At 32.7% G+C, this 144,179-nt stretch overlaps 3 protein-coding genes across 4 annotated transcripts; 2 read left to right on the top strand and 1 right to left on the bottom strand.

The window, feature by feature from the left end:
* Positions 1-4,310: 4,310 nt before the first annotated feature.
* LOC143059615 (uncharacterized) lies at positions 4,311-49,488 on the bottom strand. Its single transcript, XM_076233132.1, has 24 exons — positions 49,413-49,488; positions 45,070-45,099; positions 44,728-44,763; positions 43,626-43,673; positions 42,295-42,360; positions 39,599-39,658; positions 33,144-33,188; positions 32,145-32,201; positions 30,427-30,516; positions 29,398-29,469; positions 28,236-28,286; positions 27,380-27,424; positions 26,475-26,522; positions 23,113-23,178; positions 21,892-21,951; positions 20,639-20,689; positions 14,597-14,650; positions 12,672-12,761; positions 9,998-10,063; positions 9,473-9,496; positions 6,697-6,723; positions 5,374-5,534; positions 4,736-4,864; positions 4,311-4,454 (listed from the first exon to the last, which is right to left on the bottom strand). The coding sequence occupies exons 1-24, from the start codon at positions 49,444-49,446 to the stop codon at positions 4,359-4,361; spliced, it is 1,506 nt and encodes a 501-aa protein (XP_076089247.1). The 5' UTR covers positions 49,447-49,488; the 3' UTR covers positions 4,311-4,358.
* Positions 49,489-64,286: 14,798 nt separating this feature from the next.
* Positions 64,287-83,462, top strand: LOC143058109 (uncharacterized). Its single transcript, XM_076231572.1, has 3 exons — positions 64,287-64,685; positions 67,700-67,797; positions 81,867-83,462. The coding sequence occupies exons 1-3, from the start codon at positions 64,287-64,289 to the stop codon at positions 83,452-83,454; spliced, it is 2,085 nt and encodes a 694-aa protein (XP_076087687.1). The 3' UTR covers positions 83,455-83,462.
* A 21,250-nt stretch (positions 83,463-104,712) lies between these two features.
* On the top strand, positions 104,713-141,241 carry LOC143058587 (importin subunit beta-1-like). 2 transcript variants are annotated; one of them, XM_076232067.1, is made up of 24 exons: positions 104,713-104,886; positions 107,741-107,799; positions 108,257-108,439; positions 109,035-109,235; positions 109,679-109,755; positions 115,013-115,088; positions 115,510-115,578; positions 119,328-119,417; positions 120,960-121,070; positions 121,698-121,811; positions 126,048-126,219; positions 126,688-126,932; positions 127,573-127,703; positions 130,101-130,176; positions 131,118-131,189; positions 132,070-132,138; positions 132,402-132,552; positions 133,282-133,364; positions 133,775-133,882; positions 136,075-136,218; positions 136,831-136,936; positions 137,370-137,484; positions 138,034-138,192; positions 138,899-141,241. In XM_076232067.1, coding segments are annotated over exons 1-24 (2,652 nt in total). In that variant the 5' UTR covers positions 104,713-104,846; the 3' UTR covers positions 138,900-141,241. The 2 variants fall into 2 exon arrangements, with proteins under 2 accessions (XP_076088182.1, XP_076088183.1); XM_076232068.1 differs by lacking the exon at positions 138,899-141,241 and having other exon boundaries at positions 121,698-121,799; positions 138,034-138,196.
* Positions 141,242-144,179: the final 2,938 nt, after the last annotated feature.

Genomic DNA, 144,179 nt, shown 5'->3' on the forward strand with positions numbered 1-144,179 from the left:
TTATAACTAAAAGACTTGAGTTTTCTCGTTTGAATTATTTTACATTGTCATTTCTGGGCTTTTTATAGCTGACTATGCGGTATGGGCTTTGCTCATTGTTGAAGGCAGTACGCTGTCCTATAGTTGTTAATTTCTGTGTCATTTTGGTCTCTTGTGGACAGTTGTGTCATTGGCAATCATACCACATCTTCATTTTTATATTGAAATGTGTGAAAATCAATGGCCGTCTTTCACTTCACTTTCATGGGTTCGTGGGTTTTACTCACTTGGATACCCCTATGAAATTTGTTGACCCAAAACAGATGTACAACCAATCAAATAGAAACCAGGTACCCATTATACAAGATTGTGTAAAGAGCTTTAAAGACAAGAAAATGTACTTAGCACTATCAAGTCGTTAATCTTAACTTTATTTTATTGATATACTGTGTCGTGAATAAAAATAGACGTGTGTATACCTCAAATATGAAATAAATCAAATACATAAGTAATCAGAAGTTATGTAAAGGTCGATTGCTAATATATAACAATAGATAAGATTTATACTATCTGCTTTATTCTTCAACACGAATTCAACAAATAACACCAGAAAATAAAATATGTATACAGTATTGTTTAAGCCATTTATTAAATGTATAATTATAATTCCAATAATCAAACTTTTTATTGTTTATTGCTTCAATCATAATTCAGGCCGTTGATTTTCAATTTTAAACTTTTTATCATTGTGTCTTTCCAAATTTTTTTTATAGTTGACTATACGGTATAAGTTTTGTTCATTATTGAAAGCCGTACAATAATTTTATGGTTTTCGTATTGAAGTTCATTGATAACAACTTTGAAAAACAATGAACACAAATCATGGACACGTGACAAATATGTAGGATTAAAACATGAAGAGAGCGTGGTTTGCGTAGGGGTTTTCTTAATTTGCCATGCGTCCAAATTTGTTTATTAAAATTTGTCATTTAGTCTTTTATAATAATGTGGTGATATTTTTATCCAAGAATTGTTTATTTTATTCTGATTTCCTAGAATCCACTGTTGTTTACCTTTTTCATCACAGTTTAATCCGTCGAACTTTCATTGTGCTGTGATACTCAAGTTAGTGAGGTCACTACTGTTCTGAAACAAATTGATTTTCAAAAAAACTAAGAAAGAAACAATTTATTTAGAAATGATAACTTGCTTATTATTTATGATGAGAATATAATGAACCAAGCAATGGTTTTGAATGAATACCATGATTGTAATTTATTTAACTTGGAGAGGCAAACTTACCAACTGCAATAGGAAACATCCCCTTAGTTGTCCGTCTTGATTCTATTCTTATCTAAATCGAGACAATTCAGAAATTTGAAATTTAATTCAGCGCATGATTGATATTGTAACTTTATTCAACGAATAAGATAAAGTATATATGGTATTGCCTATGAGACATCTTTCCACTGGGTCGATGCCACTGCTGGTGGGGTTTTAATTCCCCGAGGGTATCACAAGCCAAGTAGTCAGCACTTCTGTGCTGATATGAATTATCATTGATATAGTCATATGTATATATTAACTGTTTACAAATTTTTGAATCTTTTCTACCTCAGGAATAGATTACCTAAGCTGTATTTTGCAATTTTTTTAGTAGTTTTGGTCCTCAATGCTCTTCAACTACGTACTTTATTTGGCCTTTTTGGTGGGGGAGGGGGATTCGAGCGTCACTGATGAGTCTTTTGTAGACGAAACGCGCGTCTGGTGAAAATTCAAAATTTTTAAAGTTTATTTACAACCACTGGGTCGATGCCACTTATGGTGGAGTTTTAATTCACTGAAGGTATCACAGTAGCCAGCACTTCTGTGCTGACATGAATTATCATTAATATGGGCATATTCATAAATTTTCTACCTCTAATCAGAAGACGTGTGAAAAATTAAATTATAAATGTATATTTAAAATGTTTAATTAAAAATATTTGTATATCGTTTTAAGTTTCTATTGATAGATTGATTGATTGAATGTTTGATTGTTTGGTGTTTTTTAAGCGGCAAATATCTCATGTATATTTAGGATAAACCTATAGTATCGTATGGCCATTGACGTAACATAATATTCGTTTTAGTACCATTATCCAAACAGATAATATTATGTTAACAATGTTTTTCCAAGACAAAAATGTCAATCTGAAATTGAAAATGGAAATGTGCCAAAGAGACAACAACCCGACTATAGTGCAGACAACAACCGAAGGCCACCAATGGGTCTTCAATGCAGCGAGAAACTCCTGCACCCGGAGGCATCCTTCGGTTGGCCCCTGAACAAATATGTATACTAGTTCAGTGATAATGGACGTCATACTAACTCCGAATTATACACAAGAAACTAAAATTAAAAATCATACAGGACTAACAAAGGTCAGAGGCTCCTAACTTGGGACAGGCGCAAAAATGCGTCGGAGTTAAACATGTTTTTTGAGATCTCAACCCTCCCCCGATGCCTCTAACCAATGTATAAAAACAAACGCATTACAATACGCACAGTAAAACTCAGTTTAAGAGAAGTCCGAGTCCGATGTCAGAAAATGTAACAAAAGACAAAAATAACAACAGACTACTAACAGTTACTGACATGCCAGCTCAAGACCTCAATTAAACTGATTGAAAGATTATGTCTTCATCATACACCTCGAACTGATTTAACATGACGCAAAAGCAATCCATTGCGCAATGGCGCACGTCAGTTTCTTGGGTAAATATTAACAGTATAATTAGAAAATCATTGATCATGTGAAGCAGGTATCATCAAGTAAGCGATGAGGGTTATTTATTTTGGAATTAAGACTGATTTTAACTGAAATTGGACATACACTGTGATTCAAAACAGTAAATGAACACATTTTGGGAATGGATATAAAAGAAAATATTTAATTCTGTTACCTCATCAAAGTTCCAAATCACAGAAGAAATTTGTATATGACTTGCAGCAAATAAATTTACAATAACATTTTAACCATTTCAACGTCGCCTGATTTTGCTCGGTTATTCTAATTTTTTGATGTAACGTTTTTTTGTTGTTGTTTTTTCTCAATCACTTTATTGCTGCATGCATGGATAGACTTTTGTATTCAATTGTCACATCTTCTTCCTATATTTTTTGGTTCAATATTTTTCTTATTTGGTAATAAAATTGGTTTCAACTCTTTCAAGTTGATTTGATAAGGGATTCAATTTGTAAACTGAACGAACTTCTATCAAGATATAACAAAAACTTTGAAAAAAATATAGGATTTTTTACTGCGACCAATCACATCTATAATATAGATAACAGGTATATTAAAAGTGTTGCTGTTTGTGTGGTACGTATACACATATATCTCGTTCATCGTATATATCCTGCTTCTTTTTTTTTAAGAGAGAACAGTGATATAAAAACAACCTTTGTAAATAACAGTTGATTTAAGTGTAATCAATAGGGTCCGTGGGTAGCAATTATTTAATATCGACTCTTTACATAGCTATGGAATAAATACGGCGAGTATGGATTAAAAATCTAAAAATCTACTGTGATAGCCGAGATTAGTATGTGGTATAAGGGAGACAATTCGTAATCAACAGCGTGATCGAATCAACAAACATCCACATTCAAGGATAGAATCCTACCACGAGACCACCAATGTTTGATGTTTATGAGTACTGATGAATTATATCTCATACTAAATTTGTCCTTGCTGGATTTTTTTTTTTTTTTTTTTTTTTTTTATCAAATTGTCATTATGAACAATCAAGCTCAAATGTTTTACAAACAGAATAAAAAGTTGATTTAATATATATAATTTTATATATTTGTTAATATTTCTTTTGCTTTCACAAAAAAAAATCACTTGAGCTGATTGGAGTACATGAATTGGAGTACATGCATTGGCATTGGAGTACATGGATTGGAGTACACGGAGTGGAGTACATGGATTGGAATACACAGAGTTGAGTACATGGAGTGGAGAACCAATCGTGGACTCGAGGGTGTGTGGGGCAAATCCAATCCACAGAAACATTGATCAGACAACGAGCTTACGTTGTGTAAATTTCATTTAAAAATTTGAAATGGACATTCCTCGGATTCTTTGTCTTGAATATATGCTCATATATTGATACACCAGAGTTATTATTGTTCTTACATCGACCGAACAACAATATCTTGTATATGGAACGTCTTGCTGCTTTGACTTGTATTCAGTTAAAGTAATATGGAACATTTCTGCTCAAACCTGAACTTTGGGGGAGCAAAGTAACATGTATTGTAAACGTAATAAACAACTCAACTATTTCCAATCTTTGTCATTTACTTCTGCATTTTATATATATTAATATTTTTATGGATGATTAATTACATAGTAACTATCTGCTTTCGGGTCGGTAAATAGAATGTGCTCTACGTGTAGTTTAGTAGTACAATTTGCTGTAACAACCTGGAAAAAAACAGAAACAAATAAAACTTGTATAGTCCAAAAGTTATCGTTGATTGCCATTTGTCTTACTTGGTGTTTTTTTTAATGATATTTGCTTAAATTGATTTTCATTTTCATCTATTCCTTATAATGCTTATCATAGTTTATGGGGTACGTCCAGAACTAAAATCCGTACTATGTAGTTATCTTTTACATCCTTTTCTTTTTTTCTTTAAATGATACTTTCTCATTGGCAATCATATCACATCTGCCTATGTGCATTGCATATTGACATTTCTTACTTTAAAGTGGTCTGTTCCACATCCAACGAAAATTCCAGCATCTCTGTTTGTCTCACTAGTGTCCAAAACATTGCCAACAAAACGAGCCACTGCAGTGTAGTGTGGAAGGGTCTGACAGACATCTTTCATCTGAAACGAAAAGGGGTTACATACATTATTGTAAGTTACATACTGGTCGGTTTTTTGGGAGGTACGATAACATATTTTGCTTTAAAAATCTCATAAAAGGTGCGCATATACAAAAGTATAGAACAATTCAATTGAGAAAACTAACAGCCTAGTTTAAGAAAACAGTTTGTGAAAAACGATGTCTTTTACTTGAGTTTCAAGACATTTCAATTGATATTTTAGAGTGCGTCTTTATGTTATGATGTTACACGATTGTTTCAGATACGGATGACGGTTCAGTGTATGTTTACTAGATTTTGTTAGTATGCTTTTTAATTGAGTTTAGCCATTTCATTTTTTATCAATTGCTTTTTTTATAGTCTGTCTTTCTATGCTGTGATGTTACAGTACATTGCAGGCTAAATGTTGGCGCCTGTTTGTTGTTAGTTGTTAGCCAGGGCTCCGTGTTGAATGCCGTACTTTGACCTCTAATGGTATATTTTTTAACTGTGCAATAAAAAAAATCTCACCTTTTGACCTGGTGATAAATCTGACAACCGATAGTTTAAGCTGCAAGCAGACTGAACAAAGTAAATTGCTGGACTATGAATTCCATCGAGACATTTCGAGGTCTGTCCAACTACCGTATTGTGAGCAACTCCAGCCAAAGTTTTTACGAGATTACAGGTAGCTGCAGATAAAAGAAGATGATAAGAAAACAGTAGTTTTTAATCAGTATGACTTTTCGATATACTTATATCAATACTATGCATGTATGTGCCAAATTCAGTCTTAGACATATATTTATAAAGTATTAATAACAGATTGATAAATTTACGATAAAAAAAAACCTATGCTATAGAGAGATTTCAAATTAACATGTTTCGTCAACCTAAACTGTTTGCACTTAAATACTAGTATATGACTTTCTTCCTTTTTCTTTTACCCATAGTATGGTTCTTTGAACCATAGTATGATCTTCTTGGATTTGTGGTTTTTGATTAACCCCTGTTACTTTCTTGCTCATTTTATGGATCCATTATGGCGATATACAATATTGGTACTGGAAATGCATAATTGTTAAAGAGCAACACGCCCAAAAACATAAGTATTCTAAATAAGCTATGGTACAATCGTGTAATTATTTGTATCAATACTAGTATTAAAATCTACCCGATAAGTGCATCACCAGTGGCCTATACTCAGCGGTATTCAAATCTACTTGATTAGTGCATCATCAGTGACCTATATTCAGCGGTATTCAAATCTACCGGATAAGTGCACCAGCAGTGGCCTATACTCAGCAGTATTCAAATCTACCGGATAAGTGCATCATCAGTGGTCTATACTCAGCGGTATCTCAAATCTACCGGATAAATGCATCATCAGTGGCCTATTCTCATCGGTATCCTTTTATACCGGATAAGTGAATCAGCAGTGGTCTATACTCAGCGGTATTCAAATCTACTGGATGAGTGAATCAGCAGTGGCCTATACTCAGCGGTATTCAAATCTACCGGATAAGTGCATCAGCAGTGGCCTATATTCAGCGGTACAAAATCTACGGGATAAGTACATCAGCAGTGGCCTATACTAAGCGGTACAAAATCTACCGGATAAGTGCATCAGCAGAGGCCTATACTCAGCGGTATAAAATCTACCGGATAAGTGCATCAGCAGTTGCCTATACTCAGCGGTATTCAAATCTACCGGATAAGTGCATCAGCAGTGGCCTATACTCAGCGGTAAACAATCTACCGGATTAGTGCATCAGCAGTAGCATAAACCCAGTGGAGTTAAAAGACAAACTTTCTTATTATTTGTTCAAAGAAAATATATTATATTATATTTACCTGCCGTAGTCTGAGCGACTGTTGGTACTAAAACATAAAAAATAATATGTAAGTAAGCTCGCGGGTACAAAAATTTCGGCAAAAAATTAAACATTTGTTTTTTCATTACAAATTTTATTTAGAATACTATTAGTTATTACCTTATGATATGGTACAAAAAGCAACAAAAAACATCGATTCAGTTTGGCCCTATATGACTTTAAAAATGTTTTTAGCATTCAAAAAGCTCCAAATGATCTGCCTTTGGTGCAAAAATGCCATTTGTTGGCATTAACATTGAAATATCTTCTTTAACTCATCGGTGACCTATATTTTTTTATTATTGTTTGCAAATAAGCTTTATGCGCACTAAATAATTGTAAAATTTTAGCGATTTCTGTAATTTAGTTCTTTTTTTATTTTGATATTACCATTATTTCTCCTATTAGTTCAACATAAAAAAAGGACATGAACAAAAATGTATGCTTCTTTCGGAGGCAGATTGTGAGCTTTTTTATTTCCTTTTTCTATTAAGTATATGATACACACAAATTATCAGTTCTCAACCGAATCTCTTTGTCAATTTCTAGATGTTGGTCAAATTAAGAATATATGTGAGAATTGAAACAGTGAATGTGTCGAAAGGACAATAACCCAACCAAAGAACAGAAAACAGTCGAAGGCCACCAATGGGCCTCAGCACAGAGAGAAGATACCGCATCTCTAGATTCAGCTGGCCCCTAAACAAAAATGTATAAACTTGTTCAGCGAAAATGGAAGTAACACTTAATTTCAAAACACACAAATGAACCAAATTTAAAAAACAACATACAGGACTAACATGGGCCAGAAGTTCATAACTTGGGACAGGTGCAAAAAAGCGGTGTTTTTCTGTTTTAAATCTCCAACCCCCCCCCCCCCTCCCCCCCCCCCTATACATCTAGCCAAATTGGCAATGTGGAAAAACATTACACAGCAATACGCACAGCAGACGACTCAATTTAAAAAAAAAGAAGTCTCAGTCTGATGTAAGAATGGGTGACTGAAAAAAAAAAGCAAAATGACAATGATCAACATGAATTTATGAAGAACTACATGCAGTTACTGATATGCCAGCTCCATATCTCAATTAAATAAACTGATTGAATTGTTATGTCTTCATCATATGAATATCAGGAACAATTCCTCCGTAAGGGATTTAGAATCATTTAAGGAATGACTGTAGAGTGGAGTGCTCATTTTCGCCATATCTTTCCATGTTTTCTGCAGTTTATGTTCAGGTCTTTATATTATTGAAGTATACTGATATTTCTATATGAAGATAACTTCAAAAGCTAAATATTCTTAGCTTGAAAACGTGTACGTTTGAAAAAAAATCATCTGAAAAGTTAGATTAAAGGGTGTTTGAAATTTCCTGCTGTTTTGTCAAAGGGGGACACATATTCGCCGTATTTACACATTTATTTAAAATCGAATGACTGCAGCTTTAAACAATATTCATCAAATCAATTTCATTATAGATGATTAGCAGACATTTCAAAGGTGTAAAGAACTGAAAGTTAGGGCAATCAGTCCAAAGAATTACTAAGAAATACTTCTTTGAAATCGTGTTTTTCATTAAGAGATTGGCCGAAAATCGTAGTCCGTTTTTCGGGCTTTTGCAGTAAGTGCCGAAATTTTGTCTCAGTTTAAAAAATAATCATATTTGTTATTAAATATTTTTTACCTGAATAATTCTTCCATTTCAGACATGCTTTAAAGTTTTTACACCTCAAAATCATAAAACGGCGAAATTGTGTCCCCGGAGAATATGAGCGCACCACTCTAATATTTTTTCTGTCTATGAAGAAATAACATTAAAAGTTTTGTGCACACTGAATAACGCGCGTATTTAACAGTGTGCACCACATTTTTTATGTTATTTCGAATAGCCAGAAAAAATATTACAGTCATTTCTTATAATTTAATTCTAAATTCCATTTTATGTTAAACCATAGAAAACCATGAAAAAACGTTGATGACGTCACGGTCACATGACTAAACTATGTCTATGGGCTCATAACAAAATAACGTCAGCCAATCAGAAGACGCGTTACATCCAAAATTAAATTATACCATTATAACACAAACGATAAGAACATAACCCGTACCATTCTTACAACTGGTTTAGGAATAAAAAAAAATTAAGTCATCTTTAATAACTTGATAATAGTATTTGGTCTTCATTGTTACCAAACTTGAATTAGTGATAGGAGTGATTGATTGGTTGTTGGTATTTAACACTACTTTCACAACTCTTGTCTGTATCGTGGCGTCCAGTTTTTATTGGCAGATGAAGCAGGATTGTCCTGTTTATTAGGATAAGGGCACCCTCACCCATTATAATGATTTAAAACTATGCTATCGAATTTTAGACACAAGAATAGTCGCATAATATGTACAATTACATATTGCGACATTTAACCCACTTTTGAAATGCATGACGTGTGATGCATTCATATTAGGATACGCTCCGCTCCACCTTGTATTCATGCAATCACCTTAAGATTTGATTTTTTATCATGATTTGTATCTTTTTCAATGGATTTACTAGATTTGAACACCGATAAACAACGGTTGCGTCTAATCTATATTCAGAAAAGCGCGGAATAGTTTGAGGAAAGACGCATCAAGACAGGACTCACGAACAGGCAAGTATATTCTGCTAATCAATGCATCCAGCGAAAGTTTAATTTACACCATACAAATGCTGTCATACGCTGAATTTTATATTCATGATAAATGATAAGTTATTTACCTGGAGTTGGCTGAGTGGTTGCAACTGCAACATAAAGAAAAATATACATTCTACATTTCTACATATACATACGATAGCAAAAAATAGATTATTGTACTGGTGAAGGAACTGGCTATTCCATGCTTCAAAGACATGGAAACCACCAATGGGTTTTGGTTTGGCAAAAAGTTCTCATTTTTTATGGGTTTTTTTTACCTTTTGTCTTCTGATGTTCTTTGTCTTTTCTACATTAAAAAATATGACGTCATCACATGCTTTATATTTGAATTGCGGAAGAGCAAGGTAACGTGAAGAAAAAAATCATTCCCTATTGTTTATGTTCATGTTGCCAAGTCTTGTGTTCTCCGTAGTGTTTTATGGACAACCGTGTGCGTTATTAATTTGATTTGTCTTGTCGAATTTTAGTTTCTTTATACTGCAGCGTTGGTATCTCCTGTATGTATTTCTAAAAAAATGTTTCAATCTGGACTTTACTGCATCTTATAGATTATATTAGGAAGTTAAGCGATGAATTGTATATCGTACCTGTGGCGTCAGTTGTAACAATAGTCTTTTTCCTACATTGACATGTATTTGTTGAAGAATGCATAGCTGTAAAAATAAGTACAATCATTTTGGCATATAATTTAATAACATCCTTTAATACCAACACATATGCAACTTTGCGGATGGCACATTTACACTTGGTAATTTAAAATCAAATAAACAAAATAGCGTAGTGATAACACTCTATGGTATGGTACCTATGTATCACGGCAAGACACATAATTTCGGACAAACTTTGGACATAGTAAAACCGTACGATAGCATTTGTTTTTACCCTGAAATGTGTTTTTGGACCAACAAAAAAATAATATGATTTCATTGTTTTTAGAAATAAAAGGAACGCTGGAAACCAAAATATTTAAGAAGCCCCATGAAGTTTTGATAAGTTTGCGAAAATAGTTTGAATTTGTCGACAATACATTTCCCAAATTTATAGTCAAATTCATCTCACACTCTATACTCCGATAACAATGCCTACGAAATTATCAACAGATTTTCTTTTTTTCTAAACCCTCCAGTTAGTTTCAGGATGCACATTTGCATTTAAGGTCGATGTTGAATTTTCTTTTTAATGTTTCTTTCTGTTCTTATTTTGGAATGCCGGAAACAAAATTTAGTTGTTTTTTCGAATTCCACTTGCCCTTTTTTTAAATAAGAACACTAGCGCTTTTTAAAAAAAGACACTTGCGCTTTTTATGTAGTACAATTGCACTTTTAAAATATTTGCTTCTTCTGATTTATCCGGGCTTAGGAGCTGTTTGACCTAGCACAGTTAAAGTCATAATTTTCATTATATCTAAAAGTTTAATAGTCATTTCAAAGAACATTGATTTCACAACACACCAATATAGTTATAAATAGCAAAAAGTAAATATTCTTAAGACATAAAGACACGTATAGTCATCACAAGTCAGTTTTTGTTTGATATATGAAACTTTAAGAAGCAACAAATATAGCTATTGAGAAGAAACAAATATAGCTATTAAGAAGGAGCAAATATAGCTATTAAGGAGGAACAAATATGGCTAGTAAGAAGTAAAAAATATAGCTATCGGTGCTGATTGCAATTTTGCCAACATTTCAAATAAATATTTTAGTTTCTCTTTTCTCAAATCTTGACTGAGGTCCCTGCTCATCAATAATTTAAGCTTATATTAATGTAACTAACCGACGGGTTTTTGTTTACAAATGAGAATCCAACTTCACTATAAATTTATGACTGTGCCAAAGTGAATTAACTAACCACAAATATAAGTTGAATTTATTTACGTAACTCGATGTAAAAGATAGTTTAATTCATGTTAAGTACGCAGAACATTGAATGTTTCTCTGTCAAACGCATGATGTGTATTCCCTTGTTATAGTTTTGTCTTTTGTTTTATTTTGAATGTTATAGCGCTAAAAGAGGGAAAAAGATACCAGAGGGACAGTCAAACTCATAATCGAAAATAAACTGACAACGCCATGGCTAAAAATAAAAAGGACAAACAGACAAACAAAAGTACGCATGACACAACGTTGAAAACTAAAGGATAAACAACACGAACCCCACCAAAAACTAGGGGTGATCTCAGGTGCTCCGGAAGGGTAAGCAGATCCTGCTCCACATGTGGCACCCGTCGTGTTGCTTATGAGATAACAAATCCGGTAAATAGTCTAATTCGGTAGGTCACATTTATGAAAGGGAAGTGGATTTTAGTTACGACGTAAGAAACATATCCGATATCATTTGTGAAACGGTTATTCAATAACGGTCGACCAATTCGTGATTGCGTCCGTAAAATTTACGAAGAGATGATTTTAACTTCACCATTTGGAACTCTTGATTGATTTAATAATATCCTTGTGAGCAACAACCCTCTATCAATAAAAATCATGATAGGAAATGCAAGCACGGGAATATTGTATCAATTGGGAGATATATATACCGTATGCAGGTCCTGCTGGCATGTTGCTACTTAGAAATTGAAAGTTCACAATTGGAAAGCGGAAATCATCTCTTTTGTCGTAAAGTTTTGTTTTCAATCGACCCTCATTGTTATTTCTAGATGTAAGTCAAGATATGAGGCTGACTTAACTGTATCTGTTGTATCCTTTGTCGTTATTTTGAATGGGATAGATGCGTTCGACATAGTCACCAAATTTTGAATTATTTAGTGAAAGAACATCATCTATATAGCGGAAAGTAAGTTAAAGGATATTGCTAACTTCTTATCTCTCTTCCTTAGAAGTTCCTGTATGAAGTCAGCCTCATAATAATAAAGAAACAGGTCGGCAAAAAGAGGAGCGCAATCCGTTCCAATTGGAATGCCGATAGTCTGTTGAAAAATATGTCCTCCGAATGTAACAAATATGTTGTCAATCAAGAAATCAAGCGTCTTGATAATGTCAGTTTCAGAGAATTTTTTGTTTGATTCAGAGTGATCCTTCATATGATTTATCCCTTCCTAAGACAATATACTCGTATCTTCGTTGGCCATTCTTTTTAATGAAACAAAGCAATACCAACTCTTTTAATTTGTCTTTTAGTTTAGGATGTGGCATACTTGTATAAAGTGTAGAAAAGTCAAATGTTTTAATACTATTACAAGATGAAAGATACATTAAACAAAATAGTTTCAAACATATTTACATTGTCTGTAGCATAACTTACCATTTTTGATTTCTAGTGCTAAATGATAAATACAGTTATAGTTATATTGACCATCATGGTCAACCGGAATCTGGCGTAAATCTTTCCATACTAGAAAAAAAGTTTTAAAAAGTCATATGTGAGGTAAATTGTAATTAAAAAAAAACCCGGAAAAGTGAGTCTAAAAGTAAAAAAGAAAACAAAACGCAGGAAAAAATCAGAACGACAGTAATAGAACGACGAATCATAAAGGGCAAACGTATCGCTGACCGATAAACAGTTCCTGCTCCTTTAGTAACATCTGATGTGCTGCTTATGATACGTAATCATTTGGTGATATGTCTAATTAGACACATAATTAAAAAAAATATTTACAAATCGTGTTCACTTAAATCACAGATTAAATTCACGATGCCATCACTAAAAACGAAGCGGCTAAATCAACTTCATCCGTTAGAACTTATGAACATCTCTTCTCTTGTAATAATTCTCATATGATTTGCATATTAGGGTGCGTTAATATGATTGGTTGAGAAGACTTCCGGTAGTTGTTCTTGCCGTTGTTTATTTTTCGATAAAGTTGACCGAACTTTTTTTCGTTACTAATGTAAACAAGATGGCGGCGCCGATAACACAATCCGGCTCGACGTTAATAAAATGTACTTTCACTTCACGTTAATCATTGAGTTAAAATAATAAACGCAAAACATTCATTTGAATAATAAAAGTAGTTTTTGCAGTTTATTTATTATCAGATAGGAAATGTCATGGAGTACTTTTATACGCATTTTTGCGTTACCAGCAACTATATTTATGCGCCAGGCCAATTCATTGACGCAAACAAATATACAATTTACATGTGATAGAGGTTACGAGTGTGGCGAAATAATTTACTTATATATCTCCATTTTTAAAGAATTATACGGATTAAACGCCGTATTAAAGAAATTTATAGGTGTATAAACTCGACCAATTCACACACAAACATATCATTTCAAAGAATTATAAGGATTAAACGCCTTTTAAAGGAATTTATTGGTGTATAAACTGGACCAAGTGACTCATTTTAAGTTCGAATATGTTTGTAAGTGAACTGGTCGAGTTTATACACCAATAAATTCCGTTAAAAAGGCGTTTATCCTATAATAACAACATAAACAGTACCAATTAAAGACCCATCTCTTTAAATATACGTCTTGATTCTTCTTTTGTAATAAAACGTTTCGATTTCTTGTATCTACCTTTAATTTAAGAGTAAGGTTGATATAATGGGAAACGGAGAAGTCACAGGTCTTGTGTACATTACTATCAGTCTGGTAGTTTTGATAGATTTGAAATAATATTGCATTATGTTCTTTCTTGATCTTTATTTTTTTGGCACTCCGCATATTGCCTACAGTAGATATTTTCAAGTAATTTCAATGCACGGTTTGTTTGTCAATGTAATGAATATTGGCAAGTTTTAAACAGAGGTTTAGTGGAGCTGTTGTTTAAGTTGTCTTTTGAAGACAAATGGTTTACTATGTTTTCTAAAAATGACCTGTACCAAGTCAGGAATATGATATTTGTTATCAAATAGTTCGTTTCTCTGTATGCTGGTGTTTGTTTATGTTGCAATTCAGTATTCCTATTGTCCCTTTGATATCTTCTTATAATTGTGTTTCTTTCGGTTTTATTATTTTATCAATCAATTGATGGCTTTTGAGCGGCGGTATACTACTGTTGCCTTTATTTGACTTAATCGTCAATACAAAGTAAGACTATGCTTTGTTTTAATTTACATTTTAACACGATAGTGTTCGATGCCCTGTCTTTGCGGACAACTTATAAACCAACCTTAAACATTTCTGATAGATTTGCAAACTGTATTGCCATATGTTAAAATGCTGACACTTAGAAGCAGAGGAGAATATTTTGGAAGTAGAAGATTCATATATGATACTTACTAAACAGATTATTGTGACATTGTAGGTTGGAGGTTTTATAATGCGTTAGAAGAGCTGCAAAGGTATTGAGAATAATTATAGGTTATTTTACATTATAAAACTCTAGCAACGAATCATACTATTTGAGAATTGAATGTTACTTTTTGTAAATTCATTGGGTTGTTAAAGTGTTGACTCAAGTACATTTTGTATGAAGCGCAGAAGCGCTTCACTCTAAAAATGTGCGCACGGTCATCTTTTACAAAAAAAAATACCAGGATTATAATTTAGTACGCCAGACGCGCGTTTCGTCTACATAGGACTCATCAGTGACGCTCAAATGGAAATATCTATAAAGCCAAACAAGTACAAAATTGAAGAGCATTGAGGATCAAAAATTCCAAAAAGTTGTGCCAAATACGGCTAAGGTAATACAAGGATTTGTATAGTAAGAAGGATTGGAATCTCGCGGTTTATCGTAATCTCTTCCGCGGCGAGACTTCGGTACTCGCCACTATTACTACTACTAATACTCGTCACTTACGATATCGGAACGTGATTTTTTGTACACATGCATCGAGTTGTGTTCTTATTTTTGTCACGTATAGACAATGTTGTAATGGTCAAGGACTTTGTTCATTCTTAAACGTAATAATTATTGATTTTCACTCAAGTTTCAATTGACGAAAAAGCATAGTTTAACTGTTTTATTTGATGGACATTGTAATGCAATGTGTATGACGGCAGTTGGCAATGTGTTTGTATGTTAACTTCTGTAATTTTTTATTTTCAGTCAATTGTCAAAGAAATTAAAAAAAATCTTATTCTTTTAAATTATGTCATTATAGTTATATGCGAATTTGCATCTTCGGAAACTCTTTCAATCTCGGGAAACAGGTGCAAAACATTTTTTGTGGCAAAAAAGAACTGACAACACATTTCAGGACGAATTACTGCATTGCGTTTTATATACATAGTGGCTAGTCATTATCATAAGTTTGGAACAAGTACTGTTAAAGAGGGAGCCCACTGGTAAACCCTATAAAACTGCCTCTGCATGTTACTGTAGCCGGTTTCAATCATCATAAACATATATAGGCATAAAAGAAACGTTAGCCAGTGTGTTATAAATTATCAATGCAAGCAAAATTTTTTAATTGTACTAATAACATTACATCTTTAAATGCACTTTTGTTTCTTATCAGAGCACGTTCATCAATTTGTGCATGAATTTGATAGGGCAATTTTATAGTGTCAGCTCTCTGTCATACATGTCATACATGTATAACGGCCTCTCAAGTAGTCAGTCATGGAATTATTCCTGGTTATGTATTATTCATGTATAATACAGAAATTAACTTGAAAAGAGCGACTTGTCATATATCAAAGAAGACTATCTTTTTCTGATTGTACATTGGTACACTTTCATATGAGGTACGCAACAGCAGTTTACATCAAGTATTAAAACAAAAGTAATACTTTTCTGTTTGTAACTTTCATGCTTGGTAGGTCTAAACTGTAGTGTCTATAGATATTTATCAATAAATGTCTTTGTAAACATAACTAAAATGTTTCTTGTCTAACAGAAGATACTTTTTGTACAATTTTGCCTTGTATTGACTTTATAGCGCACAGTTACTAATATGCATGTACAACACTGACTTTTGTCCATCAAGGAAAGATTGAATAATTGCTTACCGGTACTTAAACATCATATGAACTTTGTTGAACTGAGCTGTCTCATTCGATTGACAATCATACCACATTTCTTTACTCTTAGGTCTTAACTTCAAATTTGGTATAAAAACTATTTTGACAATAAATGTCTTTGTTAAGACGTACATGATAACTATAAAATGGTTATTGTCTAACAGAAGATACTTTTTGTACAATTTTGCCTTGTACATGTATTGATTTTATAGCTCATAATTACGAATATACTGTATAATACATGTAAAACAATTTTTGTCTATCAAGATAAGAAATAACAATAGATTGAATAATTGCTTTCATCAACATCATTTGTTTCTTTGGTGAACTGAGCGGTCTCATTCCATTGGCAATCATACCACATCCCGCATCTCTTAACTCTTATGTCTAAACTTCAAATTTGGTATAAAAACAATTTTTTGTGCATGTATTATGTATGGGCTGTTGGTTTCATGTGATAATATATATCGACCTGCTATGCTGCATGGGTTTTGTTGATGGTGATTGACATACATTCATTGATTCAATCATTGTACATGTAGACTACTAGTTTTAAAAATCTTCATTTGATATTGAATGGATAGTTGTCTCATTTCAATCATATCCCATGTCTCCTTGCTTATTTTACTACACATACATGTACATCGTCAATATACACTCAACACCAAGCAGATTTGAAGTATTAAATGAATCTGGCATGTAATGGAATTTCAAAGAAGATGTTCAATGATTTATTTTTATATTAAAATATAGAAATAATCCAATTTAACCCAGGTATCACACGATCATCTATCAAGTCACTATCAAAGTTCCCTACACACAAAGCGTAGCTTTCAAGTTTAGGATAAAAAAAAAAGTAGAAGAGATTAAATGTTAATGATCCAATGAAACATTGTTGGTATATCCTCCATAAATGATATTCAGAGGAACGTTCTGGTCAAAAGTGGCATTCAGTTGTACACTAGTATTTCTATTTCTATTTGAAGGCATGCAATTTATATCATGTATATATGTTAGTCCACATGATAAGGGCATGAATAGCCAACTGCTGTTCGCACACAACTGCTTAGACTTTTTTGGGGACTTGAATCCTTGTGCCTAGACTTTTCTTCTTAACATTCACCAGTTTGAGCATTTGGAAAATACTGAAAAAAAGGTGTAATATAGTTACATGTGGCAATAATAATACAATATCATATGGCTTAAACAATTCCAATATCAAATATGTCCTTAACAATAGCAATACTACCTCAAGATCTCTGCTCGAATAATTATATTTGCAAAATTTATGTTAGATTTCTATGGGTTTATGCAAATTCAGGAATAATTTATATTTGTAGCAATGTTTCTATTGTTTTAAAATAAAATATTTTGCAATATTGTAGGATCAAAAGATGTCGCAAACAAACAAAAAATCAAAAATAACAATAAAAGGAATAAATGTTAGATATTTTGGATAACATATATAAAACTCTAACTGGACTTGACTGAAGTATAGTTTAGAGCAGTTCGTTCTAGAAAAGATAAAGCTCGGGTATATTTGTAATGCACAGGTTTAAAAAAATTATGACGTCTTGCTATTTTAATTATTTGCTTTGACGCCGTTGCAGGAAAAAATCTTTCATTGCATTGTTGGATTTGAAGTTGTTGCAGGAAAACATTATTTAGCCTAGCAAAATGCCATAATTAACAGGCATAATAATTAATTGGACTTTAATTTGTAATGCATGTGATATGTGGTATAATTTATAAACAGATAGAGAAGAAGGGAGTCCATAATAATAACATGCATAATAAAAGGGGGGCAGTGATTTATAATGAAGACCAAAACAGCACTACCCATACATCATTAAAGGCATTAAAGTAGATGAGCTGTGTTGGTGTATAATTATTTTGATGTCAGTAAAAATGTACATTCATTTGTACACAATGTACGTTCACAATACCATGATGCTGGTAAACACTGGGCTGAACATTTGAAAATATTACCATCCATACATTGTCCCTTTCCACATCGGCAAAGGCAAATCTATGGAGTTTTCTATGGAACATGGCTAGTTAAAATTGATGTAAAACTATTTCAAAACACATGTTTAACGATTTCATTTCGGTATAAACAGGAAGGAAGTATCAGATTATTATGACAACTGGATCCCCTCCCAATTTAGGCCTGGTAAATTGCGGTTCATCTGAGAACCACATTGATGTTTAAAGACAGAAAAGTATCACAATTCCCCTATTTAGCGGTTTGAGCTTTCTTCAATACACTTTATCACCAATGTTTTACGTTTGTAAACATGTTTGAACATTAATCTAGGCCAATTGAAGAACTTTATTCATTTTTCCAAAGCCACCCCCATTTTCGCTCCAGAACGCCATTTTTGTTGTAATCAACTCAAAGAAACGTAAAAAAAAATAGGAAAACTAATGCATCAATCACTACGAAATTTACTCAATACACGAAGAAATCATATATCTATCAGAAAATATAAATTTTATCACTCATCTCCGTTTTTTGAGGAAGGAGTATAAAAATAGAAAATGATGATAGGACCGCCATATAGGCGGGATAGGGTGAGGTCACTTCGGTCAATATGCAAATTAATTCTATGGAGCCGTGTATTCTTACTGCGATCGTAAAAGTTATTCATAACACCAGAACCATTTTAAACTTCTTATTTCAAGCATAATATTTGATAAATATAGATTGTAGATACTTACATATCGATGTCTATTTGTTTAGGTGATGCAAATGTCAGCCATTAATCAGAGCTAGTTTAGCATTTTCCAGATGCATCACGGGTAATCTCACAAAATCTCGCGCCGCAGAAGATATTATACTACAGTCTATGCAAAAGCCCACGAGATTCCAATCCTTCTTACTATACAAATCCTTGGGTAATATATGCCTGGAATAAGAAAATCCTTAATTTTTCGAAAAATTCAAAGTTTTGTAAACAGGAAATTTATAAAAAAAAACAAGAATGTGTCCCCAGTACACGGATGCCCCACTCGCACTATCATTTTCTATGTTCAGTGGACCGTGAAATTGGGGTCAGAACTCTAATTTGACAATAAAATTAGAAAGATCATATAATAAGGAACATATATACTAAGTTTCAAGTTGATTGGACTTCAACTTCATCAAAAACTACCTCGACCAAAAACTTTAACCTGAAGCGGGACGAACGAACGGACGGACGGACGAACGAACGAACGAACGAACGAACGAACGGAGCCACAGACCAGAAAACATAATGCCCCTCTACTATCGTAGGTGGGGCATAAAAATGACCACATGATTGATATTCATGTCAACACCGAAATATTGACTACTGGGCTTGTGATAGCCTCGTGGTATAAAATTTCTAAAAGGAGCATCCAAAACTTATAATTACATTTTTATGCAAAGATCATGAAAACATTACCTGTGCACTGTATTGTGGAAGCTCGTGTCATCATGAATGTTACAATTTATTATGAATTGAAGGTTAATTTCATAATGACGCAAGATTGCTGTTAACCAATCAAAATAACGTATTAAAATTAAACAAACATGTAATGTAATTATTCGAGCATGAATTATTTATTATCGACGATCTTGTATATGTCATAGTTTTCGGTGAGGTTTATCATGCAATAATAAAATATTGTCTTGTCTTGCCTCGTAATATCTTGAATTCTTTTGGCAGAGTTCGTTTTTTCTTGTATAGCGTTGATATTCTTCTTCAAACTAGTCGGAAACGAATATGAAATCAATATTTCATAATCAGTTGTATGTTATACTCGAGAAGACAATATATAATTGTGCATTCATGAAATCCTGTTTTCAAATGTTTTGATTCGAGAACTCCGGATGCACCTTATTAGTAATGTGTGTTTTCGTTTACCACTGTTGTTTGAATATCATCAGCTCAATAGTAACGTTACCAAGGCATCGCTACTGATATAATTTACACATACTTTTCAAATAATTTTTCCTCATTAAGAAATTACAGTGATCTGACTGATACTAGTTAGATCGTAGGGTATACTTAATATGTTAATACTTACTACCAAAATGTTTGTTACAGTGATCTGACTCATACTTGTAAGATCGTAAGGTATACTTAATATGCTGATACTTACTACCAAAGTGTTTGTTACAGTGATCTGACTCATACTTGTTAGATCGTAAGGTATACATAATATGCTGATACCTACTACCAAAGTGTCTGTTACAGTGATCTTACTCATACTTGTAAGATCGTAAGGTATACTTAATATGCTGATACTTACTACCAAAGTGTATGTCACAGTGTTCCGACTCATACTTGTAGGATCGTAAGGTATACTTAATATGTTGATACTTACTAACAAAGTGTGTGTCACAGTGTTCCGACTGATACTTGTAAGAATGTAAGGCTAAAGTAAAGAGAATCAACAGTAAAAGTAACACATATTCAATTCAAAATCTTTTCGGTCAGTGCATGTTTTCATATTTGATTTTACCTTTCAATTTTTAGTCCACTAATGTGGCGCGCAGGTTGAGTATTGACTGGTCTTCTTGTTTAATTTATAATTTATTATAAAAAGGAATATTTTTATGATTGATCGAAAGTATGATTTTTTATCGTCCTTCCCTACGTCTATATCACCCTGCTCTGTCGCTCCGTAATTCTCGTATCAAGACTTTAAAACGAGATCAGGCATTATCAGCCACGTCACAATGTGAGAGGAGAAGTTATCAATGACGTCACAATGCAAGAGGAGAAGTTATCAAGCTTGCTTTCGTCAAGCGTGAAACTGTCTTAGGGAGAAAGAAAAGACCAGTAATAGGACGACAAAAAGATAATCGGGTTTACTACGTATAGATATAATAAAATATCAGCCGCTCGACACAATGTGAAACCTTAGCTCGTTCGCTGCGCTCACTCGCCAAAAAGGTTCACATTGTGGCTCGCTGCTGATATTTTACGATATCAAGGTGTAGAAAACCCGATAATCTATACATTTTTTATCACAAACTATCTTAGTAATTTTAACCTCTCTAGAAAAAGGGTAAGTGTGGTCTCTGTATGCGCACAGCTAACTACACACAAAAAGCAATGAAACAGTGCTTTATTTGCTGATCTCTATCGTGAAGTCATAGTGAGCCTTCAACATGAAACCAACAAATTCTCACCTCACAGCATGTAGACGGCCCTTAATATCGGTATGAGGTGGAAAAGGATGATATATCTTTTTCTAAATCTTATTCAAATGTTCAATTCTCATATTTAAGCTCCTTTACTCCGTTACTGTATATGATATATACCATGTAATTGTACAATCCATTTTTTAAGAGTTCAAAATACCAAATTCTTTTAACTGTATACATGTTTCGTAATATTGTGATTTTGTTTGACATAAACACACAGAATTATAAAATTTCCATAAACTTAACCATTGTCAAAACCAATTTCTCATTGAATCAACAGGAACGTTCCGTTGAATCAAACACAAATTTTAAGTGATTTATTTTATTAAAGTATCATTTATAATTTACAAAATTTATTATTTGACCGTTATTGCTTTTTACAATAGCTATCGTATGACATTGTTTAAGTCACAAAAGTTATACTCACGCCAGTGGGTGAATGAACCACTGCATTCGCATTGGTCGATGTTAAAGTTGTGAAGTTTGTCTAGAACGACAAAATAGAAACAATTAAGGAGTTCTTTGAATAATGTCAATCTTTTGTAGTCTATGTTTTAAAAAACGATGAAATAGCACTTGCATGTTTTGTTTTTATGAAGTCGGAAGCTGTTAACGAAAACGTTCGACAACGTACTTTCCAACAAGGATTGACAGCACCACAACCATACGAAAATTGAAGAAACAATTTGATAACGGGAAACCAAGCGAAGTAGAAGAGAAACTTGAATCTGCCGGACGGATAATACGACCATTATGCAATGGTTTGAATCGTGAAGTTATTTTGTATAAAGATAAAAGCTGATGATAAAATCCATTAGGTAAAATTCATACTCGAGAAAGGCGACATTGTACCACAAGATCGGCGCGAATCATAATCACAAACAAACAAATTAATTAATAAAACGAACTATCTAAGCGTGCTTGTAGTTACAAAAAGACATTTTTAGCCAATTCAACAAAGGCCAAATAAGGTCTATGTAAAAAATCGAATTATTCAAAATCAAAATGGAAACAGCTTTCACTAATTTAAAAAAAAAGGGGGAGGAATATTTTTCAGTTAAATTAAGCTTATTATACTCGGATAAAGTATTAAAGCACGACAAAAGAAAAATTCCATTTCATTGGTAATTGGAGGAGTTATTACCCTAGAATGACAAATTGGATGTTCTTCAAAATAAAAATAAACTTACTTTTACAAATCCAAGCAACAATGCATAGTTTGAACTGCGCAATATTTGTAAACTACCGAAATATGAATGTTGAAGTCAAATAACTCTTTAAAAAGCATAAAAGAGGGACGAAAGATACCAAAGGGACAGTCAAACTCATAAATCTAAAACAAACTGACAACGCCATGGCTAAAAATGAAAAAGACAAACATTTATTAGGAACGACAAATAAAAAGTGTTAAATTCAAAGGTATTTTACTAATCCTTAAAAACTGTTATCTTATCGTGTATCCATTATGAGCCAAACGTTAACGAACAGCAGATATCTTTAATAACTTGTTAAATTTGTTATGGTTATAAGCAACCATGTTCAAAATGGTAGTATATTCAATTTGCGATAATCATTTTCATAATAAGTTTGCTTTCATACTGTTAAATACTAGTAAATCTAAATACATTTTTAAAAATTGTAAACATACCATAAACTATTTCGGCTGCCGCATGCCTGCATGGTTGGCTTCGAATGTTGTAAATCAAGTCCCAGACTGAAACAATAGTCATCATTTATTAGATAGATCTATAATTTGTTTATGAGAAGGAAACCATAATGTGTTGTTCATAACATTATCTAGTCTTTAATATCATGTATATGGTTGGGCGACAACTTACATATTTAAACCCACCACATTCCGTATGTATGTGCCTGTCCCGAATCAGTAACCTGCAATCCAGTAGTTGTCGTTTGTTGTTGTGTTACATATTTGTTTTTCGTTAATTTTTTAGTTTTTTTACGTTTGAATTGTTTTACATTTGTCATTTGTCGGCATTGTATAGCAGATGATGCGGTATGGGCTTTGCTCATTGTTGAAGGCCGTATGATGTACTATATTTGTTAATTTCTGTGTCATTCAGTCTCTTGTGAAGTGCTATCTCATTGACAATCATACCACATTTTCTTTTTTTTTATATAAAGGCATTACTCAATTACATGAAGCTATAGTAGGCTGCTTGACACAGTACAATCACATTGCCATAACGACATAGAAACAAAAAAATAGAATAACAAAAATACAAAACTCCAAGGAAAATTCAAAACGGACAAATGAAAAAATCGAAAGTTTGAACACATCAAACAAATGGAAAACAACTGTATAGTCCTAAAAAGAATTTTCTTAAGTAGAAAATGATGGATTAATCCTTATTGAATAAGTAAGACAACCGCTCACAGGGAAAAAAATGGTTCGTATCCCGATGAAACAAAGAACACAAATTTTCTAACGCTCATATTGCGTACAAAATCAAATGTCCGGCGTCTTTGGAGAGTTTCTTTTTTTTGTGAATTAACATTGTTGACCACTTATTTCAGGCAAAGTATATATAACTTATGGTGTCCATATATCAACTGTATTTGATGGATATTAAACGTCTGTCGTTTTGTTGGGGAAATATTTATCTTTTAAGGTGGTATGGGTGTCTTTCGCCATCTTGGATTGTTAAAAAAACAGAGAGTCTAAGGTAAATATTTTCAATCAAAGTAGCAAAATTTGATGCAGAAATGCAGATAACTGATGTGAATTTGCATTTAAAAGAACAATTTTATAAGATTATAAATGTTAATACTTTTAGAATTGAAGGTTATTTTTTGCTTATTGTCCTTAAATTGGCATTTTAAGGGGAGATAACTCTGAAAAATTTCATGTTCTGAAGGAATCTACATGAAATTTTCTATTCTGTATTTTAGCCGGAAAAAACGCACGGTGACGCTACCTTCTCTTTTGATATTCTCAAAGCATTTTCAAAAAGCTATCTTCTCGTATTTTATTTTACAATTCTATCATTTGGTTTAGCTAATCACATAATGATGTTTTTCCTGTATAATCCATAAAAAAATCAGTCAATTTGTCACAACCTGTAGTTTGAGAAAATACGCGGTGACCTATCAATTCTATTATATTTTTGAACATATATGAATACAAACTACGTTGTGGCAAATATGACCAAATTCTCTCATTTTTAATTTAGACTCCCATACATCTCGTTTTTACTTGGTTTTAAAAATATGATACCCATAAATTTGGATTCCTTTTGTGCGCATTCATGGTTATTTCGCTTATGTGTTTGAAATTTTTTTAATTCCCTGATGAAAAATATCACTGAGAAAGCTTAATTTAGTGCTTTAGATTAAATTTGTTATAATATGAAATGAGTAATCTTTCTTCTTGTTAGATTTTATATGATGAAAAAGGTGCATCTTTTAAAACCTGCAACATGATGCAAAATATTCAAAAAAGTGTTTGTACCTAAAGATGTTTTTATGAAGAAGTGTTCAATATCAAGAACCAGAAGTGTTCAATAAATAGTATTCGTCGATATACTATATCTCCTTATATACTAAGTATTGCCGTGCGGAAAATCAAATAAGAGAAAGGTGCAACATTAATAGTTATCAAAGGTACCAGGATTATAATTTAGTACGCAAGACGCGCGTTTCGTCTACATAAGACTCATCAGTGACGCTCAAACCAAAAATATTTATAAAGCCAAACAAGTACAAAGTTGGAGAGCATTGAGGATCCAAAATTCCAAAAAGTTGTGCCAAATACGGCTAAGGTTATCTATGCCTGGGATAAGAAAATCCTTAGTTTTTCAAAAAGTTCAAAGTTTTGTATACAGGAAATTTATAAGAATGACCACATTATTGATATTCATGTCAACACCGAAGTGTTGACTACTGGGCTGGTGATACCCTCGGGGACGAAACGTCCACCAGCAGTGGCATCGACCCAGTGGTGTAAATAGTTATCAAAGGTACCAGGATTTTAATTTAGTACGCCAGACGCGCATAAAAGATTGTCTGATTTGTCTAAGAACTTCAATAACATAAGTTATGTCATGTCTACTGTAGATTCTTTATTATTCGTTGGATACCAATTTTCGTGAGTTTCGTGGGTAAAGGTGAACCACGACTTCAAATATTCAAAAAATATCATATTTTCAATATGCTTTGTATACAGTGAATGGCAAAACCAGGAAATGAACTATCCACGAATATGTAAGTTTTCAATAATCCACGAAAATGTATACCCAAGAAAATAAATGAATCCATAGTGTATTAATGTAGTACAATGTAGCTTTTTGGGCCTCGGAGGCTTATAGGTCTAAATAGTAGAACTATTATACTACTGGCCTGTCAACTCTCAAGTTGTGAATTCAAACACGACACGTGGCAGGCTCCACTAACTCTTATATTGTCGGCGGTTGTCTGCAGAATCTCTGGCTTCTTCAACCAATGTTAACTGACCGTCATAACAAAGTAAATCAGAGTTAAAACACCAATCAATCAATCAATCAGTATAAAAAATTTGTTTATTATTCAAGAATTGAATGCTTCTTTTTGTAAATTTATTGGGGTGTAAAAGCGTTGACCGAAGTACATTTTGTATGAAGCGCGGAAGCGCTTCATTCTAAAAATGTACGCAAGGTAAACGCTTTTACAACCCTATAAAGTTACAAAAAGAAGCATTCAATACTTATAATTACATTTTTAGCTAGGATCCTGAAAACACGATTTTTATCGAGTTTTATTTAATTCACCTGTGCACTTTATTGTGGGACCTCGTGTCATCATGAATGATAAATGTTATTGTCTAATGCAAATGCTTACGGAATAACATGTCATGTGCAGTTAGCCAATCAGAATAACGTATAATAATGAAACATACAGCTAATGTAATTATTCAAGGATATAATAATGAGAAGATAAATAAGTTATGTTTGACAAGTATGCTGTTTACAACTTGAGTTACCTTTTCTAAGTGACCGTTTATATTATTCAATATACCTTGAGTATCTGCCATGCATGGACTCCTGTTAAGGCCATTTAACAATTCTATAAAGAGAGTACATAAGATCATTAAACGCCTAAAATAATTCGATGTGAAAGATTATTCAAGCTTTTTTTTATGATTTAAGGGGGCTCGCGGGTCTAAATCGAAATTTTATTTTAATATAGGATTTTGCTATATTTTTCTATAAATGAACTTTATCTTATACTTAATAGAAAAATGAAATAAAAAATGGGGTCACCGTTCATTTACGCTCACAATCTGCCTTCGAAAGATGCATACATTTTTGTAAAAGTTCTTTTTTGTGTTGAACTAATAGGAGAAATAGAGATAATATCGAAATAAAAAAAGAACTAAATTACAGAAATCGCTCAAATTTTACAATTGTTTAGTTTAAGTACAACTTATTTGAAAATTATAATAAAAAATATAGATCACCGATGAGTTAAAAAAGACATTTCAATTTTAATGCCATAAAATTTCATTGTTTCACCAAAAGGAGATAATTCGGAGCTTTTTCAATGACACATACATTTTAAAAGTCATCTATGACGAATTGATTTTTTTTAATGATTTTTGTACAATATGATAAAGTAACAACTAATAAAGATAATAAATAAAATTTGTAATGAAAATTAACTGTTTCATTTTTTCTCTTAATTTTTATACCCTCGAGCCACCTTAAGAGTGCACCATAATGAAAAGTTCTTATTAGGATGTACTAGTATTTTTTCTCCTAAAAAGGTTTCGAAAAAATAGAAATGATTAAAAGCTTTATATCACTAGTACCATATTATTTAAACAAAACAGTGCTGTTGAAGGGTTCTTTATATATTTTCAAAAACTACTTGATGGTATGAAATAAGCTGTAGCTTGACTTTAGGTGGAACAAATATTTTACCTGTTATGTTTCCGTTGGCATTGTGATCTCTGCAACCAGCATATACTAAAAATTAATTATAGAATAGAAAAACAAAGGATATGGGGTATCCCTGCATGGCAAAAAATCAGTTCATACACAGCAAAAAAAAAAACAAAAAAAAAACCATGCGCAATTCATTAGTGTACATTGTAAAAACAGATTTTTCCTTGCGTTTTGATTTGACCTTTATTTATTTGCAGCTATTAACTAAATGCCTGTGTTTTTTTTGTTTTTTTTTATTAATCTGCCACTTTAGACCAAAATAATGACAATAAAATTGTTCCGACCTAATTGATAGATAATTAGTATTTGAAAAATCTAGTATTTGTCATATCACACAACTATTTTCCTACACCTTTTGTGAAACTTTTTCAGACATCTGTGTTCGAATCGGTCATTTGAAATTCAAAGTACTGTTCAGAAAGACTGTTAATATCCAAACTAGTTACACATATTGATAGTAATACGGCGTAATTTCTGTCAAGAACTTGATGAGTTATATATTTGCACAAGTTTCACATCATGTCCTGCATATTTTGTTCATTTAATGATGTCTATGCAATGTAATAAAGATCCCCAGTTTTTGGTGGGGTTCGTGTTGCTTAGTCATAGTCTTTACTTGTATATGATGTGTCTTATGTACTATTATTTGTCTTTTTATTTTTAGCCATGGCGTTGTCAGTTTATTTTCTATCTATGATTTTAACTAATTAGTATCTTTTCTTATATGCCATACTTTTATCCTATTGTAATTGAAACGTAACAATCATCCTTTTTTATTTTTTTACCATTGTGAGGTTACCCCAAGGAATGCTATCCCGATCTTCAAAGTTACCTGATTTTGTAATAAACATAGTCGACACAGTAGCGCCTGTAGTTGGTGGATCTGAAATTTCAAAAATAAAACATAATTATAATGTCCTGACATCAAACCCCAAGAACGTGTTTATTACTATAGGTTTGACTTAATATTCAATCCGATAAAGATGCATGAATTGGTTGGTTTTAAAACAGCATTATTTGAAAAACGAAAAGTTTCATAACAATTTTTTTTCTTTAACAGTAAAGAAAACGCAACATAGAAAACTAAAGACTGAGAAACATCACGAACACCACAAAAACCCGGTGCTTAAGAAGGATAAGCACATCTTTCACCACTTGTGGAACTTGTCGTTGTGCTCATGTCATCACAAAACCGGTAATGAGTGCAGTATTATATTTCACATACTAGGAAATCGTATCAACTTCGAGATATATACTCCAGATACAGACACTAATGGATGTTGCTACATACAAATGGAAATTCTAATGCAACAACGTTTGTAACGTTCATTTTGATTGAATAACGTCACTTATTTACATGGCATCAATTGACAATTGATGCTATGGGACGTACACGCAAGCGCAGACGGCATATGACAGATTTTAAATTACATGTTTTAGCATTGTTTTCTGTCAGTTTCATTAGAATGGAGATAACAATATTGTATGTTGAGCTCCGACGGCATCAATTGGGGATTTGATGGTCGCAAATACCTGTTTACTGTCTCCGCTAACGCGTCGCAAGTAAACTTACTTTGCGACCATCAAATCCCCAATTGATGCCGTCGGAGCTTAAAATACAATACAGTTATCTCCTAATTAGCTTATTTATTGTAACGTTTAATTTCTAATCGATTATCATTGTCTCTTCTAGATGCAAGTCAAAATTTAAGACAGACTAAACTGAATGTTTTGTATCCATTTTAAAGTATAATGGATAGATACGCTCAAAATAATAACCAAACTTTGAATTACTAGCATTTAAAAACAGGACATCAATTGTATAGTGAAACATGTGCATCAACTTTTGTTCTTAATAAGAACCAATGCTCTTATCTGTATATAGAAAGAAAAAAATTTCAGACAAAATCAAATATAAAAACAGGTTTTGAACTTTAGATTTTGTTCTGATCTTTTTTTACTGCAACTGTTTTTTGTGTGTGAATATGTCTTACCTGTTTGTTGTCCGGATTGTCCATTATGTCCAGTCTTCACGCAATGACAATTATTACGTGATGAACGCATAGCTGGTTGAAAAAAACAATAAATAAAAATAAAGATAAGTACAATAAAACATGATTTTTTGTTGCAGTGAAACCAAAACACACTGTTGGATGAATTCATTTGAATAGACGAGAAAACTACAAAAACGGAGCAGTGAATATTTGTGACGTAAAAATGAGAAAAAGGTTAAAATGTTTCAGTCCTTTCAAAACAATGTTTATTTCATTGTTAATTAATCAGGAAAACGTTAATATCAACTTGTTACTTGCTTAGATCAGGCATTGTAGACATACAGTTATGATCAATTACGATTATTTTTGGTCATATAGCTGTTTTAATAACATTAACGAAACCAATTTTTCAGCACCAGATGCGCATTTCGACAATACATGTCTCTTCAGTAATGCTCGTGGCCAAAATATTTGAAATCCAAAGCTTTTATAAAAAATGAAGAGCTATAATCCAAAAGGTCCAAATAGTATAGCCAAATCCGTGAAAGGAATCAAAGGGAGATACATGGAGATTGCATGAGGGAGATACATTCCTTTATTTATAATAATTTCTAACATTTTGTAACAGCAAATTTCAATAACACAAAAAATCCGTATTTTCATGCCAGTACCGAAGTAACACACACATGGCTAACAAATGTATAGGTTTGAGCGTTTCTGGTGAAGTGAAATCCCCAAAAGCGATTATTGCGCAGGAAAATTATCAAGTGTACATTTCATTTACATATGTAAGGAAATATCACCTGTGTCGTTACTGTCGTTTATATTTCAGTTGTAATATCGCTTACACAGCAAAATCATATTTAGATTATTTACAATTTTATAATAAAAAAAATCAAGAGATTTGTTTTAAGATTTCCAATGAGAAACAATGAATTTTGAAAACAATGCTCCCAGAATAAGTTCGTGTAGTTAAAAAAACATTAAAAATAATGGTTGTCAACTATAACTTGTAGCATAGTTACTTACTGGTATCTAATATGTTTGTTAAATCAGATAAACAAGCGCGATCGTATTGACCATCGTTGCCTATTGGTATCAGCTGCAGATCTCTCCATACTTTGAAAAAATCAATGTAATTTAGGCATTATATCATCAACAATCGATTGCATAGGTTGCATTTATTTAATGTTATTGAAATAAAGAAACAGGTGTGCTATGTATTAGATCGTGTCATTCTCTTAACGTTGGTGTGAGATTACTATTTTATTTTTGGTTTCTTGCAAATAAACATGCAATGTGGAGTCAGAAATCTCAACAAATATAGTACTAGGGTTCTGACAATCAGTGGGAAAACTGAATAAAGCACCAAACAGTGTATATGTTAAATACCTGTTCCAAGTCAGGAATATGAGATTTATCATCCATTCGTTTGATGTGTTTTAGCATTTGATTAAGGAATTTCCAATATGAATATTTCTCGGTGTTCGGTAATTTTTTGAAATCCTGGTTATTATTTTAATTTCGAATCACAAGTTTTATTAAAAATGTCATAGATTGCACAAAATGTCTCAATATTTTACTTTATGTTACTCTTTATTTTTACGAAAGACTTAAAAACTCCCCAATCCCTTACACCTCCAGATAAGGAACCGTTAGTCGCATAGGAGGGCCGTATAGAAGTTTACATAATTGTCATGAACACATGAAACATGATTTTAAAAACATAGAATAAAACTAGAGGCTCTAAAGAGTCTATGTCGCTCACCTGGGTCTATGTGAATATTAAACAAAGGACACAGATGGATTCAGGACAAAATTGTGTTTTGGTGATGGTGATGTGTTTGTAGATCTTACTTTACTGAATATTCTTGCTGCTTACAATTTTCAGTATCTATAATGAACTTGGCCCAGTAGTTACAGTGAAAAATGTTATTAAAAGATTACAAAGATTTACGAAAAATGGTTGAAAATTGACTATAAAGGACAACAACTCCTGAAGGGGTCAATTGACCATTTTGGTCATGTGACTTATTTGTAAATCATACTTTGATCATTATTGCTGTTTACAGTTTATCTCTATCTATAATAATATTCAAGATAATAACCAAAAACTACCAATTCAGGGCCAATAATCTAACAACGGGTTGTCCGATTCATCTGAAAATTCCAGGGCAGATAGATCTTGACCTAATAAACAATTTTACTCCACGTCAGAAATGCGGTTTTTGAGATATAAACCAAAAACTGCATTTAACCCCTATGCTCTATTTTAAGCCATGGCGGCCATCTTGGTTGGTTGGCCGGGTCACCGGACACATTGTTTTAAACTAGATACCCCAATGATGATTGTGGCCAAGTTTTGTGTAATTGGCCAAGTAGTTTCAGAGGAGAAGATTTTTGTAAAAGTTATCGCCCTTTGGGCCAGGTGGGCTAAAAATGATGAAACCAGGTTTGATGCACATTTTTCTTCTTTCGGGCATATCACAGTTATTTTCACTCGTGTCGTGATTGAAAACGTTTCCCTTTATCAGTGTATATGCCTTCCTATCATTTTAATTTGAGTTCTGTATTATTGTTTTACTTTTTATACATTTGGAACCAAATACATTTTGGTGCAATTAAATCCCACAACATTCAAATAAATATTGTGTATTGAACGCAGAGCTGCTTTTTACAACTTTTGAGATTCTTACAGCAATGTACAAGGGCATGTAAATGCGTGCTTTTACGTAACCAGTACTCACAGAAAAGATGAGAGTTACAACTATGATGATGTGCTCTTGCATAATGGTTAAGGAGTCCTGTGAACGATATACAAAATACGAATTAGTAAATATTTCAATAAAAATGAATTTGATTACAAATAAGAATTAAATGTGTTGGATTCATGCTAACTTCCATTAACTGTATAGACCATTGCAAATAAATATAGCAATACAACAATGTCATTTCAACTCTTTCGGGTCATCTCGTGAAATCTTACATTGGAAAATGCCGAGGTATTTCCATTTGTGCTAATCTTTGATAATTCAACAGATCCAATAGATATTGCATCAGTTTAAGCATGATTTAAATGTAATTATCTGTCTTAAAATCTCAAACTCACAAAATCATGGATTTGATATCCAACTAAAATTCTTATCCCATTATGCAAATCATATCATGAAAGAGTTCATTACTGTTCTATTGAGGATTAGCAAAGATGAGGTCCAAAATGTATACATTTATACTTAGTCCCGGCAATCACGACAGAAAAAATAGAGAAGACGGAAGGGAAAACAAATATTTTTAAAATATTTTATATACTGTGTATTCCTCTTTTTTTATCTTTCGTGTACTAATTTTCGAGGAACAATTCGCATATTCATGGATATTTTAAGTTAGTAGTTTTGGTCAAACGCTTAAAAATCGATGATGGGTGAAACATTGGTTTCCCACTTATTTTAATGAATAATTCATAAAAACAAATACCAATCCACCGTAGACATGCAATAAAGAATAATCTGGACTTAACGTGTTTATCCAAAACATATTTACTTTAACTGTTCCTTACTAAAAAAAACAATCCTTCGTATGAGTGAGGAAACGCATAACAAATTCAAGTAGAAAGAGAGATAGGATATAACCATATCTCTAAATTGTCTCTCAATAACATGTATTAGGCTTTTATCTTATTTTTCATTTGTGCATTCAAAGATATAAATTGGAAGCTCTTTCATTTAACTGTATTTTAAAATACTCACGTTGAAAATGACGTTCACAGTGATCATCTAAGGAGGATGAAAAATCTACAAAAAAAGTTATATATATATATATATATATATATATATATATATATAAGTGCCTATAAATAGCAGCACATGACATACAAATCTATGGGAGTGTGGATTAATCAGTACAGAGATTAATTCAATTACACAAATAAAATTATAGATTGCCTAACAATGTAATTTTAACACACTATTTAGTATGTAAATATAAGAATGTTTAAAATATTTACAAAATGATGAAAATAAACGCAATATTTCGCTAGACCAACTAGCTTTATCAAGCGTGCATCTATCCAGGTGAAATAGGATGTAGATGATAAGAAACTTTTGCAGCTCAACGTCTGTGTTGCACTGAACTGCCTTCAAAATAAGAAAATTTTGCAGCTCAATGTATATGACCTCTTGCATTTAGCTGCTTTGAAAATAAGAAAATTTTGCAGCTCAATGTACATGACCTCTTGCATTTAGCTGCTTTGAAAATAAGAAAATTTTGCAGCTCAATGTACATGTTGCACTTGGATTTAGCTACCTTAAAAATACATAATTGGTAGTTGAAGTTAGCAACGTCCATTGGCCAATATTACAGGATAAAAAGGACGATGCTTTGTTTTAAATTATTCTTTATCTTTCCTGTATCTTTTTTCGTCTTTTTCGTTAAGACCATCAGGTTCTAAAGTGTGGAGTTGGTGGATCCAAAAGTTTTCTCTTCTCCTTCTCGCCGTGGTGTCCCATTCGGTGTTGACTTCTATAATTTGGAAAGTGACATTATCAAAAGGATGTTTCGTTGAACGAAGATGTCTTGTGAGAGGACAGTTTTTGTTGGTTTTGTACGATGAACGATGGTTATTGAGCCGAATATTAAATTTGTCCATTGTTTCTCCCACATACTGAATGCCACAAGTGTCACATGTTAATATATAAATTGAGTTCTCCGTTTTACAGTTGGAATTAGAGTAGATGGTATAATTTTGTTTAGTAACGGAGCTGATGAAAGAACTGCTTGTATTGGCAGCTTTACAACACAAACAATTCCTTCGACCACATTGTTTGTAGCAACCGGGCGATGGATTAGGCTGCTTGGTTAATACAGATGTCACTAATTTGTCACGGATGTTTTTAGGTCTTCTGAAGGCCATGACTGGTGGTGAAGAAAATACTTTTTTTAGATTTAAATCATTTTCTATAATTTTCCAATGCTTCTGAACAATGGATGACACATTTTTAAAATCAGGATGGTAAGTGAGTACAAGGGGTGTTCTGTTAGCTGCTTTATTCTTATCTTTGTACTCAAGAAGTTCTTGGCGACTAGTTTTGTTTGCTCTTTCGAAAGCGCTATCAATAATGTTGTTATTGTATCCTCGAACAACTAGATGTTTACGAAGTTGTCCAAGTCTAGCATTTTTCGTATTTTCAGTAGAGCATATTCTCTTGATTCAGCCAGGCATTGCGAATCAAGAGAATATGCTCTACTGAAAATACGAAAAATGCTAGACTTGGACAACTTCGTAAACATCTAGTTGTTCGAGGATACAATAACAACATTATTGATAGCGCTTTCGAAAGAGCAAACAAAACTAGTCGCCAAGAACTTCTTGAGTACAAAGATAAGAATAAAGCAGCTAACAGAACACCCCTTGTACTCACTTACCATCCTGATTTTAAAAATGTGTCATCCATTGTTCAGAAGCATTGGAAAATTATAGAAAATGATTTAAATCTAAAAAAAGTATTTTCTTCACCACCAGTCATGGCCTTCAGAAGACCTAAAAACATCCGTGACAAATTAGTGACATCTGTATTAACCAAGCAGCCTAATCCATCGCCCGGTTGCTACAAACAATGTGGTCGAAGGAATTGTTTGTGTTGTAAAGCTGCCAATACAAGCAGTTCTTTCATCAGCTCCGTTACTAAACAAAATTATACCATCTACTCTAATTCCAACTGTAAAACGGAGAACTCAATTTATATATTAACATGTGACACTTGTGGCATTCAGTATGTGGGAGAAACAATGGACAAATTTAATATTCGGCTCAATAACCATCGTTCATCGTACAAAACCAACAAAAACTGTCCTCTCACAAGACATCTTCGTTCAACGAAACATCCTTTTGATAATGTCACTTTCCAAATTATAGAAGTCAACACCGAATGGGACACCACGGCGAGAAGGAGAAGAGAAAACTTTTGGATCCACCAACTCCACACTTTAGAACCTGATGGTCTTAACGAAAAAGACGAAAAAAGATACAGGAAAGATAAAGAATAATTTAAAACAAAGCATCGTCCTTTTTATCCTGTAATATTGGCCAATGGACGTTGCTAACTTCAACTACCAATTATGTATTTTTAAGGTAGCTAAATCCAAGTGCAACATGTACATTGAGCTGCAAAATTTTCTTATTTTCAAAGCAGCTAAATGCAAGAGGTCATGTACATTGAGCTGCAAAATTTTCTTATTTTCAAAGCAGCTAAATGCAAGAGGTCATATACATTGAGCTGCAAAATTTTCTTATTTTGAAGGCAGTTCAGTGCAACACAGACGTTGAGCTGCAAAAGTTTCTTATCATCTACATCCTATTTCACCTGGATAGATGCACGCTTGATAAAGCTAGTTGGTCTAGCGAAATATTGCGTTTATTTTCATCATTTTGTAAATATTTTAAACATTCTTATATTTACATACTAAATAGTGTGTTAAAATTACATTGTTAGGCAATCTATATATATATATATATATATATATATATATATATATATATATATATATATATATATAATTACCTAGAACATATGGAAATGCATATACATATCGAATGAAATTATGTAATCAACTTCTATAGATAAAGGCAACAGTAGTATACGGCTGTTCGAAATTCATACATCAATTGAGAAAAAAAATAATCCGGGTTACAAACTTAAACTGAGGGAAACGCATCAAATATAAGAGAACTATGACACAACAGAAACACAACAGAAACACAACATTAAAATGTAAGACACACAGAAACGAACTATAATATAACAATGGTCATTTTTCTGACTTGGTACAGGACATTTTAACCAAACAAAATGGTGGGTTCAACCTGGTTTTGTGGCATGCCAAACCTCCCGCTTTTATGGCATTGTTAAATATAACATTAAAATGACAACATTACATGACAGGACTACAAAACAAATAAATGGGAGAAAATTTAGGACAGAGAAACACACGAATAATAGCTAACAAAAGGTACCAGGGATAAAATTTAATACGCGTTTCGTCCTCACAATAAAATTGAGAATGAAAATGGGGAATGTGCCAAAGAGACAACAACCCGACCATAGAAAAAAACAACAGCAGAAGGTCACCAACAGGTCTTCAATGTAGCGAGAAATTCCCGCACCCGGAGGCGTCCTTCAGCTGGCCCCTAAACAAATATATACTAGTTCGGTAAGACTAACCAGGACGCTCAGATGAAAAAGCCACAAAGCCAAAAAAAAGTACAAAGTTGAAGAGCACCGAGGACCAAAAGTTCCAAAAAGTTGTGGCCAATACGGCTTGTGTTTTCTGCCTGGGATAAGAACATCCTTATTATTTAGAATAATTCATACTTTTGCAAACTGTAAATTAAATAAAATGATTATATAATAATAAATAAATTTGGTGTATTTACTGTCTTCTGATTGGTTAAAAGAATTAGCTTTATTTTCAATGTTATCAATTTTTATGGCGACACGCCCATTCTAACGTTGTGTATTCAAACGCAAACATCTGTGTACGTTGTTATTTGTATTAATATATATCTTTGAGCCTTATTTTTGATAGTAATTTATTTATAATGAATGGCAATAATTTATTTTGAATTTATTGAACCATAAAATTAATTTTTGTCTCTTCACATTGAATAATCCGCGAAGGAAAAATAAATAACAGCCATTCATTAAGACATACATGATAAAACCGAAGTGGTGACTGATAGACATTTGCGAAAACTCGCATACACCTACGATTAGGATTACGATTACACTTACAGGTAACATTTAAACTTTGATCGTCTCAAAGTGTAAATACAAACTTTCTTTCAAAACCAATGCTATCTCATTTATGATGATTTAAATGTTGAACAATTGAGTTTTCAAGCAAAATATGTAACTATAATTAACATATTTAATATTGTTCGTTGTGTTAAACTATATTTTAAGCATGCCACTCAAAAGTATGCATATGTTGAAGGCCGTACATTGACCTATAATGATTTACTTTTATAAATTGTTATTTGGATGGAGAGTTGTCTCATTGGCACGGATACAACATGAAAGAACATCATTTCATAAAATGATTTGATAACTGAGATTTTTTTAAGGAGAATGAGATTCAACAAGTTGTTGTTTAAGAACTACATGTAGCGACATAAAGAATTTCGTTGATAACTGGGTTTTTTTTACAAGCAACAGATATTCTTTCTTTGAAGTAACAGATGAAACTCCTGAAACTTTGCTCCAAATTTTAGCCGATATGAACGTTCTTTTCAGACACCGGTCGAAATCATACGCTTTCTCCAAGAAACAGAATACTTCTTTTTATGCTCTGGTTACGATCGTATCCGTCATATCACATGCTTTCTGTAATATTTGACGTTAGTGTTTCGACTATTAAAGATGAAATGCATGCATGTATACCTATTTTTGAAGAAACATATAGTCGTCTCATTCATTGGCCTTCTTTGGATGAATGGCAGGACTTACAAGGTGGGTGGGGAAAACTTCCGTTTGCAGAAGGGGCTATTGACGGAAATTCAACTGAAATTTATATGCCGATAACAGAACCACAGGAACAATATTATTCGGGACAATATCACTGCATTCATACTCAAGGTGTTACATCGAACGAAGGCAGGATAATATGCTATGTCGAATGTGGCTTCTTTTGGACATCAAAACGATGCTTAGCAATATATATTCATGCGAAATATTGGACAACAACTTCCATTCCCGGATGAGCTAGTTCTGCTGGGCGACAAAATTTATCAAAACAGACATCCAGTACTGACAGCTTATACTAGACAGCAAATTATTAGAAAACCCCGGAATATATATATATGCAGAGAAAATGTAGAAAGTTAAATAGACTGATAACCCACTATAGAGTTAAGGTTGAACACGCAATCGGAGAATTAAAAAAATATAAAGTTATGGGGACTTTGTGGAGACATCCACGACAGCGATTAACACCTGTTGTTACCATATGCGCTGACTTCGTTTGTCGCCGTAAAGACTTATTTACACAATGAAAAAAATCATTTTACTATGTATCTTTATTTGTTTTTGTTTTTTTCATTTTGAGATGACCCTTTGTTTTTTTTAACTGTAATCGTAAGTCTAAGATGTAATCCTAAGTGTAGACCTAGTTTCTGCAAATGTCTAATTACAGCATAAAGACGGATACATTACATAAAACAACCTAAATACCAGCACATAAAAATACACAGCCGAGTAAGGGCGTCCTTTATTAAAGTAAATTCAGAACAGCGTTTTGAATACACCAGCCATTTGTTAACTCTTACTCCCTGAGGTTATCATCGGCACAGTAGTCAGTATGAACTTCGTTGGTAAGCTTATGAATTGAAAATAGTAAAAGAATGAGGTGCCTCCTCTCTCAGGAAAAGAAACCTTATTTGAAATGTTCTATTCTTTTACGGTCCCCTTTTGGGCATGTGGATCCTCGTGTATTTTACAATTAATCCTTCCTTGGTTTTTAAATTCTTGGGTTTTATGGTATATCAAACACAATTTTTCGGACGATTTCAATCTATAAAGTTTAATATTAATTTATAATTCAAAAACTAAAGGATTATGATAGAATAAAGAAAATTCTTAAATTATAAAACATCAAATCAAATTTAAAACTTGAAGTAAACATGAAACACTAAAATTAAAATCTTTACTTAAAATTGTGAGTTCTAAAAACATCTTTCTTCGAGTCTTCTTAAAAAATTATAGGCATTTTTTTATTAAATCACAACAGCTACCTAGCATCATTCAGCAGTGGCCTCGGTGGTCAAATGGTCTACTACTGTAATCACTAGCCAGTCAAAACTGAGGTTGTGAGATTGACTCCAATCTTAATTGACTTGGTTTGTCAGCTTTCCTATAGAAGGTCGGTATTTATTCCCCTTCTTCCACCAATAAAAACTGACCGCCACGAAATAGCTCAATTGAAGCGCTTAAAGGTGGCTTAAAAACACCAACAATCAATCATTCAACAGTAACACAATAAAAAGAGTCTATCGAATATACTTCTAACTTAGTGTTAAGGATTTCAATTTCATCCCTTTTAATTTAGATCGATAAAATACATGGATGTCTTAAAAAAACTTTAAAAAAAATAGATATGTTTACGTTTCTGAATATAATAACACCACTGGAAATTAGTTTAACAATCTTACGCCAGGATGAATAATGTCCAGTACATCCACACTGGCTAACGTCAAAGTGTCGAAAATTATCTACAATATATACATTAATTTGAGTAAAAATGTAGCAGAGACTACTTGGTTTTACAACAAAAACTAATGGCAATATGTGACTAGAACTATATCTTATCATTGGTCCCATGTACATATATGTCTTAAAGGTATACAAATTAACACAAATCAAAATAAACAGTTAATAGCAGTGTCAACAATATTTAAGATGACAGATATCCGTCATTGAAATAATGTTAAATGCAACTTGGCAGATTATTCTGATATTGCTAAAACAAACTTTAAAGTAATAAAAAAAAAACCGAACCACGCTTGTATGATTTTGAAATGTTAAAGATGACTCAGAATAAGTTTTTAAAATATAGACTGGATAGACGTGCATCTCAAAAGAATAGTAAGTTGCGATAAAAACTTGAAACTGAAAAATTTCACACTTTAAGGGGGTAGACCTTGGTTCAGGGAGATAACTCTTTAAATCAGTTAAGCGTTTGTAAAAGTCAAGTTCATCAATGTATTTTAAGCATTTACCTGAAACAGATTGAAAATAATCTATGTAACCTAGAAGCTTAGAATATATTTTTGAAAATGGTTGACACAAACGTACTGGTGATTTTAAGAGTTATTTCCCTTAACCTAGGTCTACCTCCTTAAGTACAGTGTAACTTGTCTAATCCGACACCTGAGGATTCCAACATCCTGCTTTAACTGACACATTTTCATAGTCCCAAAATATGCTTATCCTTGCAGAAAAAACCTGATTATTCCGACACCCTGCTTAATCCGAAAAAAAATTTCTGGCCCCTCAGTGTGTCGGATAACACAGGTTACACTGTAATTACATCAGAGAATGCGTAGACATACATCCGAAATCAATAATTAGAATGATATAATCCAAAAAATTCAAAGTTGTCGTAGGTTAAGTGATTTCAACAGAGGCTGTGTATTCATACATCATCCCAAATGAATACCACTTTTCGATTTGGATTGGTATAATTTTAATTTTCTAAGTTGACGAATTCAATACAGAGACTGTATATTCAAACATTCCTAATTTATAGCATTGTGCGATTTTAAATGATAGAAATTTAGTATTTTCGAGTGACCGAAGGTAAAGGACAGAGACTGCTTAGTAATACAATCTAAATACAAAGCACTTCGCGAAAAGAAAATACAATGATCATTAAACCCATTGAGTGCGAACGATTTTAATTTTCTATTCATTTCAGATATTTTCCCAAATGATTCTCTGCTCCCTATACCAATTACTGTTGTGGTGGTTGTAGTCTTTCGATTGAGATATGCGTCAATGTGATCAGGGGGTCTCAAAAAGTTGACTGAAAGGAAGGACTGGCTTATATGATTACATTCATATTCATTACGATTGGCGTTTTGAGAAATGTCTTTTCTGACTCACCAACATTCTGTTTACCATATGTACATTGTAGGAGATACACAGTATTTCTAGTTACGCAATCAAAATATTCGTACCATTGGAAATGAAATCATCATTCACTTGTGATGCAGTGTCAAGAAATGTGATCTTAGACTCAAGGATTTCATTTATGAGTATATATGAATACGATTTCCAATACTGTGTAGATTAACAAGATGTTATGCTTTTGACTTGTAATATCTGTACACATTAATTGTGATACACCTGGATTAGTACCTTTCAAAACATTGCATACAGCATTTTGAACAGTTAAGCCTCGATGAGCAACAAAACATGCTAACAATATTAAATATATAATGAATTATATTTTTTATGTTGCTTTTAAGTCTGGGAAACAAGAATGTGTCCAAAGTACACGGATGCCCCACTCGCACTATTATTTTACATGTTCAATGGACTGTGAAATTGGGTAAAAAATCTAATTTAGCGTTAAATTAGAAAGATCACACCATAGGGAACATGTGTACTAAGTTTCAAGTTGGTTGGACTTCAACTTCATCAAAAACTACCTTGACTAAAAACTTTAACCTGAAACTCACACTTTCATTTTCTAAGTTCAGTGGACCGTGAAATTGGGGTCAACAATTTAACTTGACTGTAAAATTAGAAAGATCATATCATAAGGAACATGTGCACTAAGTTTCAAGTTGATTGGACTGCAGCTTCATCAGAAATTACCTTGACCAAAAACTTTAACCTGAAACTCACACTTTCATTTTCTATGTTCAGTGGACCGTGAAATTGGGGTCAAAAGTTTAATTTGGCTGTAAAATTAGACAGATCATATCATAAGGAATATGTATACTAAGTTTTAAGTTGATTGGACTTCAGCTTCATCAAAAACTACCTTGACCAAAAACTTTAACCTGAAGCGGGACAGACGGACGAACGAACGAACGAACGGACGGACGAACGGACGCACAGACCAGAGAACATAATGCCCCTCTACTATCGTAGGTGGGGCATAATAATTACCTTTTATATGTCATTAGTTTTTGTCTTAAAGCACATGTCATGGAAAATTTATCGTGTCAGGAACGATTTTTCAGAAGAACCACATATAGTTCTGAAAGTAATGGACTCTACCTCGTATATAAGAACTGGTATCATATTCACTTTCTTAATTAAGCGTTGTATTTTGGATTCGTATTGTGTGTGTGTCTTTTATTATAATTTTTAAAACAGTTCATATTTACAAACATACTATACATTCTCTGTGCTGCAAGATGTTTGCAAGAAGTATGCCCAATGCCGTTTAATAGATGCCAAACTGAAATACAAATAAACATAGTAGAGAACATACAAGGTGTCGACTGTTTTTTTATTTCAACATGGAAAAACTTTTTATTATATGAATGCAAACATGATCAAGAAGAGTTGCACAGTCTATTTCAGGACTGCTTACTTCAAAAATATTTCAGAAACGGCCATGTTGTATGCTTGTTCGACTTTGTAGTTACGATTATGAGATTACTCATCAGACAACGTCTAGATAATTTTTTGTTGGTAGGCTGTAAAATTGAGAATGGAAATGGGGAATGTGTCAAAGAGACAATAACCTAACCATAGAACAGACAACAGCCGAATGCCACCAATAGGTCTTCAATGCAACAAGAGACTCCCGCACCCGGAGGCGTCCTTCAGTTGGCCCCTTAACAAATATATACTAGTTCAGTGATAATGGACGTCATACAAATCTCCGAATTATACTCTAGAAATTAAAATTAAAAATCATACAAGACTAACAAAGTCCAGAGACTCCTGACTTGGGACAGGCGAAAAAATTTGGCCGGGTTAAACATGTTTTTTAAGATCTCAACCCTCCCCCTTTACCTCTAGCCAATGTAGAGTAACAAACACACAACAGTACGCACAGTAAAACTCAGTTTAAGAGAAGTTCGAGTCCGATGTCAGAATAGGAAACAAAAGAAAATAAACAAAATGACAATAATACATTTATAACAACAGACTACAATATATATATGTCCATATATTTCTAAATTTGTTACTGCTATACATTCTCCTTCATTGACGATTATGATATAGAGGATTTTGATGAAATATAGAACTGCTTTTCAGAACATTATCAGAGACAAAGATAATGCTAAGAATTTGCTCTGTAAAACGTCATCCTATTCGATTTTTATATATATATAAATAAGACTGGCCGTTAAAGCACTGTGTCTTGTTGAATAATTGTCTCATGATTGTCTACGCTATTTCCTTTTTTATTTAATTTAGCTAAAATGACTTATTTTGATTTGAGCGTCACTGATGAGTCTTATGTAGACGAAACGCGCGTCTGGCGTATAAAATTATAATCCTGGTACTTTTGATAACTAATTAGTCCTGTAACAAAGGGTTCAAAAGGTCCACACAGCACAGTATATATTGTACTTGTGTTTAGGAATGTTGCTCTTCTTACTTATATGTTAGGCTTCTAGTTCGTTTGGTATGACTTTTTTTATTGATTTATATGAAATACAAAATGTCTGATAAATAATCTCATAATATATAACGTGTTTATATATTTACCTTGAGAGTCGGGTAGGCATGGGTTATTTTCAATAGCACTAAACAACGCTGTAAAAAACACAACAGTTAATTTTCTGAAATGATGATTTTTAACTGACATTCGCCTAATTATTTGTACTTTTGTGCGTTTAAATTGCAATTAAAAACAATAGGGAAATTCGTTATTCTATATAGTTTCAACTGTGTTCGGTTTTATATTATATACTGTTGCCTTTATTTGTATGTATACACATAATGTACTTGTAACAAAATCATGGTGATCCATTCGAACAATTTCTTCCTGGAAACACATATTTTATTTTCAGTTTAAAAATTAATGTTATCAATGGAAAATGTATAATATAAAAGAATCATAATCATGCAGTTTTATTCAGTCCAAGCCCGATTTGTTGATTATCTTCCAAAATTTCCATGAATGATAAAAAAGATAAAAATGTTTGCAATATCTCGATTAGAACCGTATGCTGTGCAGATGACTTGACATGAAAGTCTGACAAACTGTGTCGTAACATTAAAGGATAAATCGATAATGAATGTGTGAAGTGCTGTGTAAGAACGTTACACGATGACTTGTTACGAAGATCTGAAATACTGTTCAGCAACAGTTGTTTTTCAAATAGTCCGATTGTTGGCGTTAGTTTAAATATCAGTTCAGTGTGTTTGTTGTTTCATAATTTTCCTGTTATAGTTGATGTGTTTCCCTAGACCCAGATTAGTTTTCGCTTAATCGATTTATTTCTATTGAACAGATGTTTACTTCTGTTGCCTTTTTAAACAATATATCGATTCGATCCTTTGTGTTAATCTTGCACATAATCTTTATGTCAACGCTTAATGATAACTCGATAAAAGCATGTGCAGAAAAGAGTCATAATTTCACACGACCAACAAGATAAAACATAGTGTTTTTCTCTGTAAGACTATACGATGCTGTACCAAAATATTACATGATAACCCGATAAGGCCGTTGTCCATTGTAACAGTTTCTGCAACAATCAAAGATATCAAAATTCCAAGTAAACAACAAATTTAAGAGAAGACATGCTATAACAACCGATAAGGTTCATATATATATATATGTGTGTGTATAAAATAATACAACCTTTATACGACTGATCATCGCTGCAGTGACTTTGAGCTGTTAAAAAAGAAAACATTAGTAAATCAGTGGAATACAATAAGTGTATTGGCATGCTTACGTATGAGTGTTCGCGTGTGGGTAGGTGTGTTTACTTTTTTGTCTATTGTTGTAGTGATAATCGTCTCCAATGGTCTGTTGGATTCCTATGATTTAACAATTTCCAGTATTTCGAAGTCAGCAGATTATTGGAGACTTAAGATTCATCATCAGTCTCAAATTAAAATGTTGCTAATTATCCAAAGAAAAAGAAAAAAAAAAGCGTTTCAAAATAAACATTTTCAAAAGACATTTCAATAGACATACCTTGAACAGTTGATTGCAACAAAATGGCAGCTGCAATAAAAATGATTGGCACATTAATTATCATATATGCTAGTCAACAAAAGTAACGATACACACGTTTCAACTCCAGTTTATTCTAAAATATAATATATAGAAAAAAATGTTAAATTTATCCAATGAAATAAATTATTTACAAATCGTTGCATAATTATGAATAAAAGAATTTAACCAAATTGGAAAATGAGAATATACCGTGTTATTGAACACAGAGGTAAAATTTATTTTGTGGAAAATGCTGACAAAAGTCGGCACTTAATTACAAAGATGAGAAAAGGCATTAAATATTCTAAGCAAACCATGTTATAATTTAATCTTATATCGATTTTGATTTTTTGTGTGAAAATACGATGTTTGCAAATAACAATCATTGCAAAAAAATAAATATTCTTGTATTTGCCTTAAATCAATGGTTCTGATAATAATACAACACTCGGTTACATTATACCAATTGGGCAATCAATTACAAGTACAGCGTATCCGATTTCATTATATGTGGGAAATGCATTGTCTTCTGTCGTTTCTTTTGTTGACTAGTATATTATACACAAGGCATCCAAATGGACAATACTCAACTTTATACTTGATTTGGCAATGATTTAACTATTTAAATTCCAGCTTCACTGGTGAATCTTTTGAAGACGATCCGCGCGTCTAGTGTACACATGTTTTATCCTGGTATCTATGATGAGTTTTGGTAATACATTTTTTACATTATATATACTTGTAACAAAAACAGTTTCTTAACCACGCTTATATTGTTCATTTAATGAGAGTAATCAATGTATTACTCCAAGGCAACAGTAGTATACCAGTGTTCAAAGGTTATACTTTGATTGAGAAAAAATAAATCCGGGTTACAAACTAAAACCGAGGAAACAAAGGAACAAGAGAAACACTGAAGTGTATCAAAACAAACACTAACATACATAGAAACGATAACAACTGCCATATTCCTGACTAAGTGCATGATATTTTAAGATTTTTTTTTAACATTGCCAATCCTACCACTTTATGACAATGTTAAAAAAAACATATCGTTACAAGAGGCTGTCAGAGCGACAGCAAACCGGATTTATTAATATTCATCCGTGTCCTGGCATTTTTCAATATTACAAGAATCATAAATGATGCACGGTTAAAGTGAAAATCATCAATATCAAACTTGACCTCCATTTTGTCATCAGTAACAACATATTAAGATTTGAAAAGCTTTGGTTGAATGGTTCATGAGTTAATGCACGGACAGGACTGGTAACACAATTTTTCAATCTTTCAAGAACCATTACTCCAGAACCGTAAAAGTCAAAATCGTTATTATTAAACTTGACCTCTGTTTTGTTGTCATTAACAACATATTAAAATTTTAAAAGCTTTGGTCGAACGGTTCATGAGTTAATGCACGGACAGGACTGGAAACGCCATTTTTCAATCTTTCAAAAACCATAACTCCAGAACCGTAAAAGTCAAAATGGTCATTATTAAACTTGACCTCCATTTTGTTGTCAGTAACAACATATTAAAATTTTAAAAGCTTTGGTTGAACGGTTCATGAGTTAATGCACGGACAGTACTGGAAACGCCCCTTTTCAATCTTTCAAGAACCATAACTCCAGAACCGTATAAGTCAAAATCGTCATTATTAAACTTGACCTCCATTTTGTTGTCAGTAACAACATATTAAAATTTTAAAAGCTTTGGTTAAACGGTTCATGAGTTAATGCACGGACAGCATTTGATTGCCGCCCGCCCGGCAGCCCATCTGCCCTGCTGCCCGCCGTACATCCCCAAATCAATAACCGACATTTTTGTCACAAAAATCCGGTTAAAAATGAAAACACTACGCGACAGAAACACAACACAAACACACGCAATTCATCACAGATAATCGCTTAAACAAATAATATAATAGTCGACACAAAAAAGAAACCGCAGAACAACAATAAACATATACCATCAACAAAGGAAAAATGCGTATACCAAGTAAAGCATATAGCAGTTGTTTTTTATCCTTTCCTTCTTAATTATATATTTTATCTTTTAATTTGTCAGGTTTTATGGACTTTTCCCTGTCCTATTTTTCTTCGAGTTCGGTATTTATGTTAATACTTAAATGCAGTCGGGGATATTAATTGCCAATGTTTGATGACCAACGTCAAGCAAGGACAAAAATACTTACTAGTAGATATTAAAAAAAGATAAGGACGATAACTCTTAAATGATAACAAAAATTAACCTAAACATATAATGAAGAAGCTTGTAAAGTATTTTTAACTATCATGTTTATCTTGAAAAAAGGAAAAAAGATAATTGTGCTATACTAGAAGGTATAGTACGCTATGATGCCATTTTGATTTTGATAAAACGAATAGTTTTGGCGGTGATAAAGTAGCCTGATTAGTACTTTTTGCCACCAGTTTAATCTCCAAGAAAGAATTGAAGCAAAACTAGCTTGTGCAATACATTATACTTCTATTCTAATCTTGATGAAAAAAATGTATGACTGTATAAATTAGCTTGTGGTGTAATTTATGCTACCATTTTTATTCTAATAAAAGAAATGACGAGTGGTGGTGGTAAACTAACTTGCATAGTCTTGAATGAAGAAAAAGCTTGAAAAAGAATTTAAAAAAAACGAACTAGAATAGGAAAAGGAATACATGTTCAGTAGTGTTATTAACTCAATACTAAATATTTAGTATGCATAATTACATGAAGAAATGTATTGACTCTTCATATTAATAGATAACCGAATTCGTAAAAAAAGTCAGGGGCCTTACAAATATCATATAAGCGTCACTGGTGAAATTTTGTAGACGAAACGTGCGTCTGGCTTACAAAATTTAAATCTTTGTATCTATGATGATTTTATCTTGTTAGAGAATGTTTAGAAATAACACTCCAGTGACCGAGACGGCTGCACAGAAGCAGGCCATTAAAACAAACAAGGTCAATACAACAGCAGATCTGTCATTATAGAAATTAATGAATTAGTGAATACAAAATCTTTCTGTTTTGCTGGATTTCGTATTTGACCATTAGTAAGATAGCGATTTTTGTCTTAGCAATCGTGTTAATTTGATATCAGAGTTAAATTATGATTACCTACATTTTGAGGAAAGATAGAATTCATATTATTTCTGTGTTTTTTGTAATCTCCTCCTTAATTTTTTACTTAATATGTATAGTGACATTCGCTTTGGAATTTAGAACGTGTTTTAAAATCATATTCGAATAAAACTTTCTGTTAGTACTTCCGAGATGTGTACATATTGATCACCGGTCTTTGAAGATTTCTCAGGATTACGTGAAGCTGAACTTTACGCTTTAAATTGCACGATTTGATTTTTAATATTTTGAATTTCTGCTATTTTTTTAACATTAAAATGAATATTGAATGTTTAACCGACGTACATTGTTAAGATAGGAACATCACAATTAATGCGCCTTTTTCTAAACGCAAATTTATAACCGCCGACGTGTCTTTCACCGAATTTCATTTTTTATAAATGATAGACATGATTTTTAAAAAAGCCTAGAGAAAATCCGAACACATAAATCGAAAAGGATGACAAACCGTTTGCCATTAGGTGGAAAAGATAAACAGGTTTCAGTGAAGAAAGATACATAACTGAGTGGTATATGTGATTCTTTTGTGTAAAGAGCTTACATAATGTTGGGGGAAAAACTATGACATTTCATCTAAGAAAAGCTGAGGGGCCTCGGTGGCCGAGTTGTCTAAGTAATCATTAACCAGTCAACACTGAGGTTTTGACTTCGAACACCGCTCGTGCGGGTACACTCGACTACAATCTTAAATGACTAGGATTGAAAGTTTTCCTATCGAAGGTCAGGGGTTTTCTCCGGGCACACCGGCTTCCTCCACCAATTAAAAATGACCGCCACGAAATAGCCTAAATGCGGTGCTTAAAGTGGCGTTAAAACACCAAAAATCAACCAAATCTAAGTATAGCTTCAAAAAAAATTATTGAAATAATTTAACTTTACAAAATACGAATCAATACGAAATTCGTCGTATTTTAAATGAACAATTTCCTATATTATCATTATGGTATTATTTACACATTATGAGTTCATTTGTACTGTCAATACAACTATGAATTATCAATGTCTCTCAAATGATAATCGCAGTACAAATGCTCTAAAAATCAGATTCATATAACTATCACATTGAAGAAAGCATTTATGTAGTGCAGTTCGCTCAGATCAATTTTTAATAAAATAGTATGGCTTTGGTGAATTACATTACAGGTTAGTTCAACTTGGGTTTATCTTAACAAACTTACCAACAGCAACGTGAAGCAACCCCATGTTTGTCATTGTTCCAACTGGTCTTATCTAATTCGTGACAATTCAGTAAATCTGCAAAGGTCAGTTATATGCGTGACTTAATTGAAATTTGGATCTAAATATGTCTATTATAGTTGTTAAGTGTATACTCGAAGTCCCATTTCTGACAACCCACCACAATAATGCTGCATTATGCAAAAACAAATATTGGAATACCAGTTACATTCAATATGTTTACTATATTTCACATTCGGTTAATAGAAAAAGATGGTTTACCAATTAGTAAAACGTCATGTATTGTTCAGACATGAGAAAATCCTATTTGTAAAGGAAGTGGTCTATATCTTTAAATTTTTAAGGTATCATGAATTTGGAGAACGTTGTTATGTTGAATAAATGGCAATTACCAATCCGATATTGCGTGATACAGAATCAATTAGAGAAATTACTTATCAAATGGAAAGTATTATACAGGGTTATCACAATAAGCAGATTTTATTTAACCTATTAGAACATCCCAATTTTTCTGGGGGTTCGTGTTTAGTTATTTAATGTTTTAAAGGCTCTCATCGTTTCTATTCCCTTTTTTTTTACTATAATTGTGTAAGTCTCTCTTCAACATTCGAGTTTAGATTCACAAAAAGTATCTTCCGTCTCTACATTTAATAAATCCAAACAAATGCATGTTGACAGATAGTCGAGCATGTGATTACTTGTTGGCTTCGGTTTTTTTTATTGTTTTGTAATAAATGTTCGTGTCGGTACACTATTATTTTGTTTATGACAAAAAGACTTGAGTTTTCTCGTTTGAATTGTTTTACATTGTCATTTCGGGGCCTTTTATAGCTGACTATGCGGTATGGGCTTTGCTCATTGTTGAAGGCCGTACGGTGACTTATAGTTGTTAATTTCTGTGTCATGTTCGTCTCTTGTGGACAGTTGTCTCATTGGCAATCATACCACATCTTCTTTTTTATATTGAAATGTGTGAAAATCGATGGCCGTCTTTCACTTCACTTTCATGGGTTCGTGGGTTATACTCACTTGAATACCCCTATGAAATATGTTGACCCAAAACAGATGTACAACCAATCAAATACAATCCAGGTACCCATTAAACAAGATTATGTAAAGAGCTTTAAAGACAAGAAAATTTAGTAAGCACTATAAGGTCGTTAATCTTAACTTTATTTTATTGATATACTGTGTCGTGAATAAAAAATAGACGTGGTTATACCTCAAATATGAAATAAATCAAATACATAAGTAATCAGAAGTTATGTAAAGGTCGATTGCTAATATATAACAATAGATATGAGTTATACTATCTGCCTTATTCTTCAACACAAATTCAACAAATAACACCAGAAAATAAAATATGGATACAGAATTGTTTAAGCCATTTATTAAATGTATATTTTATAATTCCAATGATCAAACTTTTAATCGTTTATTGCTTCAATCATAATTCAGGCCGTTGCTTTTCAAATTTAAACTTTTTATCATTGTGTCTTTCCAAAAAAAAAAATTATAGCTTACTATATTACGGTATTAGTTTTGTTCATTATTGAAAGCCGTACAATAATTTTATGGTTTTTGTATTGAAGTTCATGGATAGCAACTTTGAAAAACAATGAACACAAATCATGGACACGTGACAAATATGTGAGATTAAGAAAGTGTTGTTTGCGTAGGGTTTTTCTTAATTTGCCATGCGTTCAAAGGAGAAGGTTCACGAAGGGTTAAAATTGGCCCTGAATTTTTTATGTTTTTTTAAATCGGGCCAAAAAATTACAAATTTCACATAGAAATACTTGTGATAATACTACTAAGACAAAAATATTTTTCTGGCACTTTCCTTTACTATTTCTGGAGCAATGACCCCTTAAATGAGCATAATTTGTATTAAAAGGTCAATTTTGGTACTTTTTGTCCATAATTTCAATTGTTTTTGCCATAATTAACCTTGGCCTCCATCTACGATCCAAAAAGTTTTTATATTGATGAAATATATATCAAAATTGGAATCTTTTGGTTACAACACATTTTGGATCGTAAGTGGCGGCCAATTTGTTTCAAAAGCTTTTAGGTCTGAAAAATGCACAAAATCATCATATTTTGACAAAATGTCCAAAATGGGCTTACTTTTGGCGAATATCTTGTACTCTTATGAAAAGAACTGATATATTTAGCATTTATACGTTTGAAATAGACCCATTTACGAACCAAATTGAGACCTTTTTGGTGTTTTATGATAAAGTTGATATTTTAGGCCATTTTGTGCCATTAGTGTCCTTTGTTTATTAAAATTTGTTATTTAGTCTTTTATAATGATTTGGTGATATTTTTATCCAAGAATTGTAAATTTTATTCTGATTTGCTAGATTCCACTGTTGTTTACCTTTTTCATCACAGTTTAATCCGTCGAACTTGCATTGTGCTGTGGTACTCGAGTTAGTGAGGTCCCTCCTGCTCGAAACAAATTAATTTTCAAGAAAGTTAAGAATCAAACAATTTATTTCGAAATGATAACTTGCTTATTGTTTATGATGAGAATATAATGAACCAAGCAATGGTTTTGAATGAATACCATGATTGTAATTTATTTTACTTGGAAAGCTACGCACACTCACCAACTGCAATAAAAAAAAAACATCCCCATAGTTGTCTGTCTGGATTCTATTCTTATCTAAATCGAGACAATACAGAAATTCAAAATTTAATTCAGCGCATGATAGATATTGTTACTTTATTCAACGAATAAGATAAAATATATATGGTATTGCCTTTGAGACAACTTTCCACTGGGTCGATGCCACTGCTGGTGGAGTTTTAATTCCTTGAGTGTATCACAAGCCCAGTAGTCAGCACTTCTGTGCTGACATGAATTATCATTGATATGGTCATATTTATAAATTAACTGTCTTTAAAATTTTGAATTTTTGAAATACTTAGGCTTTTCTACCTCAGGAATAGATTACCTTAGCTGTATTTTGGTCCACAATGCTCTTCAACTACGTACTTTAGTTAGCGTTTTTAACTTTTTTGGATTCGAGCGTCACTGATGAGTCTGGCGTAAATTCAAAATTTAATCCTGATATATATGATGAGTTTATTTCCACTGATTGTGAATTGACTTGGATGTAAACAACTATAAGTCTCAATGAGAAAAAAAATATGTATAGTCAACAATAAATGGCCCAGACATAAGTCCATAGAATGTGCAACAATTCCTATAAGAAAAACAACGACCTGACTAATACAATCACATAAACAGTACCACTTTTGTCGTATCAGATGCACAGTTCGATCATTAATGTTTGATCATTGATACTCGAGGCCATGATATTAAAAAGAACATAACATAACGTAAACATTAAAAAAATTACAAAACCAATAAAGACCAAAACTTAAGCCACTCCTTAAAAAGCTAAAAAGCATCAGAGCTATTATGCAGGAGGGTAATATATTTCTTACAGTCGTATGAAACGAGTGACTGGTGAAAATAATGTTTATCCAATTCGTTAATCAATGCATGTATATATCATAAACTTAGTCTTCTGTGCACGATTTTATCTTTTTTTACGCAAAAATATCGTATAATCGTCATTATTTTTCTATCTGTCTGTTATGAATTGAAAATATGGCCGCCCATGAATTGTCGTGTGTTAAAGCCATAGTCACGATTGTCACCTTATAGTAAACAATCAACAAAGACGCATGGATATTGAGCACATGTATAACATTTACAATCAGATAAAAATTTATTTAAATGACATATCCATGCGCATTGCGATCACCGGATTTTGACGAGCAGGGTCAAGCTAAGGTCACTTTGAATACGGAAAATATGTCGGCGAATTGCTTCCTGGAAGCAAGCAATTAAAAAAAGTAAACTTCTTAATCTGAACAAATTAAAGAATTTTCTTCAGAAAAAAGTATATGTACATAAGTTTAATAATGACAACTTTCTATTTTGTTATAATTTTATTATATGCATATTTTTTTTTTTGATTTTAGGTTTCATATGACTTTAATTTAAAATGATTTCGAGATATTATAACACAATGTTTAGATAGAAGAATTTGTGTATTCTTGCATTGACCGCAGTCATAGCTACTAAACCTGGTAATACTACCGGGAACTAACAGTAAGCAAAAAACGCAATCAATACGTGATGCATCAGATGCGCATATTATACAAGGTCTGCTCCATTAAATCCATGTAATAACGTATTGAAATGTTTATTTAAAAAAATTTAAAATTGTTTCTGCTGAAATACTAAATAACAACATTCCACATGATACACTGTGTCTAAACCACACCGGCAAAATTTGCTCGAACTCGATGGTATCTAACATCCGGCACAATGACGGAACATCAATAGACAAAAGAAAGGTAGGTTTCTCCTTATTTTTTAATTTTTTTTATGATATCGAAGAATATATATACATATACAACTATTTTCTATTGTGAGATGTAATATTTTCTACAATCGTTCTATATTAACGGAGAAATAAGTCAAAATGCATGTCAAAATGACGAATTGAGTGAACTTTGCCTCGAAATTGTTTAATTTCTCGTTAAATTGTTCACATTGTACGGAAAGAAAGGTACGGGAAGATAGATATTGACACGGAGATTGCAAATTTAGTTATTATGAGCATCTTCATAATTATATCTCTATGTATGGAACGAAAGAAATGGGTCATGTCAAAATGGAACTGGCCGGTTTCGTCAATGTATACAACCCGGTTTCGTCATAGATTTCAAAATGCATAACCCGGTTTGGTCAAATAAAAAAAATCATAATCGCATTACATTATAATTGATTATTTAACTTCAGCATTCAAAAGGAGTTTTGTGGGTCGTTGGAAAACAAGTTCGTTCACCGGACAACGGCTTCTTATTTATATGAGTCTCAGATTCAAATAAATAATAAGCAAAAACTTGAATTCCTACTCTTATAGAACACAAATATTTTAATTTACTTTGCATTCCGAAATTTTTTAACAGCATATTGAGATTAAAGCTCTCTAAATATGCGTTTTCTATATGAGTTATGGGAAAATATGTTGAACATGTTTAAACTTGAAATTAAAGTTTACGGTCTTAAAAATCGAAACACACAATTGATATGTGATTTTCGCGCACAAAAGGATGGACACCTTTATAAGTAATCTAATCATTCTATGTATGTAATCTTTTCTACAATCGTTAAAAATAAATCTTCTTAAGGATAAACGTTGATAATAAGACAACTGTATATATGCATGCATAATCGACATAGAAAATGAATGTAGGATTACAACTACCATGCATTAAAATAATTTTTTTTATCCCTTATTGTAACTATACTGCTATGTACAAATTAGTATAATAGTCTCAGGTCATCGACAAAATTCAATAATAATTAAAAACCAATTGTTCAGAGAACAATTGAAGGTCTTTCCACCAGTTAATATCTATTTTGATATTAAAATATTAAAATCAGTCTAAAATGTCAGTTCATATGGCTTTATGATGTATATATATGAATTTAAAGCAAAGGTCAAAATCTAGAACGTCAAATTAACCTATGACCTTGACCTCAATTTGAAGGTCACAAACTGAGGATATCAAATCAAAAGACCCTAGGTCTCTAATACGTATGGTTAATAAGTTATATCACTTTACACATAATTTTAGATATGATAGGGGCAAAAACTCCCATTCATTGTCTACGCACCCTTTCAACTAAAATTATTAAGTTACGACATGTCGCAACTAACAATTTAGTCAAAATAATTTGTCGATATCTTATACGGTTTCTGGAAATGAGTGGAAATAAGCCTAATTCAAAAAATGTTAATATGACCTTGACCTTTGACCTTGACCTAATTTTCATTTTTTTGGACCAAGGACCTCAAATCAAAAGATCCTAGGTCTCTATCACTTATGGTGTTCCAGTTTAAAATACATTTAAAAATTTCAAATACAAAAGGGGAAATAACTCTCATATGGAGCGTTCATATTGCTTCGGTCGAAATTGGACAAATCATGCGAAGGATATAACGAGCAATTTTATAAAATAAATTTGTCGTAATCTCTTACGGTTGCGAAGGAGTCGTGATCACAAGGAAAACAGTGTTTGGGGAGATAACTCCTACAAAGAAAAGTATTCGGTTACGCAGGGTAAATTTCAAAAGCGCATAAACTGTTCGATATCATATACCAAATATCTAAGCGACATATTGCGAAACAAATATTTATCGCAAGAACAAAATTAGGCGGAAGAAAAAAAATTAATCAGAAGAAAAGCAATAGGTCTTTCCACAGAAAAGTGGAAAGACCTAATTATTTTGTTAACATTACTAAAAAAAACCGAGTCTGTACTGTCGCCGTTGTGTTATGATGATCGTACACTGACGTTGGTCATCGGACGAGTTAAGGTTTTTTCATCATTTTTTATTATTTGTACTTTTGTTGTACTGTTTGTGTCAGCGACAACACTTTGACTCAGTCCATTCCCGAATCACACGCTTGTAATTCCATGGTTGTCTTTGGTTGCTTTATACCATATGCGTTTTGAACATAAAATAGGTAGGTAGTTTTCTTGTTTGAATTGTTTTACATTTATAATTTAGAGTCCTGTTATAGGTTGCTTTCTTAAGTTTACATGTGTTTTTCTCATTGTTTAAGGCATACGTTGACCTAAACTTGATTAATTCAACATAATTTTTGTGTCTAAAAGAAAGTTGTCTCATTGTCAATGTTTATGGGATAAGTGGTTACCGTCACTTCTTCTTAACAAGACCTAGATATAAATGACGGTCATGTTTTGCAAACCAACTTTTATTCACATTGAAAATACAAAACTGTCAGATATTGTTTTCGAAAGTTATCTTGAAGTTTCAATTGAATTTGAACTACAAAAAAAGAATTTGAACTGTAAAAATAATGTGAAAAACATGCCTATGAAAATAAATGTGCCTACCAGAAACGGGTAGAAAGTTAAAAATCTCACTGCTATGTTATGGATGCTTAAGTGTGAAAACTCGCTTTAGTGCGCAATTAACACAGTATATAGAGTACCAGAAAATCTGGCAGGACTGCATGCATGATTAATTTGTGCAGAACAGTATAGACTATAGTCGGTTTGGGACGGTTTGGGACTGTTCGTCAATGATTGAATGCATAAATGTATTAATAATTGATAGTAAATATTGTAGGTGTATATAATATAGTATAGTAAATTAAAATTATGGCACAATCAAAACACATCCTTTTATTTTTCATCTTTACATACTACTAATAGACATTTGCGGAAACTGTCATACACCTACGATTAGGATTACAATTACACTTACAGGTAGCATGTAAATCTTGGGCTTTCTCAAAGTGTTAAAATAAACCGTCGATCCAAAACAATGTTACGATAGTGATGTTTTTGTGTAGTTGAACAGCGATTTTTTTCTAATATTGCAGCAATGTGTTAATATTAATTATTGTATACGGTGTTATCCAGATTGAAAATGCTGTAATTGAACGAGGTGTGATAGAATAAACTAACATTATTTTTAGTTTGTCGTTGCAGTCGCTAGATTGGGACAATTGCTGGAAAAAGTCAGCAATACTTTGTGTTAGGAAAGGTGCAATCAACCATGAAACATGTTAAAATTGAGAATGGAAATGGGGAATGTGTCAAAGAGACAACAACCCGACCATAGAAAAAAACAACAGCAGAAGGTCACCAACAGGTCTTCAGGAAGCGAGAAATTCCCGCACCCGGAGGCGTCCTTCAACTGGCCCCTAAACAAATATATACTAGTTCAGTGATAATGAACGCCATACTAATTTCCAAATTGTACACAAGAAACTAAAATTAAAATGATACAAGACTAACAAAGGCCAGAGGCTCATGACTTGGGACAGGCGCAAAAATGCGGCGGGGTTAAACATGTTTGTGAGATCTCAACCCTCCCCCTTTACCTCTAGCCAATGTAGAAAAGTAAACGCATAACAACACGCACATTAAAATTCAGTTCAAGAGAAGTCCGAGTCTGATGTCAGAAGATGTAACCAAAGAAAATAAACAAAATGACAATAATACATAAATAACAACAGACTACTAGCAGTTAACTGACATGCCAGCTCCAGACTTCAATTAAACTGACTGAAAGATTATGATTTCATCATATGAACATCAGGCACAATCCTTCCCGTTAGGGGTTTAGTATCATACCATCATAACATATATAAAAATGGATAATTAACGATAGGAAATGAAAAATCATCTCTTTTATCATAAATTTTAGTATTCAGCTTTCCGTTAGTGATATAGATATCAAGATCGAGGAAAGGGCAGTGGTCATTGTTAGTATTAGCTTTATTTAAAGTAAGTTCAACAGGAAAAATTTCTTTAATATACATACTGAAGTGGTCATTATTGAGAGCCAAAATATCATCCAAATATCTAAAAGTATTATTAAATTTGTTTATAAGATGTTGTTTCGATGGGTCTTATCATGTGTATGCTACACTGTAAGACATACTTTCTCTCTTTTATTTTGTTTTAAAGAGAAAAGGGAAATACAGCGGACGGGTGGTTTTGAGCTATTTTATTCTTCATGAAATTTTTAGACTGTTCGCCAGACTCAGTTGAAATGTAAGAATAGGTTTACTCAAATAGTTAAAACCTTTCTATATTTGTTTTCAACAGCAACAAACAAAAAATGACAAAAGAGTTCCAAGTTTTTTTTCTTTTATGCAATTATTATAATAAAGATCTTGGGAATCATTAAGTATGAACGTTTTTTTTTTTCGAGATGTCGATAATTATCCCCCATGAACATGGGTGGGACTGGTATGCTCGAAACATGAGCTTTTATCCCTGTTCCGAGACTGGTACTATTTTCATGAATTGTTATATAGATTATAGAGTGCACTGACGACGCAGAGGTCGATCCAGCAATTTTCTAAAGGGGATTCCAACCCAAGATAAAAAGGAGGGTCCGACCATATGTCCCTATTCAAAAGCATTGATCGGCAAGAAAAGGGGTGTTCAAGGGGTGTTCCAACCCTCGGAACAACCCGTGATCTCTCACTACGACGATGTTAATTTCAACACAAAGTTTATACGTAAATCTATTCAATTGATTGTTAGGAATAAAAAAAAATGCAAAAGTGTAGCAGGCGAGAAGAAATTGTCAGAACAATAATGTGTCCATAGTACACGGATGCCCCGTCCGCACTATCAATTTATATGTTCAGTGCACCGTGGGATAAAAACTCTCATTTGACATTAGAATTAGAAAGATCATATCATAAGTAACATATGTATTAAGTTTCAATTTGATTGGACCTCAACTTCATCAAAAGAAACCAAAAAACGTAACCTGAAGCGGGACAGAAGGACGGACGGACGCACAGACTAGCAAACATAATGCCCATAAATGAGGCATAAAAATCAGAATCTATTTAAGTCGGCAAGGCAACAGTTGCGGATACAAAGTTGTAATCGTGCATAAAAAAACGACACCAACATTAATATTTCAAATTAAATAGTTTGTTGAGTATCCTCTGAACAATATTTTTGCTAGTTTTCGTATACTAACCATTCCATTAAAAGTATCCTGTTTCGCGGGGAAAGTTTATTGCTCCTGCTGATAATATATTTATCATACATCTATCTACACCTTCGGTCCTTATAAATCATTGTCTTCAAATATTTGACTTTGTGCGGTCCTGAAAGTAAATCCAGAAAAGCCCTTCAGAAACATGATATGTTAACGTGTTGCTTACATCTTTTTTTTATTTTTTTTTTATAGAAAACACCATTTGCTATTTTGTATTTGTATTGTGGGTTTGTTTTTGTATTTTGAGATAACCCTTTGTTTTAGTCACCTGTAATCGTAAGTTTAAAGTGTAATCCTAGGTATAGACCTAGTTTCCGCAAATGTCTATTATAAACAAAGAAAATATAATAATGTTACAAAATAATTAGATACTAGTGTTTGCTATTCAGTATAATATTCCATTTAAAATTAGTTTGAAGTTAAGTGAAATAAGGGATACGCCTTTCATTAGGAAAATGTGTGTTATCATAATTAACTATGTCCAAAAGTGCCCGTTTAAAATAGATTTTAACACGCCAAGTTTACTCTACAATAAATATATATTTAAATTCTCGAAAGGCAATGTTCAGATCCGTGCCAAAGTTTCTTTTCATAAATTGTTTGTTAAAAAAAAAACCAAAAAATCGGGTGATATATATAGACGAAACCGGGTGATTGTGTAGTAACAACATTGACGAAACCGGTTTATTTTAATTTGACATGACCCTTTTCTTTTGTTCCATACACAGAAATACAATTATTGAGATGCTCATAATAACTAAATTTGCAATCTCCGTGTCAATATCTATCTTCACGTACCTTCTTTTCGTACAATGTGAACAATTTAACGAGAAATTAAACAATTTCGAGGCAAGGTTCACTCAATTCGTCATTTTGACATGCATTTTGACTTATTTCACCGTTAATATAGAACGGTTGTAGAAAATATTGCATCTCACAATAGAAAATAGTTGTATATGTATATATATTCTTCGATATCATAAAAAAAATAAAAAAATAAGGAGAAACCTACCTTTCTTTTGACTATTGGTGTTCCGTCATTGTGCCGGATGTTAGATACCATCGAGTCCGAGCAAATTTTGCCGGTGTGGTTTAGACACAGTGTGATAATACGTGATATATAGAGAAAAAAAGAATATCATGGAAAAAGTAATGATACAGGTTCGTGTGGTCGTCTTTATGTTTAAACTTTTGATAAGTATCCGAGGAGAAATGATATTTAAACTCTAAAAGAAATATCCATTAAAAGTAAGTCTTAAAAGAGCATAACAAAAATGCCGAATTACATTGAGTTAATTAAAAGATGAGAAGTCTGTAAAAACTGACACCATCACACGTTATGAAGCAACGAAATGAGCTTGAAACTGACATATAACTGATTTGGTTCAGGCATTCCCTCCAAGTACTAATGCCTGGTTATATAGCTAGCAAAACCTCTCATTTATATGACTGTTGTTTATAGTTCGTGTATCTAACAAAAACTGTGGAACAATCTAAATAGACATGATAGATTTATAAATAAAGACAACAGTAGTATACCGCTGTTCAAAACTCATACATCCATGGACAAAAAGCAAAATCGGGGTAACAAACTAAAACTGAGGGAAACGCATTAAATATAAGACAAATATTCGGATAAAGCAGCATTGACTTAACATACATTTATGATGAGTCTTATGTAGACGAAACGCGCGTCTGGCGTACTAAATTATAATCCTGGTACCTTTGATAACTTTTTACAGACATATAATATAACTGAATAAAACATTCAAACAAATATACAAATCAATCTAACAAAGAATCAAACAAAAACGATTAGTGTTTGTAAGTGAATTTGAAAAAGACGCCAACAAAATGTGTGTATATTCTATGGGACATTTCGTATTTAGCGCATTCTTTCTCGGTATAGTTACGATTAATAAAAATACAAAAACAACAGCCACGAAATGATAACCACGCTGTAAAAACTTTTTATGTCCGAATCGCACATCATGACCATCCTGCACCAGGAACGCTTCAACGGCTAAAACACGATAGCGGGATGAATAAATACAAATTTAGTTCAAAAGTATAAGACCAAAAGAAACATAATAGCACAAACACAAATAAAGAGAAAACTGTAAATTAAATAAGAAGGTATACAACTTTTAGCACCTATAATCTATAACTGATGAAGAATTTTTGTTTAAAGGGGGACTAGCTACGAGATATATAAAAAATCTAAAATATAATATTTTTGTTCAATCATTAAAGGGGCACTCGCTGTCAAATTCATTGTAACCGATTTGACTCAAATTCTCATATTTGGTTTATAACAATGTAAAACATTTATCCAAACTATCAAAAGTCTAAAATAAACAGTTTACAGAGCATGGGGTAGATAATATATAGGTTCGTTTCGTGTGTATTTTAGTCCAGACGCCATCTAATTAACTATCGATTTGACCTCAGATGACCATATAAGCGATGTAAACAAAAATAAAGATACGAATAGATTAAACCAACACGTGCAATTGCATTTCTATAGGTCTGTTTGATTTTATTTTATAGATTAAAAATAGATGTTTCTCATTGTTTTTAACCATATAAGAATGATTTTATGTGCATCGAATTAGTAATCAAATGATTTACCGTAGTTTCACTTTCATTGTTGACATTCTTTTTCTTTAAATAACCAGTACACGTACAATGCATGCGTTGTCAATCTCTAGCTAGGGGTTAACTTGAAGTTCACATGAATATCGGTTAGAATGATGATGACGTTTTTACTTGCAAGTGAATCAGTCAAAAATTATGTTTAATCGCTTATTTCAACAAAATTAAAGGAAATTGATTGCTAAAAGCAAATTATTATTTCATTATTCCAATTTGATTAATGATTGATCTAAAAAAAATCATACTTTATTTTTTTATATATATCGTAGCTAGTGCCCCTTTAATGAAAGTGAAATAGTGAAATAATAATTCGCTTTTAGCAGCCACTATGGGTTTATTTTGTCAAAATAAGCGAAGGAATATTAATAATGTATTATTCATTTGCAAGTGAATAATTCGGCCTCACTAAATCCATATTCATGTGAACTTCAATTGAACCCCTTAGCAAGTGATGTATAACACGTGAATTGTGTGTGAATAGTTATTTAAAGGAAAAGAATGTCAAAATTGAAAGTGAATCAAAGGTAAATCATCTAATTGATTTATTCGATCCACAAAACTCATTCTTATACGGATAAAAACGACGATTAACTTATATTTTTAATCTATAATATGAAATTAAACAGACATAGAAAAATCCAATTACACGAGTTCGCTTCATCTATATATATCTTTATTTATGTTTATATCACTTATATGGTCATCGAAAGTATTCGGAGGCCAACTCGATAATTAATTAGATGGCGTCTAGACTAAAATACACGAAACGAAGCAAGATATTCTCGACCATATGCCATGTAACTTGCATATTTTAGACTTTTTATGATTTCGATAAATGTTTTTGCTTGTTATTAATCAAATGCTAGAATTTGAATCAAATCGGTGACCATGAATTTGACAGCTAGTGTCCCTTTAAAGGACGAGACGCTCTTTGGCAAAACACTGGCTCATTTTTTATTGGCTCAGACACCGATGATGTTTGAAAAGTCTGGGTATTGGCTGCAAGCTCTGGTATTTAACCTAAATACGCGGGTTTAAGTTGGTATATTGCTATGGCGAAGTTATTTGTTATACAACTGTATTTTATATTTAAATTGTTTTGAAAAAAAATATCGAGAATTTAAAACCAGTGGAAAAAATGATTAAGTGCATTGTCAGACAGGAGATTGGTTTTAAAAAAGGAAACTCTGCCGTCACGTTTAATGTGAAGTTTACATAGAATCACTAACCAAACAGTTAACATATTCAGAATATTTAGTTTTGGTATACCAGTATTAAATCGGCGAATAATATTACCTCAATATATCTATTCGATGATGCATAATTTCAAAGTTCCAAAGGACAATGCCTTGAAATTTACATAAATATGTAACCAAACGTCAATATGCTTTGTATATATACTGCATAACAACCAGCTTTATCATTGTCCAATTCAAATACAAATTGAATGCGAAGATTTAATTGCCAATTTGACAAATGTTATGATTAACTGTTCATTTTGAAAATACATGCTTACTTAACTTATTCAGAAGTACTGAATATAAATTAATTCACACTGTATATCAACGTCAAGACGGAAGTCTAAGTTTCTTTTTCATTTTACGCAAATAATAAAGAGTATAAAAAATAAACACTAATTTTCTTATACTTAGTAGATGTTTTCACATTTTTACTATATTAATTAATGTAAAACTTAGTTATGTATGAAATCAATCTCATTGTGTTTACTTGAGGTTGATTAAACAAAGAATAATACCTTTGAATATATAGTTTATTAGTTGTTTTTACATTGTAGGTGTGATCTTTTTAATTTCAAACGGTAACATATGCTACGAACAATTGCTTTTATTATCAATACATACTTTCCTCTGATCAATTAGAGTTAAGTCAGTTCTTAAATCCTGGCAGGAGAAAGGTACGTAGTTTTTTTATCACTTGAAGTGAATAATTCATCATCAATGTTTATTTGGTTAATTTGACAAAATTGGACCATACTGTCTGCTTTAACAGAATTATTATTTCACTATTTCACTTTCATTAATGATTAAACAAACAAATAATGATACTTTAGATTTATTTTTATATATCTCGTAGCTAGTGCCCGTTCAGATGTATATACATTATAAAAATTTTTGCTTAAGGACAAAATTTATCTTATTAGACTAAATGATGAGGAATTCTTCATAAAAGCACGTGCAGATAAAAACAAATCCACAAAGTCTAACAAAAATACTGAACTCCAATTTAAATTCCCAAAAAACAAAATCCATATTAAATTTCCAAATCAAATGCAAAAAAATCAACGGGACAAGTGAAAACGGCTGCCAAATTTCTGACATGTGTTTTGCGAAGAAAAAAATCTGACTTGATTGATAATTGATTGCGGTTTCGTTTTTATAAAAAATTTGATGACCAGTCCAAAAAGACGTTAAAGGTAAATGTGGTATTAAGCAGTAAAATATCGGTATATATTACATTGTATTATACTGTATCGTACTATATCGCAAAATTATATATCTAGTGTTAATGTAACAAACTATGGACTGAAAATGATTAATTGTGTATGAGGGAATAACATTTCTTATTCTTTCAATTTAGATGAATTCGTACTGTGCTCTTCTCCTAATTATCATAAATGGAGTCGAAGCTCTCATCTACAAGGACTGGTTCCCTGGTCCAATGGAGAAATGCTTAATGGATCGTAGCCGTGGAGTTTCACCGAGAAGGATACCAGCGTTTGATATCCTATTCGAGTGTAAAAATTACCAGGTTGCTTATAATAATGTGGATAATGATGTGGTCAGTCCGGTTACCGAAGACAACGAACGATACTTTAAACATCTTGGTCGTCGTCTGCAGGGACTTGAGTCCGAATACAAACGAAGGAAAAGAAGTGCTAAATGGAAGTGGAATAATCAAAGAAAGGAAATTCGGACGTTGACAGACAAACAACGTTCTGATTATTTTGCTGCTCTTAATGCATTAAAGAAAGATGGAGTAAGTCTAAAATTAATATTTTGGGAATGCTCACTCATATTTTATCTTTTTAAGGGACTCTGGATTTTGATTATTTACTGTTCAACTATATTGTTATCTTATATAATGCTTATTTTGTACTTGTCATAAAAATACTAACATTGCCATAAAAACCTAAATTTGAATTTGATTTTGAGTTTTGTTAAGTTCAAACAGGGTTGTTGGTCGACTTTTAAACAAGTTCAGATACCCGCATAAGTTGCCTTAAAGTGTCCGTTGCCTTTTTCAGAACCTCCATACTCCATAAATGTTTGTCTGACTCCTCATAGTGAATAAGGTGTATATTTGATATGCGAATGTTTATTACACTTGTAAATTACTTTCATTACCATAAAAGAAATTACACAATACATAGCTAGTTCATTGATTGGTCGAATTAAAACTAACTTTTTTCAGCCAATATATAATGTTTCATTTAAGTCTAAATATATAGATGTATCTGCATAGATTCATTTTTTGGAATCATCAAAGTTAAAGGTTTATAATATATTACAACAGACGCTTGTTTCGTTAATATAGAATCAGTGGCACTCAAAGTAGGAAAGCCAAATTAAATACGATGTTGAAGTGTACTTATTACCAAAATATCCGAAGAAACTTCATGCATTAGAGTTTTGAAAATTCAGCATTTTATAAACAGTAAACTCACAAAAAAATATTTATAGTAAATGTGTCGGCTACTTGGCTGGTGATACAAAAGCCAATAACGGAGTCTGAACTCATAACAAACTCGGAACTGAGGTTCCTATTAGTGTTATAAAATGGAACCATGCTTTAAAAGACAAGAAAAATAACATTTAATAGATTATGCCATAGTTATATTATACTGATAAAAAGATGGTTTACATCTTGAGCAATGAACGCAAACATAAAATCGTTTTATTTGCTCTTCCTTTTACCTTGTTTTTTTTCTGATATATCTTAGCTCAGAAGTCAATACATTGCTACTGACATTATTAACAACACATATGTTTCTAAAAATATCCCATGGTTTGTTGTTGGTTTTTTTTCATGAAGAAGCTGATATTTCAACTCCCTCCGGCAAAGTGAATTTAAGATTAATTTGATTAAATTTTTAGCTCCTAACGTTTCTACATATTCTTACATGTTTGGATCAGGGCTTGCATGCTGATAATCGCTTCAAATGCGAGAAATTTGTCAAATGTTTTTATTGTTTACCAGCACTAATGATGAACAGTAAGTCTCCGATGGTATCATCGGTTAAGATTTGCTGTGATTATTTAGAACACTTTTTTTTTGTAATTTTACGTTGATTAATTGAAAAATATCATAAAACTAAAATCTCTAGAGAAATTGACCGTACAAGATAAATTGCCTATACTTTTCATGCCTCTTTTGCTCATGCAGGTTTTACCGATTTAACTTTTTATACATTATCTTTGTTTTCAAATATTTGGGTATGATCGTTCATAATTGTTCAACTGTCTCTAAATTTACCGTTTCTTCGGATATTTTGGTTATAAATTCTTTATCACATCACTCATTCACGTCTCAGTCATTACAGCTGAACAGACGGGTCAGCTTTCCTTTTTCTCGCTATCTGTATATTAAGACAAATGTGTAAAGTAAGTGACGCATTTATCTATTTTGTTTTGGGTTCATTTTACTCGTAATATTTCTGCATTGTTGTTCATACAAGTACTTGCTTTCAAATGTTTAGGCTTGAGCTATTCTTGTGAAGAAAAATCCAGAAATTCTACGTACTATTGAGAACTAAGGGACGTCACATAAAGGTTACTAAAATTTAAATTCGTGTAAGAATTATACATTTGTCACAAAGGAATGGATCATGATCGGCAATGTGAGCCTATCACTCTTAAGAATATTTTGAGGCAAACATAATTTCAGTAAGAGGTACATTTTGTCATTTACAGTGTTCATCTTTTTCATTTTTCAAAACACAAATCATTTCTTCAATTTCGTAGATGTTAAGGTTTGGAGACAAACATTAAAGAATAAACAATGCAAATACAACATATGTTTTTTTAACAATTTGATTTGAAGAATAGTTGCAACTGAATTAACTGGTTAAAAGAAAACATTGCTTTTGAATTATTTTTATTTACATTGTATTAGTTTGATCTATTTTATGTTGGGTTTGTTTTTTTGGGGAGGGGGCATATCGATCAACTGTTATATGACTGGGCAAAGGGAAACAATTTTGTCACATTATTACTGTAACTAAAGAAAACCTACGTTTATCGGTCAGTTATAATAAAAAGTTGGTAATTTACACAATAGTGAGGCAAAATTGGTCTTTTTATCTAAAAACCTATGCTTTATTAAAGAATGTTCATATCTTTTTTTCGTTTCTAAACAAGCAAAAATCAAATAATCTGAGCTAATACTTTGACATTTAGAAGTGAATGCAAAATTAAGTCTTTAGCTAGATATTGTATCTTCAATAGAATAGGTTTGCTATAAAGAAAATGAAAAGTAATGTTGACCTTTTCAAACTCTGTATGTGTACGCTTTAGAACGATATATTAATTCTCTATTAAATATGTAGGCAAAGGTTAGTTGTATGGGAATATTTTTTTTTTCAAAAACACTTTCTAAGGACAATATGTTAAAATAGGAAAATTATAGCGTATAATAGTTATCAAAGGTATAAACTGCATTCAATATGCAACTTCTTCACTGCGTTTTGATAGTATATGTCATTGAAAACTTAATGTGTTTATTGGCTTTTAGTATACATTGATATCAAATATAAGATAAAAACAATTTTAAGAGAACTGCTGAGGGTTGTGTCAATGTTTCAGAGCATCAGTGGTTAATTGTGAAGATCTATTCTGTTACACATTACATTTTTTCTATTTTTTAAGAATATTCGTTAATTTCATTTGTCGTATGATTTATTTTGTACTACCTTTTCTCAAATTAAATATTTTATCGTCATATTAGTTTAGGTTTATATTTTTAGTGACTTAATATCAATAAATATTTTACAGTCCTACGATGCCATTACAAGACTTCATCAACAAACAGCCATAATGGGTGCACACTTTGGACCTGGGTTTCTAGGATGGCATAGAATATATAATTTAGTGTAAGTATAAAAGATACCAGAGGGACATTCAAACTCAAAATTCAAACTATAAAAAATGCTCTACAGACGGACCTCGAATTTATGTTCTCAAAACACAGGCTTACATGTGCAGATTTGACTTAAAAACATTACGAAAAAAAATAATGACGGACATAAAACAGCGACAACCCAATATAACAGGCTCATCCAGACTGTGGACAGGCACTTTAAAATCTTACATTATGTGAAAAACTTAAAATCTTCCAGTTGATGGCCTGGGAAATTCTGTATTTCGGGCTAACAGTAAGTTAATCTTTTGTAAATTTGTCAAATTGCTTGATTTGCTTTATACTGTGACGCCTTATCTATATTATCAAAGGAAGAAATCGATTTCATTGAGCCGCAACTCATCTGAACCAATACAAAGTCGGAAATATTTATCATATGACGTATGAATGTAATGGTTTTTTCTTCCTAAAATTGTCTTTGAAACAATCTTTTATCAACAGAAAATATCCGAATTCAAAGACCGTTATCGATCCATGTCGTATACGGTTTCGCACATGCTCTGTCAATGTACTGCCAGCGAAATCTATGGCCACAGACCACAATTAATTCCTCTATCAGTTCTTTATAACCTTTTGCATCATTAAAAAAATTGCACCATGCACTTTTGTCAAATTTTTTGTGTGTGTATAGTCATAGTCCAAATATATATCCAAAATTCAGAAAGATTGACGCAATCACTTTTACAAATTTAGCCAATACACATCCCTACCCCTATTGACAGGTCAAGAGATGTTCCGAAAACTGTAAATATTACCTTTTTGCACTTGGCCTAATCACTCATTCCAAATCAAAATCAGTTAATCTGCAACATCCAAAAATTTATTTCACCTCTCTTCTTTCATTTCCACCAAAAAAAATCTAAGAAATGAGTGAGGAAGAGAAAGAAAAAAAATGAGGAAAAATACACTCTAATTAAAAGGAACTATATTCGTGGACAACGAAAAGCGGGGTCATTAATTGTAGTCTTGGGCCCTATGTGTTAACCGTCATGATGTAAATACGACAAATCAAAGATTTCAACTTTAACTAGTGTTGTCAACGGTTAGCTGGTTAACCGTTTAACCGTCGGAAGAACCGAATGTCGAATTTCAAAAACGCTAACTGGTTAACAGGACTTTTTTTTCAATTTTTACAAATTTGAAGTAAATATGTATTGCAATCATTGAATAATTTTGTTCTATTTTAAAAATTATCATCGTGGTAATTAATTTGAAAGATGAATTATCCAAAATATTGATTGCTATTGTTAATCCAAAAACACACAGTTAATAAGAACTTAGACAACTTGTCTATCACATCGGGGCAAATCTTGATTAAACATAATTAGTATACATTTTGGTTTTTTTTTTAAACAGTAACCCGGCTTAAATCAGAAATTCTATTTTATTTTACGACTTACTTCATTATATTTTTGATCTAATATTGCGTACACCTCCATCTGAATGTGCGACCTCCATCGTGCTAGGCTTTGCCATACTTTAAACCAAATGACAACTTAAAAACTGTGAAATGCATATCAACGTAAACGTTATTAATGTATACTTGATGGTACGAGTAACACGCTTAATCTTTTCAAATTAAAACACTCAACATTATTTTTATAACATCAAGAGAAAATGAAAGAATCATCGGTTTCAGACATTTTCAAGAAGTTTGTTTATCTTTTCAATCTGAAGTTATTACAAACGCCATAGCAGATACGGTACTATTAGATTATTAATAGTCAAACTTCGCCAGGAATCCTCACAGACAATGCCTTAGGAAAAATTTCAATTTATCGTCTTATTAAAACGTACATGTGTAGGGTACTACAGATAAGGTCTTCAAACATCAACTTAACTATAGGTTAACCGGTTAATCGGTCGAACGATTATCTGAGTAACCGGTTAGTCAAAACTGTTCGATTTGACAATACCAACTTTAACTTATATGAATAGGACAAAGGTGTTGATAAAAAAATTACAAACATCATAACGGGGTCTTTTGTTTTCCGCATAATTAGTCATATGAAACGAGTGACGGGTGAAAAAAATGTTTATCTAATTCTTGAACCAATGCATGCATATGTCAAAAACTTTGTCTTGATTTTATCATTTTTTACGCATCCATTTCGTGAAAAACATATTCCTATCGGTCAGTGTTGTTGTAAAAATATGGCAGCTAATTAATGGTCGTGTTTTGGAGCCGATTGTCACCTTTGTAAACAATCAACAAAGAAGCATGAATATTCAGGTAAGCACGTGTATAACATCTACAATAAGATACCGTTTGTTTCAATGACGGAGCGATATTTACGTTTGGTTTTCCCCTTTTCACTTGCGTATTGCGATCACCGGATGTATACGAGAAAGTAACTGCATACGGAAAACGTGTCGACGAACTGTTTGCTGAAGCATGAATTAAAAAAGTAACCTTCTTTCCAACTTGAACAAATTAAGGAATTTACTTCAGAAAAAAGTATATGTTCATCATAAGTTTTATAATAAAAATTATTCATTTAGTTCTAACAAAAAAACATATGCGTATTTTTTTTTTATTTTAAGTTTTATATATATTACTTTAATATTACCAATAATTAACAAGTTCTGGGTCAAATCCGATACCAATACCAATATAACAAATCTTCTTCTTCTCTTCAAATTAAAACTCCGTTGTCGGAGTACCTTTATCAAACGGGTATTAAAAGACCTTTCTTAATTTTAATACATCGTATTTAAAATAAAACATAAATAACTTAAATACTAAAACAAAAAGGGTACCTTCATAAAATGTTAATGTCCTTAAAATATACAGAAATGCAAAACTGCAATTGAATACTATGTTCATCGATTAGTGCAGGTGCATTAAAATCCAGACTATAAATAAGGCGTACTGCTGTATGTCACAGATCTGCGATGTCGCGGGCGTGTTCTAGTTAGTTAAATATTAATAGAAATGGATGCATCATTATACAAATCAGATCAAAATGGCAGAGCTACTGTCAGTGTTTATTTCATTCAATTTGTATATGTTACAGGCCTTTTCTAAATAAAGGCATTTTTCAAAATGCCTTAAAACTTTAGGCCACATTTTCTAAAATGCCTGCAAGATTCAATCATTTTACATAATAATTAATATATATATGGCATTTTACTAAACAAACTGGAAAAATCGAAGGCCTTTCAAAAGATGCCTGAAATTATCTTATGGAATAAATGTAAAAAAAACAATTGAAAGCTCTGAACACTGGATCATTTATATTTATAATAATTACTGAACAAATATATTTGATTGCATTATTTATATAATATTCCAAATTAACACAAGCACATAACTCGACAATTATCTATTATCTCACAAAATGTTTAGATGACAAAGTGCGGTTACACAATAATTGTCCTGATGATTTGCAAGTACATTGTTTGACATATTGTCTAGTTTTATCTCTGCAATGTTGCAGCAACATTAAGACTTTTGAATTTTCTACGCTTTACACTACTTTTTCTCATGCTCAATTGAAAGATCGACTTCATCATCTCATTTAACAGAGCTTTGTCTATAAAAATGGTAATCGTAGATACAAATTTCTTGTTTTGGGTTATAATAATTCTTATTTTGGGAAAAGCCACACTGAATCTTACAGAAAATATACTGAAGATGATATTATCAAACTGCTGGACTTTTTGATCGACACTATATCTATAATACTAAAATTACGAGGTCCAATTTGTTAGCCGTCATCACGTAAAAACGACGATTCACAGAATTCAACTTTATATATAACTAATATAGTACAAAGGTGTAAATTAAAAATTACAACACTCCAGGCCCTTTTGTTTTCCATGTAATTAATATTGCCAATAATTAAGAAGTTCCGGGTCGAGTCCGCTACCGATACCAATAGTATATTCACCTGTTACCTATTACCTTATCTGTACGTTCCGCATCTGACAGGCGCACCACCAAACGTTGTTTTCAGGATTAATATGCTATATACACGGGTCATAACCACAGGGTTGACACTACTAAATTGTCAAATTGTTACCTATTGTAGTATTTTAATTAGTAAGACTTTCTAAGATAACAATACGAATGCTAAAAATCTGGACTAAAAATAAGGCGTATAGGTACAGTTTTCAATTTGTTAGTGGGCATGACGTAAAACAGCGAAGCAAAGAATTCAACTGTATTTATAACTTATATAGGACAATGCTGTTGATTAAAAAATACTCCATTCCAGGACCTTTTGTTTTCCAAATAATTAATATTATTGTTTCAGTTCGACGGGTTCAAACAGAAAGACTTGAAAGCAGAGAAAAACTGTGTATCTTATAATCGGCATGACTTTATCAGATGACAATACTAATACTAAAATAAGGCTTGCGCATAGTTATATACTATAATTCAGTCACGTACCCGTGATATCACGGGTGTGTTCTAGTATTTATTAAGTTTGAAAGATTGATATGTCAACAGACAGTCGATATTTCAATGGGAACTAATTGTGCACCCCTACTGGTCGATTGTTTTTGTACTCGTATGAAGCAGAATCCATTCAGAACCTTCTAAAAAAAAATTTAAAAAAGCACCTTGCAAAATTCTTTAATTTTACTTTCAGATATGTACTTAATGATGTCCTATCACTGAATAACCGATATTTCAGCCAATACTTACATCTCATATATCCCAGTGAACTTGAAATTAATGATACTACTGATACTAGAAGGACTGCGTCCTACCTTGATCTTTTCTTCAATTCTAACACAGATGGACGACTTCACACTAAAATCTATGAAAAAACGGGACGATTCCAAGTTCCCAATTATCACTTTCCCATTTCTCAGCAGTAACATACCCTCTGCCCAATCTTATGGGCTTTACATATCTCAGTTGATACGTTATGCTCGTGCATGTTCACACTAAAAGGACTTCATATACAGGAGTGTGCTCCTTACGCAGAAACTGCTCCAACAAAGTTAAGAGGAGGAAAGATTAAAAATGATACTCCGTAAAGGTTATGAATCACGAATTGGTTGATCCATATGATGTGTCTGTGTCTAAACTAACTTAGGAAATGTTTACCACTTCTTAGATTTACAATTTACGTCGTCTGCTCTTCTATATTAATAGTCTTGTTATTGTTTTATAAAATAATTGAATTGACATATTTACAAACGTGTGGCGTTGACCCAGTCGTCTGACAGAAAGTTCGTGGTTCTGTTATGCTGTTTTGTGTGCTGTCCTGTATTGTTTAACATGTTCGTGTTTATTCTGTGGTAAGCATGTCGAAATGTACTATTCTAGTGTTTATTTGCTTATTTCTCTGTCTTGAAATTCTTGCATTTATTTGTCCTGTATTCCTGTCATGTAATGGTGTCATTTTAGTGTTATGTTTAATGTTTAGGTTGTTTCGATAATTTCCTCTTATAGTTGATGTGATTTAGTTTGTAACCGGATTTGTTTTTGTCTGAATCGATTTATGACTTTCGAACAGCAGTATACTACTATTGTCTTTATTTGGCACTAAGACCACATATGAAGAAACCTACACGCCTGGTAAACCATCTAATCTCAACCAAATGTTGAGACGGAAAAAAGTATTCTGGCACTTCCTGTTGAGCTTTTCTGGTTCAAAATATTCAAAATAAACACAGGGTAGGTCGACTTTTCGTCAATTTACTGAAAATCAATGCGTTTTTTGTCAAATCGGAGAATGTCATGCCATAGATATTGGAAGTACGATTTATCTCGTGTATAACACAAATGAATATAATTTAAAATGACATCGTAATGACTTTTCTCCAGCAGGTAAATGTGGCCAGCGCAGTCAGCTATTGACAAAATGACAGTGATATCATTGATAAACTAGCATATATATCAGTAAATTAGTATTTTTCTAAAACATTATGAACATAAAATTACAGTTTCTTCTTTTTCTTTACTAATATAATTTCATTAAGCTAAATATGTTATAAAGTATGTCATGTTGAGATTTTCTGGTATCGGTTGAGATATTCTGGAACAATGTTGAGATCTTCTGGTGAATGAAATTTTCAACTATAAAAAGAAGATGTGGTATGACTGCCAATGGGACAACTGTCCACAAGAGACCAACATGACACAGACATTAACAACTATAGGTCACCGTACGGCCTTCAACAATGAACAAAGCCCATACCGCATAGTCAGCTGTAAAAGGCCCCGATAAGACAATGTAAAACAATTTAAACGAGAAAACTAAAGGCCTTATTTATATATAAAAAAAATTAAAAAAATTAACAAATATGATTCAATATGTAACACATAAACAAACGACAACCACTGAATTACAGGCTCCTGACTTGGGATAGACATAAATAATGTGGAGGGGTTAAACATGTTAGCAGGATCCCAACCCTCCCCCTTGCCTGGGACAGTGGTATATATAACAGTACAACATAAGAACGAACTATAAAAATCAGTTGAAAAAGGTTTAACTCATCAGATGGACAAAAATACAATTGGACGTGGCCGGGTTCTTGATCATCCCGACAACAAAAAGACACTAGGAACAGATCTGAGAGTACTCGCAGTTATCTGACAGTTAGTTCAAAGCCACTAACAACTAATAAAAAAACATGCATCTAAGACTAAACTATCAATTCGTACACATCCAACATCCAATGAATTTAGTGTAAAGACGTAATAAACAGTTAGAGAAAAACATGACCTTGTGTAGCTTAGTATCAATTTTACATATACAACTGTCAAAATTCATAAACTTGCCGTATATTGTTTGACATTTCAACAGTCATTTTAATCTTGTCTGTAGTTATCACAGCCATTTCTAAAGAGGCCTTTGGTTGTAATAGAGTCTAAATAGTAAATAGCTGTGTTTTTTTAAGTACTAGTATTAAAGTTCTAACGCTGGAGATTAAGTCTAGCGTTTGAGATGCAGTTTTGCACAGAAGCTTTAACGTCAATAATGTTGTAATTGACATCTCCAGGGCTAGAATTTATTTATTTATTTATGTGTAACATATTTGTTTTTCGTTCATTTTTTTATATATATATATTAATAAGGCCGTTAGTTTTCTCGTTACAATTGTTTTACATTGTCATTTCGGGGCCTTTTATAGCTGTCTATGCAGTATGGGCTTTGCTTATATTTGAAGGCCGTACGGCGACCTCTAGTTGTTACTTTATGTGTCATTTTGGTCTCTTGTGGAGAGTTGTATCATTGGCAATCGTACCACAGAAAGAACATTGATAATAAAACGGATACATACAAATTAAAAACATATCGCGTAAGAAAAAGCAATTATTGGTATGTTAGTTTTCTTTAGTATCATGAATATTTTTGTCTCAACTTCTTAATCATGATCAGGCAAAATTATAGGCTTTTTATTCTGACATTTTTTTTTCTTATTCCTCTTCCACCCCATTTTTCGGCATATTACACGTCCGTTTTATTTGGTCATTACATCGCGGACTCCTAGCGGATGCAAATTTTGTAAATCAAAAACTTTTGTTTATCCTTTCGGCGTTCGTTCGAGCTATCCGGTAAGGTGTGACCATAGTTTTTAGCAGATATCGCATGCTTAGCATAGACACACACAATTTTTTTTTTAGAATTTAATTTGACCAGGCCAGAGTTCAAACTAACTATCTCTAACAATTAAGCTACGTCGAATCCAGTTTTAAAATATTTAAAAAGAAAACTGAATTAATATTCAGAAATGGATAATCATTAAATTCATTCATTTCATCAAAAGTTATTTTCATTTAAAATAGATAATTGCAAAGGAGATGTACATACAATGGAGATTACCTCTAACTGTCATAATCTGAGGGAGAACTGTTCTAGCGGACAAATGTGGAACTATCTCCTAACACTTTTAAGACAGTTCTAGCTAGAACAGTTCTAACCAAGAACTGATTTGGTCATTGTAAGTTCTAACTAGAACTGATTTACACATTTCAACCTGGAACTGATCCTGACAGTTCCACGGCTAAAACAATCTATGACTAGAACAGAACTGCGATCTGATTTCGCCACGAACGCATCACGATTGTTTTGAACATGTTTAAAGTTTGCTACTCTCAACCAATCACCAAGACCGTAACACGACCATACTGCACTACGATCGTCAATAGCATTATTTTTTTAGAGATCGTAGTGCGATCACGGCCTAGTGTGACGGGGCCCGGGTTATAATATAAATGTTGCTGAATACTACCAAATATTAAGGATGTGCCCTGAATGCAGTTGTGAAAAAACATCTAAGTTTTAATTATTTCAATACAACACCTGTGATTACACTAAGTTGGACGTCACTTATAATAGAGGGGGGCAAGAGGTTTAGCTGTTATGCTGTTATGGGGCATTTTAATTCTTTGTTATCTGTTATTCTGAAAATGTATTTGCTGTTAGCTGTTATTGTCTTATTCTTTGTTAGCTGTTATTGGGCTTTTAGTTTTTTTGTTATCTGTTATTGTGATAATGTATTTGCTGTTAACTGTTATTGAAAATTGGAATGTTAGCATTTTTTTGACAGCCAAAATTCGGTAGAAGTTGAAGATTATTGGACATTGGGGTCTGCCACTACTAATATGTTGGTCCCGTATTTGGAGAAGGATTCAATTAACATATACCCATCACAGAAGTGAGGCCCAGGACAATTCCAGTATATCTTATGATTATCCTTTGTAATACCTCCTATTTTTTTTGGAACATTTATTTAGAATTATCTTATTTTTTTGTGTGAGGATAATGTTCGTTGTAACTTTCCCGTACGAACATATTAAATTAGAACAATTCTTAATATGACAAAAAGGAAATCATATGGCCAGGAATATCTGACAAGGATCTCAATTAAGGACTGGTCTTTCAAGTGACAACCAGTTAACCTTTTATATTACCTGATCACATGGTACATAAACTCAGCTCTTTTCAAAGCAGAACCAATTTGAAATACATTGTACAATGAAAGTTCTCACCATGTACTGGGTTCCGAAGCTGCACATAACTCATTACAAACAAAGATTTATTTCGTCTTCAAGCCATTGTTCTCGTACTAAACTATGTATTCTACTTACTAGTAGACTTGGTACAATCAAAAACCTGATAAACAATTGTTCAAATAAGGCCTTTGAAAATAGTGGAATAAATTACTTTTGGAGTGTCAAAATTGGTTCGAGGTACTTGATAAATTACATGCTTATAATTGGTGCTTTTGATTTTTCTACCCTATTTACAACTTTGCCTCATAGTCTCATTCAGAAAAATTCACACACCTCATTAAATGGGCATTTAAAAAAGTCAGAATGCGAATACATTTGTATATATATTCCAACTCTTTCAGGTCATTTTTTAGTAGCAACAAACACAAGAACTATGTCAATTGGACCTACTTTGATACCATAACTGCCCTTGAATTTTTATACTAGATATCATTTTGTCTCTTTGACATATTCCTCATTCCCATTCTCAATTTTATTACACTATTTAAATTACAAGCATGTGTGAGTTTCTATAACTGTACAAAAATAAATGCTGAAAAAAAAAATAGCTACGCCATGAGCGCATGATACGCCCGTCGCCTTTTTGAAATATTCGATAACTTCTCAATTTTATATCAGATATTTATAAAAATCGAAAGGGAGCTTCAGTCAATATATATCATGTATATAAACAATACATCAAAGTTTCATGAGAACTTCTGAAAACATTTTTGAGTTATTGTCCGAAAATAGGAAAATACCATCTTGTATAATGAATAAACTCTTAACTGAATAACATAAAATCGAAAGGGCGCTTACAACAATAGATATAAACAATTCAGCAAAGTTCCATGAGAACTGCTGAAAACGTTTTGTATCAATGTCCGAAAAACTAGAAAATCACCCCTTTTTAATTAATAAAACCCCTTAACTCGGAAATGTAAAATCTAAAATTTATAAAAATTGAAAAGGAGCTCATGTCAATAGATATAAACAATTCACCAGAATTCCTGGCAAATTTGTGAAAGGATTTTTGAGATATTATCAGAAAACTGAAAAAAAACACATTTTTATTGAATAAAACCCCATTACTCAGAAACTTAAAATCTAAAATTTATAAAAAAAATGATGGGGAGCTCACGTCAATAGATATAAACAATTTCCCCAAGTTTTATGTAAATTGGTTAAAAAGTGTTTGAGTTAATGTCCGACATGTTGACGACGGACGCACAAGAATATACCAAATACATATCTAGATACATAATTCTAAAAACCATGTTCATAGAAAATGGAATTCATTACAAAGGATTATACCCGTAATAAGAAATACTGGATTTGTCAAGGACCCGACTTATTTTAATATTTCATTTACTGTTATCTGTTTTTGTCCATTTTAATTCCTTGTTATCTGTTATAAGTCAAATCAATTTGCTGTTTTGCTGTTATTGGAACCCCCCTTGCCCCCCTCATAATGCTTACAAAGCAATTTTTAAAATCGAATCATATTTTTTTGTGATAAGTATTATAATGACACAAATTACATCTTTTAATCACATTTAAATTATCACCACCTGAAATAATGTGTACGAAAAAATAAACCTAGAAAAGGGGTACTGTTCGATTGTTTAGTTTTTAACTATTTTATTTCTTCATAAATGTACGCATTTTCGGCATTAAATAGTGTCTGTTAGGAAATCGAATTCATCCAAATCATATTAATAAATAACCATTGTATCGGCAATGCTTAAAATTATATCTGTATTTAGATTTTATGTTACCACAGACAGAAAACATGAATCAGGTTAACCGTACAAAAAAAGGTAAACTCGAATAGTACAGCGCAACCAGAAAGTCTCAACATTGTGACAGAAAGACTCAACCATTACCTTTATATCTCAACCATTTATATTTTTTTATTTTTCTGCTCAGAGTAGGCTTGACAAACAAATATTTGTGCAATTTACAGACGTGGTTATCGTAAAGCCTAAAAAACCACACAAATAATTGACATATTTTCTTGCTAAGTCATTAATATCATAGCAGTTCTATCGGATTTAAAGAATGTAAACATTATAATCCGTAGGAGAAAAGTGATTGTGACTTCAATTTATAATATTTTAAACCAAGAAGAGACATATTAGTTACAATTATTATTTATCTATGGCATGACATTCTCCGATTTTACAAAAAAGTCATTGATTTTCAGTAAATCGACGAAAATTCGACCTACCCTGTGTTTATTTTGAATATTTTGAACCAGAAAAGTTCAACAGGAAGTGCCAGAATACTTTTTTCCGTCTCAACCATTTGGTTGAGATTAGATGGTTTACCAGGCGTGCCTAGATCAAGACACATTCAGCTCTTTAATTACCTTTACTGATTAACAAAAAAAACTTAACATTGGGTCTCGCGATAAGCACACACGTTACACAGTCATGAATATCTACTTTTTCATATGTTTCCAAAAATATCGTAGTATATTATCATGTTAGGTGTGTAGTCGTCCGCGTCGGCCGTATGCAGTTTGTTTCCGGACAATAACTTTAGTCTAAGTAAATAGAAATCTGTGAAATTTAAACACAAGGTTTTTAACCACAAAAGGAAGATAGGGATTGATTTTGTTGGTTATGGTCCTAACAGTTTTGGGAATTCGGGGCCCAAAAGTTTCCAGACAAAAATTTGTATTTACGTGTATGAATCTCCCTGAAATTATACCTTAAGTTTTCTTACCACAAAGGAATGGTTAGAATTGGGGGTTGTGGCTCAATCCGTTAAAGAATTAGTAGCAAAAAAGGTGAAAAAACAAGGGTTTCTTGGTTAATGGACAATTAAGACAATTTAAAGCAGTGTAAGGGAGATAATCCAAATGTATTGAGGTAATCCAAAGATAATGTGTTTGGATTACCTCTCTTTCGCTGTTTTAAATTATGTATAAAAAAAAATGTTGTATTGTCTTGAGGTGATTATGTCAATTTATTTTAAGAAGTTACTATTAAATTAATTGATTCAGGAATATTGAATTTCTATTTTAAGACTTATATGTTGTATTTAAATGGGTAATTATGGTTGCACCTCCTATGAAAAGTTTAATTGAGATTATGACTATATCTTAAGGGAAAGTGTTTAGGAGGCAAAAAAAAAATTGTGGAGGCAATTTTTTCTCATTTTAGATTTCAGAAATTAAAAGAAAATGTCTTCACATTTTTGAATTTTTTGGCAAAAATGGGGGATACAATTTTTTTTTCTTTTCGGGTTGGGGTCAATATTCAACAGCAGTGTATTGCACAAAATAAAAACAAAGGGGGGAAGTATTTTTTTTTTTCATTTTGGGGAGGGGGCAATTCGTAACAGCATAGTGTATTGCAAAAGGCAAAACATTGAGTATAAATTCAAATCATATAACCATCTCTGAGGACTTTGACTACAGTTATTCTGTATCATAAACCTATTATGTGTCAAATATTTATCCAAATTCAGACCTGTATCAAGTGTGAATATTGTGCCCATTTTTGCCCCAACGGTTCAGGGTTGGACTCCTGCGGTGGTATCAAGCTGTGCTCGTCGAAGCAATTTATTTAAATATGAGAGCTAGTGTGCAATAAAAATTATGTTTCGGATAGCTAAAGATTAAAAAAAAACTTCATAGTGGGTTCATATGAACATTAAGAGTATGTAATGTATGTAATATAGCCTGTTTTCTGCATGTCAGTCCGTATTTTCATATCCATACCAAGCATTGTCATATATTGTAATGTATTTTTTTCATCTTTTTGTCGCATGAACTTTGTGATTAAATTTTACGAGAAAATAAGGCTAAAGACCCCAATTTTTTTATTTGATTAATTTGTCAATAGTTTAAAAAAAGGTATCACTCAAAAGCACTGAAATTTTAGTTTGAACCAAAATTTTGATGGAATTTGTGACATTTTCATCCTTTTTGCAATATATTATGGTGAATAAATGCAGAATGTTGCCATGGATACACAATAAAGAAATGATATTTCACAATTTTAACTTTTGAAAATCAAATTTATCAGACTATACTTATCACATTCATATGCACATGTATGACACAAATAGTTTTATTAATGTATTAGAAAGCCAAGAATAAAAGATGATTAAACATTTTGTGGTTCAATTTTAATTTTATTTTCTAACTGTGGAGTGCTACCTTTATAACTTTTAACAGACTAAGCAGAGCTGCCCATGGCGGGTGGTGCATCTATCCTGTCAAAGCAATGTTATTTTTCCTTTCTTTACCACAGTCAACTACTGTCTCATTCATTCATCAGATTGCAAAGACCAAGGAATTCCATTGAAGCAGTGCAGATTAATGTACTCATATCTTTGCATCGCAACAAAACAAGGCCATGTGTTGTGAAACCCATGCTATAAAGGGGAATTTGTTTGGATGTGTTTGTATAAAATCTCATCATTTCTGAAGAGCAACACTAAATGTATTGCCTCATGTTAATAAAGTGCAACATTCTCTGCACGTTAAGAACTCCATAGCCGTTCTGCATGTTGAATGTTCTGTCCCTATCCAAAATACCTTTGATTTCAATTGCAAGCTGCATTATAAATTTCGGTCCTTTATCCAGGTTTATCCTCTGCAGAAATAACCAAAACAAATTATAAATGCATGACACATGAAATACAATTCTTCTCGGGGTGTTTTTGGGAGAATAAATAAATTAATTATCGAACCAACAAATTGCCTGTTCAGTTTCAGGCAATTTGTAGAAGAGGGATATCAATGAGATGCATATGACAAAAGTGGGCAAAACACAACATCTTGCAAAGAAAATAACTAATATTGAATTTATTTTCAAAATTTCAGTCATTTTACAAAACGCCTAGGTATTTTTAGACATTTTATATAATGCATAAAAATTCGGTCATTTTACAAAATGACTAAATTTAGAAACAGCTTGTAACATATACGAAGACTAATTATTTATAGACTGTTATTCGCGTTCTTTTTTTGTTTGTTGTTCCATACGAACAACTTAAAAAGTAGTTTACTTAATTCTTCGATTGTCCTTTCCTATACATTGCAGGTTACAGCTAGCAATATGGGATAAGAACCCACGAGTCATGTTACCATACTGTGACACAACATTGGACCACAACATGATAGACCCTAAAAAAAGCATTTTATTTAGTAAAGGTTATTTTGGAAATCTTCGTGGAATTGTTGTTAATGGGCCGTTCGTAGGTTGGAATACGACGGCAAACGTACTATTACAACGAGATGGCGGACGTTTTGGATCGTATATGACAGATGAAGGATATAAACAAACTATGTCTCTTAAACATATGCGAGAGGTCACTTTAGGAACATCTCTGGGTCAAATTGAGAGACAGCACAACAACCCTCACGTGTATATTGGGGGTCTTATGAGTGATCTCAATTATGCACCATCTGACCCATTTTTCTTTTGTCATCATAATTACATTGATTATGTTTGGGAAAAGTTTAGAGAAAATCAACGGAGAAAAAATATCGACCCAGGTAGTGATTACCCTAGCAATACTATGAATTTACATGAACCTGGCAGGCGCCTTCCTATGATAGCAGATTATCTAAAAGTTAATCTTACCCAAGCACAATGCAGTCATAATATGTTCTCCGATAAATTTTTAATAAATTTTGCAAAATCACCAAAATATCCAAATTGTGGAAACTATCCACATATTAAGAGAAATGATACGAGGAAGGTATGTTACTCTGCTGAATATCCTTCTACTCAAGATCGTAATGTGGTAGCTCTTCAAACACATGTTCGTGCAAACAAAGATGCAACGAAATTTAAAGTAACAAAAGGTTTTGTAGCTTTTTCTAATGACAAGAGAAACAAACCTAAAAAAGTTTCTAAAAGATCAGCAGATGTTCACAAATTGTCTGCTAGTGAATCAAATTCTGTGTCAACTAGAAACCAACCGATCCAGAATGATTTCCTGTTAGATGGTGTGGTTTCCGCAAAAAATTGGGCATACATACCTGTACGAATAGTATACAAGCGTCCACCTAATTGCCGTTTCAATATTAGAACGGCTAAGTACCAAAGAGTAATGGAAGAAAAGGCGGAACATAAAAGACAAGAACGTTTGCATTTTGAAGATGGCGATTTGTACAATCCACGGGCGTATCCAAGACTTTGGGAAAAAATTCGAGAGGGTAATCCTGCCTCATTTGGTGAATTCAAAGTAAGGGGATCTGGAGAATCTAAAATATTTGTCGAAACCACTGGGTTATCCTACAAAGGAGAATATAAAGAGTATGCTATAGTTGACGAACGGCAACCAATCAGTGAAGCTGTAGCATATGTTGCATTAAAGCGTCCAAGTGATGGTGAAACAGTCCAAACATTTGTAACAGCTTTCGATCCCAATGGACGTGTTTGTGAGGCTCATTGCCATGTGAAAGGCTCAAACCCACCAAAATATGAACGCTGTTCTGGTGTTATAAACATTAATTCTAAAGAACCAAAAATGTATGGGGATAATTTGGGTGATGCTTATTTGCTAAGATACCGTTTTCAAGGCGACAATCTACCTAGTAGTCATGATGGAGACGTCTTCTTGATGTTTTTCTGTAACTATGGGAAACGATTTCCATGGGAAAAGACATATAATAAGAAGTAAATAAATTTTGTATAAATATATGCAGATTTTTCTTTTCAGAATGTACAGAAATTCATTCAATGGTGTTTCTTTTTCTTTATGTCACAAACGTTTACGTTTGACTTGTCCCTTTGATATCTTTCGTCCCTCTTTTATCAAACAAATTTAATTAAACAATTACAAGCAATTGGCTATGACTGAAAATGCCATTCCATTTTTTCGGTAACATTAAGCGTTCAATGTGAGGATTCTTCACAGGACTAACCTACATCAGCTAATATTCCACTCATATGATACAGAGAACAATAGTTTGCCAATCGCAGAAATCGATTAAAAAGATACAATACAAGCTGACTCGCAAAAACTTCGGAAAATGCACGATGTCCAAACAGAACTAGAACCAGGCGTGTATCCTTCTATTCATGCTACATCCGCCGTGTGAATCAATACTGTCGTTCTAATTTTCACTGTCATAAATGGTAAAACTGTCCAGCGTTTTATGCTAATGAACTTGAATTCGAGGCTTCATGTCACGTGTAAGATTACAAACAATAGCATTTCCTCCTTCATGATGAGCCTTTATCGTTATAAAGTCTTTGTTTTAACGATTAATGTTCCTATAATGTGCAAAAGCATAGTTCTTTAGTATCAGAGCACCTGGTTTCAAACTTCAATCAAGTTTATATTTATTGGTTTGTCTGTGTATATTCGTCGAATAAAACTGTTGAAATAAACATTTAAATGGTGGAGGATCGTTTTGCACACCTCTCAAATACAACGTTTCAGAAATCCATATTTGAAAATTGGTCGATTTGTTTAAAATTTGCCTCTTTTGACGGAGGTTTTCGCCTTTGCCTTCGACGAAAGTCACTTCACTTATTTTCAAGATTCAGTTACTGCTTTAAAAAACTATAGTTTTTATTCAAGTGATTTCTCCATTTTGACTGAGTTACACAGGATAATAATATTGTGTATGTGGGTTCCTTGTGAGTGTTGACAGGATTCAACTTATTTTTATCTCATTTCGTTGATCAGTAATCAAGATTAAAAGTACATGATAAGGTCCGTTTTTCTGAGAGTATAGGCAATAGGTCATATAAATTTGGTGTATATGGAATAATTGTAAAATGTACATGTTTTTTTGGGAGGTACCGTCTGACAATGGCCTCGTTTGCTTATTACATTTTTTTTATTTCCTGGCTAAATATGTTCCTCTGATACTATAATCAATAAAAACAACAGTATTTGGTGCATAGAATGAATTTAGGGTACAAATTTCTGCCTGACATGTATCATCTAGCCTTGATCTCATTTGCATGCTTCACAGGTCAAGGATAAGTTTTTGTGGTTTTATATCTTTCTTGGGTACTATTGCAACGTAAATGGGTTTTCGTGTGTAAACGTATTCTCATTCATAATCTGTCTCATGACATTATACCCTGCTAGCTCAGCCATTTACGTTACTGGTAGAGAGGGTTCGGCCTGTGCTTTCGCTCCAGGACTTCTGACAGCATACTGACAATACAACGAAACAGTAAATTCAATAAATGACAGGTATAAGAAACCTAAAAATGACCAGTGATGACGATTTGCCAAGCAATGTATTTGCTCATAGAACAAATGACAAAAATTCATAAAACAGTTTCATATTTAATAGACAAAGACAACATAAATACATAAATCATATCGCGGTATCTCCAGGGCAAAAATATCAATTTAGAATTTCAATACACTTTCGAACTTCCCCTTTTTGGACAAACAATGCGGTGAAAAATACCCATACAAGTTAACCATTTCAAAGAAGCGTTTGGCCTTAGTGCTATCTAATTGAATAAAATAAAATGATACTAGAATTTGAAGTGTCCGTTTACTTAAAATATTGAGAGCTGTACACTATTCGTTTTTAACTAATTATAATCCAATCAATCAAGTTGTGACGTCAACCTTCCGAGACAAAATAATTATACCCACTGGTTCCCACCGACTTTGTTAGACTAGAACATGAATCTCATTATTCTATGACTAGGGAACAAAAATCGATCCAGTAAAAAAAAAACATCGCATTTCCCGTTTAGTTTTCAATCCAACCAGAGCAATGTTTGAAAAACGTTTTTCAATAAAATTGACCAGTTCAAGATCCAAAACCAAAACATGCGATAATACAAAATTCTATTTCAGAGTAATTAGGCACGAACAATCCCGTAGATTGACGACCGTTACTCCAAAATATCCCTCGGATTAACCCTCTGTCTAAATATCGCTATCAAAATGAAACCCATCTCTTTATAAACCCGAAATCATAAAATATCAAGCTAGTGTACAATTCCCTCTATTTATTCTGGAACGGAAACGTAAATTTAACATTTTAGAACTGTTTGACTACGAGACCGAAAAGAATATAACAAATGTAAAGAAATAAATATTTAAGTCAAACATCGAAATACAAAATAAATTGAAATTTAAAGTACAACTTACCAGTACGAAAGTTTTCCCCAATCTAAAGAAATACTGCCCTGACGAGGTTTAAATATCCAAGTCTGGACATTGAGTTCAAGCACGAGATAAACGATCCCAGCGAAAAAGTGACCGGACAACTATAGTTATATATAGTATCTAAAAATAGAAAAAGGGGAATTTACGATGACCCACAAACGTTACAATACCCCCTACCCAGAAAAACAAATCGTCCGCGATTTGACAACATAGTAAGAAAGGACAAGACACGGTTGTCTTTAAACAGTTGAAAATGTGCATTGTATTGTATATAATTTAAAATTTCAAAGTCTAAATGTTGATAAATGTCCAAAAAGTGATGAAGGTCTAAATGGTGACGAAGGTCCAAATAGTGATGAAGGTACAAATGGTGACGAAGGTCCAAATAGTGATGCAGGTTCAAATAGTGATGAAGGTTCAAATGGTTCCAAACGATTCCATTGTTGAAGGCAATGTCCAAGCGAATTAAGAATTGGATCCATATACGTCTTTAATATTCTTCTACTCCAACAATGCACAAACACTGAAAAATAATAACTGACAAAAAATAGAATCAAATCAAATATAAAAAAATAAAATTAAAAAATCTTTATCATGTTTTTGGAGATACCGACAACCACATATATTAACATTTTACGTGCAGAGCACGGAGATTGGGGAAGGTAAAAATACTAAATTAACGTAATTTTGGATACATGTAATCTGAAATGAACTAAGGCCAAGCAATTATTTTCGAGAAAATCAGTACCGATTACATGATTGTGCTACCAGAACAAAACAATCATAAAATTAAATAGTATCCCCAATATAAAATATACTATAAATCAATATATCAAATGCAATGAAGTTAAATAAGTGTGTATGATGTGTGTACTAAACCCAACTTCAGAAGTACAGTAAGCAAACTATTAAAGCATAAGAAAGATAACAATCACGTGCAAATGCTATTCTTTTATTTCAGAGTGCATTTTTTTTTCCACCCATGACTCTATATATCTATATGTATACTGCCATACTGTGAATCTTAGTTCACGTATCAATATTATTCATAAATCATCTTTATTCAGCTTAAAACTACTGCACCACCAAAGCTTATGGTAGCGATGTATGGCCAGAGCAAAGCTAATACTTTCTATGTGCCTATTATATCCAGGCAGTTTCAACAGTATACTAGTGTTCAACTGGTCATATGCATGGGTGAATCATAAAATCATGTATTTACTTTAATGTATATAATTTACATGAATAAGAATAAAATAATGTATTCGTGTACTTTTTTTATGCACCTCTAAAATTGAGTTCAGCACACTGACTTTTTCTATATATCATCATCACATGCAATCTACACGGCAATAATCTTTTACCATATATATAAATAAACATATGTCATCACAAGACACCGTAAATATATTATCCATATTAAAAAGAGCACCAGTGGAAGGCCAACTTTCATCACCAAACTCAATAATTTTTTACATAACATATCAGGTTATTACCTTCCCAAATTACTTGAGTTAAGTTTAAATTCCTCCCAATGAAAACGTTTGTCTAAGATTAACGTCCATGCGCAGGCAAAATTGACCATTCACGCAAGACGCAAATCTGAAGTCAATTCATAAATAAATGAACATCTGAATAAATAGAATAACCCCGAAAAAACGTATACTAAACCCCTTAATAGCAAATAATAAATAATAGATATATTCAAGTATGAAGAAACCGACTGTGTAGAAAACAATCCCTTATTCACAACAAGTCTATGCACGGACTTGTAATAAAAAATAACTAATACGTAAATTTACAAAATAAAACAACCTATCAATGAATATGACTTTTTATAAAAACAATCCACAAATAATCAAATTTGCCAACATACAAAAACAAAGGTTTCGTACCCCTTATCTTAACGAAGTATCAGTTCATGACACACAATGACTGTAAATAGTCCAAATTCCGTTATTCCGCACATATATAAAATAGTTCTTCAGCATAACGCATCCTTGCTGCAGTCAAGAATATAATTCACATACGTTGGTTCTGACCTTGGTCAGGTGTCAGAACCAACCTTTCAACATACAGATTGTCCATAGAAATAAATCCATCAATATAAACGTTCGACTATAGTTATACTTCGCAGATAAGGAGGCACGACAAATACATACACTGTCGGCAAGGTAAAAAAAAAACATTACGAAATAAAAAAAAAAATTTTTTTTCTTATTATGAACATGAAATGAATGATAACATTATGTTACACAGCCGGTGAAAAATCTGACAAGCTATACAATTTATATTACAAGCTCAGCCTTCCACTGTCGCTACCAATTTTCTCGAGATTAAAATAAAATCAAAGTAATGAGGTGCGGAAGTTCGAAAATGAAATGAAAGGTCCTAAAGCTAGCAAATCGGGGGGACTCTAGTAAAGCTGGGTCCCTACGTGGGCGCCAATGCAACGTAAATGGGTTTTCGTGTGTAAACGTATTCTCATTCATAATCTGTCTCATGACATTATACCCTGCTAGCTCAGCCATTTACGTTACTGGTAGAGAGGGTTCGGCCTGTGCTTTCGCTCCAGGACTTCTGACAGCATACTGACAATACAACGAAACAGTAAATTCAATAAATGACAGGTATAAGAAACCTAAAAATGACCAGTGATGACGATTTGCCAAGCAATGTATTTGCTCATAGAACAAATGACAAAAATTCATAAAACAGTTTCATATTTAATAGACAAAGACAACATAAATACATAAATCATATCGCGGTATCTCCAGGGCAAAAATATCAATTTAGAATTTCAATACACTTTCGAACTTCCCCTTTTTGGACAAACAATGCGGTGAAAAATACCCATACAAGTTAACCATTTCAAAGAAGCGTTTGGCCTTAGTGCTATCTAATTGAATAAAATAAAATGATACTAGAATTTGAAGTGTCCGTTTACTTAAAATATTGAGAGCTGTACACTATTCGTTTTTAACTAAATTATAATCCAATCAATCAAGTTGTGACGTCAACCTTCCGAGACAAAATAATTATACCCACTGGTTCCCACCGACTTTGTTAGACTAGAACATGAATCTCATTATTCTATGACTAGGGAACAAAAATCGATCCAGTAAAAAAAAAACCATCGCATTTCCCGTTTAGTTTTCAATCCAACCAGAGCAATGTTTGAAAAACGTTTTTCAATAAAATTGACCAGTTCAAGATCCAAAACCAAAACATGCGATAATACAAAATTCTATTTCAGAGTAATTAGGCACGAACAATCCCGTAGATTGACGACCGTTACTCCAAAATATCCCTCGGATTAACCCTCTGTCTAAATATCGCTATCAAAATGAAACCCATCTCTTTATAAACCCGAAATCATAAAATATCAAGCTAGTGTACAATTCCCTCTATTTATTCTGGAACGGAAACGTAAATTTAACATTTTAGAACTGTTTGACTACGAGACCGAAAAGAATATAACAAATGTAAAGAAATAAATATTTAAGTCAAACATCGAAATACAAAATGAATTGAAATTTAAAGTACAACTTACCAGTACGAAAGTTTTCCCCAATCTAAAGAAATACTGCCCTGACACGGCTGGTAATCTACACACGCAGAACATTTGGTTCTGCAATGAAAACCGTGAGAGGATTTTCCGGTTGTGCTTGAGTGGAGTAATTTTCACCGCTTCAAAAGGTATGTACATTTCTAAATCTCAATTTTCTTATTCAACTGATCAAAATATTGAAAATCAGAGAATGCTATGCTGTGGTGAATACTTTAACGAAGAGATACATGTATCATTTACCGTTGTACGTAGAGTTGAACTCCTACAAAATCAGTTGCCCCACGAGAAATTGCTTTAAAAAGTGACATTTCAATTTTGAAATGGTTTTATTTACAGACTAACAAGTTCAAATTTAGTTTTTTTTTAGGGCAAAGGGTATGAATGTTGTTTTTGGCGGCGTGTACGCTGTCCGGTGTTGAGAGACGTCTGAATAATTCTAAAAACTACATTTTTTCATTAAGTCATGCGTGAGAGGATCGGTTCTGATTGAGGACATCGTGAATGCGTGAGGGGAAGTACAAATCATATTTTTATATTCAAGCTATGAGTCGTTGAAACTTACCTAAATAAGGCAACATTGTTCATGAAGAATAAAAAGAAAAAGTGTTGTCAATGATAACCAAAAATACTGGAGAGATGTTGGTGAGTATCTCATTCGTCTGGATTCGTCCTTTTCAAACTACTCAACAATGTGCAAAAACAGGTCGAATGCAATGTTGTTTAAAAGGAAAACGTCCACTCTGTACTAATGAAAAAAAAATCAAAAATCTTTCCCTTTTCCCTACGTCTGAGAGTTTATCTAAAGCACTTTGAAAAACTTTATATTCTTCCTCAAGGTCTTCCATGTGGTCTTTATCGTGGTCTACTATGTGGTCTTCTTCTATGTCTTCTTCTATATCTTCTTCGTTGTCTAATACATGCTCTTCCTTATGGTCTTCCTCGAGATTATCTTGGCTTTCATCGATGTTCGTGAATAATAATTCTGTTGATCTGCCATTTTTGTTTCGAAAATTTCGTGATTTTGGGTGAACAGATTACGTCTAATATATATAGGTATTGAAGTTTTGATCGGCGATATACTTTTCTTAAATATATGTGGTGATCTCTGTGACGTATATTTGACGACAGGACTACTCCAAGAGGGTTTAGTTCGCATCGAGGGCGGGGATAACTTGTATCTCCATGGCTTTCTGTAGAGATTCAATTTCAGTCCTCTTTTCCTTTTTCCTTTGAACAATGGCATTTTTTGAAATTGAACAAACAATTAATAGTTTGATTTCATTGAATCAGTGATCAGTTTTTATCTATTAAAGTATTAGGATAAATCTGTGCTTTTAATCAGCATTGATCACATTTATTGAGTCAACAAAAGTCACAAAGCCAATGATTAAAAAAAAATGTTTGTTCTTCCCCTCACGCATTCACGATGTCCTCAATCAGAACCGATCCCCTCACGCATGACTTAATGAAAAAATGTATTTTTTGGAAATATTAAGACGTCTATCAACACCGGACAGCGTACACGCCGCCAAAAACAAAATTCATACCCATTGCCCGAAAAAAACCTTAATTTGAACTTGTAGGTCTGTAAATAGAACCATTTCAAAATTGAAATGTCACTTTTTAAGGCAATTTCTCGTGGGGCAACTGATTTTGTAGGAGTTCAACTCTACGTACAACAGTAAATGATACATGTATCTCTTCGTTAAAGTATTCACCACAGCATAGCATTCTCTAATTTTCAATATTTTGATCAGTTGAATAAGAAAATTGAGATTTAGAAATTTACATACCTTTTGAAGCGGTGAAAATTACTCCACTCAAGCACAACCGGAAAATCCTCTCACGGCTTTCATTGCAGAAGCAAATGTTCTGCGTGTGTAGATTACCAGCCGTGCCTGACGAGGTTTAAATATCCAAGTCTGGACATTGAGTTCAAGTACGAGATAAACGATCCCAGCGAAAAAGTGACCGTACAACTATAGTTATATATATAGTATCTAAAAATAGAAAAAGGGGAATTTACGATGACCCACAAGTTACACTATATTCGTAGGTCAACTATATTTGGTGTATGAAATGATAGTAAGGCCAACAGATTGTTGGTTGGCGATGCTGTTCATCGTTAAAAATATGTAAATAAAAATGATGATGTTTAACGTTCTCTTTATGAACATTTACAGATGAAAAGCAGTAGTTTAAATGTTGTTTCTTATCAGTTCAAACTGAAAACTAGGAACTGAAATATAGATCTGTTATGCTGCAATTATAATGCGTAACATAACAGCGTTATTTTTTAAAACAAACAAACAAAATTGCTCATGGAGTACGATTTTGAGATCCATACAAGCCTAATACAATATAAAAATGTGGCAATTTCTTAAAACTGTATAAGTAATCCACATAAAGAATCTTGGGAGGTTAAACATGTTTGTATATGTAACCGCTGGATCCTCATCTTACCTGCGTCATTGGTGTAACATCGCAACAATAATGTAAAAATCTGTTGGAAATGGCTGGACTTATTTAAGTTATCGATTTAAGTTAATGAAAATTTGCAAACAACTTATGCATAACAGTTTTGCAATTTAGCTGTTTTTGTTATAGGGATTTTAGCCCAAAACTTTGAATCCTTTGACAACAACTTCATAATAACACTGCTTAGCCTTTTAGACACGTTGAGCTAAAAACTATACCGGTTCATACTAAATACTAAAAACTATACAGTATATAAAAAAGAAGATGTGGTATGATTGCCAATGAGACGACTATCCACAAAAGACCAAAATGACACAGACATTAACAACTATAGGTCACCGTACGGCCTTCAACAATGAGCAAAGCCCATCCCGCACAGCTATAAAAGGCCCCGATAAGACAATGTAAAACTATTCAAACGAGAAAACTAACGGCCTTATTTATGTAAAAAAAAAAAAAAAAAATTGAATGAAAAACAAATATGTTACACATAAAAAACGAAAACCACTGAATTACAGGCTCCTGACTTGGGACAGGCACATACATAAATAATGTGGCGGGGTTAAACATGATAGTGGGATCCCAACCCTCCCCCTAACCTGGGACAGTGGTATAACAGTACAACATAAGAACGAAATATAAAAATCAGTTGAAAAAGGCTTAACTCATAAGATGGACAAAAATACAAGTGGACGTGGCCCGGTACTTATACATCCCGACACAAAAAGACACAATGAACAGATCTGAGAGTACTCGCAGTTATCTAACAGCTAGTTCAAAGCCACTTACAACTAATAAAAAAATCATGCAAGTAAGACTAAACTATCAATCCGTACTTGATACTTAATATCACTGAGATGTAGTAAATAAATGGTGTATGAATCTATTTGATGCGACTGTCATACAAGTGAGAGGTTTAGCTAGCTATAAAACCAGGTTCAATCCACCATTTTCTACATTTGAAAATGCCTGTACCAAGTCAGGAATATGACAGTTCTTATCCTTTCGTTTTTGATGCGTTTTGTTATTTGATTTTGCAATGTGATTATGGACTTTCCGAATTGATTTTCCTCTGAGTTCAGTATTTTTGTGATTTAACTTTGGATATATTCTTTATCTCCAAACAATATCATTGTCAAAACACATTATCAGAGGAAAAAGAATTAATTTCTGAGACCCAAGCAGGGTTTAGAAATTGCTTCTCAACTGTATACAATATATTAATTTTACATGCCCTTATATTATTATCTTTTTCTGCAGGAAAAAACTGTTTTGTTCGTTTGTAGATTTTAAAGGTGCTTGTGATACAGTCTGGCGAATGGGACTGTGGCAAAAATTGCAAAAATCAAATATTCAGGGTAAAAAATTTTAAAGTTATATTTAATATGTATCAAAATAATAAACATGTTTATAAGGAAAGGAGACGAAGTCTCAGCGTTTTTCAGTTGTGATGTAAGAGGAAAACAGGGAGAAAATTTGTCTCCTTTCCTCTTCTCATTATTTTTAAATTACCTTAACAGTTTCTTGGTAGACAACAATGTCGATTGTTTACAAAAGGTCTATGTAAAATGTGAAGAAGAATTGTCTTGTCTACTGAAACTCCTAATTATCTTGTATGCAGACGATACTGTACTACTGTCTGAAACAGAAGAAGGTCTTCAACAGGCCTTGTTAGCGTTTGAGCAATATTGTAATGTATGGAAACTACGTATTAATACAAACAAGACAAAAATTGTAATATTTATTAAGAGAAAATTTAAACCAAAAATTGTATTTAATATTTATGATGAAAATATTGATGTACAAGATTCATATTCATATCTTGGTGTTATGTTCAATTATAATGGTAGTTTTTGTACTGCTACGCTAAAACGAAATTATTGGATCAGGCAAATAAAGCATCGTTAATGCAGAAAATAAGAACTTTGTCAATTCCATTAGATTTGCAATTAAAATTGTTTGATTCACTTATTACTCCAATTCTTGTCTACTCAAGTGAAGTATGGGGATTTGAAAATAAACAGGGTATAGAAAAAATACACTTGCAGTTTTGTAAGAGAATCCTCAATTTAAGAAACAATACTCCTAGCTATATGATATATGGAGAACATGGACGTTCTACAATGGAAGTTGTCATTAGATTGAGAATGGCGTTATTTTGGAACAACCTTTTATCCAGTAGTAACAATATCTAGTATTTTGTATAGAAATGTGTTTAAACTTCACGAGAGTAAGCAAGGACATTTTAAATGGATTGCTTATGTTAAATCTATTTTTGATGAAACAGGGCTTCGTTTTATATGGAATGATCAAACGCATATGGATAACAATGTTCTCAAGTCTATTCTAAAACAAAATTTGACTGATCAATTTATTCAAAATTGGTTCTCGCAAATTAATAGCTAATCTAAGGGGGGATTTTTTTGACTTTTTAAACATGAATTTAAACTGGAACCATATCTACTTAGATTGGCTGTGTCTGATAGATTATATATGTGTAAGTTAAGATGCTCAAATTTGAAATTTCTATAGAGACAGAAAGATGGGCAACGATCCCTAAACAAAATAGAATTTGTCATTTATGTAACAAAAATGTAAAAAACTGTTGGAAATGGCTGGACTCATTTAAGTTATCGATTTAAGTTAATGAAAATTTGCTAACAACTTTGGTGCAAAACAGTTTTGCAATTTAGCTGTTTAGTTATAGGGATTTTAGCCCAAAACTTTGAATCCTTTGACAACAACAGGCACTTAATAATAACACTGCTTAGCCTTTAGACACGGTGAGCTAAAAATGCTACATGTTCATACTTAATATAAAGCAGATGTAGCAAATAAATGGTGTATGAACCTATTTGCATATATCTCCAAACAGTATCTTGGTCGTCCCCATTTTTATTTATGATATCGTTGCAAAGAATTCCAATTCGGCTGCAGTCAGAAAAGAGGAACGAAAGATACCAGAGGGACAGTCAAACTCATAAATCGAAAATAAACTGACAACGCCATGGCTAAAAAGAAAAAAGACAAAAGGACAAACAGTAGCACACACATGACACAACAGAAGACACGCGGAAACAAAATCTAGGAAAACGTTTGGTTGGAGGAATAGAAAAAGATAGAGTACTCCAAGAAATTATCCTTTTGTTAGTGAAAAGATATCCAATAAACGTACTTAAGGTTTATGTACAGTGACTGTGTAAGACTTGTTTAAATTGAACTGATCCGCACTCCAACCCCTGAAAGTTGACATTGCGTTCATCCAATCTGATTGAAGTGCAGAACATATGTTTAGACTTCGCTGTCACAAGAATCCTCTCCGTTCTACTTACATTTGTGAATTGTGAATCCTCTGGTTTTGCCATAATGATACACAACGTCAAGAGAGTAAGAAGGCTAAAATTCCATTGGCTGTGACTGAGTAGATATTTACTCGTACAGAAAATAGAAAGGAGCTTTGTTAGATATATGTTACCATTTTAATAGATAAATAACTTCGGAATTTTGACTTTCTGAAAATGGTTGATGTACTGATGTACACTTTTTTAGGGAGGGTGGGGGTCTGAATAAGTGTATGTTTTGTACACTTTGGAAAATTGTTGACAATTATGGATGACAACTAGAAGTAGGGTAATGCGGCTAATGCTAACAGGTTTGTTTTTTTACCACGCAGCTGCCAACTATGATCATATGTCTTATTACAAATTTCAAAATGTTCTAACTAGACTTATTATTGCACCTGACGTATGATAGTTGTAAACAACCTCGTCATTTGGTCTACAGTGGAGAGTTGTCTCATTGGCTATCATGCCACATCTTTTACCAAATATTGAATCAGCCGCTATAGGAAAGATTGCCCGATGAGAAAATGTTATGAGCCAGTGATTTGGACCTGATCGCTGTTTCATGGTTGTTAGTTGATTCCAATTCTGTGCTGGTTGGTTTACTTTCATTGCACCAGAATGGCAATAAAACCACACTTTAATTGAATACTAATTCGCGGCTCCTAGATAGACATCAGAGCTTTCCACGAGGGAGATAAATTATTTTAAATTTTAAATAATTTCTTATATTTTAAATTTAATGACAGCAAATTTAAATAACACAATATCCGATAAAAAATACTCGCAGAACTAAGTACATGCGCTTATATAATACAAGAAAAACTCCACAGTAGATCTACTAGCTGGATGGCTACTAGCCTGTTCAAGGAAAAAAATGGGTATTGGTTATAAACAATTGATAGCACAAAAAAACAACAGATAAGACACTCTTAAATCCAATGAGTATTCAAAAGGGTTAGTCCATCGGAAGAAACAAACATTTGATATGAATTAATTATTGTATTTCACCTGTTGCCCTTGTTGTTGGAAGGGGAAAAGAAATTCGGAATAAAAGCTTGCTACTTGTCGTCATTTTTTATATCCAAAAAAGACACACTATAAAATATATTAAAGAGGGGCGAAAAAGGTGGGGTTTTTTTTTTTTGGGGGGGGGGGGGTGTCTGCACGGAAGAACGCGAAAATTGCCATTTCACGATGAACGAACAATTAAAATTTTCTTGCACGTTGATCTTTTTATCGATTTCATGAAACACGTTGAATAACGAACCTTTTTCACAGCTGCACGTGAAATAAAAATGGCAAAACACGTTGCACGAAAATAATCTTTACCACCCTCGTTAAAGAATATATCCACCTTGCACTTTCAAACACAAGATTTTAAAGAATTGGTCTTGAACTTGATCTAAGGAGTTGCTTGTACCACTTTAAAATTACATAAAAGTCCATGAGTGTCAACTAGTTGTTAGTATCTGGCGCGTAATTGTAAGAGAGAATTTGATTGATTTGGAGCTCATTTTATCATCTGAGCAAATTATACAAAATATATATACTCAATATGGGTTCGTGTATACGTGCGTCCATTTATGTGTCGTGTTGAGAAATCATAAAACAATTAAAAATAAATTTTTTCTCCTCTTAAAATTAAAATAGTTCTTGTTTTGGATATCTTTGAGCAAAATATAAAACGGCATGTTTGGTAAATTTCTTTCTGTTTCTGCAAAGTTGTCATTTAAAAAGTGTACACTGTAGCAAATCTCGATTTTTGAAGGTTGTGTTTAGAAATGGAGTTATAATAAATTTGTTTTTCTTATATATTCAAATTTATCAAATATTAGAATTGTCAAAACATTCATCGTTTTTACCTGGCAAAAAGAATTGTTTGAATTGATGTGTGGTAAAAACTGGTTGATAATGCTGACCAGTAAGAAAAATAACCTTCTTGCCCTTTTTCGAGTTAGTTCAAATGATTTTCTTTTGTTACTTATTCTGATATCAGACTCTGAATTCTTTAAAACTGAGGTTTACAGCGCGTATTGCTGTTTATCTTTTTTATTCTACATTGGCTAGAGGTATAAGGGAAGGTTGAGATCTCAAAAACATAGGTAATATTAACCCCGCCGCATTTTTGCGCCTGTCCCAAGTCAGGATCCTTGATCGGGCCTTTGCTAGTCTTGTATGGTTGGTTTATTTTGGTGTGTTGTTTTTTTTTATAGATTTTGGAGTTTATTGTGAAGTCCATTTTTCACTGAAATATGGTATCCGCTTATTAAGGGGCCAGCTAAAGCCCGCCTCCGGGTGCGGGATTTTCTCGCCCTGTTGAAGACCCATTGGTGGCATTGGCCTGTGTGTTGCTCTTTTGTCGGGTTGTTGTCTTTTTCTGTTTTCCTTTGGTATCGTTCGCCTCTCTTTTTCAACCCTTAAACATAATATTTTTGTGTTTCTTCTCTAAAAAAAAACACCTCCCGAATTAAAATTTACTGTATTAGCTCTCATTTGTTGGGCTTTATACTTTTACTCGTACATCAATCATCCTGGTTTCTGAAGGATACATCAAATATACAATATATCGGATCGCATATTCGCTTACCTAGTAACCCTTGGCTAACGAAGATGGTCGAATTTCTACACAACATAGATATATGGTCAAATCTAAGGTGAGAAATATTTCCACTGATTTTGAGGTCACTGCGTCGAAGGTCAAGTAACTATAGGAATTTCCAGATAAAAACTCCAGAACTTTGCACAAACTTTGGTCACATATATAATGATTGACCCTATTTATTTTTGATTTATTGTTTTTATAAATAAAGTACAGGGCTACACTTGAAATCGGTGCATGCACAAAAGGATTTTAAGGCTCATGACTTGGGACAGGCACATACATAGAGAATGTGGCGGGGTTAAACATGTTAGCGGGATCCTTACCCTCCCCCTAACCTGGGACAGTGGTATAACAGTACAACATAAGACCATTTTGCTAAGTGACGTAGTTTCCTTTATGGAAGTTAGACAAGTGCCTCCCACATTTTTTACCAAGAAAAAAAGAAAGAAGTGTTGAGAGGAATGCATGTGTTTGACTAATGACTGCTATAGTATATATTCCTAGATATTAATAAAGAAAAGTATTAGTTATAAGTTCATTTTTGTTTCATAAAAATGGCTAACGTCTTACAACAAATATCTTGTTCTAGAAACTGAACAAGAATGTGTCCATAGTACACGAATGCCCCATCCGCACTATCATTGTCTATGCTCAATGAACCGTGAAAATGGAAATAAAAAAACTAGAATTTTGGCAATAAAATTTGAAGGATCATATCATAGGGAACATGTGTACTAAGTTTCAAGTTGATTGGACTCCAAGTTCATCAAAAACTACCTCGACCAAAAACTTTAACCTGAAGTGGGACAGACGGATGGAAGAACGAACGGACGCACAGACCAGAAAACATAATGCCCATAAATGGGGCATAAAAAGGTATTTCTTGGTTACAAGATTATTCAAACAATTAAGAGGACAGAACTATACAAGTGAGACAATGCCTAAATACATAATAAAATAATCAAAAATACAATCCTAGATGATCAAATAATCATGAAATATTTTGTCCAACAGCTGAGACATACCACCCTGAGCAATGTGTTCAGTTGAATACTTACTTGTAAAAAAAAGATGTGGTATGACCAAAATGACACAGAAATTAACATCTATTGGTCACCGTACGGCCTTCAACAATGATCAAAGCCCATACCGCATAGTCAGCTATAAAAGGCCCCGAAATGTATATCTCAGTTTAATACGTTGTGTTGTTGGATTGGTGTGTCTTTAGGTTAAATATCTTTCTCATGTAAGGAATAAGTATTTCAGATTATTTTCCCAACTGAGTAAAATAAGTTCGTATTATATGTTTTCCTAGTATAGTAGAGCAAGCCGTTTTCGTTCACAAATTATTACCGAACCTGTTGTGATATTACTTATGTCTAGAACTATATAGTACTCCCCTAACACGGCCATCATAGTGGACACCCGCGTTAGGTCGAGGGAAGCACCGATATCTCGTATCCCATATATATATGTACTGTACATCGGGCATGGGTTTTCAGTATGTCATGGGATGCAGTTAAATTGTTTTTGCCCTTTAATAGTTTATTCATTCTCATGAAGAACCCACCCAGACTTATATAGATCAAGGAATTGTATGTTCAAATATACCATTCCTTTTTAGCTCACCACTTTTCTCATCACTTGGCGTCCGTCGTCCGTCGTCGTTAACTTTTAACCAAATTTAACCAAACTTGGCCACAATCATCATTGGGGTATCTAGTTTTAAAAATGTGTCCGGTGACCCGGCCAACCAACCAAGATGGCCGCCATGACTAAAAATAGAACATGGGGGTAAAATATAGATTTTGGCTTATTACTCTGAAACCAAAGCATTTAGAGCAAATCTGACATCGGGTAAAATTATTTATCAGGTTAAGATCTATCTGCCGGAAAATTTTCAGATGAATCGGACAACCGGTTGTTGGGTTGCTGCCCTTGAATTGGTAATTTTAAGGAAATTTTGCCGATTTTGATTATTATCTTGAATATTATTATAGATAAAGATAGACTGTAAACAGCAATAATGTTCAGCAAAGTAAGATCTACAAATAAGTCAACATGACCAAAATGGTTAGTTGACCCCTTAAGGAGTTATTGCCCTTTATATTCATTTTTTACCAACTTTTCGTAAATTTTTGTAATCTTTTACAAAAATCTTCTCCTCTAAAACTACTGGGTCAAATTTAACCAAACTTAGCCACAATCATTAATAAGGTACCTAGTCTATAAAATGTGTGCAGTGACCTAGCCAACCAATCAAGATGACCACCATGGCTAAAAATAGAACATAGGGGTAAAATGTAGATTTTGGCTTATAACTCTGAAACCAAAGCATTAAGAGCAAATCTGTCAAGGGGTTAAATTGTGTATCAAGTCAATATATATCTGCCCTGAATTTTCAGATGAATTGTACAACTGGTTGTTTGGTTGCTGCCTCCCAATTGGTATTTTTTAAGAATTTTTTTGCCCTTTTTGGTTATTATCTTGAAAACTATTATAGATAGAGATAAACTGTAAACAGCAATAAAGTTCAGCATAGTAAGATCTAATAATAAGTCAATAAGACCACAATGGTCAGTTGACCCCTTACGGAGTTATCCTTTATAGTCAATTTTCTTTAATTTGGTAATTTTTTGTTAATTTTTACAAAATATTTTCCTCTGTATCTACAGGGCCAAGTCTATATAGACAGAGAAATTTGTAAGTAGCAAGAATGTTCAGTATAGTAAGATCTACAAAGGCATCGCCATCACCAAAACACAATTGTGTCCTGAATCCATCTGTGTCCTTTGTTTAATATGCTTAGACCAAGGTGAGCGACACAGGCTCTTTAGAGCCTCTAGTTTTAATACATTTCTAAAAATTGTTGTAATTTTAAAAACTTAAATAAATCTTCTAAATTCTCATGGCCATAGACCCAAGAAAATGTAACTCTTATGGAAATACTGGGCTATAATATTGGTAACTGTTTTGCATGAATTTGTAAGGAGATCAGGTATGAGTTTTGACACTAAAAGTCAAGTTAATGATTTGAAAATGAATATAATGTATTTTTTTTTTCTTTTATTCACAATATATATATATGGTTTTTTGCTCCGATTCTGACCAATGCTAATATACAGTTTCTACTAAATATGTATATTTACACCATGCGGTGACTCTGTGACTTTTATTGTTGTAGTTACCAATTATGTCAATCAATTGTATCTGATGTTATGCCCTTAATGGGCCCTGTTATTTTGGGAAATAAAAATATTCTATTCTATAGATGTCAGATGAATATTTTATTCTCATGAAGACCCCGAAGGGATGATAAACAAATGACGTCAATAGTTCTAGATTAAAAAATAACATTCAATAAAATCAAGTAATATGAATCATTTAGTTTTCTATTTATTCTCAATACTGTCTGAGAAAGCTGGGAACAGTTTATTAACAACTTTATGTTCCTGGAGAAAATAATTTAGATCACTGAATTCAGTATACGAGACAATATCTGATAAAGTCTAATTTCCATGTCCCGCACTTCACCAGCAATTATTTTTTTATTCAACCATCTTTTTTCAAAATTTTAAGTTTCAGTATAAACAAAATTAATAATTATATAACTCCTGCCAATTAAACACTCAATCTTATATTTCTTCCAATAAAATATTGTAATCTAAATGTTCACCCCCCCCCCCCTAAAATCATGTTGTCCCCTGTGTTTTTTTGAGAACTAAATCATTCAAATAATATCCAAATTAATTAAACAGGCGTCCGTTTCTTACATATATGATATATTATACAATAAACTTGCCCCTAATTTGTCTTTTTATATTATAACTATTGCAATGTCCCCAGGGGTGATTTCCCTGCTGTTACCACTGGGTTTTTTTAACCTGTGGAAACGTTTACAAGACCAAGAGTTATTTTCCCATTATGTATTGTGAAGAGCATCATTTCCTGAATGCATTAGTACAAAGAAATAGTTGGAAAGGCGGCCAGGTTTGAAAATTCAAGCCCATCCAAGGTAAGAATTTATAGAAAAATACTTATTGGTGTTCTATCCTGTTATAGTTATCAAAAGTACCAGGATTATAATTTTATACGCCAGACGCGCGTTTCGTCTACATAAGACTCATCAGTGACGCTCAGATCAAAATAGTTAAAAAGCCAAAGAAATACAAAGTTGAAGAGCATTGAGGATCCAAAATTCCAAAAAGTTGTGCCAAATACGGCTAAGGTAATCTACTCCTGGGGTAAGAAAATCCTTAGTATTTCGAAAAATTCAAAGTTTTGTAAACAGAAAATTTATAAAAATGACCATATAATTGATATTCATGACTACTGGGCTGGTGATACCCTCGGGGACGAAACGTCCACCAGCAGTGGCATCGACCCAGTGGTGTAAATAGTTATCAAAAGTACCAGGATTATAATTTTATACGCCAGACGCGCGTTTCGTCTACATAAGACTCATCAGTGACGCTCAGATCAAAATAGTTAAAAAGCCAAAGAAATACAAAGTTGAAGAGCATTGAGGATCCAAAATTCCAAAAAGTTGTGCCAAATACGGCTAAGGTAATCTACTCCTGGGGTAAGAAAATCTATAGCCTTTTCTTACACTTTCTAAGAATATTTTTCAGGCGCGGATCCAGAGGGGGGGTTCCGGGGTTTGGACGATCAATGCATTTGAATGGGGACATGTAATTGGACCCCCCCCCCCTTTTTGAAATGGCTGGATCCGCCCCTGTTTTTAAGTGTGCACCACAACATTAAGTGTGTTTTTATATCATCTTTTTAAAAGTTATATGTCACAGGAAATACACTTACATTAAGACATTTAATATGATAAAAAGGACAAAAACTATCGCGTAATTCCTTTCTGTTACGTTCAGTCATGTTACCTGATAAAAAGTAACAGCATAACCATCATCAGTAACAGGAAGGATGTTCAAGACAATTTCACTGAAGAATCGAAAAGTTAATCTACTATATGCCAACCATTTCATTTAATATAAGTTATCACCACCATATCAAATTAATTTCAAAATAATATACAGTATATTGAATAAAAAAATAGTTTTTTTGCTTTTGATAACAGCAGAGAACATTGTGCAATTCTAGTATAGTAGATAGTAACAGAAAGGCATTTATTTTAGAATTTTTCATTAAGGAGCTACCATTTGATTTTGATTTTTATGGAGGGGGGGGGGGGGCTAGGATGAAAAATGTTGTCCTGCATTTTTTTTTAGTTGTAGTCTCTGTGCTGCCTTTTTATTTTTCACTCTATTCGGTCCTGCCATTTTTTTTTTAGTTTATCCTGACTTTTTTTACCTAAATTGTCATCCTGCCTTTTTTTTGCAAAGTGTCTCATCTGCATTTTTTTTTTACTCAAAACTCCTGTCCTGCCTATTTTTTCCAAATTTCATCCTAGCTCCCCCCCCCCATAAAAATCAAATGGTAGCTCCCTTACCTAGGCAGATTTTTCATCTTGCAAATACAGTTTCAAAGGATAAATGACATTGTTTGCTGTTATCTTCCAACTGTCACAGTGACCAATCTAAAATGATGTATTTTTCTTAAACTTTAAAATAAAGCAGAAAAATCCTTTCTGTTACCAACTCTCTCCTGTTACCGTTGTCCTGTTACTCAAGATTCTTTCATGTTACCGACATGTCTGACAATATTTAAGTATATGTCTAAACCTTTTGTATTGCAAATGCTAAAATCAATAATTGGCATTTGATAAACTATTGCAGGATATACTAGTAAACCATAAATAGTGTCTTAAACTTATTCCTTATCCCATTAGAAACTTTTTAAAATTGATTCACTTTGGTAACAGGAATTAAGAACTGGATTTTTTTTGTACCATTCAAAGTTTAAAATTGACATTAAAATTGAGAATGGAAATGGGGAATGTGTCAAAGAGACAACAACCCGCCCAAATAAAAAACAACAGCAGAGGGTCACCAACAGGTCTTCAATGTAGCGAGAAATTCCCGCACCCGGAGGTGTCCTTCAGCTGGCCCCTAAACAAATATATATTGTTTCCTTATTAAACAATTGTTTGAATTACAGACAACAGTTCCTAGATCCCCAATGTGCGTTCTTCGATTTGTGCTATTAAAATACCGGGTCTAAAGATTTTAATTTTTTTTCTTAGGCAGCAACCATTTGATTTTCTGGGGGGGGGAACATTTTTTTTTCTTTCAATTTAAGCATTACATATAGTGGGGCAGCTGAGGGTTAATCAAACAATTTTTTTTCCTCAGGGTCAAAAACAATTTTTTTTTTTCCAAAAACTGGAAACAAACTTTTTTTTTCCAAAAAATCCATAGCCCCAAAATAACTGATGGGTGCTCTTAGACAGGTTACAGGCAATTGTTTATCATTCGATTGAGGCAGGGACGTTTTATACTTGATAAATCCCTGATTGAGGGAACGAAAAAAAAGGCGAAACTACAAGCTTGCAAGTTGATATAGTATTCATTTTTTTGGCGGGAAAATGTTTTGGCCGAATTACATTTCTTGTCGGATATATAAAATCTATTTATTATTTTTTGTAGTTATAGTCGAAATATACTTTTTATTATTATTCACATTGTATTTTGAAATTCATACAATGTCAAGTGATTCCTTTTTCCCTTTTTTTTTTACAGTCAACTGGAAAAATAAGAAAGGATGTGAAATAGTTCATTCTGAAATAAACCTTAATTTGGTTGGATACATTTTGCAAGAATTCTGCAAATAGTTCATTTTCGTCCAATGAAAACAAGCCTTTTAAAATACCTCGGCTGACTTCTGCCGGCAAACCTTCTCTTCGCCATCTTGGATTATCACGCTTCCCACATGGGAACTGGCTGACCGGCCAATTTAAAGAAATTCCAGGAACGAGCAGAATATATAAACACATTTTTACACTGCAGACATCAAGATGGACCTTGTTAGCATTTTAGAGAAAACAATTTCGCCTGGTAATTCACTTTTTTTCCACATTCATTCATTCATCAGTTGACATTGTTCACATATTTTTTCGCGTACTGCATGGTTTTTGAATATTTTTTAATGTTTTTTATTTTGTCAACATTCACTTGTTGCATATGGAAAGATCGGAGAGTTTCTTTTTCTTAAAGAATTCATCACATTACTTGATCTAGAGTGATCAACGTTAAAAAAACGAACACCATACTTGTGAAATTCCAAGTCGCCAAATAAAATTTGTCCATTGTATCTATTTTGAATATCAACAGTTGAAAATGAGATAAGGTTAAGCTTTATTAGAAGATACATGGCTATTTTACCTCAGAAACAGTTATCACTTACAAAATCACGATTTTTGATTTTTTAATGAACTGTACTGGTTGACCTGTATCATGAAAGGTCATTAATCATTGTAACTTGAAGATAATTTTATTTCTGAAATTCTTATTAGAAAAAGCACCAAGTTGAAGTTTATATATTTTCAGATATAATATTTGCTGGCATTCATGTACATGTTATGTACGAAGACACCTGCTCAACTTAAATTTTTCGATTTTGGAGGCCAAAGTCTTGTTTTCAGTTCCCATTTATGTAAACTATAGTCGATTCATTTGAATAGTTGTGCAATGATGGCATATTATATATAATGAAAAATCCATATAATTCCTGATTCTAAGGTCAATATCATGACACAACTGTTCTCTTTGTGGTGGCATCCTGGTACTAAATTTCCCGTGAGTATTTTCTCACGGTACTTATTGGTTAATTTGTTAGGCACAGGATTGGGGGGGTTCAGGGATAAGTGAATCTTTAAATCGCCCTGAACTTTTTACATACTCTCCAATTATATCTGCTGTTCTTTCGTATGTCTCCTTACTTGCTGGTGCCAATAGAGTTTGAAGATCTATTTGATGTTTGTATCTCCAGTTGTCTTTCCATTTCCTCTTTTTCCTGGTGGTATATCGGACAGTTAAATAGGTAGTGTTCAGTGTTTTCCTCTTCACCACATTCATAGTATGAGAGAGAGATTGGCCTATCTGATGGCGATATTTATTTAACCTATTGTAGCTGGTTCTGAATTCAGACATGATTCTGCAAATAATTGGGTTCGGGTAATCAAGTTGATGGATCTTGCCAACAATGGTAACTTATTCGTGTAGTTGTCTCCCACTTTCATTTTTAGTCCATCTAATTTGCCATTTTAGTTTGGTTGACATCTTCACTGCACTTTTCACATCAGATATCGTTATGACGTTGTACTGGTCATTTAGATTTGAGGCCTCCTGTGCAGCTGTGCTGCATCTCTTGCTAACTGGTCCGCTATCTCATTCCCGGCTATATTAGCATGACCTGGGATCCAAGATAGGGTAGTTTGAATGCCACCTCTCAGGAGGGTCCCAATGCTTTCTTTGATGTCTGTAATAGTGTCTATGTAGTTCAATGACTTCCAGTGGAGAGTCGAGATGCCAACCGCTGTCTGGCTATCTGATAGGATCTTTATTTCTGTGAACTGTTCTCTAAGTGTGTAAATGCAGTGTTCTAGGACCATAAGGATAGCTACGAGTTCCGCTAAGAGTATTGAGCCTCTGCTAGCTACTGGTTTTTTTAGAGTACTTCTTAGTTGGTTCTCAGTATAAATAACTGCTCCTGCTCCACAAGGTCCTGGATTTCCCTGACAGGAGCCATCTGTAAATGCGATAGCTGTTGACTCCTGAGCTTTCTCCTATAAGTTCTTGTACTACTTGTTTGCTTTGGGCAGTTTGCTCTGCAGTTCTGTTTTTAGAGCTTCCCAAATGGCTCCAGTAGCTTGGTGTTCTCATCAGCATAAAGTCTACTCCTTCCTTGTAGGTAAACTCTGGTTCTATCAGTTTTATGTCTACTTTTGTTGTTTTCAGCATATCCATAGCCTTACCAAATGGAGATTCTTGGTGCTCATATGTATCATTGTTGGTAAGATCTGTTGTTTAATTGGTTTGGCTATAGTTTTGGATTGATTTTTTGCTATTTCTCGGACTGATATTTCTTCCATTCGGAGGTTACATATTTTTGAGCATTATTTAACAGGTTGGGGACATTTTCCATGAATATGTGTGGTTTTAAGGAAAAAACTGTTCAGAAAACCTATTTTTTAGCGCATTTGGGGAATAGTTCATTGTCCCCAAACCTGTTAAACCATTTTGAATTGAAATTTTGACATCTTGAGATAAATTTTCCTTTTAAATGATAAATCAAAAGCTTATAATTAGATATATAGAAAAACAAAATATATGGGTATCCATCAATGACAAAATCAATACATCATCATGCACAGCAACAACAAAAAGAGTCCAAAAAGTTTGCTGCTGTTTGTGATGTAAACGAATACAAGTCTGATCCAAGACAGTAAGACCTCAGGCAATTGACTAAAAAAAAATTATAAACCTTTATAGAAAAAACAAGATACTTTAACTTATATTTTTGAAATTTTCTTTTTAAATATTTCACTCAATTAAATCAAAATTGATGGGTTAAAAAAACATTTCTTGAATTCTTATGATATCTGGAGCTCTGTTATGTCATGTGTTCTTAATATTATGCATACATATATCTAACTTGTGAGATTTGAAGTGATGATTATGCAGAAATGAAACAATGAAAACAATGAAGTAATTTGTGTCCATAATGGCAATATGAAGTTTCTGAAGTGAATTTATTATTTCATGATTACAGGTTGATGACAACTGAGAATAGTTCCATACACTTGAATGACTTATATGTTTTTGTAAAAACTAATAAAAAAATATTTTTAACACCACCAAATTGTTTTGTTGTGTATAATGTTAAAATGTATTCTTTATTTTATTACAGATCAAAATGAGTTGGAAGCTGCCCAAAGATTTCTGGAAGAGGCATCTCAAAATAATTTGGTAATTTAAATAATGATATTTTGTGACAAAAAAATTAATCCCTTAAGTTAAGAAAATAGCATTCAGGGGTCGTCACCACACCAGGCGAAGTGAGCGAAAAAGTCACCCTAGCGTTCCTGATCTAGCCCTAGAATCGTGTCAGAGCGAAGATGAAGTCGCCCTCTAATTTCGGCTATATCACTTTGCGTGCCTCGGGCATCAATATATAGAATAACTTGCCCTCCTCAGACACACAGAGATTACGTACAAGGAGTCTGGGGGCTGCCCAAGACCTCCAGAAGCTTGTGCTGTAAATGAAGCCAAGTCCTGCATTCTAGACTCTTCCCGGCAGAAAATTTCAAATTTGAAGAAAACAAGGTGACCCTCAGTACAAATTTAGTTGCAAATAAATGTTTGATTATGTTGAGTTTTTTTTTATTTAATCATTGGGTACACAACAATTTCTTTTTAATTTCAGCAAGAACTATTGAAATCTCTGTCTGACATTCTTCGTAATGGAGCTAACAGTGCTGTGGTTCGAATGCAGGCTGGTCTTCAGCTTAAAAACGCATTGTATTCCAAAGATCAAACCATACGACAAGAACATCAACAAAGATGGCTGACATTTCCTGAGGAAATCCGCAACTACATCAAACAAAATGTAAGTGGATTATAATGAACTTGTATAAAGAAACCCTTTAATTATTTGTAATGCCTTCAGACCATGTTGGGGAATGAAGTACAATGTTATGAAGAAAATATCTAAACAAATGTCAGTGAGTTAGATAGTATTAAAAGCCATAACAAGAAATTAACATTGGCTTGATGCTGGAAAATAAATAACCAGATAATGTGTAAATAATCTTAATTTATTTTAGTACATGTATCCCAAAAATGTTTTTTTACATAACTATAGTTGCCTCATAAGTAATTGTTTGAGCTGTATGTTCAGATAACAGTTGAGATTTAAAAAAGATGTGTAGTTGAAGCCAATTGAATAGATGTTCAGGTTCACCAGACTTGTAGCATTGAGCCATTTAAAATGTACTATTGTACACACTGACAAGTACTGAATTGTCAGGAAGTTGTCATCTACAAAGTATACATGTCAGGGATGGGGTAATCATAATATATTGTAATTGATTACATTTTTTCCCGATAATTATTTAATTTAATTATAGTAGAGCAGTATGCCCAGTTGCTCACCCTTTATTTGTTATAAATAAGCTTCTATATCTTGTAAATATGTATTACAGGTCCTGTTAGCATTGGGAACAGAAACCATCCGTCCAAGTTCTGCTGCACAGTGTGTGGCATACATAGCCTGTACAGAGTTGCCTCATGGTCTGTGGCCTGACCTCATTGCTGCCCTCACCACCAATGTGACTAATCCTGAGAGTACAGAAATGATGAAAGAATCAACATTGGAGACCATTGGTTATATCTGTATGGATATTGTAAGTATAGACAGGACGATAAAGACGGTTTTTTGCATAAGTATTTTAAGTTAATCATTTCCTCCATTATGATGTTAAAATGTTTTTCTCTCAAAAATCTGTATCCAACTTTATCAAACTTTCATGAGTTAAAAAAAGTATATACTGATGAATATTTGTGGGGACTAAACTGCAGCCATATTGTCATCATTTCTCATGCATGGCCATGTTTAATGTGACAACAGGTAGACAGTGATGTGTCAGGCACATATATTCTGTGTAGCAATTCTTTTAATTTTAAAAAATTGTATCTAAAGACCCCTACTTCTGAAAGAACACTTGTTTTCAGCTGTCTAACTAAATCATGTTTCTTTTGTCACATTCTAGTGGAATTGTATATTTTAATCTATGTCCTAGAGATACAACTGTTGAAGCCTAAATTTAATTCTCTATTTATATTACAGGACCCAGAGATATTACAAACACAGTCCAATGAAATTCTAACTGCTATTGTACATGGAATGAAGAAAGAAGAAACCAGGTATTAATATTGTTTATTATAAATTATGTGCAGCTTCTATTCAGAGTTTGTCAAATCAAGGTATCAAGTAATCGCAACAAAATTTCTTCATTCAACAGAATTTTTGGTATTCACAAAAATACAAAAATAAATGAATCCACAGTACTGTCTAAATATAAACAGGAAATTCAATAAACCAGAAAACTTTTTCAAACTATTTAAGATATCCATTATATTGGGGTGGGTGTGTGTTTCTATATGAGATAGCAATCAAGAAACACAAGTTGAGGAAAGAATCGATGTCTGTGTAGCCAATCAGTGATGAAACAATTGCCTTCTATGAACTTAAATGAAATCACTTTGATTAGTCTTTCTGAGATTGGCAGAGTGCAAAATACCAAAAAGTGTTGCTTGTCAAACCCTTTGGACCACCACTTTTTGAGAACTCTGGATTGGCTCCCGAGTACATTGAGACAGTTGTGCTGGTATTTGGATCTGCCATCCTAGTACTTCCTGTTTGTCAATACTTTCATTTTCTATATTATATGTTGAATGAACTTTAATTTTTTTGTCTCACCCAATTGGGAACTACTCAACAAAACGAATTCATATTTAATCAGCAGCTTGATGGTGATGTGTTGTTATGTGTGCACACTTTACATATATGTCCGACACCTTCTTGCTGTGTTGCACACTTTACATATATGTCGGACACCTTCCTGTGTTGTTATGTGTGCACACTTTACATATATGTTGGACACCTTCTTCCTGTGTTGCACACTTTACATATATGTCGGACACCTTCTTCCTGTGTTGTTATGTGTGCACACTTTACATATATCTGTCTAACACCTTCTTCCTGTGTTGTTATGTGTGCACACTTTACATATATGTCGGACACCTTCTTCCTGTGTTGCACACTTTACATATATGTTGGACACCTTCTTCCTGTGTTGTTATGTGTGCACACTTTACATATATGTCGGACACCTTCTTCCTGTGTTGTTATGTGTGCACACTTTACATATATGTCGGACACCTTCTTCCTCTGTAGTTATGTGTGCACACTTAACATATATGTCGGACACCTTCTTCCTGTGTTGTTATATGTGCACACTTTACATATATGTCGGACACCTTCTTCCTGTGTTATGTGTGCACACTTTACATATATGTCGGACACCTTCCTGTGTTGCACACTTTACATATATGTCCGACACCTTCTTCCTGTGTTGTTATGTGTGCACACTTTACATATATGTCGGACACCTTCTTCCTGTGTTGTTATGTGTGCACACTTTACATATATGTCGGACACCTTCTTCCTGTGTTGTTATATGTGCACACTTTACATATATGTCGGACACCTTCCTGTGTTGTTATGTGTGCACACTTTACATATATGTCGGACACCTTCTTCCTGTGTTGCACACTTTACATATATGTCGGACACCTTCTTCCTGTGTTGTTATGTGTACACACTTTACATATATGTCGGACACCTTCTTCCTGTGTTGTTATGTGTGCACACTTTACATATATGTCGGACACCTTCTTCCTGTGTTGTTGTGTGTGCACACTTTACATATATGTCGGACACCTTCTTCCTGTGTTGTTATGTGTACACACTTTACATATATGTCGGACACCTTCTTCCTGTGTTGTTATGTGTGCACACTTTACATATATGTCGGACACCTTCTTCCTGTGTTGCACACTTTACATATATGTCGGACACCTTCTTCCTGTGTTGTTATGTGTGCACACTTTACATATATGTCGGACACCTTCTTCCTGTCTTGTTATGTGTGCACACTTTACATATATGTCATCACCTTCTTCCTGTGTTGCACACTTTACATATATGTCGGACACCTTCTTCCTGTGTTGTTATGTGTGCACACTTTACATATATGTCGGACACCTTCTTCCTGTCTTGTTATGTGTGCACACTTTACATATATGTCGGACACCTTCTTCCTGTGTAATGTGTGCACACTTTTCATATCTGTCTGACACCTTCTTCCTGTGTTATGTGTGCACACTTTTCATATCTGTCTGACACCTTCTTCCTGTGTTATGTGTGCACACTTTTCATATCTGTCTGACACCTTCTTCCTGTTGATAGATTCTATATGCTGAATGAACTCATTAAAAATATGTCAATAAGCAATCACAAATCAATCAATTGCACTTTTCTCAACTACTACTGAACAGAATGACTTCATATTTAGTCTGCAAGTTGACTGTAATTTGTTTCATGCGAGCATAGAGAATTTCTTTGGACAGGACTTGACCAACCTTTTGTAACCAATCTATGATGACAAAATTGCCTATTTATGAACTGCAATGAAATCAGTTTGATTAGTCTTGCTGAGATTGGCCAGTGATATTGTTTGCCACAAATTACAGCCGAAAATCGGCTTTTTCCCCTAGAGAAAATTTCCAATTACTAAAAAAAATGGCTTAAAATTCCTCCCTAAAAGTTTTATATTTTCCCCCAAACAGTGATGGCATTGGTAGTAATGTTTGTAAATATCGTATTCATGTTATTATTTTGATATTAGAAAGCACTTTTGAGATCAGGTTTTCTGATCAGAATCATCATGGTGTTTGTAACAACAGTGGGTTTCAATGCATTAAGTACCATCATTGCTTCTGTTTCTTTCCCCTCTCGGAAAATTACCTTTCAGGTTGAAAATGTCTGACAACCAAAATATACATGAAAAAACAGTACAAAAAAAACAGCAAAGGTCAGCAAAAAATCGAAGATGTGTTTAGAATAAAATATACAAATTTCCCAATTTCATTAAAAAAAATATGCATTTTTCCCAATAAAAAAACGGTAGAGGTAGTTTTGAAAAAAGACAACAATATCACTGTTGGCATAAGGGGCTATTCAATAAAGTCAATAAAAGCAAAAGATCAAATGAATGTATACTACTATAAATGACCCACTTTCCATATAATCCTTCCAGATGGAGTTGTAATGTTACATGATTTCCAGAGAGAGAGAAAAAAAACCTGTTAGTATTGATGCTCAGGGGACTTCCAACCTCTTATTTGGGTCTGAATATGGGCCCCTGTCCCAATGAATAATATGCTCTTTTTTCCCCAATTTTCAGCTCGAAATTTCCCAATTGTATATAGACATCATTGCAAGTTTTTGTTGGTGTCGTTATGTGGTATTTTGTTTAGAAATCTCTTGTAATTGTTCACAATTTATGCAATTATAACTTATTTCTTCCCTGATCTTGCAAGATTTTGCTCTTAATTTTTCAAAATTTTCTTGGGGACCAAGTTGCACACGGCTGGTGCTGAACTAATATATTTTCCCCAAATCCAACATTTCACCAACTTTTATAACCAATTGCATGGGCCCTGGGCCCCTTCTCTTAAACACTAGGAAATCACAGATGCTAATTGTGGTACAATGCTTCAATGCAATTAAAAAAGAACAATTTTAGTTTTGAACATGTTTAATATGTAAGTTAGTGTTAGTGTTGTTTTACTACAGTAGATTCCGGTTATTTGCATAGCCTATTTGTCAGACAAAATTATGCAATAAAGCGGAGTATGCTTATATCCGAAATGCCAAATGACAGAGTCAAATAACATCGATAGAACAGATCAGTAAAAGAAATCCCCGAAGAAAGATGAACGTCTGTAATCCACATACAATATACTGAATGTTGATTTATTCTAATAAAAATTTTGTGTCTACTCTAGTGTCATATGTGTTATTTTATTTTGTTTCTTTAAATAAAGATTATAAACACATTTAGTTTTAGTTTATTTGCATTCAGACTTTCCTTTACCTGGGATACGAAAATAAACTGTTCTAAAAATAGATTTGTTTCTATGACCCATATGTACAATGTACATTGTTAGGCTTTGATTAAAATAAACTTTTAAACAATACTTCACAGTTTATAATTATTTTAACAATAGATGTGTAATGAATTGCTGTTGATATGCAGTTGGGCACTGAAGTAACAACTTGTTAGTTTCGTATATGCAAAGCAGTAATGGTGGGGCCCTGTACGGGTTAATTGCTGGACACAAGTGTTGAAAGTGAGAAAATATAATAATTAAAAGTAAATGCTCTTTTCATAAAATATTAAAAACAAATGATTGATGTATAAAATTCTTATACCATTTGTAAATGCCCTATAATATTAACATTAAAACAGATCACCCCAAGCCCAATAGAGTTCACATTGGTTATGATCGATAATTAGCAGGAGTTTTTGTTTTAAAAATTAACCCCAAATGTAATCTATGGACAATTGTTTAAATCCAATCAATTATTAACACCCTTTGAAGTAGAATGGTCAGTGTTTTTACAACAATTATCTGTTTGACATTTTTATGACCTCGAGGCTTAAAATAGAACATGGGAAACTTTACCTGTGTAGACATCGAGGTTTATTTTTAAATCAAATTCCATAATATAAACACGAAAGAAACTGTTTTAAAACTTTATTTCAATAACACAAAGTAAATATGAAATAACGAAAATAAGGATGCATTCAAGAAAAATATACTTACCAAATGACCGCTTCCGGTCAAAAATCTCGTCAGTTTTAACTAAGGCATATCTAGACGGCAATAATTTTCTATGCAATAAACCGAAAGGCCACTTGTAGAGCTATGCATATAACCGGACAATTTAACATTAGATGAATGGGAAATGGTTTTGTGCAGGAGAAAACTATGCAATTAACCGAATTATGCTATTAAGCGGTATGCAATTAAGTGGAATCGACTGTATTTTAAATGCAAGCTTGTACCCAAGAGAGTAGGATTTTTGTAATTCATTCCTAATCGAAGTCTTTTTTATCAAATAATGCAGGTCTAAGGAAATTGGCGCCCGTTTACAGGAAGTAAAATGATGAAATAAATAATCTATTTTTGAAATAACATTCTTATCCAATCAATGATGACAAAATTGCCTATTTATGAACTGTAATGAAATCAGTTTGATTAGTCTTGCTGAGATTGGTATTGTTACTATGTTTCCCAAAGATATATAAAACTGAATTAAAAAATCTTATGGGCGATTCAAGAATTGGATTGTGTGGGTATGAGAGTCCAAAGCTTCCTAAATAATTGCACAATTAAATTGTATGTAGAGGGGTGTGAAATATATATATACTTCCCATGTCTTTAAATAACAATTATGTTATATGTGTTTGACTTGCTGTCCCAATGACATAACTTTTCAGAATTATAATATAAACATGAAGTAGAATTATTATTCTTCTTTTTATTTCAGTAACTATGTCAGACTGGCTGCCACAAATGCTTTACTTAATTCCCTGGAATTTACAAAGGCAAATTTTGACAAAGAGGTAAATATTTTGACAGGCAAATATAAGCTATCCTAAGTCTTATTGTTCATATTAATCAAATATATTTATGAAAAGAACATAAAAAGCAGTATAATTTTAGAAATGAGTACAATTTACTGTTTGGATTTATTCATTATTAGCAATGTTTACTTTATCAGCTTCAAAATCCTTTTCTTTAAGTTTAGTTTCATACACAACACAATTGTTCAATAGTTGAAACTTAATAGAATCTACATTTTAATAATGATCTAAAATGTAAACAAGACAAAATGTCAAATGTATTCACTTTATAATTATACTGTATTCTTTTAATGAAAAAGTTGTGTTTTATAAATTTTGCATGAGGTGCAATAATGATAATATATTTTGAACAGTTTCAGGGTAAACTTGCAATAATTGTCTTTTTTTTTTTAATTTGTAGACAGAGAGACATTTCATCATGCAGGTGGTATGTGAAGCTACGCAGTCGACTGAGACCAGAATTAGTGGAGTAAGTTTACCTAGTTCAAATCTCGGATGATATTTCACTGTAAAACTGCCCTTCTGTTTAATTACATTTTCTGGCTACTTTGTTGTTTAGTATATTCAACTTGAAGTAAAAACAATCCTTCATCTTTTGGGTACTCGTATGGTATTTTAACATAAATAAAATGGCTTGACTGGGTTATTCCCTTCAAAATATCTGGAATTGTTTCATCTGATCATTTAAAAACCAAGATTTTCTCATGACATGTCAGAACCTCAGATTTATTTTTCCAATCAGTGATGACAAAATTGCCTATTTATGAACTGTAATGAAATCAGTTTGATTAGTCTTGCTGAGATTGGCATAAGGGCTATTCAATGAAATTAGATAAAGCATTTATAGGTCCAATGGACACATACTACTATCATAAATGAGCCAACACCCATAAAACAAACAACCTCCCAGATTCACTAATTGAATAGCCCCAAGAAATGTTACAAAATTTCAATAGAGAAAAAAGTTTTGATGCTATTGGTTTACAAACTACCATTTGAAGATATTTTTATACGACTCCCAAAAAATTTTGGGTTCGTATAATGGTATGATGGCGGCGTCGTCATCCGAAGACACTTTGGTTTCCGGATAATAACTTTAGTTTGAGTGAATAGATCTTAATGAAATTTTTTCAGAAGGTTCAATACCACAAAAGGAAGGTTGGGATTTATTTTGGGGATGATGGTCTGAAACGTTTAGGAATTAGGGGCCCAAAAGGGGCCAAAAGAAGCTTTTTTCTAGTTTCAGGATAATAACTTGTTTACCAGAATTTCAATTGCTCTGAAAGTATACTGCAATGTTTAAAATCACAAGTAGAAGGTTTGGATTTATTAAAGGGGTTATGGGGCCAAAGTTTAGGAATAAGGGGCCAAAACAAGCATTTTTCTAGTTTCAAGACAATACCTTGTGTGTAATTGCATGGATCTCTCTAAAATTGTACCACAATGAACCATATAACAAAGGGGAGGCTGGGATTAAGTTTTGAGTTAATTGCCCAAAATATGTAGGAATTAAGGGCCCAAAAAGAAGCATGTTTCTAGTTTCCAAACAATCATGACAATAACTTGTGTTTAAGTGTATGGATCTCTCTGAAATCGTACTACAAGGTTCAATATTACAAAGGAAAGCATGGGATTGAGTTTAAGGGTTATTGCTCTAAGGGGGGGGGGTCAATAAATTGGGGGGGATCTCAGTTTACCATTTTTTTAAGGGATTTTTTTTTTTTTTTTCAACATTTTTCAAATTTCAAATTTTGAAAAGTTTCAATAAGAAATATTCAATTGCACAGTATTGTGCAATAGATGTGTTAGAACTTGAACCACATTAATTTTCTGGCAAAAACCTATATTATGTCAAAAATTTGATCACAATCAAAATTCAGACGGTATCAAGCTTGAATATTGTGACCAAATTTGCCCCAACTGTTCAGGGTTTGACCACTGGGGTCGTATAAAGCTGCGCCCTGTGGAGCACCTGGTTTAGTTTAATAATACTTTTAAGTCCTCTTCCTGTGAACATGATAAATTGCAATAAGAAAGATAAATTTTACTTTTGAAGGTGTTTAAAATGTAATTTATTTTTGTTTTACAATTTGAAATAAAAACTTGTATCCAAAAGAAGTCCTTTCCTGATCTTTAGTCTATTTTAACAGAATATGCAGGCAAAAGGAAATTTGGCACACATTTGCAGGAAGTAAAATTGAGAAATATCATTGGGGTTTCTTAACCAATCAATGATGACAAACTTGCCTATTTATGAACTGCAATGAAATCAGTTTGATTAGTCTTGCTGAGATTGGTCTTCTAAGGACTATTCCATTAAAATGGATGTGAAAGGGTAGGCATGGAAATTCACCCACAACAAAAATAAGTGTATATTAAGTAAATACTGCAGTTTGTGTCAGGGATGTAAATCAAACGTATTTACCGGAATAGGGATTCAATCAATATGACCAACCCTTCTTACCAATCTTAACCTGTCCATTTCACTGACTAACCTTGGGCCAAAATAAAAAGATTGTATGTTTGCCCAAACGCGACCGACTCAAATTCTTTTTTTGACGTTTTTTAGAAGAATTTTTTTTTTTGCGGATTTTTTTCGTGTCCGCTCCGTCATCGTATAAAACTTAAAGTTTGTCGTCTTTGCGTTTTGAAAGTAATTGTGAATAAGATGAAAAGAAAGCGCATAAGAGATGCAGTTAATCTATATTCGGTGTTCTCTGTTTTTATCTTCTGACTTAACGAACGTAAAACTGACTTAACGAACGTAAAGAAGTGAAACATGTGGCACAGTTTTTTTTACTCTGTAGTTGTCTGTACTACCAAACCCTTACCTATATGCTCAATGTTAATTTCATCGTGTAATCGAATATCTGATAAGAATATTCAGGTAGATTTGTTCAAAACCATGTGCAATCAAATATTTTCAATGTTATTCTGACAGGAAATGGATCCGGAAGTTGCGAATTTACAATCTTGCAAAAAGATTTTGTTTTTACTGAATAAAAAGAAATTATTTCTTGATAAATTGTTGTCTTTAATTATAATCTTCCTTTATCATGTGAATTAGATGCCTTTTTATTCAAATAGTTCAAATTTACAAGTCTCAGTTGACAAGATCAGTACGTTGCTGTTTGGGAGAATTTGATAAAACTATAATTGCTCACAGTATCAGAAATATAATCTTAACTGAATGTAACTCCTTCTGAATAATTTATTGCAATATAAATATAAATCCCCTTTGACAAGAGAAATCTGGCTTTTGTCAGAAATATTTTTTTCACATGTGCAAAAGTAAACACATATTATGGTGGGATTTTTATACAAATTTGTGAGGAAGCCTCTGGAACCTGATGACCTATAAATAAAATAGTCTTCAGAAAACGTTAACTTTATGCAATTATATTTTATCAATAATGATTATTTTCAAAAATTTAAACTTGATTATTTAAAGAAATAAAATTATAACAAATATGTTTTTAGTTTGGAGATTCTACAGAACATGCTTTGATCTATTTACAGCCAAATTAGTTTACCTGTGTGATAATGTAAAATATAAATTTGTTTTCAAACAAAAAAAAGACAGAAACTATGGATGGTAGATATTAATTCATTTAAAATATTTTAGGACATTTAATCTATTTTAATAGATACAGGATTTAAAAACTGCAAACAAATTAAATCAATACATAGTCAGCTGATATTTTTTTTACACAAACATGGTGTTGATGTAATTGTTGAAAATCACTTCATAAATCCACCAGCCCTTTCACACATGTAGCAATTGTCAGGGTTATAAACATCTCAGGATACAAATCATAAAGTAGACTAATTTATTTACAGAGGTTTTAAATTCATGGCTTTTGGTTGACTCTACAAAGGTTTTACGGGAAAAACAGATGAACTGTGTTAAGATCTTTAAATATTTTCATGCAAATTCTGAAGAAAAAAAAAAGAATTTGCCTACCTACCTACCCACACCCAGTCATCATGGGTCGGGTTTGGGCAAACTGAAATATTTCTAATTGTGGCCTTGTGTGTCCAAAAATATCCTGAATGGTTCTCCCCACCTTTGTAAATATTGTTTCAAATGAGTCAGTATATATTTGTAATATGTAAAACAATTTTTATTTTGTAAATATCGAGCAGATCACTTTGATCTAGACAAGAATGTAATAATATCACATAAGATCTAGATATAACATATGGTTTTATTTTCAGGTACGTGTTGCTGCTCTACAGTGTCTGGTGAAGATAATGTCATTATATTATACCTATATGGAACATTATATGGGACCAGCTTTATTTGCAGTAAGTGATGTGTTAATGATGAAAAATTAAGTTCTAACATTTGATGCCACCAGTTTTTGAATTCATTTAGTACTATTTATAAACAGTGTGTTGGACTATTGAAATTTGTACATCTTTTAAACTGTTAGCTTTATTTTTAAATGCTGATCATAAAAGACAAATAAAAAAGTGTTGTTTTTATTTCTCTCTTTTGTATTTAGTTTTACCTGTTTGTCATTCTGAACTGAAGCAGTTGTTCTGACTTTTTCTATAATACAAGTATAGATCTGATTTTTGATACATTAGTATAAAGTGATGTTTCATTTTGGTTGGCTGACTTATGGTATAAGCAGGAACATATTGTTTATGATCAGGGCTTTCCATAGAAATTGAAGTAGAAGGCTGAATTAAAATTATAGGCGGCTATAACATGCGTTCGGCGAAGCCGGACGCCCACCAAGCTGTAAGCTTGGTGCCTTACGGCAGGGGGACTGGGGGCCGCTCAAGGCCCCCAGAAGCTCTGGCATAAATAGAGCAAAATCCTGCATTCTTGCAATCTCCTGGCACCTAATTTAATCTTTCAAATGACCATTTTTTATGTATGAAATTAAAGAAAGAAAAAAAAAACTCAAAGAAATTTCATTTTTTTTTATGTTAGTTTTTTATTTTCATTACCTTATGCTTTAAAATTCATTTACTTTTAAAGGAGTTTTATTTAAATAATCATCCGGTTTGTTAGAAATCTTGATCGATTTATTTTGCATAACTAAGTGCATTTGTAAACAAATGACCCCCTTTTCTCTCTAAAGACTGTTACGCGTATTTAAATCATACAATTATTTCTCAAGCATTGACAGAAAATTGATATATCCTCTGATTTTCTCTTTTTTTTTGTAAACTGTTCAATAAGTCGGATACATAAATCATTTGAAAATGTTATTTATTTGAGGTCGAGTCGACAATATTCTACTTTCGTTTTCTGAACACCAGATGGGCTTTGAAAAATGAACTTCAAAAGATACTGTTTTCCAGATTCTGAACAATATGATCTAATACATTTTCTTTAATTTGACTAATATTATTCCATAACCATAAGATTGTCATCCTATCCGATTGTCTTCACGTTTTAAAAGCCAAAAAAAGCCAACGAGTTAATGACCATCGGAACGTCTCTATTGTTATCGTTCAATGACCACCGGAACGTCTCTCTTGTTATCTTTGAAAAGAAACGATGCATTCTGACTTTAAATAGACAACCAATCAGTGACTTTAATTCATGTGAACTATATTTAGCCCAAGGTAAACACTGACTTTTCATCCTTGTTTATCGTGACCGCGACTTTGCGACAATATACGTCTCTCGGCTGCCTGTAAACATTTGAAAAAGATATTTTTTTCTTTTGGAATTTATATTTTTGTCATCGAAGTAGCCGGCACTTGAAGCCACCGTAAGCGGCGGATTTCCGCCGGCTACCGGCTTCAATGGAAAGCCCTGTATGATTTATTCTATATGTTTAAGTCCAAAATGCAGGGAACAGTATTATATCATAATTTTTTTTACAGATAACAATGGAAGCCATGAAATCAGATGTAGATGAGATAGCATTGCAAGGAATTGAATTCTGGTCAACTGTATGTGATGAAGAAGTTGATCTAGCTATAGAATTGTCAGAGGTAAGTCATTTTGGGGGAAATGTATCTCCAAATTTATCATTAATGCACACAAGTTTTCCTTTTTGGGGATATTCCTTCCACTTTTGCCAATAACGAGATTAATACTAAAAAATGGATGCCAATTTTATGAAAATCTTACTTGCAATGTAGTATGTCATTGTTAAATCGACTCCAATCTTAATTGACTAGGATTGTCCGTTTTCCTTTCGAAGGTCTGTGTTTTTCTTTGGGCACTCTGGCTTCTTCCACCAATAAAAACTGACCGCCACAAAATAGCCTAAATGCGGTGCTTAAGAGTGGCAGTAAAATACAAAAAATCAAAATCAATGTCATTGATCAGGACCCGATGCATGTTTTACAAGTGATGTTCAACTTATTCTAAGTTCTGTCAAAAATAAGCAAATAAAAGTGCATATATACATAAGCTACATCTAACCTTGATTTAAGGTCAGAATAAAGTGTTTACCTTCATACATATAATTGTTACCGTACACTGAGCTGCATACACTTTAAAAATTTGTCAATCTCAATGCCAAAGTTTCCTTCTTGTGACTGTTGATGTTATGATTACAATACATGTATGTACATTTTACTTATACATTGTACAAAAGTATCCTGATTTTTTAGGCCGCTGAACAAGGTAGACCACCAGAACGAACAAGTAGATTCTATGCCAAAGGAGCTCTCCAGTACCTGTGTCCAATTCTACTCGTCTGTTTGACGAAACAGGTAACCGGGCATGTGTGTATTATTTCCAGTTATAACTAACCTTTACACTATTTATAAGACTACAGCTTTTATGGCCTTTCTATCTATAATATAGGCATGGGGAGGAATTTACATTGCATAGCTATGTCATGATATGATGCATTCATTACATGGACATGCTCGTGAATTTTGTTTTTAATGTATTTCAATTTCATAGAAAACTCAATTCAGTTTATGTAATTTGGCAGTTGATGCAAACTGTATGATGTGTGGTCAAAATTAGGAGATTGACTCGGCAGCAAATTTTGAAGTATCAGGAAAATGATTTGATTTGGGCTAGTGGGAAGAGGTAGAAGATCCATAGAAGCTGTAGAATAACTGAGAAGGCCAAGCAAATTTGGGGGAGTGGGGCATTAATATAAACCCTAACCAGTTGAAAATAGATTTTGTTGTAGATCTTCCTCTCAAAAACATAAGCTTATATGTTCTAACATAAGAAAAAAATCAACTTTCAAGATTTTCCCACCTTATTTTAACAAGTATCTTACTATTATCATACAGCAATGGTTAATTTTGGCATATTTCAACAAAGAAATATCTTTTTTCTGTAGTTGGCTGTTTCAACAATTATTCAAGTTTGTAATTCAACATTATTTTGGGGACAGTTTATTTAGAATAGGTGAACATTTGCTTGGCCTTTTCAGTTGTTTTTATACGACCGCAAATTTTGAAAAAATTTTCGTCGTATATTGCTATCACGTTGGCGTCGGCGTCGTCGTCGTCGTCATCCGGCGTCCGAATACTTTTAGTTTTCGCACTCTAACTTTAGTAAAAGTGAATGGAAATCTATGAAATTTTGACACAAGGTTTATGACCACAAAAGAACGGTTGGGATTGATTTTGGGAGTTTTGGTCTCAACAGTTTAGGAATTAGGGGCCAAAAAAGGGCCCAAATAAGCATTATTCTTGGTTTTCGCACAATAACATTAGTTTAAGTAAATAGAAATCAATGAAATTTAAACACAATGTTAATGACTACAAAAGGAAGGTTGGTATTGATTTTGGGAGTTTAGGTCCCAACAGTTTAGGAATTAGGGGCCAAAAAGGGACCCAAATAAGCATTTTTCTTGGTTTTCGCACCATAACGTTAGTATAAGTAAATAGAAATCTATGAAATTTAAACACAAGGTTTATGACCATAAAAGAAAGGTTGGGTTTGATTTTGGGAGTTTTGGTCCCAACATAATAAGGGGCCCAAAGGGTCCAAAATTAAACTTTTGTTTGATTTCATCAAAATTGAATAATTGGGGTTCTTTGATATGCTGAATCTAACTGTCATGACTGTGTATGTAGATTCTTAACTTTTGGTCCCGTTTTCAAATTGGTCTACATTAAAGTCCAAAGGGTCCAAAATTAAACTTAGTTTGATTTTGACAAAAAATGAATCAGTTAGGTTCTTTGATATGCTGAATCTAAAAATGTATTTAGATTCTTGATTATTGGCCCAGTTTTCAAGTTGGTCCAAATCGGGGTCCAAAATTAAACTTTGTTTGATTTCATCAAAAATTGAATAAATGGGGTTCTTTGATATACCAAATCTAACTGTGTATGTAGATTCTTCATTTTTGGTCCTGTTTTCAAATTGGTCTACACTAAAGTCCAAAGGGTCCAAAATTAAACTTAGTCTGATTTAACAAAAATTGAAATCTTGAAGTTCTTTGATATGCTGAATCCAAAAATGTACTTAGATTTTTTATTATGGGCCCAGTTTTCAAGTTGGTCCAAATCAGGATCTAAAATTATTATATTAAGTATTGTGCAATAGCAAGTCTTTTCAATTGCACAGTATTGCGCAATGGCAAGAAATATCTAATTGCACAATATTGTGAAATATCAATTTTTTTTTTAATTAGAGTTATCTTTCTTTGTCCAGAATAGTAAGCAAGAAATATCTAATTGCAAAATATTGTGCAATAGCAAGATTTTTTTTTAATTGGAGTTATCTTTCTTTGTCCAGAATCAACTTAAATCTTTGTTATATACAATATACAATGTATATTCACTTTTTACTACCAACTGATAAATTAAAATAATCTTTACCATTCAGTGATAACAAGCAGTTTTTTTACATCTTAATATTTTATGATGTATTTAAATGAGTAGTTATTGTTGCAAACTCCATTAGAAATTTTAATTGAGATTAGTTTTGGAATAAGGGAAAGGGGGATGTGATTAAAAAAATTGGGTTCAATTTTTCTCATTTGAAATTTCATAAATAAAAAAGAAAATTTCTTCAAACATTTTTTTGAGAGGATTAATATTCAACAGCATAGTGAATTGCTCTAAGAGAAACAAAAAATTTAAGTTCATTAGAACACATTCATTCTGTGTCAGAAACCTATGCTGTGTCAACTATTTAATCACAATCCAAATTTAGAGCTGAATCCAGCTTGAATGTTGTGTCCATACTTGCCCTAACCGTTCAGGGTTCAACCTCTGCGGTCGTATAAAGCTACGCCCTGCGGAGCATCTGGTTATTTTTAATTTATAACTGTATTATGAATATCTTTAACTTGGTGGTAGCATTGCACATATTTCCAAGGGCCATACAATTATATATTGAATTAAAAGAATAAAAACAGATGTGTCTAGAAAAGTTAATGAAATTAACATTAATAAAAAAAAAATTAAAGAGGCATACAAATGTAAAGAGACCAAGAACAAATGTCCAACCTCTTAGATAATTTTGCTAGAAGTAATATTTTTATGCCCCACTTACATTTATTATGATTTTGGTCTGTTTGCTTGTCCGTCCAGTCCTGCTTCAGGTTTTAGAAAATGAAAGTGCAAGGTGTGGCATCCGTATACTATGGACACATTTTTATTTTGGTCTGAACAGCAGGTAACAAAGAAACAAAAAGAATGTTACATCTATATATGTATATCATATAAAATAAAATGCTATTTTTTTGGATATGAGCTTTTTCTGCAGTGTATTTCTATTTATACGATTGTATCAGCATTTTGGCTCTAACACTAACTGATTTAATCAAGATTCACCAGTTATTATAGCAACAGCATAATGAATTATAGCTTAACTGGTTTATAAAACAATTGTGATGCTTGAATTAAACAACAAACAGCATCTTGCAATTTGTTCTTGTGTTATCTGAGATGTTTAAAGGTGTTGTCCAATTGGCGTGAAAAATGCACACAATTTCTGTTAATAAAACTCTGCAAATAAAGTTTGGGGGTACAGAGAAATCAGGTTGTTCATACCACACCTCTTTAGGTTTAAAATGTATGAACTGCATGAAGTTTTTGATATACATTAATTTAAACTGCAATGATTTTGATTAATACCTTCAAATTGCTATTCCATTAAAAATTATCATATTACATGTTTGTACAATAATTTTTAAGACGTTGACAACCAATGAAGAATATAATCAGAATAAGTTCTGACTGAAATTGCATTAAACCAAGATTTTATTTGACTTGTTTAGGTGTTGAATAGGATCATAAATGGTCCTTCTCGTAATAAGTTGCTATTCACAGTCTCATTGAACAGAGGGGTGACACTAGTATGCGTTGTAAATATCAGCATGGACTTTTAGCAAGTTCTTTTTGAAGAAAATTTGAATTTAAAATCTCAAATTTCCATAGTTTTCTGAAAAGTTGACTTTCATTTCCTTTTCTCCGTGATATGAGTGGGCAAAGACTGTGCTTAACTTTAATTTAGCCGTGGAGATTGGATGCACCATTTGTTTTTATGCCCCATTTATGGGTATTATGTTTTCTGGTCTGTCTGTTCGTTCATTTGTCCGTCCGTTCATCCCGCTTCAGGTTAATGTTTTTGGTCGAGGTAGTTTTTGATGAAGTTGAAGTCAAATCAACTTGAAACTTAGTACACATGTTCCTTATGATATGATCTTTTCTAATTTTAGTGCCAAATTAGAGATTTTACCCCATTTTCACGGTCCACTGAACATAGAAAATGATGTTGCGGATGGGGCATTTGTGTACTTAGGACACATTCTATTTCTTTCATCATAAGAATTGAACCTTATATCAATAGTAATGTATTTATGTCTAAGATGTCAAAATAAATCTATGGTTAAATTGACCTATCAGAAGTGAATAGATTGAAAATGATCAAATCTACGTGAACTGGAACTTAAACTAATAAACGATGTGGATTTTAACATTAACTTCTTTTCCTATTAAAGTAGATGTTTTAACTATGATCCCGTCTATTTTGTTTTCCAGGAAGAATTAGATGATGATGATGAGTGGAATCCATGTAAAGCTGCCGGTGTTTGTCTCATGTTAATGGCCACATGTTGTGAAGATGATGTTGTACCACATGTTTTACCTTTCGTCCAAAAACACATCCGTGATCAAGATTGGAGATATCGAGATGCAGCTGTTATGGCTTTTGGTAAGTTTTATAGAAATGTGAAGTCGAGATACATGTTTCTAGAGCCTGCATTGTCAAATGACCGATTGAGGTTGGAAACTCTTCAAATACACTACACTACTGGTAATATTTCCATTCTAATGCATTACTAACATAATGTTCAAAATAAAACATCTGTCTTTAATTGCCCCTTGTTGCTAGTGTCTGATCTTCAACTAAGAATTTAAAGAGGGGCCTCATCCAATCAAAAGTGGTATTACATATTGGCTAGAAATATGTTATGATACTGTACATTCAGATAATTTTGGCAATTTTTAAATTTTTGTGAAATGACTACCAGATTGTGATACAAAAACAAAAAACAGAATAGACATCAACAACACGCTGAAAACTAGTCAGAATATCCATAAAACTTGATATATGATGTCTTTTCTCTACACTAGTTTATTTATCAACTGACATGCATGATATACTTTCTTTTACCCATAGGTTCAGTTTTAGAAGGACCAGATCCACAGAAATTAAAACCGATTGTAGAACAGGCAATGCCAATGTTAATAGAATTATTAAAAGACTCTAGTGTCGTAGTGCGTGATACAGCAGCATGGACTGTTGGACGTGTTTGTGAACTATTACCTGATTCTGTGATTGATGAAAAGACATTAAATCCATTATTAATTGCCTTAGTAGAAGGATTAACAGCAGAACCAAGAGTTGCCAGTAATGTATGCTGGGTAGGTAGTCAAACTTAAGTATTAGAAAAAATCTGGATCAAGGGTCAAAAGAAATGTATGTTTTGGGCCGAAAATAAAATATTGTTTGTTTCCCCAATCCCGACCGACCCTGCAAAAATGGTGCTACTCATTAAATTTTATTGTCAAAACTAAGTCGAAAATTATTTTATTCATTTATGATTTTCAGACTTGCCACATCGTCCAATATTGTTCTAGCTTTTTGGAAAAAAAAGTCGGGATTGGGGAAACAAACACTATATTAATTTAGGCCTTGTAAACATTGAAACCTCTACTATCATGACTATGTTTCTATGTGTCAGAGATGTATCAAGCAGTCAGTCACAAAAGATTGTTACACAAGTAGCTGTGGTGTTTATGTCTTGAGCTTAAAGATTCACAAAACCATATTTTAAAATGTTACAAGCTGGTCACAAACCATCAATGGGCTGACATTTTTTTATACTTGAAAAAATAAGGAGATGTTGTATTATTGCCGACGAGACAGCCATGCTCAAATGACATTGGTTTTAAAAAAAACCTTACTAGTTTCACTCTTGATGTCGTGGTCAAAATTCCTCATTGGCTTTGCTCTAGATAGTCATTTTGTGTTATTGCTTATTTTACACTATCCATTTTGTAGGCTTTCTCTAGTTTAGCTGAAGCAGCTTATGACAACGCAGAAACCACAGACGAGAATGCTGAACCAAACACCTATTGTTTATCTAGTTATTTTGAATCTGTTGTTGATAAGTTGTTACAGACTACAGACAGGTAATTTTTTAGGCCTATTGGGCCACCCTTAAAAAATTGTTTGTTTGGCATTGCCGACCCACACTATCAGCAGGTGGGTAGGTAGGTAGGGATTTTTTTTTTTTTTTTTTTTTTTTTTTTTTTACATTTAAAAGCCTTATACATGTAAATCATGAAGTCTCCAGATCAATGTTGTCTAAAGCATTGCAGCATTGTTGTGTGTACATGCTGGTGGTTTCTTTGAAAGGGGTCAACCATCAATGTCACATTCTACATCATATGGATAATTTCACGTAAGACAGTCAGTTTTATTGGCAAAGTTAACCAAAGTACCCAGAAAAAAACACAGAACTGAGGCAGGAAACTGACAAATAAACCATATAAAATGTATGACGTGAAAATTGAACTTTTATTGTGGGACTGCCCATTGAACAGAGGCCTGATGTCACATCTTGAAGTTGTGGTCACAGTTTGGTAAAATTACCATAAGTTAAATGGCTCAACCACTACGGCTCCTTGTACAAATGGACAAAGATTTAAAACTTTGCTTTGGTTTTATAAACATCACTTTCTACACCATATGGGTAATTTCATGGCAGTCAGTTTTAGTGCCGTACTAAACCGTAGTACTTGAAGGAAAATGCCAACCTGTGGGAGGAAACTGACTAACCTTATCATATCTGACATGAAAATCAAACCTTAATTTTGCAACTGCCCAACTAGGGCTCAAACCAATACCTGGAGGCTAGTAATCATACATGTAAGGTGTGACGAACTACCATACAAACATGTCTACTTTCCCTGATAAGTTTTGAGGATAAACGATCTAATTAGGATAGCAAAATATTAAAAATTTGGAAGGTTGGCACAAATAGACATGGTGTTTATACAAATATTATCCAAGTGCAAGGTTTTTCAGGGATAGGTTTAAAAAGTATGATAAATTCAAAATGGAAATATGCAGCAGGACAGACAATTTTTGCAGATAAATAAATTATGGGTTGTAATGCTTGTTTGATTAACAGAAATCTGGACATGCATTACATGAATACAGATAAATTAATGAGCCCTTAGAATTGTGGAAAAGGAGGGGATTTTATTCATACTAGTACACTGGATACATTTATAAATATGTTTCTGTCAGTATCTTTTATGTTTTAAGAATTATCTTATTCATGTTAAGAAGAAAGGCAAGAAAAGGGGGAAGTACTTCAATTGACACAAGATGCTAGTCTTTAAAATATGTATGTTTTGTTCCAGGCTAGCATCTACTGGTACAAAACTACTATAAACCTGTAAATCATTATGGTCTTTAAGCTTTGGTGCTTACAGCCATAATTATCTTGAATGCATCATTGTGGTTCTGACTATAGTAGATACTTTGTTCAAGGGAAAATTTGTCAATGATAAATTTCAAATATTTAATAAGTTCATCAAATGTAAGAGCCACGCATATTTGTTCTGTGATGTCCCGGTGAAAAACTTCTATCTCATGAAGCGACAAAGTCAAGCAGAAATCATCTGTTTCTGCTTTACAAAAGATAAAATTGAGTCCTCTACAAGGTCTCTCAGAACGTTTCTTTCAAAGAATAGCTGAAATTTGATTTTTGATAAAAATCCATCTCCAATGCATTGCAGCATAGGGAGATGCCTTCCCCTGCCGGCCTCGTTGACATTACTTTTGGCAGACGTTTTCTATTCCATGTCATTTAAATGTTTGCTCCCAATACAGTGTAAGGTAAGCGCTTTTAAGATCGTGATTTGAAATAAGTAAAGCCAGGAACAAACTCGGTGGATACGATCAATTTTCCGGCACAATTTCGATTTTTTTAAATAAAAAAAAATTAATTTCTGAAATGCAAATAAAATTATTTGGGCGGCAAGTTTTTCAGTGGGTCGGGCGGCAATGCCAAACAAATGAAATTTTATTTTAGGCCTTGGACAGAGATAATAATTATTTTTTCATAAAAGACAATAGACCTATCATGTAGATAGATCACCCAGATTTTATACTGTTCGTTTGCTGTCTCTTTGACCAACATAACTAAAGCAATTTGTCTATTGACACTTTTTGATGTCCCCCAGTTTTTGGGTCCCTTAATGACATTATATGCAAGCAGAGGCATCATCATCTATGTCCCATGGACTCATTCCCCATTTATTTGTACTGCAGATAGTGCCAAATAGTTGTAGGGCAAACATCAAATCATGCACAAGGAGCTCTCATGTTATAATTGCTATAGTGCAAGCAGGATTAACATTACATTCAATTTGTGGTCCTTATTAATCATGTAATATTTATAACTGAACAACAATTAAAAGAGAAGTAGAGGTGTGGAAAACTAAAATATTTTTAATTTTGTAAAATTCAGCAATACTGTAAGTGTTTTTAAAAAATTTTGATTGTTATATTTGTAGAGCTGATGGTAACCAGCATAATTTAAGAAATGCAGCCTATGAAGCTCTGATGGAAATGGTTAAAAATAGTCCTAAGGTTAGTGACAAAGGAGATTTGTTATTATTATCAGACTTCGGATAATTTATTTTTTGGGGGGAAAATAGTCCTACAGTGAAACTATATTTTTGGGGCTAAATAGTTTGTCATAAAACATGGGGGTAAGTTCTAGTAAAAAATAGTCCTAAGTTAAATTTTGTATAATATCCAGGGTCCTGGGAAATTTTTCTTAAGAAATATGTTCAAAAACACCATTAATTGCAAATTCTGTTCATACCTTAAAGGTTGTATAGGTCTAGAAATTATCTTAATAGACAAGGATGGCCAATTTTCCTGCCTACTCCCTCAACCAATTAAAACTGACCCCTTTGTGTGAACTAGTCCAAGGAACTGAAAATGATTTTTTGTTCATTTTAGACAATTCTGATTTGTTGTTCAGAACAGAATTTCACCAATTGTGTAGACCATTTTCAAACCTATGTGTATATTCTTAGTAATGCAGTTTATTAGTCCCTTACCCAGGAAGTCAAAGGCGACTAGGTTTGCACTCTGTCAGTCCGCAAATCAGTTTTCCAGACTTTTTTTCTTCATCTTTGAAGATATTCATTTGATATTTGGTGTATTGTTTTATCATGACAAGTTACAGGTCAAGTAGTAAATTGGTTGAAGAATTTAGTGGTAGGTTTGCTCAATTACAATAAATTTTTAACCCTTAGGAGACTATGTTTTGCCATGCAATACTCACAGAATGCTTGTTTTGATTATGTTTAACATAAATGATTTAAAAGAAGCAGCACATCTCTCATTTAAAGTGTTATATATCGTAATTGCAGTCAATCATTCCAAAGTTTGAACATTAAATCAATTTTGAAGCTTGTAAGTTATTTCTTTCATAATATTACTGATTGATTTTTTTCTCTGGTTTATGAAGCCTTGATGTTTATGATTAGTTGATGAGATGTTTATTTGTGTATTTCCAGGATTGTTATGCAATAGTACAGAAAACTACATTAATTATATTAGAAAAGTTAGATAGAGTTCTACAAATGGAGGTAAGTGGACACAAGTTATTTTTATCTTCAGGTTATCCAGCTCAGTTAAAATGGCCAGCATACAATAGTATTTGGGCAATGTTCTCTGGTCTGCATTTGTTTGTTAGTCCATCCTGTATCAGTTTTAAGTTTTTGGTCATCACAGTTCACCATGAAGTTGTAGTCACATCAACTCAAACCTTGGAACCTGTTCATTATGATGTGATTAAACAAGTCACTGAGCAAGAAAAATGACAGTACAAGTAGGGCATTGTGTGTTATATGGACATATATTTTTATTTAAGCATGATTATATTGATAAACATCAGTTTTCATTCTTTAACTGTTTGTTTTATTCCTAGTTTGTGGCAATTTTCAGGAATTCAATAACCATTAGTTTTCACTCCTTTTTCTCAGCTTCAGGTATTTTTACAGAATGATAAATTGAACTGAAAAAATAATTTTCGAATAGTCCCAAAGGTTTTAAACGCCCGTCAAAATTTTGACGGGACATATTATGTTATACAAGTGTCCATCGTAAACATGTCACCTTTACTTGAGAACGACTTATCCAAATTTCATGAAACTTAATATTGTTGTTTCTTATGATGGTCAAATGATCTGTATACATTTTGGGGAAAATTAGAACAAAACTTTTTGAGTTACAGGACTTTGTAACTAGAACAGGGGGTGTGTTTTTTCTCCATGTTGCGGCGTATCTCAAAAACGATTCATGATAATTGATTAAAATTTTACACATTTCTTAGTTATATTAATCTAAAGATCTGTATGGTGATAAGACAAGTCTAAGTTTCAAGCAATTGTCCATTTCCATAGAATATCTGGTAATACAATTAGTATATATTATAGTTGACATTTATTTGATTATTTTTTTCAACAGAATATTATGATGGCATCAGATAAAGCTCAGTACAATGATTTACAGTCCCTCCTGTGTGCAACTTTACAGGTATGTACTAGAAACAATCTTGTCTTCCTTTTAAGAATGAGTTACACCGGTTAAACCAAAGGTCAATGGCCAAAATTGATGTCATTGAACTATCGGTTCATAAATTCATTAGTTTCAAATGAAGAATTAAAAAAAAAAATAGAATTGAATGTGTCTTTAGAGAGAAAAAAAGGGTTGGAAATTTAGCAAGAAAAGAAAATATGATGTAACAGTATTGTATGTTTGTGAACACATGAATTATGAAGAGTGAATCTGACTTTCAGAGTGTGTTAAGAAAAGTAACTCCAGAAGATGCACCTAAGATATCCGACCAAGTTATGAGTGCTTTGTTACGAATGTTGAGTAGTTCTGCCCAAATAAAAACAGGCGGGGTACAGGAGGACGTTCTTCTTGCTATATCTACGTTAGTAGAAGGTATGTACAAAAAACAAAAAGGAATGATGAGTAAAAATGTAAGGATCTAGAATTACATTGAACAATTTTATTAATACACAGTAGAAACACCTTGCTGTCTTGTGAGAATGTATTCAAATTACACAGATGTTAAGACTTAACTGATTATTGAAAGCAGAAAGGTGTAATAGTGTAATTCTAGTGATATAGGGAACTGTAATGATATTTCGAACTTAATATAAAATCAAAGGATCATCTTTAAACAAGACCAGTTTTAGTCTTATTTATAGTACTGGCAATGACCAAATCATGCATTTTCAGTATTTGTAGGGCAATCAATTTAAGGACCTTGGCCAGTTTGATAAAACTTGTTTAAACCTTGTTTACTGGTAAAATCAAGTATATATTTGAAACACATCAGAACCAAGTGACATTTTTCTACTGACGAAATCTATCAGGAATTATAATGATGACATGGATAACATGAGTTAGCACACAATCTTTCTTAAAGACAAATATTACGATATATTTCTATGTGTCGAAACAAAATTTTGCAAATATTTCCCAGTCAAAATATTGTTTGACCAGACTTTGCAACAGTACAAGATTATCGGACTAGTGGCTAACAGTGTGCAGACTGTGTAACATTGAAAACATCACTTTAGAAGGAGCTTCTCTATTAGATGCTGTTTACTAAATCTAGCCTAAGAGAAACATTAAGAATTGATGTATATATACTTTATTTTACAGTTCTTGGTGAAAACTTCTTAAATTACATGGAAGCATTTAAACCATACTTGGGCGTCAGTTTAAAAAACTTTGAAGAATATACAGTAAGTATTGTTAAAGTCTGGAAGATATCAACATATTGTCCAATTGAAGAATTTGAGACTGAACGCATACATGTATCATAATTTTATTTAATCACTGTTAATTCAGAAAATTTTATAATGTTGTTATGAGAAAATTTTCAAGTCTTCCAAAAATGAAACCCTCTTTTTAGAATTGAAGATATTTGTATTTAGAGTTTCCTATTATTATCAATTGCAATATTAAATGCACTAAATATAAATAGGTATTGTTCAGTACAAAGATGTCCTGAAATTATTTAGATTAATAGTTTAACCAAGAAGATTATTTCAATAGAGAATGTATATATTTCCTTGGTGTGAGATCTATAAGTATATTGCTGAGATATGTCAAGTTTCAGGTCAGAAAATACAACTAATCTTCTGTATTTCAGGTGTGTTTAGCTGCTGTTGGTTTAGTAGGAGATTTATGTAGAGCTTTAGGTCAGAAAGTACTACCTTACTGTGATGAGATTATGATGATGTTGTTAGAAAATTTAGGTGTAAGTAGAATCTTTACTATAGCGCTATTTGAACCTCTACAGCTTAAAAACTATTAATTGCTATTGGTGTTCACACATTTTATATAGCATACTGTTAAGAGGGAAATTTGAAAGACCATCTTTTGCTTAGGGCTATTCCAGAAAAAAATTATGGGGGATGGGGGGGGGGGGGTTGGAAGGCACATTATAGTAATAATACATGGGCAGTGTTCCAGCTAGCATGAAATGGAGGGGCGCCGCACCCTGCCCCCGAAATTTTGCGCCCCTCTGTGCCCTTTTGAAAAAAAATTTAAAAAACGATCTTTTTTCCTCATATCGTCGCCATTTTGTTGAGTTCTTTATACACACACTTCATTAAGACAACAGATTAAAAAATTGTTGATACTTGTTACCTGTATATAATCACCTATTTGATTAGAGTCAATTACTTAATCAGGTGAAATTTACGACCCTGTCTAATCCCTTTGCCCTGAAGCACCAAACATCAAGTTAAATGAATTGATTATTTTAACACCTGACGATGCAAAATAGAATTTATAAAATGAATGTGAACGGTGTTCATTTCTATTGTATTTGTTATTTATAAAATAACGTTCATGTTAATAAAAAGAATCATTCCAATAGGTCAACACGCAAAATGCCGACGAAAAAAAGAAAAATTGACCAACTCGGAAATGACAAGAAGAAAATATCAAAGACTTGCCAGTCTATTACATCTTTTTTTAAGAATAATGACCATCAAAAGTAAAAAAATAATTTAATTCTTTACCTTTATGAAAAATCGAGAAGGAGAAAGGTTTCTATCAAATATCGCAATTGTTCTTCTATTGTAAATTCCGCCGATTACGGAGCACTCGAAAGTCCGATTTTTATATCATTTTTTCTTAAATTGAAATCCGTTTTGACTAACTTTAATATTGATATTATTAAATAGGCTCAACATGAAGTAAACGGAGATGCTTGTTGAATTGATAATAAACTGACAAAATTGAATCAATTTATTATTGTGCCGATTACGGAGCTCTCGAAAGTCCGATTTTTGTATCAATTTTCTTATTGAAATCACAGGCAAGATATACGTTGATAGGGGGTCTTCCAATGAATAGAAACAAGTGCCTGTGATTGAAATCCGTTTTGACTAACATTGATTTTATTAGATACGCTCAACATGAAATATACGGAGATGCTTGTTGAATTGAACAGACAACAGTGAAACAATGACATGGACCCTCAAACTCTCCTTATTCAATAACAGGACTTTATAGCTCTTGTGTCATCAGCAGAACTTGTAGTTCGTTCCTTACCTAGTCTGCTAGAGCTATTTCATTCACCTTGTCATTAGGATAAAAACCTATTATCTATGTACCATCTTGTTGCAAAACTATTCAGTGTTGCAATAATACAACCACTCAGTACAGCAGAGGTGGAGAAAATATTCTCTCAGGTCAAATTGATAAAGACAAGTCTCAGGGCAAACTTGAAAACACAGACATTAACAAAAATATTAACTGTAAAATTAAACTGTGATGAAACTAAATTTGAAAAAAATCTTGATCAATGTGTGACAACCTTAGCTTCTTCAAAAAGAAAAACAAAAGATTTGTCATTGTTGTTTAATATTTATTTGTATTTGAACTCTTCTTTGAAAAAATCTGTAGTTCTGAAAGAGAAATGAATATAGTAATGTCTATTATTGCTATCAGTTTGATTTTAACTTATATGTTCTAAATAAATTATTTTTAAACTTGTATATAATAGCTATTTAACTTAGCTACATGCTTGCTAAAAATATGTCTTTATGTGGTAATATAAAGTATTTGATTTTTTTCAGTGAGAACGCGCTAAAGTGCCCTTTTTAAAAACGCGCCCCTCTATTTTCAAATCCTAGCTGGAACACTGATGGGTGATGGGTATCAGAGCAACTTTTCACACTATAATGCACTATAAGTCTCAATTACAATTGTCTGGGTGTCGGGTGCTGACAAAAAGTGCCTTCCATACATTTTTTTCTGGAATAGCCCTTAGAAATTAAAGCATCATACCAACACAGTTTATATGGGGGGAAAATTCAGGTAGGCATTTGAAAGTCAAATTTAGTGATTTCAGAATTAACCCCAAAAAAAGATGATTGAGCAACTATTGGTACAGTATGTGATATTTACTTAACTTTGATGTTATCATTGTCTTTGCAGAATTCCACAGTCCATCGATCAGTAAAACCACAGATTTTATCAGTATTTGGTGATATCGCATTAGCCATTGGTCCATATTTCAAAAACTATTTAGAATATGTTTTAAATACACTACAGCAAGCTTCTCAAGCTCAGGTGGATAAGGTAAGATATGGTTTTAGTTGTATTCCAGGGTAAAAAGGGGGTGCTCCAAAAATTTGGTGCTTGGATCAGAGCTTCAGATACATTTTTAGAGATAAAAATTATATATATATATATAATATATATGTAGGGCGAAAAATTATATCACACTCAAACCATTAATACGCTAGTATAAAAGTAAGCATGTATATTTAGGGTAACCACACATTTTTTTCTATCACTGATAAATGCACCAGCATTCATAACAGATTAATAATTGATTACTCTTGATTTTGTATGTAATCAATTGCAACAGACTCACTGTAACGTCTATCTTGAGGGTAACCAGACACAATAGTCTTCAAAAAACAGCAGTATATTACCGTATAAGATATCTTTGCCAGATATAATTTGTATTTGTTAAGAATGTGATCTGACATGCACAGTTGAAGGTCTTGCTGTGACTGACTTTAAGGAAAGCAATTAAGCCACTCCCTTTATCTTGGGTTTTTATTTGCGACAATTCTTTTTGTCACAAAGTGATGCACTTTATACTTTATTTTTCATTTCTTTATCATAATTTCTAATGCTGAAGAGTTCCTTCCAACCTTTAATGTGACACCTTTTGTATTTCAGACTGATTATGATATGATAGATTATTTAAATGAATTACGTGGAGGATGTTTAGAGGCCTACACAGGAATAGTTCAGGGATTAAAAGGGGAAGGAGATCAACCAAATGGTGGGTACAAACACACACACAGATAGAACTGAATAAAGGGATATGTGTCATTGAAACAGCAACATAACCTAAAAAACAGAACAAAAACAACATCTAGATGTCTGCATATAATCTTCACCGAAAGACTTGTCTTATTTTTCAACTATTTTTTTTTAAAGTTTTTTGGTAGTATGTTTGTCTGGGGTGGGGTTATGGATTTAAGCTAGTGTCTTGTATAAGTATTTTCTGCTTCTTGGCTAAGCATAGGAAATTTAGAAAAAAAGAGCAAAATTCCTTGTATAAGTATTTTCTGCTTCTTGGCTAAGCATAGGAAATTTAGAAAAAAAGAGCAAAATTCCTTGCTCAGTTGACATAAAGAATTAGACATATAATGTGGTGTATGCAAAATATTGCATTAGATGTCCAATATAGTGATTCATTTATTCTGTTTCAGCTGATGTAAATTTAATACAGCCCCATGTAGGACATATAATGTCGTTTATGGAACATATAGCATTAGATGAAGACCATAGCGATGAAAACGTAGCAGCTGCATGTGGTTTGATAGGGTAAATATAACGTAATCTAATCTCTAATGCCTAGAATATTGCATATAGCAGTCTGCAAGAAAAGCTTTCTCCAACTTCTAGTCCAATGTTCTTGTGTGTCTAAACAAAGTTTTGCTTACTAGTCAAATAAAATATTATAAGTCTGGGGCATGAACTAGTGCCTAACATTGCAGACTGATATAGTATACATATCTGAAAGGTTAAAACTCTTGGTGTTCTTAGCTAATTCAGTCTTCACACACACTTAATGGAAAAATACTATGACATCAACGCATGTATTATTAAAACTTTTAGAGAGGACATGTTCTCTTGTTTCTGTCTCCCTAGTGAAGAGAACAATTTCATAATGATTCAGCATTTTCACAGTAATGAATAAGACTTGTGTGCACTATTTGGATCTGTTAGATACCTATTTTCTGTTTTATGATACTTTTAATTTCCATTGTGTGTTTAGTGCGACAATGTGCGAATTCTCTTTGTAGTGACATTTGACTTTTGTGTGTAACCTTTAATTGACAAGGAACTAATTCATGACCTTACTTATTTCAGTGACCTCTGTACAGCTTTTGGTGCTAGTATGTTGCCATTGGTTGACAAAGAACCAATCACAGGACTTATTTCTAAAGGTAGAAGAGGAAAAGCCAGTAAATCTAGAACATTAGCTACATGGGCCACCAAAGAAATTCGCAAATTAAAAAACGCTTCCTGGTGAGTAAATTCATGTGGCACATGTAATGAAATACAAATTGTGAATGCGATGAAAAGATGTTCCTAACATTTTCTACTTTAATTTCATTAAAATGCCATTTGCCAATGTAATAAAAAGAATAAGTAATCTAAAGAATTCAAAAATTGAAAAACAAATATTCAACTTTTGACCGAACAACAAGGATTATTAACTTATGTGCTACGCACATTCACGAGTTAATGTGTTTGTTATGTCACTCATTGAATATTTCTATAAATAATGAGCAACATCCTAATGTAAAAAGATGGTTGATTTATATTGATATGAATAAACAAGTGGGAAAAAAAAGATTTAATATAAACATCAATGCAAAACAGCAACCCAACAACACTAAAAAAAAATGTGTTTTGATAAGACTTGTTAGAAATAAATGAAAATATACAAAATAGAATAAAAAATATGTTCATTTCAGATTTACTTCTTTCAGTTTCATCTTGAGAGGGATAAAAAGCCTGGCCCCTTATGCAAATGATGTTAACATCAAAATTAAAAATAAATGTTTACCACTGTATGAATAGAGATTTTTTTTCTGATATCAAACAATACATGTACATGTTTAAAATATTTCAAGCTTATTGTTTTATCTCTCACACATATAGAAAAAAAATAACTTGGATATTTTTTTGTTATATTCCAATGTGTTGACAATTGTTTTCTTTATTTCAGATAAAGAGCCAGATCTGAGATTTTAGGAACAAAATTAGTGTGGGACTTGTGTATAACCATCGTCCTGCATGCACACAACTCGTGTTTTTTTCGAGTTATGTGAGAGAGGTGGGAGAGAGAGTGTACGATTCCGTCTCCATAGTGACACTATTGAAGTGCTAATTATTGACCTGAGATATAAATAATCATGATGTAATCACATTCTATTTATAGACATTGTTCAACAATGAGAGAGTGTGTTATCTTGCCGTGTTGCCATTGGAAATGAAATTAAAGAGAGGCAGGTCTTGGTTTTCTTTGCAGTGGCATTTTGAATTGATGAAATAGTTTATATAGATAATAATAAACAGCATGTGTGCCTGTAGAAAAATGCCAAACAATTTTATAGTGTTGAAAATGAATTTAAGTATAGCTTACATGAGTAAAACACAGTATTTGAATATTTTTTTTATGTAACAAACAAAAATTAAATGCAAGGTGAATCTGTTGGATGAAGGTATACACCATAAGCTATATATTGTTGCAGTTTCTGGAGGAAATAGGCTGGTGTAAAACAACTGATCTTCTGATAGTGACTAAGGTCTGCCAGATACAAAATGAACAATGCATCTTGATTTGAATCACTATTGTAACTGTAATGGCTATTGAAGAAATTGTCTTGTAACCTGAATCTCTTGGCTATCAAATACTTAATGATTTAATAAGTTACTCCGATATTAGCAGTTTTCAGCTCAATTTCCAATTTTAAATGTTATATATGGTAAATTATCTTCTGTGTTAACATAGAAAAATCTGCTGTGAATTTGAACAAGAGTTGCCTCTCTTTTGATTTCCCTTCAACATGTGTCCTACTGACTTATATAATTAGAGCATTCCATCATTACAAGCTAGTGTGGAGGCGTGAAGAACACGAGACGTTCGAGAGATGAAATATCCTGCACAATACATTGTAGCGCGAGGCAGATATTTCTCCAGGTGGATGTACGGGAGTTGGTCTATCGAGCAACAATCTAAATACACCATGGACTTTATTTGTTTCCTGGTCCTTTCTAAGTCTTTCTAATCGCCCATGGTTGTTGAAAGATCGTTGACTCATAGACAATGAGAGATCTAGAAATCTTCATCAGCTTTGAAGCATGACGCAAATAAATATTTCAAAGGACAACATTTAATATGTGGATCTGAAATATTGTAATCATTTACAAAATGATCGTAGAAGTAGCTGCTATAAGTGTTCATGTCTTCAGAACTGAATCTTTGTGTAAGAAACACCTCATTCAGATGTTATTTTCATTTTTTTTTTCCAAATATTTCATAAAAATTGAAATTTTTGCTCATATTTCGGCCAGTTTTAGTTATGGAAAATTATTCTGTATCTGGTAAATGTGTGTAATGTTTTTCTTGAGCAATCATTTTTTTGGTGGGAAAACCATTCAAAATGAAGTTATTAATTTTGCATAAAATATAAACTTGGAAAATAGTGTCATCTGAATCTGGTGTTTCGTTATTATTTGAGATATTTTTTGTTACAAAAATTTCAGTTGTTTTGACTGCTTTAACAATAGTTCCTATAGAGTTATTCCTTCTGATTTCACATTTTCTTATGTATTACCAGGTATGGTATAAAGATATTAATTCTTGATTTTCAGTTCATTTCAAAAAGTTGAATGGACTTTTCTGAAAAAAAATATTATGAAGGGAAGACTTTACTGTACTTCAGAAAAAATCGGTGTGTTTTGGAAATGAAAGTGCCAATTCTTTTACAAAACAAAAATTTTGTAATATTGCTTATGTAAACTTGTACAACAATTGTGATAATACAAAGTGCTAGATATTTTTGTACTTTTACGTGCTATAATCAAATTTAAGTGTATGAGTGCTATACAGAAGAGCTAAAACTGTTACAAAAATATACATGATATGAGTATTCATTTCTAAAAGGATTACAAGTCATTGGTACATAGTACTATATCTGAATTACAAGTCAATGATAAGAGACTTAAAAGTCGTCAGTAAAAAGTTCTGTTTCTGAAAAATCTATTTAGTTATGAATTTGGCCCAAATGATTATGTAGGACTTTCTTTCTACATAGACAATAATTTGTACTTTTGGGCCTATTTGTTGCATAACAAATAAGAAATTCACCAAATAGTGAGATATATACTATGTCTTTCATTTGTAAAAATTCCTAGATATTCTTTGTTTTTAAAGGCATGTTTTGTGTATTCTTTAAAAATGCATTGTTACTTTTCCTTTTGGAAGCCACATGTTATTTAAAAATGTGAATATGTGAACTTACTTAAATATTTGAGAAAGTATAAATAAATTAAATTTCTAAATGCATGAATTATGATAACATGGTGTCTTTCCTATTCATACAGTTGTCTGGTTCTAAAAAGCCAGAATGAAACAACATCTGAGAAATGTATCTTCATGGAAACATGTTTAACACCTTAGTTGATTGATAGTTGCTCAGCGTCCTATTTTGATCCACACACCCCCAAAAGAAATAATTAAAGTCTGAAAGCTTGTAAATGGAGTGCAAATAGTGACAATATCTATTGTAAGAGATGTTAGGAAGGCATTGCATATTTTATTTACTTGAGAAATTGAACCCTAAATTTCTTGTTTCTGTTATTTATAATTTATATTGCCTTTTATCACATATTTTGAAATATTTTGAAATAACATTGAAAATTCAGTGTCTGGTTTAAGGTTCTGAAAACATTATTATATTGTCTGGCAATTTTCTGCCAGAGGTAAATTTAGGGAGAGTGCAAATTCACCCTTATTAAGCTAGATGAAAGGTTACTTAAACTTTGTATTTTATTTCACAACACCAAAAAAAACTATACATTTATATAACAGGCAAACTGGATAAACAAATTCAAAAGACCAGTTGTTGAAGTTTAATGTTCTTGTGCCTAAATAAACTTGGTTATGATACATCTTATTGTTTAAAAAAAAAAATTAAAAAATTGGCAATCGTCTTGAAAGGAATATATGGTAGAGGAACATTAATCAATAATTAAATATTATCAAAATCTACAAAAGTCAACCTGAACAAAAATAGAACTAGAATTGGTGTATTTTTGACCCATTCCAAAAGGTAAACGGACAGAAAGTCACAGGACATAGTCACAAATTTGATAGGACAAAAAGTCACAAATTGTTTGAATATATAGAGAAATATCTTGAAATATTTACATTTTAATACATTTATGCATGATAAAGTTGAGGAAATGTCATTATACTTGAAAAATAAAGATTTATTTTTAATCATGCAAAGGATATATTTCTTGGCACCATGAAGCCATTTAAGTGCCAAGCTACTTTGACATTTTTTTATTTTTTTTTTTTAACAATTATTTGATCATCATTGAAATTTTTTTAATAAATTTTGTTTAAAAAGTTGGTTTATATACAATAATTCAAGAAAACCCCCCAACTGTTTTTGTTTAAAAAAAAAAAAAAAGCGTTTTCTTATTCAAAGAAAATAATCAGAAAAAATGAATTGTGACTTTTTTGTCCTGTGACTTTCTGTCCTACATTCTTCCAAAATACCAGAACTTTTGACTTGGATGTAAGGCAATTTTTGTCGAGCCTGCAACTTTTGTTGCAGAAAGCTCGACATAGGGATAGTGATCCGGCGGCGGCGGCTACGGCGGCGGCGTTAGCTAACTTCTTAAAAGCTTTATATTTTAGAAGGTGGAAGACCTGGATGCTTCATACTTTGTATATAGATGCCTCATGTTACGAAGTTTCCGTCAGTCACATGTCCAATGTCCTTGACCTCATTTTCATGGTTCAGTGACCATTTGAAAAAAAAGTTCAAATTTTTTGTAATGTTGAATTCTCTCTTATTATAAGTAATAGGATAACTATATTTGATATGTGTGTACCTTGCAAGGTTCTTATGTCTGTCAGACAGTTTTCACTTGACCTCGACCTCATTTCATGGATCAGTGAACAAGGTTAAGTTTTGGTGGTCAAGTCCATATCTCAGATACTATAAGCAATAGGGCTAGTATATTCGGTGTATGGAAGGACTGTAAGGTGTACATGTCCAACTGGCAGGTGTCATCTGACCTTGACCTCATTTTCATGGTTCAGTGGTTATAGTTAAGTTTTTGTGTTTTGGTCTGTTGTTCTCATACTATATGCAATAGGTCTACTATATTTGTTGTATGGAATGATTGTAAGGTGTACATGTCTAGCGGGCAGATGTCATGTGACCTTGACCTCATTTTCATGGTTCAGTGGTCAAAGTTAAGTTTTTGAGTTTTGGTCTTTTTATCTAATACTGTATGCCATAGGTCAACTATATTTGGTGTATGGAAATATTTAATGATCTTTATGTCAGTCGCGCAGGTTTTATTTGACCGTGACCTCATTTTCACGGTTCATTGCACAGTGTTAAGTTTTTGTGTTTTGGTCTATTTTTCTTAAACTATAAGTAATAGGTCAACTAAATATGTTGTATAGAAGCATTGTTAGCTGTACATGTCTGCCTGGCATGGTTCATCTGACCTTGACCTCATTTTCAAGGTTCATTGGTCTTTGTTTAGTTATCTTGGTTAATGTTAAGTTTATGGTACAGTTGTTATAAAGCTTAGCGTTTTACTTAGGACTATCAACATAATATCAATGATTAGTATAGAAGGCGAGACATTTCAGCGTGTGCACTCTTGTTCATATTATTTTTAAACTCTCCTATTCCTTAATTGAAAAATGAAATTACTAGGTTAGGGCACTAAGTTAATTTTGGACCAATTTAAAGATACTGTGATGGGCAACACCTTTATAGGTGTTGTAGATAATCTGAAGTTAAGCTAAACAAGAGTGGACGATGTCTCGCCTTCTTGACTAACCATTGATGTTATGTTGATAGTCCTAAATTGAAAGCTTTACTATAAATACATGTATCACATAAACCAAACCAGAAATACATGGTCAGATGACACCTGCTGGTTGGGCATGCTCACTTTGCAATCTGTTCATACACCAAATACGGTAGACCTATTGCATACAGAATAAGAAAACCGACAAAAACTACTAAAACAACTAAATCTTGAAAATGGAAACTTCATAACACAAGACATCTGAAATACTCTTATATACAAAGTATGAAAAATCTACCTTCTGATTAAGTGAAGGACTAATTTTGAGCATATTCACACTGACGCATACGTACCATAGCAGTACAGCTTTTTCTTATACACAGTTACAAATTAGGAGATGATGAGTGCCTGTTTTAACCCATCGATGGTTGGCAAGCTGA

Source organism: Mytilus galloprovincialis, chromosome 14 (assembly GCF_965363235.1).
Source record: "Mytilus galloprovincialis chromosome 14, xbMytGall1.hap1.1, whole genome shotgun sequence".
NCBI lineage: Eukaryota > Metazoa > Mollusca > Bivalvia > Mytilida > Mytilidae > Mytilus > Mytilus galloprovincialis.

Coding starts and splice junctions, on each gene's coding strand:
- LOC143058587 (XM_076232067.1), top strand. CDS start 104,847: ATGGACCTTGTTAGCATTTTAGAGAAAACAATTTCGCCTG. Junction 119,418..120,959: donor TGGGACCAGCTTTATTTGCA/GTAAGTGATGTG, acceptor TTTTTTTTACAG/ATAACAATGGAAGCCATGAA. Junction 137,485..138,033: donor GCTGCATGTGGTTTGATAGG/GTAAATATAACG, acceptor TACTTATTTCAG/TGACCTCTGTACAGCTTTTG.
- LOC143059615 (XM_076233132.1), bottom strand. CDS start 49,446: ATGACAAACATGGGGTTGCTTCACGTTGCTGTTG. Junction 27,425..28,235: donor TATGTTTATTACAAAATCAG/GTAACTTTGAAG, acceptor ATTAATTTTTAG/TATATGCTGGTTGCAGAGAT. Junction 21,952..23,112: donor GGCAGCCGAAATAGTTTATG/GTATGTTTACAA, acceptor TTGTCGTTCTAG/ACAAACTTCACAACTTTAAC.
- LOC143058109 (XM_076231572.1), top strand. CDS start 64,287: ATGAATTCGTACTGTGCTCTTCTCCTAATTATCATAAATGGAGTCGAA. Junction 64,686..67,699: donor ATGCATTAAAGAAAGATGGA/GTAAGTCTAAAA, acceptor AATATTTTACAG/TCCTACGATGCCATTACAAG. Junction 67,798..81,866: donor CATAGAATATATAATTTAGT/GTAAGTATAAAA, acceptor TATACATTGCAG/GTTACAGCTAGCAATATGGG.